This window comes from Magnolia sinica, chromosome 4, assembly GCF_029962835.1.
Source record: "Magnolia sinica isolate HGM2019 chromosome 4, MsV1, whole genome shotgun sequence".
Classification (NCBI taxonomy): Eukaryota; Viridiplantae; Streptophyta; class Magnoliopsida; order Magnoliales; family Magnoliaceae; genus Magnolia; species Magnolia sinica.
The window spans coordinates 85,413,340-85,557,518 of record NC_080576.1 but is presented as its reverse complement, the minus strand read 5'-3'; the positions used below and the strand labels follow the sequence as shown (position 1 = coordinate 85,557,518).

The 144,179-nt window shown below is 40.6% G+C and overlaps 1 protein-coding gene across 2 annotated transcripts; it reads right to left on the bottom strand.

The window, feature by feature from the left end:
- Nucleotides 1-93,185: 93,185 nt before the first annotated feature.
- On the bottom strand, nt 93,186-123,197 carry LOC131243308 (uncharacterized). 2 transcript variants are annotated; one of them, XM_058242551.1, is made up of 4 exons: nt 123,042-123,197; nt 94,673-95,479; nt 94,122-94,205; nt 93,186-93,590 (listed from the first exon to the last, which is right to left on the bottom strand). In XM_058242551.1, the coding sequence occupies exons 2-4, from the start codon at nt 95,388-95,390 to the stop codon at nt 93,463-93,465; spliced, it is 930 nt and encodes a 309-aa protein (XP_058098534.1). In that variant the 5' UTR covers nt 95,391-95,479; nt 123,042-123,197; the 3' UTR covers nt 93,186-93,462. The 2 variants fall into 2 exon arrangements, with proteins under 2 accessions (XP_058098534.1, XP_058098535.1); XM_058242552.1 differs by lacking the exon at nt 123,042-123,197 and adding an exon at nt 122,840-122,973.
- Between the last annotated feature and the right edge of the window lie 20,982 nt (nt 123,198-144,179).

Here is a 144,179-nt window from a genome sequence, read left to right as displayed (position 1 = left end):
GGAGAGGGTTGTCTGACCGTAGGTGCAGTCCACCGTAATGTCAAGAGACAGATTTACACGTTGATCTATTTTCCAGCTCATTTTAGGATATAGTCCCAAAAATGAAGGATATACAAATCTCAAGTGGGCCACATGACCATGAAAGACTGAGGATTGAACGCTCATCATTGAAACATTGGTAGCACCTCAGACTATTTATGACAAATCCACTTGCCCATCTGTATTTCAAGCTCATTTTATGGCATTGGGTAAAACATAAGCCAATTCTTGGCTTAAAATGAGGCAATTTGTTCTTGGCTAAAAATGAGGCAATTTGAAGCTTAAATGAGTCATGACATGAAATAGTGGGAAAGAATGATCACTATTAAAATACAATCCTTTTTTGTGATTTTAATGTGCTCACCACAATAAAACCTAATGAAATTTTCAGGTTATCTCAATAAAACCCAAATAAAGCAAAATAACAGCACTTATCTTCAGAATATCGATTTGAAGTCGAGTCTTCTTGCAGCAATCTTCTTCCTTGACTGACGATGTAGTAGTATATTGCACAACCAAAAAGAATATAGAGTTTTAAAGCATTTCAAGGAATGCAAACTCTAACTGCTGCAAATTCTATTCTTTATTTCTCAATTAGAGTACAGATTATTCTCTTAATTATGTTTAAAACAATCTTAAGAAAAAGAATAAAATAAGTTAAACAAAAATTAGAGTTACTGCACTAATAGCTTTAGGAGGGCCTGAGTTTCTCTCTAACATTGAGGGGGATTTTCTCTGAATTTCGTTGTTAAAATGAATGAGATAAGACCTATATTTATAGACAAAGGATTTGAAAATTTGGTTAGCCCATCATATTTCATGGGATTTAATTTAATAAAAAAATCAATTGGCCCAAGTAAAAAGTCGTCTGGCTGGAGCAGCCTTTAGTTGGCCGAATACAGGGTTCGGTTGGCCAAATTTTCCTAAAATTCAAAATAATAAATTGTTGGAAACTTGACCTGCGTCACCCTCGACCTGACCCAAGCTAAGTTTGGCTGGACGAACCCAGGGTTGGGCTAGCTCGAATATTGTTAGGTTGGCTGAACCTGAGGTTAGACTGGCCGAACTTCAGTGAATTTATACTATACATAAGCCATTTAAAGTTATATTTGAACAACATCTAATCTAGGGATATTCTAGGGTCATACAACTGTATGATTGGTATATACTTGGTCTTTATATTGAAACATTGCAAGTCTTCTTATCTTACGATGTTGAGCTGATCTTTATGAGGTGCCCAGTGTACTCAACCTTTTGTCTTGAAATTTAACAACTCCAAGTGTGCTTCAAATATAAGTACTTACAAATGCATTATGTTTGTCAGATTTGCCATCTTATTTTAACTCGTGGTCATAAAAAAATATAGTAGATACAAAGTGGAAGCAGGTCACATGAACAAGAAAGATTGCAGATTGAACGCTGACTATTGAACTGTTCCTACTGCCAAAGATTGTTTGTGACAAATATACCTTGTCCATCAGTTAAACCAACTCATTTTATAGCATGGACGAAAAAATGAAGCCGATTCAAAGCTCAAGTGGGCCACACGACAGGAAATAGCGAGAAAGAATGCCTACCATTGAAATATCATGCGCCATCTTGGCGCCTAGTTTGAGGTTTAGATGTGCCTCATATTTGGGATCGTAACCTTGAATGCGCTGGAAAGACAGGTGAACGTAGTGGTGCGCTCCACATATGGTTTAGGTAACAGTTGGCACCACAATGAATCCAACACATGGAGGAGATTGCAAGTACGGTAAATCGAGAGTAATTTTGTCAATTCAAAGATACAGAAGCTGATCCGTACAGATAACTACCAGCTGGTGCTTTAGTGTCTAACGGTTGAAATTGCAGGCAAGTTTTGGAAACTCTTGCTCTGGTGGTATACTCCCGGAAGTTTCAACACCTTTCGATTAACCATAGGTGGTGAAATCTCACTACGGCGTGAGTGTGTGTGGCAGCGTGTGTGCTTGTGTTTAAAAAAAAGTTTTGGAAAATAGTCTAATTTTGGGGTTTTCCGGTCCACGGCCAAAACTGCAAGCGGCCATATGAAAAAAATCCCAAAAATAATATCTTCGCATTCAATGATCCTGGTTGTCAGGCGGTTCAGCCTTTTCGTTTGTTCGAATCTGAACTATTGGTGCAATGGTCTTCTCAACCGTATATTTGCAGACCACGGATCAAAGGGTTACAGTTGTCTCATTCGGGTGATTTTTTGGTGATGGTCTATCCACAAGCGGTTCGATCAACTCAATAGTCTAGATCACCATGACCTCATCCCTGTACAAAAGAGATGACGCATATTATCCAGCCACAAATCATATTGCCTAAATTTTCACACGTTTCACCACACGAGTTCTCATTCGGGCATCTTATGACGCTTGATACTCAGTCCAAAAATTATACACGTGGCATACATGAAGTAAAATCAAACTGTAGTATCACTGAGTCAGCAATCCTAGCCTCTGATTGATTAGTGGGCACTAGTTTATTGGAATCCAGCCCTTGGATACTTTTCATTTTAACCGTCCAATACGTGTCCACCACCATGGCATGATCATCAAATAAGGGTAATTTTGGTTCATCAAACATCTAAACTGGGACCCATAATCTGGACGGTTTAGTTTGAATTCTAGTGTGCCACGTAAGCAATTCCTGAGTGCCTGTGTATCTTCCATAAAACTCTGATCGTAGCGTACAAAAGATTCTCTTTAAATAGGTCCACGTTGTCGCTGTTTAAGACCTGGAGTCACCGTCAAGCTTGCACAGATGTATGGTAGGTGGGCCCATTACTTTTGAGCCATTGGATTTGTGGCACATGTTGGGACTATTGTAACATTCTCCGGATATGCGGATCCATTTTCAGGGACCATTGTCTACAACACGTGTTTTACTCTGATCCAACCATGTGGTATATGTGAAATCCACTTCCTCAGCCGGGTCATAAGAGGCTGTCTGGAGCATGGGATTAGATGGGTTTAAGTGGATGGGATTGGCATAACATAATAATTACGTCGTGTCAGTGTCAGAGATGGCCTGTAATCCCATGGCTGGAGCCATCCCACGAATGGAAATGGATTGGCTACACAACTTGCCTCAAGCCACAGAGCATATGCCCATAACGTATTTGTTTCATTCATGTCGTCCGCCTATTCTTTCGTATCATTTTACGGTATGAGCCCAAAAATAAGTTTGATACAAATCTCACGTGGATGGATTGGCTACTCACCTTGCCACTACCAATTGATGCTTTGTGGGCCCCACCATAATGTATTTATGTCATTCATGCCATCCACACATTCTTTAAGATCATTTTATGGTATGAGCCCAAAAATGATTTTGATCCAAATCTCAAGTGGACGGATTGGCTACTCACCTTGCCACTACCGTTTGGTGCTTTGTGGGCCTCACCATAATGTATTTATTTCATTCATGCTGTCCACCCATTCTTTTAGATCATTTTATGGTATGAGCCCAAAAATGAGTTTGATTCAAATCTCAAGTGGACCACACAATGTTGATTGAACGCCCACCATTAAAAACTTTTTGGGAGCCATAAAAGTTTTGGATCAAGCTGATAACTGTTTTTTCCCTTCATCCAAGTCTTTATGACCTATCAATAGGTTAGCTGTCAAATAACCATTATAGTTGGCCCTAGGAGATTTTTAATGGTGTAATTCAATCACAACTGTTTTCCCATGGTGTGGTCCACCTGAGATTTATATCTACATCAATTTTGTGATCAAGCCCTAAAATTATATTTCAAAATGGATGGACGGCATAGATAAAACACATACATTATGGTGGGCCCCACATAACACCAACCACTAGGCACACGAAATCCAACATTGGACTGCAGAAATCCGTTGATCCAGTGCAGATTCCAAGGAGGGGTTTCACGGCCCATGCCGATGTGAGTCCAAACACACCTTACAATGATTCGTGGGATATTGAAACCCACTTCCACAAACTCGTGCCCCAAACGCCCCCTAAACCTTGTTTTCCGAGTGCATACATGAAATCATTATCATTTAATAACTAGGTCCCAAATCTTTTTGGCCGTTTCACTCTATCAACGTCCATAGAGATAGGTAACCTACGGCCATAACTTCAATTAGAAGTAGGTAATCGTGAACGCCGGAGGGAGCACGATTTCCTTGGGGTAAGGGAGATCTACCCTCTCATTTCCACTAATTGCTTCACTCAAGGGCTTTTGTAAAAGGATTGAATGTCTTATATTTAACCAAAGTCACCACTAACCAATTATTACCATTTTACAAACAATTAGAACCCATATAAACGCTTAAGATTGAGAACCCTAAGATGACTCATAAGTTTACGCTCCAAAAATTCTGAGTAAAAAAGAACGTGGTTACAGAGAGAGAAGGTATTAGGTACCCACTTTGTCTGTACCGATGAACGGTCTTTACTTCACAAGATCTTACTAATTTCTCAAGAATACAAGTAGTTCTTATGTACTGTAAATGTAATGCGATGCAGAGAATGTAATGTAGTGATGTAGTAGGGGTGTTTAATCAATTCAAATTTTTGATGGGCAGGACCCGACTATATCGGCAAGCCACAGAGCATACGTTTGAAATGATCATGTGCAAGGTGTAAAGGATGCTTGATGATATATAGATGCTTATGGTAAAATGACGGCCAACTGGCTATGGTTTTTGGTGGACTCGCTACGATTATATCAGCAAGTCTCAAAGCATACATCCACTAATTAGATACTGTGAAAATGATGGGATGTAATGTATATGCTAAAACAATGGCTAACTGCCAAAGTTTTCTAATGGGTAAGATCTGATTATATCGTCAAGCCACAGAGCATATGCCCACCAATCATATATGTGAAAACGATAAAATACACTATAATGCTGACATATATGAGAAGCAGGGGTTTGAGAAGGGAATGAATGTTATATAATATTAATGCACTAATTTGATGAAACTAATAAAGGTTTGGATAGTAGGATGAACGGTTGTGTCGCAAGGCTAGATTGAGTGGCTCATATTTGAACTTGGGTAGCTCAGGAGGCTTGGACTCTGTCCAGGCTAGGTTAGACTAGAGTTGCTCTCTCTCTCTCTCTCTCTCTCTCTCTCTCTCTCTCTCTCCCCTTGGTGGAGGAATGGCTAAGTGTCTAAGGCTCTCTCTCTGAAATGAGAGTGGATGCTTGAAATGAGAAGGGGAAATGCTATTTATAGTCTCTAACTATGGTTTTCTAGTAATTCCTAGTGATCCTATGGGTAAAATATGGTTGAATGGCTGTGATCGGAGATTGCCACATGGCATCATCTCATGGGTTGGATGAGTTGGTAAAATAGTAATTTTGGGTAAGAAGATGAGCATCTGAGTAAATGTACCTCAACCACACACTTAAGGTTCGAAAAAGGAGTAACCCACATGCTTGAGGGATACTGCCCAAAAAAGGGGGAGTGTCACATGGCCGGAGGTAACATGTTGCCACCGGTCCCCACCTGGACTCCTTGCTTTGGTAGGTAACATCCTCCAAGCGTGTGGAGGCTTTGTTGTGAGAGGTAGTGTTTTGAAGTTTCGACCATATCTCCAATTAGGCTTGGTTTTGGGCTTAGGTTCGAGGTTGGTTTTAGGCTTGACTAGGTGAGTTGACTGGGTTATGGGTTTGGGTAGGTTGATCGGGTGAGTCGAGTCATTGAGTTGACTTGCCGAGTTAACTTTAGGCTTTAGGGTTTTGGGTTCCTAGTGTTTCGAGTTAGGCTGACTAGGTTGATTGGGTTGATTGGGTTAGACGGGCTGAGTTTATGGTTTAGGACTGAGTTTCCTAGGATTTAGGCTTCTAAGGTTAGCGTTTAGAATAGGGGTTCAGTTGGAATTATGGTTCCTAGGGTTTAGGCTTCTAGCGTTAAGGTTTAGGATCAGAGTGTGGTGGTTCATCCATCCGTTTAAATCTCTATCAGCTTATCAGACTAGGGTGGAGTGTCTACAGTAATTTGGTATTTTCTTTTTGCCTCAACTCATATTATCACGGGCCTTCCTTGTCTTTATAGAGCCTTTAGCTTGCAAGAGTTGTCGGTCTTTATAGCACATAACTGAACCATTCTCAGCTCTATTGCATGTGATAAATCCATCTAAGTTTACTTTAGCTTGTCTTATTATATATTCATGTCCCTTGTAAGTTCCTTCCCATGCATTCATTTTCAATTATATCTTTCTTCGTCTTTGCTTCCGCCATCTAAAAATCCAAATTTTAGCTACACTTATTCATATATGCTCATGGACTAACCTAGCGAAATTATATTTTCAAATACATATGTTCAATGCATCAACATTGAGCTATGGATCAAGTTTTAACATTATTAAATTACAAATGAATGAGATCAAAGCTTATAGCTAAGATTCAAACCAAATCAAATCTGATTAGGAAGCATCAGATTCAATCCATCCATCTTGTAAAGAAAGTTCAAAAATGAGTTCACACCAAATTTCATGTCAATTTGACATTGGATGGAGGAGGTAACAACTGATCAAGTTTTAGACAATCACATCCTTTTGAAATTGAGCGTGATCTATACTACTACTAACTTGGGCATCCACTTTTAATGACTGTCCAATATCAAATCATGCTCCCAATGACTACACATGGCTGGATCATCCAACCCATTCAAGTGTGGGTGTCCAATGATCAACAATTCATATTGCTTTTAATCAAGTGGGCCAAATTTTAGACACCCCACCCCGGGTTGATAAGCTGATTGAGTTTAAATGGATGGATGGACAACTGAACCCTAACCCTAGAAGCTCAAACCCTAGGAATCCCAGTATTAAACCCTAAACTCAGCCCATTCAACCTAGTCAACCCAATCAGCCTAACTCTAATCCCTAGGAACCCAAACCCCTAAAAGCCTTGAGTCAACTCACCTGGTTAACTCACTGACTCAACTCACCCAGTCAACCTACCTAACCCAACAACTAAGTCAACTCTCATAGTTAAGCCCAAAACCAAACCCAATCGGAGAAATGGCTGAAACCTCAAAGCAGCAACCCTCGCAGTAAAGCCTTTACATGCTTAGATGATGCTGCTTGCCAAATAAGGGAGTCCAAGTGGGGACCAGCAATAGCCAAGTTACCGCCGACCACGTGGCACTCCCTCTCTTTCGGGCAGCGTCTCTCAAGCATATGGGTTTCTCCTTTTTTGAATCTTAAGTATGCGTTTGGGATGCATTTACTCTGATGCCCATCTCCTTACCTAAATCTATCATTTTACCACCTCATTCAACCCATGAGATTATGACATGTGACAATCTCCAATCCCAGCCATTCAAACACCTTTTGCCCTTAGGATCAAAAGGAATTACCAGAAAATCAGGTTGGGAGACTATAAATAGCCCTCTCCCCTTTTCATTTCAAGCATTCACTCCGATCCAGGTATCAGGAGAGAATCCAAGTAACATCCTTTCACCAAGGAGAGTGAGAGTGAGAGAGTGAGAGCACAGCCCTAGTCTAGTCTATCCTAGCCATAATCCAAGTCTCCCGAACTACCCATGTTCAAATATGATTCACTTGATCTAGCCTTGTGACACTACCATTCATCCAATAGTTCAAGCCTCTATCAGTATTATTAAATCAATGCATCAGCATCGTGCAACATTCATTCCCCTCTTAACCCCCTGTTCCTCATATATAACAGCATCATAGTGCATTTTCATCATTTTCACGTATCTGACTAGCAGGCGTACACTCTATGGCTTGCCAATATAATCGGATCTTGCGCATTAAAAACCTCATCCAGTCAATCGTTATATTAGCATATACACTTCATTCCGTCATATTTGACTAGCAAGTGTATGCTCTATGACCTACTGATATAATCACAGCAGGTCCACCAGAAATATTAGTCGGTTGGCCGTTGTTTTATCATAAGCATCAATAGAGCATCGAGCATCATTTGCAACCTGCACTTAATTGTTTCAAACGTATGCTTTGCGGCTTGCCGATATAGTCGGATCCTACCCATCCAAAATTCGGATTAATCAATCACTAGTATCATTGCATTGCATCAAACTTTCTCCATGCAAGAACTACCCTTATTATTCAGAAATCAGTCAAATCTTGTGAAGTAAAAACCGTACATCCGTACGGACAGAGTGGGTGCATAACACCTTCCCTCACTATAACCGCGCTCCCTTACTTGGAATTTTTGGAACATAAACTTACAAGTCATCTTAGGGTTAAGGATCTTCGGAATCTCAATCTTAAGGGCTCTAACCAACTGTATAATCGTAATAATTGGTTAGTGGCGACTCTATTCAAATATAACATTTTTACCCCCATCACAAAAGCCCTCGACCGAGGAAACCAATAGGAAAGAAGAGAGTAAATCTCCCATACCCTTGGGGAATCTGCCCTCCAGCGTTCACAGAATAGCGACTCTACTAGAGAAGAACTAGTACACTAGTCGCGAACCGACTTGAAAAACAAGATCCTACGGATTCACAAAGAATACATATTCTTGCACATCTATATCTGCATTTGCATCTACATCTACATCTGCATTCACACTAAAAGAAACAAAAAATTGTGCCTCCACGAGTTAAGTGTCCTCGAAAAAGTCTCCCTTATCTCAACATAATCCGCACGAGACTCAAGCAACAATGGATCACTACGAGTAATATTTTCAACCCTTCCATGCCCTCGATCTCACAGAAGTACAGCCTGGATAGCCACAGCAAACAAAAGTCGTGCCAATGGCCTGCATCCAGAAATTAGCACAAGGCATGAAAGTATTTTAAGACATATTTTGGCAATCATTATCATCTAAACCTTATCAAAATAATTGGAGTCCTAATCCTCTTTTTCCATTTCACTCTATTAACTGCCATAATTTCAATTAAAGATAAGTAATCCACAACCATAACTTCAGTTAGACGTAGGTACTTCGGTCTTTTCTTGTCTTCCCTGTCTTTATAGAGCCTTTAGCTTGTAGTAGTTCTTGGTCGTCATTGCACATGACCGACCTATTCTCAGCTCTATTGCATGTGATCAATCCAAGTTTACTTTTCCTTGTCTTATTATAAATTCATGCCCCTTGTAAGTTCCTTCTCATGCATTCATTTTCAATTATATCTTTCTTCATCTTTGTTTCATCCATCTCAGCATCCAAATTTTAGCTACACTCATTCATATATGCACATGGACTACCCAGCTAAAATATGTTTTCAAATACATGTGTTCAATGCATTGACATTGAGCTATGGATCAAGTTTTAACATTATTAAATTACAAATGAATGGGATCAAGGCCAATAGCTCAGATTCAAACCAAATCAAATCTGATTAGGAAGCATCAGATTCAATCTATCCATCTTGTAAATCAAGTTTAAAAATGTGTTCACTGCAAATTTCTTGTCAATTTGACATTGGATGGAGGAGGTAACAACTGATCAAGCTTTGGACAATCACTTCCTTTTGAAATTGAGCGTGATCTATACTACTACCGACTTGGGCATCCACTTTTAATGGTTGTCCAATATCAGATCATGCTCCCATTGACTACACATGGCCAGATCATCCAAAACCCATTCAAGTGCGGGTGTCCAATGATCAACAATTCATATTGCTTTTAATCAAGTGGGCCAAATATGGAAGGCTATGGAATAAATTAACATAGCGCACTTAAAAATGTGGTAGAGTAGTCTTAAAGAGAGGAGAGTACATCACCATTATTTCTAGGATGTCTTTTCCTAATCTTCAAAGCTTTTCACCTAGAACCTATTAGAGAATGGTCTAAGAGAAAGGTTCTCTATGACATCCTCAGTCTTCAAGGCTTGTTTTGATTGTCTCCTGGAAGATCTTGAACACATGGTATCTTCTCATTGGGTGATTAGGGTGGTTGGCTTAATAATTTAGGTGGATTTTTTAAGGGTAAAGATATAAGGTAAGTTTTTTAAATTTTTTGTAATAAAGGTCGAAAATAGCTCTTCATAAGGCGGTAGGAGATAATAGGAAAATGATTCCATAACTCGGTCGTCACCAAAAATGAAATTTTAATTTTCACTTGTGATCTTTGAACATGTCCTAACATCAATTAGTTGTTGATTGCAAGAACACCTAACAACTTTTAGGAGAGAAAAGGTTCCAACGAAAATGGTTCCAAGTAGATGTCCCTCTTTAGTAAAGGTTTTGTACAATTGAATAACAATGCCTTGAACACCCTATTATTTGGGTCAAGCTTAGAAGTGGATCAACTCATTTGGACTTTAAGTGTTTGCGTTAGTTGTTCATTCAACAAAATGTAATTCCTATACTTCCGATGATGAAAGGAATGAATTATTTCCCTACACATTTTGCATCCTCATAGAGATCTAACTACTACACTTCATTTGAGAGACGTGATAGATATCCCCTATTTAATGGTCTCTGGTCTCTCTAGGATTATTTGTGAGTTTTAATGATAAAATGATTACTTGCTACTCGACTTGTCTTCTACTATTTGAATTCTCGATTTGACACTTTTTTGTAATGAACCTTCCTCTAATGATAAGTGATTACCTTGATATACAACTCGTATGCTACATTTTCTTGCATTGATAAGGGTGCCATCAAATTGATATTGGCAATTTAGGCTAACCACATTGTATTTCTTATGAACTTAGAAATTTGAAGATCAAAGTACCATATCCAAGTTGATGCCATGTTTCTGCCTATCAAGGAGTATGAAATGTTGGGTCCATAGTGTACAAACAAAGTGAAATATAATACAATGCAATTTGATTATAGGACCCATTCTAAGAATCCTCATTTATAATAACATCAAATTTCTATAATATAACAATTATATATATATATATATGTGTGCGTGTATGTATGTGGAGACGATACTTGCACGTGATGGGCACAAAGGAAAAGTCTGTGATACCAATCCATCAATGTTGATCTCCTAAATCAACAAGTTTTTCTCTTATCTATCTTAGAATTAGAGAATCAAGATAGCCTAACGTTAATCCTCTAACAGGTGTCGAGGAAGTTGTATACCATCCACATAATTGGACCATACATGAAGATAATAGAAGATAATGGAGTGCTCCACTCTTTCTCTCTCTCTTTTCTCACACTCACACGTCTTATGGGGTGGGAACGTCCAACAATAGCTCTCTTTCTCCTCTAGGATAAGATCATATAAATAAGGAATGGTTAGAGTTGTAGGAGCACACCAGTATGGTGCTCCACCACCCTACAGATTTTGGTATAACCTATTATGAAAGAAGTCCGTCTATCTGCCCCATTCATGCATATATTCATGATTTAATCCCTCCATTGCCATGGTGTATCAACTAATGATCATTTCCATACCAATCAGAAGTGGACCATCAGGTTATCATCAAGTGCAATCAGAGCAATTTTAACAGTTAAAAACCTTTAAAAAACTAATTAAAACAAAGTGTTGAGCCTAGTAGAAAAACCACTTAATGAGTCCTTAAAATATTCAAATTAAAGTTATAAACATATTCCTAGGCAAACCAGTGGATCCCTCATTAACTCGTGCAAGAATCAACAACTCCTGATGAAAGTACCCAACTACGTTCACTTTATTGGCCCCTGCATGGATCTCATAAAGGAGCCAAAGCTGACCAATTAAGATTGTGACCCTTACATGTCCTCAAGTCTAAGGATCAAATCATGTTTCATACATATTAAGTCTCAATCTCATGATCATAGTCTAAGCTAATGGGCCTTAAGATTATTGACTTGATATCGATCCACCAATGTGAGTAACCAAAGGTATGAACTTGGATCCTTTGTTCATAATACACTCACACTCTTCTGCAGGGTAAGGGCAAGGCATAAACCGACACCAAGTTGGCCCCCAATGGTGGAGATTATCCATCCTGACCCAAGTTAGTCTCCTCACAAAACATGACTATACATCTTATGAATTAATGTCCACAAGTGTGTCCCATGCATTTATGACGGTCATGGTCTAACAGGGTACTGAGATTGGGGACTATGATTCTCACAGGTTAATGGTTGTCATGTCCAATCTCAAGTTCACAAGGACTAATAAGGAATCACTCTCAAGAAACCCAATGAATATAAGATGAGAGCAATACTAAATATGTCTAAGGCATATCAGATGTCCAATTTAAGACCATGGTCAACATGATCAATGCCTAAGATCTGCCTATCCATATTTATGTGGCTAGTGGATTGGGGCAAGGATGGTTTTTTATGACACCCATGACTCCAACATGAAAGACTCCTTAGTATCTCATACATCACACATGCCTTTTTCCAAACATTTTATTTTCTTGGAAAAACGTATTTTGGGGTACTCTATTAGCATAAGCTCTACTAGGAATTTTCAGATACTATTTTATTGTCTCTATGTGTCTTTATTGGGGGAGGAAAATTATAAACTACATTTTAAGAAATTTTAAATTTTATGAAAATTCTTCTTACTTTAGAAAAAATTTTCCCAAAGATGCAATTTTTTTTATATAACTCATGAATGCCAACAATTCTATTAAGGGAAATTTGGGATTTTTAATCATGTCACTGATTTGTTGTGGAAGGAAAATTATAGACCTTTTTTTGTTATTTTTGGGGTTATTTTAATACCCCTTTGGGTGTATTAAAAAAATCCATTAGGGATTACATTTTTTTAGAAAGGGCACATGTCCTTTTTACCAAGATTTTGATTTTTCAATTTTTTTTTTTTATAAAGAAAAAACACTTTTTTTTACTCTATTGAGGATTTTTAATTTTTAATTTTCGGACACCATTAAGGACTTTTTCAAACCCTTTTTTTTGGGGGGGGGGGGGAGGGGATCAACCCCCCATTTTTGCTCCATCAAGGATAAAGTTCCATTGGGTTTTTTTAGTAGATCTTCCAAGGATAAAGTTCCACTTGGGAGTTCTGATATATATGTGTATATCAATGTTTCTTTCAGTAATTTTTTTTTAAAGACTTTAAATATTCACATATGCGTACATTATTACCATTGTATATCTATAATTATTCTTATTTTTGGTGTAAAAATCTTTTTTTTTTCAGGTATTTCAAAAGTTTGCCCATTGACATGCATTTCATCCATGCTGATTTTTTTGTGTCATCATTATCAGCAGTTATGTGTATATAAGGGTGTAGGAAATGAATTATTTCTCATGCTCCCCTTACTTTATTTGATGCTTCGAAGGGATTTACACACTGACAAAATGGTTAATTGCATTTTGTAACTCCTGTAAGTGGCAACTTAATAATGAATGCATTTTATCAATAATGAGGAATTTTTTTCTCAAAAAAGAAATTCTTGGCTTTTGTGTCAAAAACAACTTCTTCTTTTTTTTGCTCAGAAATTCATCTCCCCTATGGGATGTTGACTAGTTAGCAATACCACAAATGCTCCAACACAAGCCATATGACTTGGTCTCTTGCTCTCCCTGATCTCTTGAATCGTGAGGACGATGCATTGATGGTCGTTAGCAGTGTCTCAGAATCTTATACCTATAATTAGACTATCATTGTTCATTCCTAGTGATTGGTATATCTTTTCAATGACCACAATAAGTATGCTCCATATTTTAATGTTATATGCACCCTTTAATCTCATGTTGGTCTGTGCCTTATAATTGGTAAATCTATGACTTATAGAATTCTCCCATGCTATGTTTTTATTGGTATATCTAATGGAATTAATTCCGTATCAAATACTGATAAAAATGGAGAGATAGATCAAGTCCCATCAAAATAACAAATTTTGTTTTACAGAATTTGTTTGTTCTATGCAAGGATTGGTAAAGATGGGGGGAGAAATTATGGGGGAGCATTATTAGTGTTACATATTTTGAATTCTGTATTTAAATTTCTAAATCATTATAATATTTAGCATATAATATTTCGAGTTGTTTTGATATGTCTTAGGTATGGACCATGACATTATCTAAGTTAGGTTTTTATCACGTAATTGATAAAGGGGGAGATTGTTAGCGAACTTATTTATGCATTTTGTTTGTCAATCACGTGGGTCTGTATGTTATGTAGTCGATTGAGCCTTTAGAAGCTGAAGACCAAAGACACGAGTGGACATGAGCATAAAGGAGCAAAGAATAAGTAAATGAGGTGCCTTGGTGACCCTAACCTTCAACCCAAAACAACTCCTCGAACCTCTAGATGATCATGCCTTAATAGGTAAACATTATTGACCATCCCTTAGCCTTAGGATCCTAATTGGAACATGGTAAGGCTAATAGAGGTACTAAGATTTTGTGAAATTCTATGTCCACAACAGTAGTTTTCAAGTGGTCTTTGATCCCATGGATAGACTGTCAATGAGACTTAATCCAATCGAAGGTTCACTCGATCAGATCGAAGAATTATTCCAACAACCAGTAGAGATATATTTGAATTTTTTTGATGAGATCGACAAAGGGTTCGATCCTATTAAAGGTCATTCGATCTCATCGAAGGCTCTTTCGATCATATCAACAAAGTTGTTAACTAGTTATTTTATAGCCATTGCAAATTGGTTTCTTATAAAATGACATTCAGTTCTTGGGCATTTGGATAGGTTTTTAGTGCAATAAAAGCCTAAGTGATTTAATATTCAAATCTCTCAACCTATGCCTCTAAACCAATGAGTTCTAACTCATCTTCCTTGAGATTAATACTTTAATAAGGACCAACTTCTACCTTAAAGATGAGCTTGAACTCCACTATTTTCTAAAAATTGGGCCCAACTATATTAGTATACCCTTTGTCTAAATCCTCTAGAAGACCCATCTAGGTGAATCCTAAAGGAATTATAACTTTTCATTAGTTATAGGAGATTCACCTAACCTCCCACCACCTTGGTCACCTCAAAGGAACACTTCATGTAAGGTGTTTGGTCTTAGAGCTAAAGGATTGACAACGAATTGACATCATGATCAGGGAAGCATTTGAGGAGTGGATTCAAGCATAGGAAGGCTTTGAAGAAGCCACTCAAGATAAGTGCATTAATGTGGCTCAATTAAATAAGGTTGTCATTTATAGAGTACATGTACACTCCTTCCTTGTGTATGATTGAGCGTAAGGGTTTGATTATCAAACTCGATTAGGTTCTTGTGTAGGACAATGATTCTTATGTAGGACCTAAATCAAAGTCCTTGTGTCAGCCACCGAACACAGGCGTATACATATTAGTCTCTGCTAGAGCCTCCAGTGGGAGTAAATGTAGGTCTATAGATTAAGACCGAGGTTCTTAGTGAGCCTATAGAAAACTACGTAAGTCTCCAAGAGAGCCAGTCCTTGTGTATGACTATAAAGGTTAAAGGTGAACCTGATTTAAACCCTCCAATAGTGAAATCTGATAAACTTATGAGTTGAGTGCATCCGTCAGAAGTGGAGTAGAGAAATTGAACCATTATATATGCTTGTGTTTGTGATTTTTATTTGAACACTTGTTTAATCATGCTTATGTGATTATTTAGATGAATGCTAGGAGTTGATGTAGTGCACCCAACGTTGCACACTTGTTTGTAAATCATGTGACTAGTTGTCTCTTATAGTTGAATGAGTTCTTGGCAAATGAAGACCGATGACGCAACTGGATCAGAAGCATCGAAGCCATATTGAAGACAAAGGACTACTTCTACGATCTTAACCTTACAAATAGATGATCCCAACCTAAATAGGAAAACCCACTTACGTCATCTAGAAAACTCAATTCTAAGTTCATAGTTTTTATCCTTTAGTCTTGGCTTAAGCAAGTCTTAAGTTGGTGAATGATTAAATAGACAAAATAGGAAAATTTGTCCATTGTCAGTAGGATGAAGGTGCTACTAAATAGTACCTTCGGTACCACCGAAGATACCTTCGGAGTTACCGAAGGTGCTCAAAACAATCCAGCAATATTACAATGTTAATTCGATATCATCGATTGCCACCAACGAACAAAGTTCGATGCCACCAAAAGGGACTGTTTTCAATCAGCAACTAGGGAAATTATTTTGGTACCACTAAAGCAAGTTCGGTGATACCGAAGTTGGCTTCGGTAGCACCATAAACTAGCCTTTTTCTATCCATTGGAACTTTTTATCTATAAAAGTGGCTTGTAGAAACTTATAAAATTTGTGAAAATAGGCATCATAGAGTCTTTAGTGTATCTCAAGCTTATCCTAACCCATTTAGACTCTGTTCATATGAGTTTGATGTTCTCTTCATTGTGATCCTTCACTCCTATGAGCATTCAAAGCTCCTATTAATGAAAAACATGAACTCGTGCCTTCTCTAGAGTACAAAGGCCAAACCAATAGGAAAACCCTTTGCCTTTTGATACTCTAGAGCATTCATAAGTTAAATCCCTTAGAAAATCTACTCATTATCCTAGATAGGAGATTCAACCAACTCTCATTACCTTGGTCACCTTTATAAGTACATCTTATGCATGGTTCTTGATCGTGAAGCCAAACCAACGGGTAAATCCAAGCTACGCGATCGGGGGAGCACCGGGACCTGATTCAAGCACGAGAGCACAAAGATCAAGCATCCCAAGATGAGCTATAAAAGAGAACTCTATCTGACAAGTAAATGTCATAGTTAAGAGTTCAAAGTTTAGTCTCTTTCCTCGTGTAGGATTGAGGCTAAAGAATTTGCTATCAACAAACTCGTTTAGGTTCCTTGTATGGGACCTTGGTCGGTGGGCCTAAACGTAGGTGCCTTGTGTGGGATCTTGGCCAGTGGGCCTAAAATGTATGTGCCTTACATCCACACCGTCCATCTGTTTTGATAGATAATCTTAGGGCACTATCTCATAAATGAAGCAAACCCAAATCTTAGATGGACCACACTGTTCACAACCCCAAGTGTAGGGTAGCGATGTAGTAATAATCTTGGTGAGTGAGACCGAGGTTGAATCCACAGGAACTAATGTCACGCCCGAACTCGGAAACCGGGCTCACAAAATTCCCGATCGCCGAATCCGGCCGAGCCTCCGTAGAACCCCATTTTCGGATCCCGGCACCCATTCACCAGGTTCTGATCCTGGGATACTACAAGGAGGATTTCAAATCATCAGTCTGATTCATAATGAGCATAACAAAAGCATAACCCACAACTAATAACCACAAGAACACCACCACAAAATCCACTATGATCAAAAACTTTTTAGTACAATGCGACAAAAAAGGGAAAATACAATGTAACAAAAGAAGCAAACTCCAGAAGCTCAGCTGCACGCTCCAACTACAGCGAGACTATGGCTGCGACTGCGTCCTGGCGTCACCTGCACGCATCAATCGTGCATAAGCTTATGGAAAGCTTAGAGGGTGGTGTAAGTGTGTGCGCAATATAAACGTACTCAAAATGCAAGGTCAGAGTGATGTGGAAACATGGTAATGAGCACATGAATGCAATCAGCCGTACCAAGGCTATGCGGTGCAAGATATGAATGCTATCGGCTATACACAGCCATGCGATGCGAGATGCAACTCAAGCATGCCAATTCTCAACATGTATCAGTACAGTTTTCATTCTGGATAATTACCGGGGTTCAATACACTCCAAGTGGCACTGTCGCTCTCCTAGCCGCACAGTCCAAGTGAGCGTAAGAAACCTCACTATCCGCCTGGCCAATAGTCTGCCAATACCTATCCGGCACGTCGATAGCGGACCCATTCACGAGCTGGTCAAACTCAGCCTAGTATTGCCCCCTACCCTCGGGCGAGTAAGGCCACACTCCTTCCCAACCGACCACGACACAGTGGGAGACACGGCCTCCTGGTATTCGGCCTTCATGCGCTCGTATATCCACTCGGTCTCGACGTTGGAGTCATCCTCTGGTACCATCGGGTTTAGGGACTTTCACCCAGGGACATCTATAGCGCCCGTATGCTAGAACCAAACATTTTCCGGTATCCAACCCAGCCATCCACGATGTGTCTGTGGAGGCTATGGCCCTGATGTCGCTAGGGCATATAGTAACTACAATCACACAAATGCAAGTGCATGAGTCACACTATCAGTCATGCAACAGTCCTGTATATACCATGCACTTATATGAGGCAACTCCGCCTATCAGGGAGCCCATAAACAGTCTATCCAAAGGTGTATGCTATGATCAGTCATCCTCACATCAGGCATACATATGATGCGAATGATCATGAATCATGGGTCTATACTAATCATGTATAAAGAGATGAGCTCTAGGTATAATGGAGATGGCCCTATACGGCCTACTTACCATAATTATGGGCCTATCAGTGGGCCTTAGGGAGAGTTATAATGCGGACATTTAACCAACATTATCGATTCGATGTGGACATCAAACCAACATTGCTCCCAAGGAATGGCCTTCCATAAATCACACATTGTAATGGGCCTTTTATACATCTAATTGGGCCTTGTCCCAAGGACCCAAGTACATCAAATGGGCTACATAACATGAGCCCCATTGTAATGGGCCTCATAATGTGGGCCTAATACAAATCAAGGTGGGCCTCAACAAGGACCACTAATGCATGAAGATGGGCCTCCATAATGGTCCTTAAATTATCTTCAAAACAGTTGGACAGTGGAATGAAACACATACATTATGATGGAGCCCACACTAATAGAGGGTGTGGTTTGCAATACTTACATAAGTAGGGCCCACAAAAATGCTCATTTTCCACCCAGCCTGAGGCCCAATGTAATGTTTATTTTTCCACTCAACCGTTCATAAAGCTACCTGAACCAAGGTAGGGCCCACTGGACTGGGCCCACTGGAATGTTTATTTTCTACCCAACTTGGGCCCATTGTATTGTTTATCTATCATCCAACTGTCCATGAGGTTGCTTGGGCCAGGTAAGGCCCACGGTAATATTTATTTTCTACCCACATTAATATGTATTTGCCACGCAACCTGTTTAAAGGGTCACGTGCACCTAGGGTAGGGCCCACTGGGCTGGAGCCCACTGAAATATCTATTTCCAGCCAACCGGCCAGGCGGTCAGGGAGGGCCCACCTTAATATTTTTATTTTATTTTATTTATTTACATATGTATAAATATATATATATATATCACATGGAAGGGGGCCCTCCGTGATGTGGTCCACAAATCCAGCCCGTTCATTATGTGTGCCCCACTTGGCTAAGGGTATAGAACAAGTTTCAACCGCATCCAAGTTTTAGGTAGGCCCCACCAGGTGTTTTTTATATGCTTAGACATGTCTTTACATGATTTTAAATGGTATGGCCCACATGAGTTCCTTATAAGGCAGATTTTCGGGATGGACGGTGGGTCCATGGGGACCCATCAAATGCACGGTTTAGATGGTCGAACGGCATCAAGATGGGGCCCACAGCGGGGCCGAGACAGGCAGCCCGTCCGCTCGCTCGTCCGTCAGCGGCAGCGCAGCCGCAGGCGCTGCCTGCGCCTTCTGACGGCAGCAGCAGCGCTGCTGCTTCTCCTTCCTTTCATATTTTTTTTTTTTTAAACAGCCGTTTTTCCACGGTTTTTCCCAGGCGGGGCCCGCTTCAGAAAGATCCACACCAGCCATCAGTCCCTGTGGCTCGATACAAACCCATAGAGTCTAATATTGGGCTGTTTCAAATGTATCAGAGCATCAGGGAGTAAATCAAAGGTAGGAAGCTTGTTTCCTATGGTATGGCCCGCTAAGGAAGGGGATCAACTTCATTTTTCGGCTCAACGCCTAAGATGAAATGGGGAACAACATGGACGGCTTGGATTTTGCATATACATCACGGTGGGGCCTGCATGAGTGGCGCACCACTCCCTCCTCTATGCTAGCTTGTTAGTACAGCCCATGCCAGCTTACCCATCCTTGTTTGCCAACGTCCAGCGTCCAGGGACGCTGGACGGCATGCTTAAATACATAATATGGTGGGTCCCACGTAGATGTGGCCCACCAACATATATGCATAAAATGTATATACATATTATATTATATATAATACATATTATATTATATATATTATATAAAATATAACATATATACATATATTTATATATATAATATATATATAAGCACATTGGGTCCATCCAAACAATGGATGGTGTGGATCATCACCTGCAATGGAGTGGGCCACTCTGTCTGTTGTAGATGGACGGGTAGATGTAGCACATATTGGTGGGATCCACACCATTACAAAGAAAGAGAGAAGGAGAGAGATAGAGGGAGGTATACGGTGAGATAGAGGAACCCCGCCACTATGGGCCCTCTTGATTAAATCACATACATCCAAATGGGTCCCACCAACAAGTGGGCCCTATAATTTAAAATAATGGCGAAACACCCACCTTATCTTCCTTCTTCTTGGTCTCTTAGACTCCAATGCCCCTCAGCTTCAACTTTGATGGAGGATGATGGACTCTTGATGGTGAGGATGAGAGATGGGAGGGTGTAGATGGATGATGGAAGGTGGACCACACTTGAGAGGGAGAGGAGGCTTGGACGTTTGGGGCTTGGGGTTGCTTGGAGAGATATGAGAAAATGAGAGAGAAAATGAGAGGATGGGAGTGATATGAGGTGATGGAGTGATGGGTGTAATTAATGGGGCATGGGTTTGTTTGAAAAGTGAGTAAAGGAGGGATGGGTGAAGAGAGAGAGAATTGACTTTGTGAAGAAAGAGGTATGGGTTGTTGTACTTGAGATAAGGTTGCATTTAATGATGATTGATGGGACTTATTGTGTAGAGATTCCCTCGAAATCCGCAACGCGCGGTGTTTCTTCAGAATAAACGCTGATCGGCATCTTCTTACCTGAGTATCGGTTCGGTGCGCAAGTCACGGCGTTGGAACCGCGGCGACGACGCGGTCGCTATGATACAACTTTCGGATCAAGCCGACGTCGGTGCGCGGGACCTGGCCTAGGATCGTGCGCAAACACCGAATACGGTGCGAAGGTTGCCGGAATTTGACCGGAAGGACCGCGAAAGCTAATGAAATGGTGCGGATTAGGACACGGGTCTTACATGTGAGATAAGCATAAGTTTTATAGGCTACATAGAATGGTCAAATCTATATATTCAAAACGACTAGCTGTTTTGAGAACGACTAATGGCCTTAAAATGCTTGTGTTTGGAATTGTCATTTGTGCATTTATTTAATCATGCTTATATATGCTTGAACATTTTAATTTCTCATACATGATTGAATGAATGCTATGAATTGATAAGAATCACATTCCACACACAAGCTCACGACACTAGGCTAGTTGTTGTTTCTGCATATCTTTAATAGCTTTTGTGATTAGAACCTCTAACTGGCTTGGAAGCCGTTAAAGTTATATTGTCTTACTTGCTTTAAATTGAATGATTATTTAAGTTAGGCAATCGGGACTTTAAATAGGTAAAAATATTTGAAAAGTCCTATTCACCCCCCTCCAGGACCTTAACTCAGATTCTTTCTTCAGTATTAGTGGTATAACCGCAATTTCAATTGGTATCAGAGAGAGGTTCCTCTGAAAAAGGTTTAACAATCTAGAGGAAGTTTTTAACTAAAGAAAGAATTATGGGCAAAGGAGAGGGACCATCCGTCTCATGACCACCCATATTTAATGGTAAAAACTATGCATACTGGAAGGCCAGAATGATATTTTTTTCTCCAGGCCTTAGATGATAACATATGGGAGATTGTTCAAAATGGATATAGTGCACCTATAGAACAAATTGTTCTTGAGGATTACACAACAATTACCAAATCCTAACCAAAGGCCAAATGGACCCAGTATGACAAAGAGATGAGGATGTGTGAAGCCAAAGCGATGAATGCAATTTGCTTCGGAGTTTCACAGGAAGTATTTCATCAAATAAGCATGTGTGCAAACTCTAAGGCAACATGGGAGTTATTGAAAACTACCCATGAAGGAACAAACATGGTAAAAATGTCAAGGCTTCGACTTCTAACATCTCAATTTGAACACATAAAGATGGAAAAAGATAAGACGTTCATGGAGTTTTCACAAGACTAAATGGGTATGTAACTTCATGGGAGGACTTGGAGAAAGAATTCCAGTACCCAAAATATGTAGGAAAATTCTGAGATCCCTACCGGAACGTTTTAACTCCAAGGTCACCACCATTGAAGAGTGTAGAAATATAGAAGAAATGAAGGAAGAAGAACTAGTAGGTTCCCTACAAACCTTTGAATTACACTTCAAACCTTCTACAAAAACCAAGAATAATGCCCTCAAAGTTACCAAAGGCATGAATATAATAGAGGAAGAAGAAAATGAAGAGAAAAATGTTGATAAGGAGGTAGCTCTATTGGCTCAATGGTTCAAAAAAAAATTCAACAAGAACCGTCGGAGACCATATAATAATAAAGGAGTTCAACTGGACCACAGACGCCAAATAGGTAAAACCTTTAGGAAGTCCAAAGAACTCCAATGCTATAATTGCCAGAAGTATGGACATATATCCACTGACTGCCCATCTAAGAAATCAAAAGGCAAAGCTATGGTAGCCACATGGGATGACACAGATGAATCCAATTCTGAAAACAGTGAATCTAAAAGTGAAGATGACCAAAAGTCACTAAAAATACTTATGGCATCTACAACTTCAAAGCCCTTAAATAGAGTGCAATGAGATAAGAATGATTGGACTAAGGTTTTTTTAAGTGGCCCTCCAAACGATAGAACTTGCAGCCATCCTTGTCGTGAAAGAATTTCCTGTACTTTAAAATTTTCATGCCTTCCATATAAAACATTAGAGTCAAATCAATGGATTGAGCCTGATGATTAGCCAAATTGATATATCTAGGAATTCTGGCCTCTAAATTTATTTATTTATTTATTTTATTTTTTTGTGTTTTCATCCTAATCATATCATGAATACAATGCATATTAGGAAAAGTCTATTATAGCAACTTCTAAGTTCAAAGATTACTTCGGTACCACCGAACTTACCTATGGTACTACCGAAATCGAGCCGCGTCAAACTACTTAAAATCTCTCAATGCTCAGTTCTGTTTAGACTATCACTTCTCTTATTTCTTCCCAAGTTCGGTTGAAGGGTTGTACAACCAAAATCAGCAAAAAACAAGGTATTTCCTAGTGCTTTCTCTGTACATCTCAAAAATAGGATCATTTGTCTTAGGTTTGTCTTCTCTTAATAGGTCTTTGTCATTCTACATCATTTCCCCAAATGGAGTCATCACTGCCTAAAGAAAATAGATCCAAGAGGAAGCATGACAGAAAAGATTCAACCAGAACTAGGCAAAAACTCTGCATTCCAAAGCATGAACGATCTTCTAACCAATCGTCTAGACCCTTGTCCTCTTCAAACCCTAATTTTACCAGTCCCATTGCTGCTAGATTTTTGAAGAGAAGGTTTGTCTTAGGTTTGCTGTAGATTCAGCTCAAGTGGATCACTGAGGTCGTTTTTCAGTATTCTTTAGGTTGGAGGGCCACTTAAAAAAACCTTAGTCCAATCATTCTTATCTCATTGCACTCTATTTAAGGGCTTTGAAGTTGACTGCGATGGTCAAATAGTCAAAATCACCCCATATCGCATTTCAACCCTTATAGGAATACCATTGAGCTCCAAACAACCCACTAATTGGACTAAATTTTTGTGCAATGGGAAGAATGTCCCTTGGCATCACAAGAATACACTACGGGCCACAAACATGTCCCATGATTATCGTATAATCCATCTAATTTGTATTTCCAACATCTATCCTAGATACGAAAATCATACTGAGCTTACACCATTTGCAAGCCCCGTATCCTAAACCATACCATTTCGTAGACTTCCGCGGTCTTCTCGGTCGAATTTCGGCAACCTTCGACCCTTAATCGGCATTTGCGTGTGACCCTGCGTCACACGCCGTCAACCCGAGTCGACTCAAACCGAGACTTGTACCCTAACGACCGCGTCGTCACCGTGGTTTCGATGCCGCGTCTCGCGCGCCGATCCGATACTCTAGCCAGGAGATGTGGGCCAGCGTTCGGTGCGAGGAAAACGCCGCGCGTACGAATTTTGAGAGAATCTCTTCGACTTGTCACATCAATCAATCCATCCCATCATGTCAAGTACATGTCAAGTACACCATCACCTCTCACCCATCCCCAAGCAACCCTAAAGTCAAAAAGTTCTTACACACCCCATACCTTTCTTACACCAAAAACCACAAAAGTCAAAAAAACTCTTACATCCATCACTCACCATTTCAACAACTCCATCACCCATCTATCTCTCACACTTTACAAGCCTCTCTCTCTCTCATTTTCAAACTACATTCCCAAGCAAGAGAAAAAAATCCCACGTCAAAGCCCTCCCAAACACCTCCATGAGAAAACTTTGTATGTGGCCCACTTCCTACCCTCTCATCTTCCATCTCAACCTCCAAACTTCATCATCCCCCATTGAAATCAAAGCTTAGGTGGCTAACTTTCCGACGAACCAAGAAGCAGAAGACGGTGGGTGACCTCGATCCCACATTTACATTTTTTTGTGATTAAAGGACCACATGTAGTGGGACCCACCTTGATGTATGCTTATGTTCAAGAGGGGCCCATAGCGGCGGGGCGCCTCCGATATTGTCGATGTCTCTCTCTCTCTCTCTCTCTCTTTCTATGATCTTGGCCATCCATGATGTGTGTATTTCATCCATGCCATCTACCGGTGGACCCCATCTATGTGGGACACACCATGATGTTTATATGCCATCCCAACCATTCATAGGGGGGCCCACGTTGAGGTGGCTAACAGTAGGGATGGCTGCTAGTGAAGTGTGATCTAACATGGGCCCACCCAGCTCCATAGCACAGGTGGCAGGCCGAGTGAAAGGTGCCTCATTTCAACACTGGAGGTCTTAATATCAATCCCTGTGGTGGTGGCTAACATGGAGAGTGTACTGACATGGGTGTACTGATGTGAGTGTACACTGACGGTAGGGTCCATGGGACGCATCCACGCCGTCCATCCTTATAGACGGGCCACACCATGGTGTGCGTGCTTCATCCAAACTGTCCGCCACCCAGGACGGTGGGACCCACGTCCATGTGGGGCCCTCCCTGTCACACACAAACCCATAGCTCATGTGGTAGACTAAGTGAGAGATGCCTCGTTTCAACGCTGGGACCCACCCAGCACCATAGCTCTACTGGCAGACGGAGTGAAAGATACCTCGTTGCAACGCTAAGGCCAGTGGGCCGTGGGACCCATCTATACTGTCCATCCATTTGGAGTGGGCCACATGTGCGGGTGTTGTCCACCGTCCTTTGACGGTGGGACCCACCCCACGTGTGGGGCCCTCCTGATGTATGTGACCATCCAGGCCATGGCCTGGACGATTGATATATAATATATATTATATCATATTATAAATGTTATATATTATATTATATTATATATGATATATTATATTATATAATATATATATATTATTTTATATGCTGTTGTGGTGGGCCCTACGTGGGACCCACCTCTGTTGCGTTGTAGAAAAGAAAAAAAAAAAGGAAAGAAAAGAAAAAGTAAGAGCAGTTGTGCTGCTCAATAAGCAGCCACGTCCTGCTCTCTCTCTCTCTCTCTCAATGTCAACAGCTAGTTCCGTGGGTCCCATCCGTTTCACCCACACCGTCTATCTATGGGACCCACCATGGTGCATGTGTTGTAACCAATCGTCCAACCATCTGTGTGCTCATTTTAGGACATGGGGGGAATGAGTGAGACCCAAAGTTCAAGTAGACCCCATCAATTGCAATAAATAGCGGGGGTACAGTGACATCCACCGTTTAAAACTTCTTAGGAGCCTCAGGTGGTTCCTACTTAAGTTGATATTGTTTTCATTTCACCTATCTCTATGTTAACTTATGAATAGATCGGATCTCAAACACATAAGGGTGGGCCCGATTTGATATACATTTGGCCCATTTGACTCGGCCATTTAAATCGGCCCATTGACTCGGCCCATTTGACTAGGCCCGGTGCGATGTACTTGGGGCCCAGTTGGTTAGGCAGATGTGATATACGAGGCCCGTTGTTGAGGCCCACCTTGATATGTGTGAGGCCCATATGATTAGGCCCATCTTGATGTAGTTATGGCCCATCCATTGAGGCCCACCTGATATACATAAGGCCCATGTTATGCGGCCCATTTGTTGTATCTAAGGCTCATGGGTCGAGGCCCAATTGGATGTACACAAATCCATTACAATGTATGACTCTACCATGGTTTGTGTAATGATGTTTATGACAGCCATGCCTTAGGAGCAATGTTGGTTTGACGTCCACATTGTAAGAATAATGTTGGTTAAATGTCCGCATTATGATTCTCCCTAGTGCCCATTGTTAGGCCCATACTTGTAGGCCATCTAGGCCTATCTTCGTTATGAACAACATCTATCACCATATAACATGTTTAGTATAGTCTCATAATTTATGCTTATACGCATCATATGTATGCTTGGTATGAGGAGTGATTGACCATAGCATATGCCTTCGGGCTGGTTGTTTATGGGCTCCTGGATATGCGGTGTTGCCCTACATGAGTGCACGATACGTCCAGGATTGTTACATAACTAGATAGTGTGATTCATGCATTTACATTGTTTGATATGGTACTGTACGCCCAAGCGACGTCAGGGCCGTAGCTTCCACAGGCGTATCGTGGTTGGCAGGATTAGATACTGAAAATCTTGTTCTATATGGGGTGTTATAGATATCCCTAGGTGAAAGTCCCTAAACCCTTATGGTACCAAGAGGTTGCTCCCACATCTAGACCGAGTGGGTACAGGAACATCGAGTGCCGATTACTAGATGGTCGCGCTTTCCACTGTGTCATGGTCGGTTGGAAGGGGGTGCAACCTTACTCGCCTTAGAGGAGGGGACAAAGCTAGGCTAAGTTTGACCAGCTCGAGGAATGGGTCCTTTATCAACGAGCCGAGCCCGATATTGGCAGGCAGATAGTGAGGTCTCTTCCACTCACCTTATTACGCGCAATGGGGCAGCAATCTGGTTGGAGTGTACTAGAACCCGGTGATATTCCAGAGTTAAGCTGTACTGATATGTGGACTTAGATGAGGATTTGTATGCTTGAGTTGCATCTCGCATCGCATGTCCTTGGTACAGCCGACATCATTCATGCCTTGCATCGCATAGCCTTGGTACGGCTAACGGCATTCATGGATTCATCAGCATATTCTGCATTACTCTGGTACTGCATAATTGTAATACTACCTTACGCACACACTTACACTACCCTCTAAGCTTTCTATAAGCTTTTGCACGATCGTTGCATGCTGGTAACATTGGACCGCAGCAACGCTGAGGCGGGAGCGCATAGCAGATCATCTTTGAGCTTTTTGTCCATTATTATTGTATTTCCCTTTATGCTCATTGTATTTGTAAAGTTTTTTATCATAGTGAAAATATGATAGAATTTTTAGTTGTTGTTTGTGGGTTATGCCTTTGGTTATGCTTATTACGAATCAAACTGATGTTGAAAATCCTCCTCGTAGTATCTCAGGATCGGAACCTGGCGAATGGGCGCTGGGAGCCGAGAATGGGGTTCTAAGGAGGCTGTCCGGATTCGGCGATCGAAAATTTTGTGAGCCCGGTTTCTGAGTTTGGGGCATGACAAAAGTTGGTATCAGAGCATAACTCAGGAATAACCAAGAACAACATTACATATTTGCTATGAATGATTAAGTCCTAAGTTCGGATAGCCTAGTGATCTTTTATTACAGACCCTTAACGAGCGTGCCTTCAAGAGTTTTCAAAGTTGATAGGCACTTTCGCTCTTTCCTGTAGGACATGTCGCATAAGAGAGTAACCCAATCGACTCCCGCTCCACCACCTGCGACTCCCGCACTACCACCTACGATCCCTATTCCACCACCAGAGATTCCTACTACCCAGCCTGAGGATGTCGCTCCTCTACCAGAGGTTTCTACCGCCCATCCTGAGGATGCTGCTCCTCTGCTAGAGATCAGTGTGGATACGACTGTATCCGTGAGTGCCTCCCAGTTACAGCAGATGTTGTAGGCTATGACGGCCGCACTTCAGGGGCAGAGCAGACACCCCATTGTTTCACCGGCCTAGGCAGAGCAGGAGTGTGCGAGCGCCCTTCTTCGAGAGTTTCGACGACTCGATCCCCCGCGTTTCCAGGGTGAGCCAGACCCGACCGTAGCTGAGAGATGGCGCTCCAATGTGGAGAAGATATTTGATACGATAGGATGCACGACCGAGCAGCGAGTCCGATTAGCTGTATTTTTTCTCCATGGTGAGGCTGAGCACTGGTGGACGTCAGTCTCCCGAGTGGCAGGCACCAATTTTGTATGGACCTGGGAGGATTTTGTGGATCGGTTTGACCGACAGTATTTTCCTGATCACATCCGACGACAACGGGCGTTGGAGTTCTAGGCCTTGGTGCAGGATGATATGATGGTGGCTCAATACGCTGCTCATTTTGTAGCACTATCTAGATTTACACCATACTTGGTGGATGATGAGGAGCGGAGAGCCCGCCGCTTCGAGGACGGCTTGCATAACGGTCTTCGAGGCCGTGTCATTAGGCATGATCTCCAGACGTTCGAGGGGGTGGTATGGAAGGCCCAGATTTTTGAGGCTGAGTGGGCCAGTTCTTAGTCTGATCGTGGTCAGAGGAGAGATCGGAAGAGGCAGGCTCCTTCTAGTGATTCCTAGTAAGGTCGACCACAGTAGAGGCGCACAGGTCACCCAGCCTTTCGAGCGCCAGCAGTACCTCCAGCACCACCTCCGAGCCAGTTCGCTGGCTCTTGTTTTAGGTGCGGTGCGATGGGGCATCGTATGTGGGAGTGTCCTCGCCCCCAGCATCAGCAGTAGCAGTAAAGAGGTCCACAGCAGCCTCCGCCGCAGCAGCAGCAGAGACCCCCATAGCAGCAGCGACAGCAGCCCCCACCACCGAGGCCACCTCAGCAGTAGCATCAACACCAGCCTCTGAGGCTGCAGCAGTAGAGGAAGCAATTTCAACCACCTCAGCGACCCCAGCAGCAGCAGTATGCTCAGAGGGGACAGGCACCTCCCCAACCAGCTCAGGCTAGGTTCTATGCAGCTCAGCAGGACCCGCAGTCATCTGGAGGGGTCATTGAGGGTATACTTTTAGTCTCTGTATGCATTGAACGTCTGTTGTTTGATTCCGATGCTTTGCACTTGTTTATGTCTGAGGGATTCTGTCGTTCGACTGGATTACTGACAGAGTCTGCTCGAGAGGGGTTGACCATATTGACGCCCATGGGAAAGACTACAGTATTAAGCCGCTTCTATTCATCTTGTCCTGTGTTAATGGGAGAGATTTTCTTACCCGCTGACTTGTACGTGCTGCCGATGTCAGATTTTAACGTTATCTTGGGCATGGATTGGCTTGTCGAGTACCACGCCATCTTGGACTGCTCCGTGAGGACAGTCACGTTCTATATACCAGGCTTGCCGCAGTTTCAGTTCGTTACAGAGCCTCGGGAAGAGCCATCGTCGTGCTTAATGTCCTGTACCGTTGAGGAGCCTGTTGCTGCTTGTATTGATCAGTTGCCGATTATTTGTGATTTTCCCGATGTGTTTCAGGAGATTCCAGGATTACTGCCTCGCCGACTCACCAAGTTTCAGATTGACCTCGTGCCCGGTACCCGCCTATTTCGAAGGCCCTGTATCGTATGGCACCGTTAGAATTACGGGAACTGCAGAAGCAGTTAGACGAGTTGGGTTTTATCCGTCCGAACAGTTCGCCGTGGGAAGCGCCGGTACTCTTGGTGAAGAAGAAGGATGGCTCGTTGAGGCTCTGTGTAGACTACCATGAGCTCAACAAGTTCACGATCAAGAACAAGTACCCACTCCTGAGGATTGATGATTTATTTGATCAGCTGCAGGGTGCACAGTTCTTTTCGAAGATTGACCTACATTCCAGTTATCATCAGATTCGGGTCCGCGAGGAGGACATTCCTAAAACGGCTTTTAGGACGCGTTACGGTCATTTTGAGTTCCAAGTCATGTCCTTCAAACTGACTAGTGCACTTGCGATCTTCATGCAGTTGATGAACGAGGTCTTCTGCCCTTATCTCGATCAGTTTGTTGTAGTTTTCATCGACGACAATCTAATTTATTCGAGGACCCGTGAGGCGCACGAGCAGCATTTGGAGGTTACGTTGCAGACCCTCCGTGCACACCAGCTGTATGCAAAGCTGGAGAAGTGTGAGTTTTGGCAGGAGGAGGTGAAGTTCCTCGGTCACATGGTGACGAGGGAGGGCGTCGCAGTGAACCCCTCAAAAGTTGAGGCAGTACGTCAGTAGGGCCAACCCATGACTGCGTCCGAGATTTACAAGTTCCTTGGTTTAGCAAGCTATTACCGGCATTTTATTGAGGGCTTCTCTCGTATTGCAGCCACGCTGACTAGGTTGACTCGAAAGGGCAAGGAGTTTATTTGGAGCGATGCCTGTGAGCGAGCATTTATGGAGTTGAAGGACTGCCTCACGTCTGCTCCTGTCCTCACTCTCCCCTTTGGGAGTGATGGATTTATTATATTTACCGATGCCTCGCATATTGGTTTGGGTGTTATTCTGATGCAGCACAGGAGACTAGTGGCTTTCGCTTCTCGTCAACTCAAGGTCCATGAGCTGAACTACCCCACGCATGATTTGGAGCTGGCTACAGTTGTCTTCACACTGAAGGTGTGGAGGCACTATCTCTATGGGGTTAAGTTCGAGCTCTTCTCCGACCACAAGAGCTTGAAGTACCTCTTCTCGCAGTCTGAGTTGAACATGAGGCAGAGGCGCTGGATGGAGCTCCTGAAGGACTATGACTTCGATCTTCAGTACCACCCGGACAAGGCGAACGTGGTGGCAGATGCCCTCAGCCGTCAGCCATGCGGCCTGGTGGCGCATATGATGATTCAGGAGTGACAGATGCTTAAGGATGTAGTAGAGTATGATTTTGAGTTCGGCCTGCAATCTTCTTTCGTGCAGTTATTGAGCCTATCGATTCAACCCTCTCTTATCATAAGGGTAATCGAGGCTCAGCAGACAGACGAGTCATTACAGGATTATCAAGTAGAGGCAACATCTGAGAGTCAGGCAGATTAGCAGATTGGTTCTGATGGTGGACTTCGCTTCAGGGGCCGATTATGTGTCCCAGATATTCCTGAGTTGCGATTAGATCTTATAACCGAGGCACATCGGTCGCGGTTCTTCATCCACCCTGGCTCGACGAAGATGTATCACGATATGAGGCGTCAGTATTTCTGGTCAGGGATGAAGCGCCAGATAGCTAATTTTGTGGCCGAGTGTGACACCTGCCAGCATGTCAAGGTCGATCATCAGAGACCCCCTGGTCTATTGCAGCCGTTGAGCATCCCGATGTGGAAGTGGGAGCACATATCTAACGATTTTATCATGGGCTTGCCGAGGACTCAGCGCAGTCATGACGCCATCTAGGTCGTCGTTGATCGTCTGACGAAGTCAGCACATTTTTTTCCGATTAGTGTGACTTGGCCTTTGGACCGGCTTACAAGATTATTTATCGAGGATATTGTGAGACTGCATGGCATTCCGGTCTCGATCGTTTCGACCGAGACCCGAGGTTCACGTCTCGATTTTGGAGGAGTTTCCAGGAGGCACTGGGGGTCACTTTGCGTCTCAGCACCGCGTACCATCCACAGACCGATGGCCAGACCGAGATGGTCAACCAGATCCTTGAGGATATGCTTCGGACCTGCGCGATTGATTTCGGGGGTAGCTGGGATGAGCATCTGTGATTGGCTGAGTTCGTATACAATAACAGCTAACAGGCGACCATCGACATGGCTCCATTTAAGGCACTATACAGCAGACCATGCAAATCACCGAGTTGTTGGACCGAGGTTGGAGAGTGTCGTCTCCTAGGTCCCGAGCTTGTGCAGGAGACGTCAGAGACTATTGATATCATGAGGCAGAGGATGCACACAGCTTAGAGTGGGCAGAAGAGTTTTGCTGATCGTCGGTGTCGTCCCTTGGAGTTTGATGTAGGGGACCATGTGTATCTCAAGGTCTCGCCCATGAAGGGCGTAGTTCGATTTAGAGTGAAGGGCAAGCTTGCCTCGAGATTCATAGGACCTTTTGAGATCACTGGGCGCATTAGCGCCGTAGCCTATCAGCTTGCCTTGCCATCTCAGTTATTTGGCATCCACAACGTTTTTCATGTCTCCATGTTGAGGAAGTATGGGTCAGACATCGTTCCTATTATTAATTGGCAGCCGTTAGAGGTTCATGAGGACACTTCCTATATTGAGCAGTTAGTCCGTATCCTTGATCAGAAGGAGCAAATCCTCCGAACCAAGGTCATTCCGTTAGTGAAGGTTCAGTGGGGTCACCACTCTATTAAGGAGGTTTCTTGGGACCGCGAGGCTGAGATTCGAGAGCGTTATCCCCATCTCTTTGATGATTGATTGTGTTGTATTTTCTATATTCTCTCTGATGTTATATGATGATGATTATGTTTCTTATTCCTCATGAGTTTTGCCTATTTGCGATGACTGTGCAAATTTTGAGGATGAAATTTTTATTAGGAGGGAAGAGCTATAGGCCCCATATCCTAGACCGTACCGTTCCATAGACTTCCGCGGTCTTTCCAGTAGAATTCCGGCAACCTTCGACTCTTAATGGTATTTGTGCGCGACCCAGCGTCACACGCCGTCAACCTGAATCGACTCAACTCAAGACTTGTACCCTAGCGACCGCGCCGTCGCTGCGGTTCCGATGCCGCGACTCGCGCGCTGATCCGATACTCTGGCTAGGAGATGTGGGACAGCGTTCGATGTGAAAAAAAATGCCACGGGTGCGAATTTTGAGAGAATCTCTTTGACTTGTCACATCAATCAATCCATCCCATCATGTCAAGTACATGTCAAGTACACCATCACCTCTCACCCATCGCCAAGCAACCCCAAAGTCAAAAAGTTCTTAAACACCCCATACCTTTCTTACACCAAAAACCACAAAAGTAAAAAAAAAACTCTTACACCCATCACTCACCACATCAACACATCCATCACCCATCTATCTCTCACTCTTTACAACCCTCTGTCTCTCTCTCATTTTCAAACTACATTCCCAAGCAAGAAAAAAAAAATCCCACATCCAAAGCCCTCCCAAACACCTCCATGAGAAAACTTTGTATGTGGCCCACTTCCTACCCTCTCATCTTTCATCTCAACCATCCAAACTTCATCATCCCCCATTGAAATCAAAGCTTAGGCGACTACCTTTCCGACGAACCAAGAAGCAGAAGACGGTGGGTGACCTTGATCCCACATTTACATTTTTTTGTGATTAAAGGGCCACATGTAGTGGGACCCACCTTGATGTATGCTTATGTTCAAGAGGGGCCCATAGTGGCAGGCCCCCTCCGATATTGCCGATGTCTCTCTCTCTCTCCCTCTCTCTTTCTATGATCTTGGCCACCTATGATGTGTGTATTTCATCCATGCTATCTACCGGTGGACCCCATCTATGTGGGACACACCATGATGTTTATATGTCATCCCAACCGTCCATAGGGGGGCCCACGTTGAGGTGGCTAACAGTAGGGATGGCTGCTAGTGAAGTGTGATCTGACGTGGGCCCACCTAGCTCCATAGCATAGGTGGCAGGCCGAGTGAAAGGGTCTTGGTATTGATCCCTGTGGAGGTGGCTAACATGGAGTGTGTACTGACATGGAGTGTGTACTGACATGGGTGTACTGATGTGAGTGTGCACTGACGGTGGGGTCCATGGGACCCATCCACACCGTCCATCCTTGTAGACAGGCCACACCATGGCATGCGTGCTTCATCCAAACCGTCCGCCACCCAGGACGGTGGGACCCACGTTCGTGTGGGGCCCTCCCTATCACACACAGACCCATAGCTCACGTGGTAGACTCAGTGTGGCTGCCACCTGAAGTGGGACCCGGATCCCTAGTTCCAGAGGTAGCCTGGGTGAAAGATACCTCATTGCAACGCTGAGGCTAGTGGACCGTGGGACCCATCTATACCGTCCATCCATTTGGAGTGGGCCACATGTGCGGGTGGTGTCCACCGTCCTTAGACGGTGGGACCCACCCCACGTGTGGGGCCCTCCTGATGTATGTGACTGTCTAGGCCATGGCCTAGACGATTGATATATAATATATATTATATCATATTATATATGTTATATATTATATTATATTATATATGATATATTATATTATATAATATATATATATATATATATTATATTTTATATGCTATTGTGGTGGGCCCTACGTGGGACCCACCTCTGTTACGTTGCAGAAAAGAAAAAAAAGAAAAGAAAAGAAAAGGTAAGAGCAGCTGTGCTGCTCAACAAGTAACATCGTGCTTCTCTCTCTCTCTCTCTCAATGTCAACAGCTAGTTCCGCGGGTCCCATCCGTTTCACCCACACCGTCTATCTATGGGACCCACCATGGTGCATATGTTGTAACCAACCGTCCAACCATCTGTGTGCTCATTTTAGGACATGGGGGGGAATGAGTGAGACCCAAAGTTCAAGTAGACCCCATCAATTGCAATAAATAGTGGGGGTACAGTGACATCCACCGTTTAAAACTTCTTAGGAGCCTCAAGTGGTTCCCACTCAAGTTGATATTGTTTTCATTTCACCTATCTCTATGTTAACTTATGAATAGATCAGATCTCAAACACATAAGGGTGGGCCCGATTTGATATACATTTGGCCCATTTGACTCGGCCATTTAAATCGGCCCATTGACTCGGCCCATTTGACTAGGCCCGATGCGATGTACTTGGGGCCCAGTTGGTTAGGCAGATGTGATATATGAGGCCCCTTATTGAGGCCCACCTTGATATGTATGAGGCCCATATGATTAGGCCCATCTTGATGTAGTTATGGTCCATCCATTGAGGCCCACCTGAAATATATAAGGCCCATGTTATGCGGCCCATTTGTTGTATCTAAGGCCCATGGGTCGAGGCCCAATTGGATGTACACAAATCTATTACAATGTATGACTCTACCATGGTTTGTGTAATGATGTTTATGACAGCCGTGCCTTGGGAGCAATGTTAGTTTGACGTCCACATTGTAAGAATAATGTTGGTTAAATGTTCGCATTATGATTCTCCCCAGGGCCCATTGTTAGGCCCATACTTGTAGGCCGTCTAGGCCCATCTTCATTATGAACAACATCTATCACCATATAACATGTTTAGTATAATCTCATGATTTATGTTCATACACATCATATGTATGCTTGGTATGAGTAGTGATTGACCAAAGCATATGCCTTCGGGCCGGTTGTTTATGGGCTCCCGGATAGGCGGTGTTGCCCTACATGAGCGCACGATACGCACAGGATTGCTGCATGACTGGATAGTTTGATTCATGCATTTGCATTGTGTGATATGGTACTATACGCCCTAGCGACGTCAGGGCCGTAACCTCCACAGGTGTATTGTGGTTGGCAGGATTGGATACCGAAAATCTTATTTTACATGGGGTGCTATAGATATCCCTGGGTGAAAATCCCTAAACCTTTATGGTACTAAGAGGTTTCTCCAACGTCTAGACCGAGTGGGTATAGGAGCGCCAAGTGCCGATTACCAGGTGGTCACGCTTTCCAATGTGTCGTGGTCAGTTGGAAGGGGGTGCGGCCTTACCCGTCCGAGAGGAGGGAGCAAAGCTAGGCTGAGTTTGACCAGCTCGAGGAATGGGTCCGCTATCGACGAGCCGAGCCCCATATTGGCAGGCGGATAGTGAGGTCTCTTCCGCTCACCTTATTGCGCGCAATGGGGCAGCAATATGGTTAGAGTGTACTAGACCCCGCTGATATTCCAGGGTTGAACTGCACTGATATGTGGACTTAGATGAGGATTTATATGCTTGAGTTGCATCTCGCATCGCATGGCCTTGGTACAGCCGACATCATTCATGCCTTACATCACATATCCTTGGTACGGCTAACGGCATTCATGGATTCATCAGCATATTCCACATTACTCTGATACTGCATAATTATAATACCACCTTACGCACACACTTACACCACCCTCTAAGCTTTCTATAAGCTTATGCACGACCGTTGCGTGTAGGTGAGGTTGGACCACAGCAACGCTGAGGCAGGAGCGCATAGCAGATCATCTTGGAGCTTTTTATCCATTATCATTGTATTTTCCTTTATGCTTATTGTACTTGTAAAGTTTTTTATCATAGTGGAAATGTGATGGAGTTTTTGGTTGTTGTTTGTGGGTTATGCCTTTGGTTATGCTTATTACGAATCAAATTGATGTTGAAAATCCTCCTCGTAGCATCCCAGGATCGAAACCTAGCGAATGGGCACTAGGAGCCGAGAATGGGGTTCTACGGAGGCTGTCGGCGTCAGATTCGGCAATTGAAAATTTTGTGAGCCCGGTTTCCGAGTTTGGGGCGTGACACCATTCATGGTGGAGACCGTATATCACATTGGTAAAGGGGAACCATTGTGCCTGCCTACTTTAATATACAATGAAATAGTTTTAGGATTTAAGTCTAACTCTGCAGCAATACCTTTTGGACATTTGCCGTGTAAGTTGGCCCATCAATGTGGGTTCAGGGTGCCAGAAAATGAGCTGATATCAGCACCAGAAATCAATTTGCAGAGTATCAGGAAAATGAATCTCTCTTCTATCCATGAAACTGCTAATCCAATAGAAGAAGACTTTCCAGACAAGGAGGATGAGACAATACAGGAAGGCCCAAATACTCATCTACCAACCTCTACTCCTACAATTTCTACCTCTCAGAATGATACTATCATACAAATTATTGAGGAACGATCAAAACTCGGTGAGATGATGAAGTCAATGGAAGAAAAGCTCCACTAACTCCCACAGTTCGTGGAACAGATTGCGGCACATCTGTCATGCCCCTAAGAAGATACTGCTGAAGGACTTTCCTAGATTAACTATGTATCAAGATTATTTTGTTTTAAGATTTCTTTCTATGTACTATACTTTACAACTGAACTTGTTTTTAGGTATATTGATGCATCAATCATCCATTTCCTTGATAACTGAATTTTTAAGAAAATTAGAGGACTCCAGCCATTTGTTATATAGTTGGAATCTTAGTGTATCTGAAGCTACATATGCATAACCTAATTCTTGCTGAAATATTTCATTTGCTTCTCTTGGTATATCTAAAAATATGAAATTACATATGCATAATGTTAAGATTTGTTAATCTTTCCATTAATACTACCAATATATGATTACAGCACAACAATGGTTAAAGAAAAAGGCAAGGCACCTACAAAAGGAGACCACTCCAGTAGACGAACTAACATTTGTCATTCTCCTTATTCCAACCCCGCTGAAATGGCTATGTTAAACAAAACAATATTTAAAAGACTGATCAGATCCCTACTCATCGAACCATATGGGATTTATCTCTTCTTAGGATCAATTGGGTGGGACAACCTACTGTACTTTGGAGGAGAGGTTCAGTACGACCTCATTCATCAATTTTTAAATTCTTATCATTAGACTCATAATGATCCTCCGTCCATCAGCATCAACTTCATGAACCAAACCAAGGAGGTCACTTCTTTGGTGTTGAGTCAACTATTGCACCTCAGAGTAACACAAACTCCCCCAATTGATTGTTCTCTCAATCATCTCGGAGTTTGGGGTGAAATAACTCAAGTACTGTGTAATGGTGCCACAATCCCCCAGAACAAAAGAAACTTCCTCTCATCATCGCATTTGGACTTAACCACCAAAGTATATTGCATAACATTTTGAGTATAAATGCGTACCCATGTGAAGTCTCTGGAGATATGGTCTCTCTATTTGTTTTAAACATTCTGTATGACATCTTTCAGGGGATTGAAATATGCCTACCAACTCTTATCTTGAAACAATTGATCCTAGTTGTCAAGGGTGTTCATTGTACTAGCCTTCCCTTTCCAAGTGTTATCTGCAAACTCTCAAAATTCTTTAGTCTGCCATCTACACATGATACGGTATATCCTGTCATGTGCTTTACCAAGGAAATCAACTAAATGTGTTTGCAACTACATTTGAGGAGAATCAAGAATGCAGGAGCAGCGAAGAAGTTCTTGACATTCCTATGGTCACTGGTTGGGGTTCGTGTCGCACCCCAGTACCTGCACCAAGTCCACTATCTATTAGCACTGGGCGCCTCCTTCGCCAAAATGATCCAGCTCATCAACTTCTTAAAGGGTAGTCAAATATAGAAGCTCACCTCCAGCAGTGCGAAAATTGACTCTCCGGGATTGAACTGCGTCTTGGTGCTCTTCAACATACTGGGGAGCATATTAATGAATTGTTTCTGACTCGCCGTTCTTATATCCCTTCATATGAGGGTACATCGTATATATGATCTTTACTGTATTATTGTTGAATCATAGTACATTTCTTTTTAGATATTTATGCCCTTAAGGGCCTATTGATTTTGGATGATGGTTTATTCTACCCAATCTTGGGGTAGTAATTTTGATGAATCTATGGTATTATCTTTTCTACTCACGTTAGATACTCTCTTTATAGTTAACTTTTCTATCTAACATATGATTTGACTGCTTATGATGATATATTTCTTGTTAGGATGATGATCTTTACACTTATATCATTATATGATCTATCCTTTTTTAACCTCTAGATTATTATCTCTATGTTATTGGTTTATTTCTTGGTAAATTCTTTGCCAATAACTGACAAAAAGGGGGAGAAGAAACCGACCCACCAAAACAATGTTTGTTTTTACAGAAATTGCTTTTTCCCTTGTTACAGGTTATTCTTAGTAGACACTAAGGGGGAGCAGCATAGTTTTATATTACATATCAAGTCTTGAGTTGTAAATTTTTATGTTTGATATGTAATTCTTATTGTTTTAGTATGTCATTGGTATGGACCATGACATGGTCGTAGGTTAGGTTGTTTTTGTCATGTAATTGACAAAGGGGGAGATTGTAAGTGCACCTAACATTGCACACTTGTTTGTCAGTCACGTGATTAGTTGTGTCTTGTAGTCGGATGATTTCTTAGCAAATGAAGACTGGCGACGCAACTGGATCAAAAGCATCGAAGCCATATTGAAGACAAAGGACTGTTTCTACGATCTTAACCTTGCAAATAGATATCCCAACCCAAATAGGAAAACCCACTTAGGTCATTTATTTGAAGCCAATTCCAAGTTCATAGTTTTTATCCTTTAGTCTTGACTTAAGCAAGTCCTAAGTTGGTGAATGATTAAATGGACAAAATAGAAAAATCTATCCACTGTCGGTAGGATGAAGGTGCCACCAAATAGCACCTTCGGTACCACCGAAGATACCTTTAGTGTTACCGAAGATGCTCAAAACAGTCTAACAATATTACAATGTTAATTCGATGTCACCGACTGGATATTTCGATGACACCGATTGCCACCGACAATCAAAGTTCGGTACCACCAAAAGAGACTGTTTTCAATCAGCAACTTGGGGAATTAATTCGGAACTACCGAAAGATATTTCGGCACCACCGAAGAAAGTTTGGTGATACCGAAGTTGGCTTTGATAGCACAGTAAACTAGTCATTTTCTATCAGTTGGAACTTTTTATTTATAAATGCGGCTTATAGAAACTTGCAAAATTAGTGAAAATAGGCATCATAGAGTCTCTAGTGTATCATAAGCTTATCCTAGCCCATTTAGACTCTATCCATACGAGTTTCATGTTCTCTTCATTGTGATCCTTCACTCCTATGAGCATTCAAAGCTCCTATTAATGAAGAACATGAATTCGTGCCTTCTCTAGAGTACAAAGGCCATACCAATAGGAAAACCCTTTACCTATTGATACTCTAGAGCATCCATAGGTTGAATCTCATAAGAAATCCACTCATTATCCTAGATAGGAGATTCAACCAACTCTCATTACCTTGGTCACCTTTATAGGTACATCTTATGCAAGGTTCTTCATTGTGAAGCCAAACCAACAGGTAAATCCAAGCTACGTGATTGGAGGAGTACCGAGAAGCTAATTCAAGCACGAGAGCGCGAAGATCAAGCATCCCAAGATGAGCTACAAAAGAGAACTCTATCTGACAAGTAAGTGTCATAGTTAAGAGTTCAAAGTTTAGTCTCTTTCCTCGTGTAGGATTGAGGCTAAAGAATTTGCTATCAACAAACTCGTTTAGGTTCCTTGTATGGGACCTTGGTCGGTGGGCCTAAACGTAGGTGCCTTGTGTGGGACCTTGGCTGGTAGGCCAAAACTTAGGTGCCTTGTGTGGGACCTTGGCTATTGGGCCTAAACGTAGGTGCCTTGTGTGGGATCTTGGCCAGTGGGCCTAAACGGTAAGTGCTTAGTGTGGGACCTTGGCTGGTAGGCCTAAACGTGGGTTCTTAGTATAGGACATTTGCCCTTGCAGAGATCATAAATTTATGTCCTTAGTGTAGGACTGTAAAGGTTATTGGTGAACCTATTTTAAAACTATTAAGAGTGAAATCTTGTGTACTCTGGGATTGAGTGTGGATGCCAGGAGTGAGTAGGCATGCAACCGAACCACTATAAATGCTTGTGTTTGGAATTGTCATTTGTGCATTTATTTAATCATGCTTATACATTTTAATTTCTCATATATGATTAAATGAATGTCATGAATTGATAGGAATCACATTCCACACACAAGCTCCCGACGCTAGGCTAGTTGTTGTTTCTGCATATCTTTAATAGCCTTTGTGATTGGAACCTCTAACTGGCTTGGAAACCGTTAGAGTTACATTGTCTTACTTGTTTTAAATTGAATGATTATTTAAGTTAGACAATCAGGACTTTAAATAGGTAAAAATATTTGAAGAGTCCTATTCACCCCCTTCTAAGACCTTAACTCAGATTCATTCTTCAGTATCAGTGGTATAAACTGCAATTTCAGTTGTTAGTTGTCACAATCCACACACATGTACGCTATCTTATAGAAACTAGTTGCTTCATAAGAATATGATTTGTAGTCCATGTGATTAGACCCAGTAATGGCTTAAAAGCCTTATTGTTAAATTATTTTACTTAACTTGAATAGCATACTAGTTTATGTTAGGAAATTGTATTTTAATTGTCTAAGATTTTAATTAGTCCTAATCGCCCCCTAGGACATAGCCTTTATTCCATGACTCTATCAAGATTCCATGCAGATAGACTGCGGGCCCACCACCATGTGCAATTTCAACAATGACTACCTCAACACTAGAAGGTTATCTAATACATCAAAAATAATAGGATCAAATCAAACATTGATCGATGTGTAAAAGAGGGTACACATGAAAGGTAATGTCACACCCCAAACTCAAAAATCGGGCTCACAAAATTTTCGATCGCCGAATCCGGTGCTGACAGCCTCCGTAGTATCCCATTCTCGGCTCCTGACACGCATATGCCAGATTCTGATCCTAGGGTCCTAAAAGGAGGATTTTCGGTGTGAATTTTTTTTGAACGGTTAATATGTTTAGGCGATTACACATTTTGTACATGGTATCAATGCATATCGAAGAGACGACCCTGTTCGACATGTCACACATATATGATGCACCAGCTCAACAGTAATGAAGGAAATAATAGCAAACTCCAACAGCTCTTGTATACATCATGAAAAAGTGTAAGTCATACGTATCAGCAAACCACAGCTCGTGAGTCTAATGCGTGCTGGGAGTAAAACACGTCTTATCAGGGCGCTCCCGTAAAGACATCCAAAGCAACCATAGGCATGTTATCAACCAGTCATGTTATCATAGGTGAGTAGGTTATCAATCAATTATGCCGTACAACTACATAGGTTTTCATGAACATGACATCAATAATAAGCATGTCACTCAACAAGCGACCATGAATCATTAAAATAGCTAATCATCATGAACAAGATAATCAAAGTCTATTTTCTACTATATGACATATGATGGAAGGGCAATGGCAGAGCTGGCATGTGTAATCGGGATGATAGTACGTGGTATCGCAAGCTGTAGAGTTCATCACAAGGGACTTCTATCTAAACCAGTCTCATACTTAAATTTGGATAGCTAGACTCAATGTGATAAACTCCTTATCTCAAGTTGGTCACGTACCCAACCAAAATTATGGCCATTGCAAAGGTTCACATAATGATTTAGTTACGCACCACCAGCCCGAGTGGATAGTGAATGAATGAATGAATGAGTCAGATGCTGAGTACGCAACTCCTACTTAGTAAGTCCACATATAACCACCACAATGCTTTTGATGTGGGAAAAGGTTCCGCCCCACTATATGCACTGTAGCCTGCCAGCACAGTAGCTTGCCAACCACTGGTAGCTCACCCAAGCCCCTAACCCCCACCCACATCAGCGTCCACCCACGCGTGCTCACCCACGTGTGCAACAGTGACGGGGCGTCACAATATCAGTACCGTACATCTCTGGGATATCACCAGGGTCTAGTATAATGTCATCAACTATATTAAGGCTATGCAGTGCAAGGCTTACGTGGCCGATGTCATATGCAAGATGCAATGCAAGCATGTTAGTCCTCATCAAGATCCACATATCAGAACAGTTCATCTCTTAAATATCACCGAGGTCTAGTACACTTAACACCAGTTTGCCGCCCCATCTAAGCGCACAATTGGGTAAGTGGAAGAGACTCCACTATCTGCCTGCCAATATCGGGCCCGACTCATCGATAGCGGACCCATTCCTCAAGCTGTGTCAGACTCAACCTAGTCATTGCCCCCTCACTCGGGCGGGTAAGGCCACACCCCTTCCAACTAACCATGACACAATGGGAGATGCGGCCAACTGGTATTCGACCCTCATGCGCTCATGCATCCACTCGGTTTAGACATTGGATCATCCTCTGGTACCATAAGGGTTTGGAGATTTCACCCTGGGACATATATGTCGCCCCCATGCTAGAACAAGTATTTTCGGTATCCAATCCTGCCATATACGCTATGCCTGCAGAGGCTACGGCCCTGATGTCACTAGGGCGTACAGTAATCATGTCACAAAAATGTGAGATGCATGAGTCACACTATCCAGTCATGCAGCAATCCTGCATGTACCGCGCTCATGTGGGACAACTCCGTCTCTCAAGGAGTCCCATAAACAACCAGCCTAATGGCACATGTTATGATCAATCACTACTCATAACAAGCATGCAAATGATGCGTATGGGCATGTATCATGATGTTATATTAAGCATATTCTCCGTGTGTCCTACTAGACTAGGTACACTAACATGACTATCAGATATAAACAATAATCGGCCTAGACACAAGAATAGCAAATGTGATGTGAGGGTCCATCTATTTAAGTGTCTTCAATAGCATACTAAGGCCCTATACCTCTTGTGAATACTTAACAAATAGCCACCAGGGCTCGTATAGCATGTACATACATAAGGTGCATAGGTTATGGTGGTACACAAGTTCTCACATGCATCATCGTTATCATAAATATCATTCAACATCAAATTCATCATCACAACCTACATCATGCAAGCATGTGCATGGAGTACACATCATGTAAGGATTCACATGTATCATCAATATCATGGCCATCATCCATCACTATCATACATGCCTTAGGCATTAGTTGTCTATCATGCATGAGGTTATCCTTACGTTCACCAATAACATATATTTATTATCATCCATGCATCAAGTAAAACATAGTTATCTTGTCCTCGATATCATCACAACAATCCATACGTGCACATTGTGATTTTCTTAACAGGTAACTTAGGTGAGAAGTTATAGTTATATATATATATATATATATATATATATATATATATATATATATATATAATATCATCATCATTACCATGAGGATCATTTTCACTTCATGATTAACATAAACAATGTCATAAGTACTCTAAATAATTACTCATCCATCATTAATGCATATGCTATAATTCACCATCCATTAAATCATATATATCATTTCAACCAATAACTCACAATCATCATTATCATATTACCATACATGTATCATCATCTCACCCATCACTAGGTGCGTCCTACCTAGTGTGACTTCCACACTGTCGTATAGGTCAAGTGTGAGTCCCACTTGATGAACCAATAGGCCAACCCAAGGGCATAAATGTCCAACCACAACGTTTTTAATGGTGTGGATCTAGTTCCACAACTAAGTAGGCCGTACACATTCCACCAACTATAAATAATGCACAATCTCAAATATAAAAGATAACATGTTAACATCTTTTATGTCATATATCATATTGGGCCCACTAGCCACATACACAACAAACCAAAAAAAGCCCAATTATCCAGTTTATGCATTGTAAAATAGGTCGCTCTAAGCGTGGTCCACTTGACTAGAGGTAGTATGAAAGGCACGCTACTCCAGTAGGCAATGGGCCTGCCCAACAGGCTCAAGGAAGGTTACCATTGTGGGTTTCTCATTCCCCAACGATTTCTCTTAGTGTTGGGCTCACTTGGGCCTTAGGGTTGCATCATTTAGATGGGCCCAATGCCACTTATATCTTAAGAGAACATTTGGACATCAAGATTTTTCTACTAAATATTTTACAAGTTATACAATACCCATTTACAAAACATGTCAGGTGGACCTCATTACATGAAAGGTAGGGCCCATACAAGATAGCCCACACTAGATGACCCACTTAAGGATTTTAAGCCCAACAATATCTGAGAGTTATTTTTCAGAGTTTATGTGCTGCATTAAATGCTTTAGGAAGGTGATGGACCCCATTAACATAGCCCCACATAAATTCTATGTCAAACAAACTTTTGGCACAGGGTTGGTTCTAGGTCATTTTAGAGTCAGATTCATGATCACGTAGGGCCTACATATGGTGAAAGAAAATAACCACCTGGTAGCTCTATGTATGGCCTTTCCAAATTATAAGGCAGGCCTCATTGTTTGGGTGAGTACAATTTACGGTGATGTCCCAAAGATGGGTACTTGGAGGAAATGTACAGGAAACACAATGTAGAATTAGTTTTGGCCCGATCTTGAGTACATCCCATGATCACAAGGGACCACCTTTCAGTGTCCCATCAGGTGCCCTTAATTGTACTATATATGCACTTCAAAAATTATAAGTTGGGACCAACTCATTGTGCACACGTAATATGTGGTATAGGGCCAAACATAGGTACTTTGATTTTCTGCACATAATTTTTTGCACAACCATGCCTGACCACATTTTGGGATCCACTCCCTGATCATGTGAGGTCTGATTTAGCCCGATTAAAATAATATTTATCTATTCATTGGTATAGGTTAAAGGTTCCAAGTGGTGGCCTACTCATATCTCCAGCGTGTGGTCCACTACAGAGGCCCAAAGTTGGAACAAAACACAAATAATCAGACACTTTTCAGCAATGGAGTCTGTCACAACTTAAGGCCTAATTTCCAAACACGTTGGGAATTATTCCTGACAAAAAGGTAGGACATCCCAGCTCACTTATATAAGGATTAAACTTCCCCCAAGGTGGGACCCTTAACTATAGAGTGTGGGGTCCACTACAAGGTGTCAAAGAGGCCTACATGTAATATAGTTAAGTACTCAGAAATTTCAGTAAATAGAAAGTGCAAAGGAAATGAAATAGATCCAATGACAAGTGGGGCCCACATGCTAGCAAACCATATATCAAAGACACACAAAAATATGGTTTCTAGATTAGATGAACTAATAAAATGCATAAATCACTAGTGATCCCACACCCAAGTAAGTCAATAAGAGGATGAATGTTATGTACAACATATACACATCTAGTAGCACATGAAATATATTAATCAAATCTTTATGATCAGATTCTCTATTGAAAAATCCGATCCAATGGATGGTTTAATAATACATCATTTAGGCTATATATAGGTTTTCAACCATACAGAGCCTTGGATCCATCTGGACCATACAAAACAATTTAAGATTTATCCTTACAAAAGTATCTGTCGGTTCAGAATTTTTTAAATTTTATCATGAAAGAATCTGATCATAGGGACCATACATATGATTATTTACTATCTCGAGTAAGTTAAAAATAAATATCAAATACATCTAACCGTTGGAATCACAGATATGGCGCACATAAGAATGGTCATAACAAGCTCCTAAATACATCTTTCGTATAAGGTCAAGATCTCAGTCGTCTGAACTCTGATTGAGGCTTATTATATACCGTTGGAAATCTGGTTCAATTTTCTATAAATCTAACGGAACATATATTTTTAATAGATTCATTAAAGTAATTAAAATGGGTCCGTTTTAGGCAAATCGGAATCCTGCATGTGCCGTTAGACAGCAACCAACTAAACTTCATGCTATGGATGATTGGACCATTGGATGGCTACAAAATTTGGCTCAGATTTAGTTTATATTATGGTTCATATTATTCTCAAGTTCAAACTCTGATCTTAGCATGGTCGATTTTATATGATTTTTAGAACTTACTATCCAGATACAAAAAAAAAAAAAAGGATTACATGTGAAGGGTGTGGATACGATATTCATCATGGTGAACCATACTAACATGGGCCACTTTGCTGACCACCATAGCCATACATACATACACACAAGAACTCCACACCAGTGGCGCCCACACATATTAAGAAAATAAAAGAAGGAAGAAAGAGAAGGATGAGGAGGATGGAAGGAGGAGCGTAGACTCACCTCAATGGATGGATGGTTGGATGATGATGTGTGGTCCACTCCCTTTAGGTTTGATGATGGGCCACACCTTGGCCCCACTCTCTCTCACTCTCTCTAAAAATTTCAGAATTTTTCTAAGTATAAGAAAAGAATAAGTGTAAGAGAGTTCCTACTCTTATATAGGAAATTGGGGGTTGACGTGGCAAGATGATGTGGCAAGTTTATAAGATCTTATTGGTATTAAAAGTGAGGTGGAATGTGATGTATGGTATGGGTAGTGGATGGATGAGGTGGATGGTGTTAAGTATGCATTGGCCAAGGTGGAAGAAATCTAGACATGCATTAGCTAATGGATGGATAAGGGTTATCGGTTGTAGGTGATGCATGGTGGATGATAAAGTGAAGTATTACAATTGGTTGTTTGAAGTGATGTGGCACAAATCAAGAAATACATTGGATGCATGTATAGGATGAGGTGGACATGAGTTATGATTAGTTTCTAAGGCATGGGGAGAGAGCTAATGATGAGTTTTGGGATATAATCCAATTTTGTCTTATAATGTTTGTATTAAATGTGCTAGCTTCTTATTTTGTCATGTAGCAATTGACCTATTTGTTGGTAATTTCCATGTTCTAAAAGTGGACTTTAGGCCCACATGAGCTCAAGTCCAATGGGCCTAGCAAAATAAATTGTCACGCCCCGAACTCGAAAACTGGACTCATAAAATTTCTGATCGTCGAATCTGGCGCCGACGGCCTCCGTAGTACCCCATTCTCGGCTCCCGGCACCCAAACACTAGGTTCTAATCCTGGGATGCTACAAGGAGGATTTATAATCATCAGTCTGATTCGTAATGAGCATAACCATAAGCATAACCTATGAACAATAACTACAAGAACACCATCACAAAATCCACTATGATAAAAAAACTTTTGAGTACAATGCATGTAATAGGAAAATACAAGGTGATGATAATAATAGGAACTCCAAAAGCTCGACTGCACCTCCAACTCTGACAAGGCTACGGCTGCGTCCTGGCGTCACCTGCACGCATCAATCGTGCATAAGCTTATAGAAAGCTTAGAGGGTGGTGTTAGTGTGTGCGCAATATGAGCGTGCTCAGAATGCAAGGTCAGAGTAATGTGAAATCATGGTGATAAGTACATGAATGCAATCAGTCGTACCAAGGCTATGCAGTGCAGGATATGAATGCTATCGGCCATGACCTGACATGCGATGTGAGATGCAGTTCAAGCAAGCCAATCCTCATACAACTCATCAAATATCAGTACCGTTCTCATTCTCGATAATCATCGAGGTTTAGTACACTCCAAGTGGCACTGCCACTCTCCTAGCCGCACAGTCCAAGTGAGCGTAAGAAACCTCACTATCCGCCTGGTCAATAGTCTGTCAATACTTATCTGGCATGTCGATAGCGGACCCATTCACGAGCTAGTCAAACTCAGCCTAGTATTGTCCCCTACCCTCGGGGGAGTAAGGTCACACCACTTTCCAATCGACCATGACACAGTGGGAGACGCGGCCTCTTGGTATTCGGCCCTCGTGCACTCATATATCCACTCGGTCTCGACGTTGGAGTCATCATCTGGTACCATCGGGTTTATGGATTTTCACCCAGGGACATCTATGGCTCCCCGATGCTTAGTAACAATATTTTCGATATCCAATCCAGCCACCCATGATGTGTCTATGGAGGCTATAGCCCTGATGTCACTAGGGCATACAGTAATCACAATCACACTAATACAAATGCATGAATCATACTATCAGACATGCAACAATCCTGCGTGTACCGAGTACTTATGTGGGGTAACTCCGCCTGTCAGGGAGCCCATAAACGATCTGCCCGAAGGCATATGCTATGATCAGTCACTTCTCATATCAGGCATACATATGATGCGTATGATCATGAATCATGGATCTATACTATACATGTTATGTGATGATGGGCTCTGTCATAATGAAGCTGGGCCTATACAGCCTATATGCTACAGGTATGGGCCTATTAATGGGCCCTAGGGAGAGAGTGACAATGCGGACATTTAACCAACATCATCCTTACAATGTGGACATCAAACCATCATTGTTCCCAAGGCACGGCCTGCCATGAATCACATATTGCAATGGGCCTTATATAGATCTTATTGGGCCTCAACCCAAGGGCCCAAATACATCAAATGGGCCTCAAACCATGGACTCATATATCTCAAGTGGGCCTTAGTGGGCGGGCCACAAATACATCAAGTTGGGCCTAATCACATGAGTTTTGCATACGTCACAATGGACCTCATAATATGGGCCTTATACAAATCAAGGTGGGCCTTTTATGTATCAAGGTGGGCCTCAACGGACGGCCCACAAACACACTAAAATGGGCCTTATCACATGGCCTTAAAATAACCTCCAAAATGGTTCAATGATTTGACTGAAACATATGCATCATGGTATGTCCCATAGGGATGGAAGGCACAGATAAATCACATACTTCATGGTGGAGGTCCACACTGATAAAAGGTGTGGACACAATTCATACACAAGTGGGTCCCAAGTAGGACCCACCATAATGTTTATTTCCCACCCAACCTGGGGCCCAGCGAAATGTTTGTTTTCCACCCAATCTGTTGATAAGGTCATGCAGGCCTGGGGGCCCACCATAATATTTATTTTCACCCAACCTATTTCTAAGGTCACGTGGACCTGGGGGCCACTGTACTGTTTATTTGCATCCAATCTGTTCATAAGGTCACGTAGACTTGGGCCCACCGTGATATGTATTTGCCATCCAACGTATACATGGGGCCCACCGTGATATGTATTTGCCATTCAAACTGTTCATAAGATCACGTGGACCAGGGTAGGGCCCACTGGAATGTTCATTTGCCACCCAAATTGTTTATAAGGCCACACGGTCAGGGGGGGCCCACCGTAATATTTACTTGTCATTCAACCTGTTTATAAAGTCACGTGAACCTGGGGGTGGGCCTGGGGCCCACTGTAATGTGGTTCACAAATCCAGTCCACCCATTATGTGTGTCCCACTTGACTAAGGGTTCAGACTAAGTTTCAGCGGCATCCAAATTTCAGGTAGGCCCCACCAAGTGATTTTATATGTTTTAGGCATGTCTTCACATGATTTTAGATGGCATGGCCCACCTGAGTTCCGTATACGGCTGATTTTTGGAATATCCCATAATTTAAAGGAGACACCTAAAATGCGCGGTGTTGATGTTCGAAACACATCACGGTGGGGCCCACAGCTGGGCCGTGAGGGCCAGCCCGTCCATCCGCCAGGCACAGGCAGCGCCTACATCCGCTCTGACAGTAGCAGCGCTGCTGCTGCTTCTTTTTCCTTTTTAAAAAAAAAACCAGCTTTCCTGTGGTTTTTTACAGGTGGGGCCCACTTCAAGGAAATTTGTCCTGCCCATTGTATTCCTCGGCTCGATACAGTCAAACGGAGTCCAATATCCATTAAGATTGGGCGAGTAAAACAACAATGCAGATTTTGGATGGTAATAATACTATTTCCAAAGTTATGGCCCGCCCGAAAATCAGATTGCCCTCAAATTTCGGCTCAATGCCTAAAATGAGCTGGGGAGAAGGATGGACGGCTTGGATTGAGTACATACATCAAGGTGGGGCCTGCATGTGTGGCCCACCCCAAAAGTACCTTTTTCCTCTTTTTTTTGTCAGCTTGTAAGTACACACCCTGTCTGTACACGCACTCCATGTTAGCTACCCCTGCCTCACGTCCAGCGTCCAGAGACGCTGGACGGCTGGGATAGACACAGCATCATGGTGGGTCCCACATGTACGTGGCCCACCTACACTTATATACATATATAATATATATCTTATATTATATAATATATATATATATATATCATATTATATATCATATATATATTATATAAAATATAATATATAATAAGAAGGGCATTGGATCCATTTCAACAGTGGATGGTGTGGATCATCACCTACAATAGGGTGGGCCACACCGTCTGATGCTGATGGATGGGGTAGATATAACGCATTTTGGTGGGATCCACACCATCAAATGAAGAGAGAGAGAGAGAGAGAGAAGAGAGACGGTGATGGAGGGGAGGGACCCCACCACTATGGGCCCTCCATGGATATGTTACATTCATCAAAATGGATCCCACCAAGAAGTGGGCCCAAAAATTAAAATCAACGGTGGATCACCCACCTTTCTTCCTTCTTCTTGCTCCCTTAGGCTCCTAAGCTCCTTGCCTTCATCTTTGATGGAGGTTGATGGGATTTTGATGGTGGGGATAAGAGATGAGAGGGTGGGCCACACTTGTTGTTTAGGAAGGCTTGGAGAGGCTTGGATGTAGAAAGTTTTTTTTATTGCTTGAGAGATTTAAGAAATGAGAGAGAGAGTGAGATGATGGGAGTGATATGGATGGGATGATGTAAGGAAGGGGATGGGAGGGTATGGTTTAGTTTGAAATATTTGTAAAAGAGGTATGGGTGAGTTTGAAAATTGTAAAAAGGAATGGTGAGGTGGAGAGAGAGAGTGGACTTTTGAAAAGGTGGGGATGGGTTGTTGTACTTTGGGTAAGGCTTGTACTTGATATTGATTGATGGGACATATCGTAGAGATTCCCTCGATATTCGCAACGCACGGTGTTTCTTCGAAATAAACGCAAGCCCACATCTCCTAGCCTGGGTATCGGTTCGGTGCGCGAGTCACGGCGTTGGAACCGCGGTGATGACGCGGTCGCTAAGATACAAGTTTCGGTTCGAACCAACTTAGGTATGCAGGACCTAGTTTAGGATCGTGCGCAAACGTCGAATACGGGTCGAAGATTGTCGAAACTCAACCGGAAGGACCGCGGAAGCTAACGGAACGGTACAGACTAGGACACGGGCCTTACAACTCTCCCCTCCAAATAAAAATTTTATCCTTGAAATTTACACAATCATTGCAAGTAAACATAACTCAAAAACAAGGAGAAAATATGGTATCATCATATAAAATCAGAGACATCATACAAGATACAACATGTAATCAATCATCAAAGAGATGGGGATAACGCTCTCGAATCTCGGCGTCGCGCTCCCAAGACGCCTCATCAATGGAATGGTGACCCCACTAAACCTTTACCAAGGGAATGGCCTTGGTCCCGAGGACCTGCTCCTTCCAATCAAGGATACGAACTAGCTGCTCAATATAAGAAGCGTCCTCACGAACCTCCAACGACTGCCAATCGATGACATGAACTATGTCTGACCCACACTTCCTCAACATAGAGACGTGGAAAACATTGTGAACGTCAGACATCTGAGATGGTAAGGCAAGCCGATAAGCCACGGCGCCAATGCGCTCAGTGATCTTGAAAGGTCCAATGAATCTTGGGGCAAGCTTGCCCTTCACTCCAAATCGAACTACGCCCTTCATGGGTGAGACCTTGAGATACCCGTGGTCCTCTACATCAAACTCCAAGGGACGACGCCGGCGATCAGCAAAACTCTTCTGCCGGCTCTGAGCTGTGCGCATTCTCTACCTGATGATATCGATAACCTCTGACGTTTGCTGCACAAGCTCGAGACCTAAGAGACACCGCTCTCCAACCTTGGTCCAACAACTCGGAGATCTGCACGGTCTGCCATACAATGCCTCAAAAGGAGTCATGCCATTGGTCGCCTGATAGCTATTGTTGCATGCGAACTCAGCTAATCGCAGATGCTCATTCCAGCTACCCCTGAAGTCAATCACGCAGGCTCGAAGCATATCCTCAAGGATCTGATTGACCCTCTCGGTCTGGCCATCGGTCTGCAGATGATATGTGGTGCTGAACTGTAAATCAATGCCCATCGCTCTCTGAAAGCCCCTCTAAAACTGAGACGTGAACCTCGGGTCTTGGTCAGAAACGATCAAGACTGGAACGCCATGCAATCTCACAATCTCCTCGATGAATAATCTCATAAGTCGGTCCAAAGGCCAAGTCACACGAATCATAAGAAAATGTGCCAACTTCGTCAGACGGTCCACGACAACCCAGATGGTGTCATGACTACGCTAAGTCCTCGGCAAACCCATGATAAAATTAGTAGATACGTGCTCCCACTTCCATGTCGAGACACTCAACGGCTACAATAGACCAGGGGGTCTCTGATGATCGGCCTTGACACGCTGGCATGTGTCACACTCGGCTATAAAACTGGTGATCTAGCGCTTCATCCCCACCCAAAAATACTGTCTTCTTATATTACGATACATCTTCGTCGAGCCAGAGTGGATAGAAAACCACGATCGATGTGCCTCGATCATAAGATCTCTGCGCAACTTAGGAATATCCGGGACACACAATCGGCCTCTAAAGTGAAGTCCACCATCAGAACCAATCCGCCAATCTGTCTGACTCTCAGATGTTGCCTCTACTCGATAATCCTGTAACGACTCATCTGTTTGCTGAGCCTCGATCACCCTTGCGACAAGAGAGGGTTGAATCGACAAGCTCGATAGTTGAACGATAGAAGACTGTAGACCAAAATCAAAGTCGTACTCTGCTATATCCCCGAGCATCCTTCACTCCTGAATCATCATATGTGCCACTAGGCCTCGTGGTTGATGGCTGAGGGTATCTGCCACCACGTTTGCCTTGCCTAGGTGGTACTGGAGGTCAAAATCATAGTCCTTTAGGAGCTCCATCCAGCGTCTTTGCCTCATGTTCAGCTCGAACTGAGAGAATAGATACTTCAAGCTCTTGTGGTCAGAGAAGAGCTCAAACCTGACCCCATGGAGATAGTGTCTCCACACCTTCAGTACAAAGACAACTGCTGCCAGCTCCAAATCATGTGTGGGGTAGTTCAGCTCATGGACCTTGAGCTGACGAGACGCGAAGGCTACAGGCCTGCCGTGCTGCATCAAGACAGCACCTAAACCAATACTTGAGGCATCGGTAAATACAACAAATCCATCACTCCCAAAGGGAAGAGTGAGGATAGGAGCGGACGTCAGACAGTCCTTCAGCTCCATAAATGTCTGCTCACATGCGTCAGTCCAAATAAAATCTGTGCCCTTCCGAGTCAACCTAGTCAACGGGCTGCAATACGGGAGAAGCCCTCAATGAAACACCGATAGTATCCCGCTAAACCAAGGAAACTGCAGATTTCGGACGTAGTAGTGGGTTGGCCCCATTGACGTACTGCCTCAACCTTCGAGGGGTCCACTGCCACACCCTCCCTTGTCACCAAGTGATCGAGGAATCTCACCTCCTCCTGCCAAAACTTGCACTTCTCCAGCTTCACATACAGTTGGTCGGCATGGAGGGTCTGCAAAGCAATCTCCAGATGCTGCATATGGTCTTCACGAGTCCTCGAATATATCAGAATGTTGTCAATGAAGGCCACAACAAACTGATCGAGATATGGACGAAAGACCTCATTCATCAACTGCATGAAGACCGCGGGTGCATTGGTCAGTCCAAAGGACATAACCTGAAACTCAAAATGACCATAACACATCCTGAAAGCTATCTTCGGGATGTCCTCCTCTCGGACACGAATCTGATGATAACCAGAACACAGGTCAATCTTCGAAAAGAACTGTGCACCCTGCAGCTGATCAAACAAATCATCTATCCTCGGGAGTGAGTACTTATTCTTAATTGTGACCCGGTTGAACTCGCGGCAATCCACACAGAGCCTCAACGAGCCATCCTTCTTCCTGACGAAGAGTACCGGCTCTCCCCAAGGTGAACTGCTCAGACGAATGAATCCTAACTCACGCAACTCATCCAACTGCCGCTGCAGCTCATGCAACTTCATCAGTGTCATACGGTACGGGGCCTTCGAGATAGGCGCGGTACCGGGCACAAGATCTATCTGGAACTCAATATGACGGCACGGTGGCAATCTCGGAATCTCCTAGAACACGTCGGAAAAATCACAGACCACTGGCAACTGATTGATACACAAGGTAACGGGCTCCTCAAGTATGCAGGACATTAAGCATGACAACGGCTCTCCTCTACGCTCGGCGATGAACTGAAATTGTGGCAAGCCGGGTATAAAGAATGTGACGGTCCTTGCGGAACAGTCCAACACGGCGTAGTACTCGGCAAGCCAATCCATGCCTATGATGACATCGAAATCTAACATCGGCAGCACAAATAAATCGATAGGCAAAAAGATATCACCGACCAGAACCAGGCAAGATAAACAGAAACAGCCCAATACTATAGTCTTCCCTAAGGGCATCAATACGGTCAACCCCTCCCGAGCAGACTCTGTCCGTAATCCAATCGAATGACAAAAATCCTCAGACATGAATGAATGCGATGCACTAGAATCAAACAGTACACGTGCAATACATGCGGAGACGAAAAGGATACCTCAACGACTCCTCCAGATGACTGCGGATCCTACTGAGCCACGTAGAACCTGGCCTGAGCTGGCTGGGGAGGTGCATGTCCCCTTAGAGGTCCCCAGTGCTGCTGCCACCTCTTCAGCGACCTGTACTGTTGTCTCTGCTACTGCTGGGGCCTCGGCGGCTGAGGTGGCTGCGGTCGCTACTGATGGGGTCGATCTTGTCTTTGGAGGCTTTGAAGTCTTCTTCTGTGGAGGCTGCTGTGGCCCTCTCGACTGCTATAGATGAGGGTGAGAGCACTCAGACAGGCGGTGCCCTGTCCCACCGCATCCAAAACAAGCCCTTGTAAACGGCTACTGGGGTGGCGCTAGAGGTACTGCCGGGGCTGCTGGTGCTCTAACAGGTGGGTGGCTCCAGTACCTCGTGGTCGTTGATGCTGCTGGGAGCTACTGGAGGGGGCCGGCCTCTTCCGATTCTATCCTCTCCTCTGATCTCGATCGCTTTGCGAGCCGGCCCACTCAGTCTCATAGATCTGGGCCCTTCACACTACCGCCTGGAAAGTTAAGAGCTCATGCCCAATAACACGGCCTCGAAGACCGTAACGTAAGCCGTTCTCGAAACGACGGGCCTTCCGCCCCTCATCATCAACCATATATGGCGCGAACCTCGATAGCGACACAAAACGGGCTGCATACTGCGCCACGGTCATGTTCCCCTACACCACAGTCTCAAACTTCAGTGCTCTCTGACGTCAAATATGGTCAAGGAAGTACTGCTCCTCGAATCGGTCGATAAAGTCATCCCATGTCTAGACATAATCAGGTCCTACAACACGGGTAACAGAGGCCCACCAGTGCTCGGCCTCTCCCTGGAAAAGAAATACAGCCAACCGGACTCGCTGCTCGGTCGTACATGAGATGGTATCAAAAATCTTCTCCACATCGGAGCGTCATCTCTCAACTGCTGTCGGATCTGTCTCGTTCCGAAAATGCGGAGGATCGAGCTGTCGAAACTCACGAAGAAGGGCGCTTGCACGGTCCTGAAGCGCAGCAGTCACAGCCTGCAACATCTGATGTAACTGCGAGGCACTCATAGGCACGGTCGGATCCGCACCGGCATCAGGTGGAGGAACGTCATCCTCAGGCAGGGTAACAGGGATCTCTAGCGGTGGAACGGGAGGCGCAGGTGGTAAAGCTAAAGCCTCAGGTGGTGGAGCGAGAGTCGATCAGGTCACTCGCTTACGCGGCATGTCCTATAGGAAGAATAAGGACGCCGATCAACCTTGAGAATCGCACGTTAGGGAATTCAATCAGAAGGTTACGCACTCGGAACCTAAACTCATAGCAAACATGTGATGTTGTTCTCAGTTATTCCCAAGTTATGCTCTAATACCAACTTCTGTCACGCCCCGAACTCGGAAACCGGGCTCACAAACTTCCCGATCGCCGAATCCGGCGCCAACAGCCTCCGTAGTACCCCATTCTCGATTCCCGTCACCCATACACTAGGTTCCGATCCTGGGATGTTACAAGGAGAATTTATAATCATCAGTCTGATTCGTAATGAGCATAACCATAAGCATAACCCACGAACAATAACTACAAGAACACCATCACAAAATCCTCTATGATAAAAAACTTTTGAGTACAATGCGTGTAAAAGGAAAATACAAGATGATGATAATAATAGGAACTCCAAAAGCTCGACTGCACGCTCCAACTCTGACAAGGCTACGGCTACGTCCTGGCATCACCTTCACGCATCAATCATGCATAAGCTTATAGAAAGCTTAGAGGGTGGTGTAAGTGTGCGCGCAATATGAGCATGCTCAGAATGCAAGGTCAGAGTAATGTGAAATCATGGTGATAAGTATATGAATGCAATCAGCCGTACCAAGGCTATGCGGTGCAGGATATGAATGTTATCGGCCATGACCTAACATGCGATGCGAGATACAGGTCAAGCAAGTCAATCCTCATATAACTCATCAAATATCAGTACAGTTCTCATTCTGGATAATCACCGAAATTTAGTACACTCCAAGTGGCACTGCCACTCTCCTAGCTGCACAGTCCAAGTGAGCGTAAGAAACCTCACTATCCGCCTGGCTACTAGTCTGTCAATACTTATCCGGCATGTCGATAGCTGACCCATTCACGAGCTGGTCAAACTCGGCCTAGTATTACCCCCTACCCTCGGGCGAGTAAGGCCACACCCATTTCCAACCGACCACGACACAGTGGGAGACGCGGCCTCCTAGTATTCGGCCCTCGTGCACTCATATATTCACTCGGTCTCGACGTTGGAGTCATCCTCTGGTACCATCGGGTTTAGAAATTTTCACCGAAGGATATCTATGGAGCCCCAATGCTTAGAAATAATATTTTCGGTATCCAATCCAGCCACCCACGATGTGTCAGTTGAGGCTATAGCCCTGATGTCACTAAGGCATATAGTAATCACAATCACACTAATGAAAGTGCATGAATCATACTATTAGACATGCAACAATCATGCGCGTACTGAGCGCTCATGTGGGGCAACTCCACCTGTCAGGGAGCCCATAAACGATCTGCCCGAAGGCATATGCTATGATCAGTCACTTCTCATATCAGGCATACATATGATGCGTATGATCATGAATCATGGATCTATACTATACATGTTATGTGATGATGGGCTCTGTCATAATGAAGCTGGGCCTATACAGCCTATATGCTACAGGTATGGGCCCTAGGGAGAGTGACAATGCGGACATTTAACCAACATCATCCTTACAATGTGGACATCAAACCATCATTATTCCCAAGGCACGGCCTGCCATGAATCACACATTACAATGGGCCTTATATAGATCTTGTTGGGCCTCGACCCAAGGGCCCAAATACATCAAATGGGCCTCAAACCATGGACTCATATATCTCAAGTGGGCCTTAGTGGGTGGGCCACAAATACATCAAGCTGGGCCTAATCACATGAGCCTTGCATACGTCACAATGGGCCTCATAATATAGACCTTATACAAATCAAGGTGGGCCTTGTATGTATCAAGGTGGGCCTCAACGAACAGCCCACAAACACACCAAGATGGGCCGTATCACATGGCCTTAAAATAACCTCCAAAATGGTTGGACGGTTTGGATGAAACATATGCATCATGGTAGGTCCCATAGGGATGGAAGGCATAGATAAATCACATACTTCATGGTGGAGGTCCACACTGATGAAAGGTGTGGACACAATTCATACACAAGTGGGTCCTAAGTAGGACCCACCATAATGTTTATTTCCCACCCAACCTGGGGCCCACCAAAATGTTTATTTTCCACCCAATCTGTTGCTAGGGTCATGCAGGCCTAGGGGCCCACCATAATATTTATTTGCATCCAATCTGTTCATGAGGTTACGTGGACATGGGGTATGCGCCATCCAAACTGTTCATAAGGTCACTTGGACCTTGGGCCCACTGTACTGTTTATTTGCATCCAATCTGTTCATAAGGTCACGTGGACCTGGGAGCCCACTATACCGTTTATTTGCCATCCAACTGTTTATAAGGTCACGTGGACTAGGGTAGGGCCCACTGTAATATTTATATGCCACCCAAACTGTTTATAAGGTCACACGGACCTTGGGCCCACCGTGATATTTATCTATCATTCAACCTGTTTATAAGGTCACGTGGACGTGGGGGTCCACCCTGATGCGGTTCACAAATCCAACCCACCCATTATGTGAGTCCCACTTGGCTGAGGGTTCAGACCAAGTTTCAGCCGCATCCAAATTTCAGGTAGGCCCTACCGAGTGATTTTATATGTTTTAGGCATGTCTTCACATGATTTTAGATGGTATGGCCCACCTGAGTTCCGTATACGGCTGATTTTTGAAATATCCCATAATTTAAAGGGGACACCTAAAATGCGCAGTGTTGATGTTCGAAACACATCACGGTGGGGCCGCCAGGCGCAGGCAGCTCCTGCATACGCTCTGACAGCAGCAGCGCTGCTGCTGCTTCTTTTTCCTTTTTTTAAAAAAAAACCAGTTTTCCTGTGGTTTTTCACAGGTGGGGCCCATAACAAGGAAATCTGCCCCGCCCATTGTATTTCCCGGCTCGATACAGTCAAACAGAGTCCAATATCCATTAAGATTGGGCGAGTAAAACAACAATGCAGGTTTTGGACGGTAATAATACTATTTCCTAAGGTATGGCCCGCCCGAGAATCGAATTGCCCTCAAATTTTGGCTCAACGCCTAAAATGAGCTGGGGAGAAGGATGGACAGCTTGGATTGATACATACATCAAGGTGGGGCCTGTATGAGTGGCCCACCCCAAAAGCACCTTTTTCCTCTTTTTTTTGCTAGCCTATAAGTACACACCCTGTTTCTACACGCACTCCATGTTAGCTACCCCTGCCTCACGTCCAGCGTCCAGAGACGCTGGACGGCTGGGATAGACACACATCATGGTGGGTCCCACATGTACATGGCCCACCTACACTTATATACATATATAATATATATCTTATATTATATATATAATATATATCATATTATATATCATATATATATTATATAATATATAATATATAATATATAACAAGAAGGGCATTGGATCCATTTCAACAGTGGATGGTGTGGATCATCACCTACAATAGGGTGGGCCACACCGTCTGATGCTGATGGACGGAGTCGATATAATACATTTTGGTGGGATCCACACCATCACAATGGAAAGAGAGAGAGAGAGAGAGAGAGAGAGAGAGAGAGAAGAGAGACGGTGATGGAGGGGAGGTCCCCGCCACTGCGGGCCCTCCATGGATATGTTACATTCATCAAAATGGATCCCACCAAGAAGTGAGCCCAAAAATTAAAATCAACGGTGGATCACCCACCTTTCTTCCTTCTTCTTGCTCCCTTAGGCTCCTAAGCTCCTTGCCTTCATCTTTGATGGAGGTTGATGGGATTTTGATGGTGGGGATGAGAGATGAGAGGGTGGGCCACACTTGTTGTTTGGGAAGGCTTGGGAGGCTTGGACGTATGGAGTTTTTTTATTGTTTGAGAGATTTGAGAAATAAGAGAGAGAGTGAGATGATGGGAGTGATATGGATGGGATGATGTAAGGAAGGGGATGGGAGGGTATGGTTTAGTTTGAAATATTTGTAAAAGAGGTATGGGTGAGTTTGAAAATTGTAAAAGGAAATGGTGAGGTGGAGAGAGAGTGGACTTTTGAATAAGTGGGGATGGGTTGTTGTAATTTGGGTAAGGCTTGTACTTGACATTGATTGATGGGACATCGTAGAGATTCTCTCGATATTCGCAATGCACGGCGTTTCTTCGGAATGAACGCAGGCCCATATCTCCTAGCCTGGGAATCGGTTCGGTGTGCGAGTCACTGCGTTGGAACCGCAGTGACGACACGATCGCTAATATATAAGTTTCGGTTCGAACGGACTTAGGTATGGGGGACCCGGTTTAGGATCGCGAGAAAATGTTGGAATACGGGTCAAGGATTACCGGAACTCGACCGGAAGGACCGCGGAAGCTAACGGAACGGTACGGACTAGGACACGGGCCTTACATAAATTCACTACCAAAAAAATGACTAATGCCGATGGTTGTGTAATGGTTTCCCTGACGACTTTTAGCCGTCGGTGAATTACAAAAAGCCGTCGGCAAAGGTAGGGTGGTTTTTAAGGACATTTAAGCAGTTATCCTTTGATGTGGTGCACTTAGATTTAAATCTGGCTCAGTTATTGGATCAAGCCCTAAATGATCTTGAAAAATGGGTAGATGGCGTGGATAAAGCACATACATCATGGGGGGCCCACGGCACTTGCCTCTTGGGAGGGTCAACTTCCACTGTGCCAACAATAGGATCTGGTTAGGGCCGGGGAAATATAGGTTCAAAGGCTCTGTAAGGGCCCACCTTGATGTAAGGGTTTTATCCACACCATCCATTTATATTTACAGATCATTTTAGCTTATGGACCCAAAATTAGGTGGAACTAATTCTTAAGAAGACCACAAAGTGGGAATTGAACGCTCACCGTTAAAAATTTCTTGGGAGCTACGGAAGTTTTGAATCAGACTGATATTTGTGTTTTCATTTCATCTAATTCTACATGACCTTGCGAATAGTTTGGATGGTAAAAAAACATCATGGTAGCCCTTAGAAAAGTTTCAACTTAGGGTGTCATTACCACTGCTGCTTCCTTTTGGTGCGGCCCACAGGAGCTATGGACCTGCTTCATTTTTATTATCATGTTGTAGAATGATCTGAGAAAAGGGATGAACGGAGTGGATAAAACCCTTACATCAAGGTGGGCTCCACAAAGCCCTACCCGGACTGAACCTTGTCCGGGTGGGGGTAGGACGCAGTCAGTTTCCAACCCTTTTAATCGGAAACGGATTGGACCCGAAATCGATCCGATCCGAGACCGAGTCCAGGTCACTGGACTTGACAGATCCGATACTTGATTTATTTGACCCGATCCGAGTCTGACTCGGTGAAGGAAATTGAGTCGGATCGGGTTGGACACTATTCGGATCATTTCATATGGTGTGGTCCACTTTAATCTTCAATGTATCATAATTTTTTGTTCAACGCCTAAATTGATATGTCAAAATGGATGAACGGCTTAGATAACATATATACATCAAGGTGGGCCCCACATGACTATAAAAAATTTGTATAAATGCATGCTGCATGTGTTGTCCCATCTGCCTCAACTCTCAAGGCTACTGCCTCAACTCTCAAGGCTACTGACGTAACGTCACCAAGTTCTGTGGGCCCCACTATGTTGTATGTGTTACATCCACACCGTCGATCAATTTTGAGATATCATTTTAGGGCATGAGCCAAATAATGATGTAGATAAAAATCTGTAGTAGACCACATCACAGAAAAAAGTGGGGAGAATGATTCCCACCGTTGAAACTATCCTAAGGCCCACCGTAATGTTTATTTGAAATCCAACCTATTCAAAAGTTGAAAAATAAAGAAATAAGGGAAAACACAAATACCAGGTTAATCTAAAACTCTTGTAGCCTTTAAAAGTTTTTAATGGTGGGCATCACTGTCCATAGAACTTTCTATATTGGGGTCCATTGGAGCTTTGGATTCCATTCATTCTTTGGATATTGCCTTGAAATGATTTATCCAAATGGATGGAAGGTTGGATACATAACATACATCATGGTGGGGCCCAAGTAACTTGGTTAAGCCACTTTAATACATACTCCCACAACCTACCGTATTAACTTGTAAAGCAAGTAAACAGCTGTTGCCCGCTGTTGACGTGCCGTGCAAGTAACCCATTCTCATATCTGAGTGAACTCTGCTGGGGCCCACCATGAATGCATGTGGTGTATCCATGCCGTCCATTTGTTTTCTCAGATTATTTTAGCTGTTGAACCCAAAATTGACGAATATTCAAAGCTCAAGTGGACCACACCATAAGAAAAAGTAAAAATATTGTTTTTTACTCCGGATCTGGCCGGATCGGAACGGTCCGGATCTATTCGGATCGGGTTTTCGGATCGGAACGGTCCGGATTAACCACTATCCGATCTCGATCCGAAAACTAGTCGGATCTAAATGATCTTACCCGATCCTACCCGATCCAGGCCGTCGGTTCTGTTCGGAACGGGTCGGATCGGATCGGTCAGTTTCCAACCCTTTTAATCGGAAACGGATTGGCTACTCCCCTGCCATCAGCCCAGTGGTTGATGGTCGGTGATTTGTGGGCCCCATCATGATTTATGTGTTTCATCCATTCCGTTCATCCATTTTTACAGATCATTTTAGGGCTTGATCTAAAAAATGAGAGGGATATAAATCTCAAGTGGACCACACCACAAGAAAATAATAGTGATTCACCATTAAAATCCTCCTAAGGCCTACTATAATATTTATTTGAAATCCAATCTGTTGATTAGGTCATACAGTCCCAAATGAAGGGAAAAAAAAATTTAGCTTAATCCAAAACTTTTATGGCCTCCAAAAGGTTTTTAATGGTCAACGCTCATTCAGCATTGTTTACTATAATGTGGTCTAATTGAGATCGGGATAAAATACATACATCGTGGTGGGGCCATAACTTGGATCAAGGGATCACTACACAGTCCTTTCAAAAGTGTTTTCAATAAACTGCACAAGAGTACCATCCTATTTAGATTTATTAACAGCGGCTCGGTCCACTGTGTGAGCACAGGACGTGGATTGGCTGCTGTAACAACACACCAGCTATATAGCTAGTGTATATACGTGTCGTGCAAAGACGAGCGCAGACACTCCTCGAGCTCCAAGTAGTACGGACGGTTCAAAGGAGATCAAAGTTGCATGGCCCCAAAATGATGTATTTATTATATCCACACCGTTCATCCAGTTTTTGAGATCATTTTAGTGCATGAGCCAAAAAAGAAATCATATCCAAAGGTCAATTGGACCACACCGAAAATAGCAGAGGGGTAATGATTTTCACCGTTAAAATATTCGTAGGGCCCACTGTAACGTTTATTTTCCATCAAATCCGTTCACAAATTCAAAAAGACCTAAATGAAGAAGAAAAAAATATCATATTGATCCAAAACTTCTGTGACCCCAAAAGGGTTTCAATGGTAGACGTTTAATCCCCAACTGCTTTTTTGCAGTGTGGTCCAATTTATGTTTAGATCTGTCTTATTTTTCGTATCAAGCCTTAATACGAGTTCTTCAAGTGGATGGACAGTTTGGATATAACAAATACCTCATGATGGGACCCATAGAACTTGCTAACTTCAATACATCAGCTATATCGCTGGTGTGTGGTACACCAGCTAATCCGCTTCCCCCAAAATCAGTAAACCGAGAACTCCCCTAATCCAGACCTCTCTCTCTCCATTTTTAGGGCTTTGGCTAGAGTGACGCCAATCTACGGACATTGGAAGGTTGGAGCATTGCTGGTGTTGGTATTGTGGCGCTGCTGATCGGCGATGTTGGTGTTCGAGCATTGTCGGTGCTCCAGTAGCGATGGCAGAATCAGATTCCTATGATGACTTGCATAACATCGCCAAGTCAGAGACAGAGCAGCAAACACTGCTCTTAGTTGTTGACGATGATGCTCAGTGGGTTCGACAGATCCATTGTTGACGGTGACGCACTTGGCGGAGGTCATTGATGCGATAGAGGGTGCAACAGATGAAGCTATTGGCCCTATTGACGGTGGTTGTGGCTACTGTATTTAACAAGGATGACAGATCAGAGGTGGAGCAGAGGGGCGCCGCGCTGGTGGTGGCTACAATGGACAAGGATTCTGCTCCACCCAATCAGAGATGGAGAAAGGGGGGACCGGTGACTACCCTTGATTGCAGCAGGAGATGGGCCTCAAAACTCTAATTTTAATGGAGGATGACGATGGAGAAGGGGAGGCCAGCTGCTGCCCTCGATTGTAGCTAGAGATGGACTTCAAAATTTGTTGGAGAGACTTATTAGAGTTACAGAGGAGAGCAATGAGAAGTTTCTGTTGAAGCACAAAAACTGTGTAAGACCCATATCCTAGCCAATACTATTCCGTAGGCTTCTGCGGTCATCCCGGTCGAATTCCGGCGAGCCGCGATCGGTTATCGACGTTTACACGTGAACCTGAAACGTGTCCCGTATATCTAAGTCGGCTCGACCCGAGACTTATAGCAGTGCGACCACGCCGTCACCGCGGTTCCGATGCCGTGTCTTGCACATCGATGCGGTACCCAGGCCAGGAGATGTGGGCCCGTGTTCAGTTTGAGGAAAAATGTCACGCGTTGCAATCCGTAGAAAATCCATCACATCAATCACTTCACTTGTCAAAGTACACCCATTAATCTATCCCATCCCCAAGTACAAAAGCAACCCTTATAAGTCAACTCTATCCCTTACTCAAGTACACCCATCCATCCCTCTCTCCCATCACCCCTCTCTCCCTCTCATTCTCTCTCCATTTTTTTCAAACAACACCCCATGGAGCACCCAACGTCCATGGCTCCATGAGAGGAGCTAGTGTGGCCCACCTTTCTATCTCTCATCTTCACCCTCCAAAACCAATCTCAACTGTTGAAATTCTTTCCTTGGAACTCTAAAACTTATTGGAGAAAGGAGGAGTTCAAGATCTAGAGGTGGGTGCTTCTCTCTCTCTCTCTCTCTCTCTCTCTCTCTCTTTCTCATTTTTGTGTGATGTGTGGCCCACTCGGATGGACCCCACCTTGATGTATGTCTTATCCAAACTGTCCAAGTCATGTGGACCCTACCTTATGGTGGTGGAAAAAAAAAAAAACAAGTATCAAATTGATTCAAATTAGGTGTGCCACATCCATGTGGGACCCACCTTGATGAGATGTGGGTCACGTCCATGTATGGCTCCAGTTTCTAAAATGAGCTACGTCTTTTAAGCTATGGATTAAAGCCCTAGCAATATGGTTACAACTTCTATCCATAGCAATATATATATATATATCTATATATATATATATATATATATATATATATATATATATATATGTTATATTAGAGCTTGTAGGGTGGGCTGCTCATGCAAGTCCCACCTTGATGCAAGGATCAAATCCACGCCGTCCATCCTATTTCTTAGCTCATTTGAGGCGTTGGGCCAAAAAATGAAGTTAATCTGATTATTTAGCAGGCCATAGCAAAGAAAACAATAGATTTCACAGTTAAAATCCACTTTGACCTTTCTACATACCGAAATATACCAAATATTGGGCTTGATGGGTCTGTCTTGAGCCATGGGATCAAATGGCTAGGTCGGATTTCTCTGATGTGGGCCCCACCTGTGAAAAACTGCAGGAATCAATTTTTAATATATATATATATATATATATATATATAAACACAGCAGCGTCAGCTGCTGCTGTCAGAAGGTGCACAGGCAGCGCCTGCTGCGCTGGCCGACGAGCGGACGGACGGGTAGGACCCACGGTCCCAGCTGTGGGCCCCACTGTGATGTGTGTTGGGGATCAACACCCTGCATTTGGTGGGCCCCTTTTTGAGCTGTGGGCCCTCCGAAAATCAGCCCTATGTGGTGGAATGAACATCTGCCATTGAAACCCTTTAGGGTGCCAGATGTTTTGGACCCTTATGAAATTTGTTTTTCCTTTTCATCCAGGTCTGTGTGACCTTATCAACGGCTTGGATGGCAGATAAATGTTATGTGGGCCCCACGTGGGACCCACTTGCATGAAGTGAATTGGTTGGTCTACAACGCACCAGCTATGTTAGCTGGTGTATTGACGTCAGCATCTGGGTCTGATCACCCAGACCGTCCATTTTTGAGGACCCCACCTCCCATCAGCGGTGTAATGACACCGGCAAGTTCTGTGGACCCCACACGGATGTATGTATCTACACCATCCATTCTGACGGTGCACGTGGAGTCCATGTGATGTATGGGCCTTATTCTCAGACAATGGGACCCACCTTCTGTGCATTTATTTGATACCCACGCTGGTCATATGTTCCATCCAACCGTCCATTTGGACGTTTTGCTGGATGGGGCTCACTTTGATTTATTTACTGCATTGAGATAAATATATATATATAGACAAATCTAGTACCATGTGGACCACACTATAGAAACAATGGGATTGAACATCTACCAACCCTTGGATTCCAGAAGTCTTAGACCAATAAGGAAATTATCTTCCTTTTCATTCAGGTCTGTGTGACATTATGATTAGATTGGATAGAAAATAAACTTTATGGTGGGCCCTATGATTTATTTAACAGTGCGAATTTATTATCTCCAGATGATTCTTTTTGGGGATGTATGAGGCCCACCTTGACATATATGAGGCCCATTAGAGCGACCCAATCATAAGGCCCATCTTGATGTATTTGAAGCCCATGGGTAGAGGTCCATCGTGATACATTTGAGGCCCATGGGATGTGGCCCCTTTGTGATGTATATTAAGCCTATGTCAAGGGCCCATTGTGATGTACGTAAGGCCCGTGTGCAGGGCCCACCTGTGATGTACGTATTAACTGTCCATCTTGTGTGGCCATTGAGATCGTACTTGAGGCCCTGCTGTATGGCCCATTGTGGCGTATCTAAAGCCTAAATTGTGAGACCCATTTGATGTATTTGTGGCCCATTGGTTAAGGCCCATTGAGATGTGTTTCGGGCCCCCACTCAATGTATAAGATGACCTATTGATGTGGCCCATTGATACGGCCCATCATAATGTATTTTTGGCCCATATGCGGGGCTCACCTGTTTGTATTTTTGGCCCAAGTGATGGGGCTCACCTATTGTGTATTTATGGCCCATTAGTGAGGCCCATTGTAATGTAATTCCGACCCATATGATGTGGCCCATTGTGATGTAATCGAGGCCCATTGATGTAGCCCACTTAATGTGTATAAGGCCCATGTGTAGAGCTCACCTATTGTGTTTTTGAAGCCCATGGGTTGTGGCTCATCTGATGTATTCGAGGTCTATGTGATGCGGCCCATGGTGATGTGTATCAGGCCCTTGCGTGAGACTATGGGCCCACTTTATGTTTCACTCTATATAGGCCACTGCTTGGGAGCAATGATGGTTGAATATCCACATTAATGGGCAATGATGGTTAGATGTCCACATTGTGACCTTCCCTTAGGTCTTGTGCATCCGATCATCGAGGCCGGTTATTAATTGATTTCGATTGTTGTGGCTGATTGCCGATTTCGATCATCGAGGTCGGTTATTGATTGATTCTAATTGTTATGGCCAACTGCTGATTTCGATCATGGTCGATTGTCGTGGTCGATTGCCGATTAGCGATTGCAGCTGATTATCATGACCGATTGTCGATTCCAATTGTCATGGCCGATTGTCGATTCCAATTATCAAGGTCGATTATCAATCGATTCCGATTATTACGGCCGATTGCCGATTCCAATCACCGAGGCCGATTATTGATAAATTCCGATTGTCGTGGTCGATTGCCGATTAGTGATTGAGGCTGACCGATTACCTATTCTGACTGTTGAGGTCGATTGTATAGGTCGATTGTCGAGGTCAATTATCATGGCTGATTCTAATTGCCGATTCTGATTGTTGAGACCAGATATCGAGGCCAACTGTTGAGGCCCATTGTGAAGTATATGCGGCCCGTATTTAAGGCTCGTTGTGATGTGTATTCAGCCCGTGTTTGAGGCCCAATGTGATGTATATGAGGCCTATGTGGTAAGGCTCATTGTGATGCATTTGAGGGCTAAGCATTGGGGCCCAATGTGATGTATATGAGGCCTATGTGGTAAGGCCCATTGTGATGCATTTGAGGGTCAGGCAATGGAGCCTAATGTGATGTATATGAGGCCTATGTGGTAAGGCCCATTGTGATACATTTGAGGTCCAAGCGATGGAGCCTATTGTGATGTATGTTAGGCCCATCGTGATGTGTATTAAGATCTTGAGTGAGGCCCATGGTGTTGTATATTTGGCCCTTGTGTGAGGCCATGGATCCACTATTTGTTAGGTTCTATGTGGGCCATTCCTTAGGGGCAATGTTGGTTAAATGACCATATTGTCAAGGTTGATTGTCAATGCTGATTATTGATACTGATTATGAGCATGTGACAGCATAGCATCATGATACATGCCCATACGCATCATCCGCATGTTTGTTATAAGATGTGGTTAATCATTGCATATGTCATTGAGTATGTTGTTATGAGACTCCCTGATAGGCGGAGGTTATCTCACATGAGCATACGGTATGCGCAGGATTGATGCATGACTAGATTGTATGACTCATGCATCTTGCATTATGATTACTGTACACCCTGGCGATATCAGGGTTGTAGCCTCCACAGGCATATCGTAAATGGCCAAACGGTACACCGAAAATTTGTTCTAGCATCGGTTGTCATAGATGGCCTTGGGTGAAAATCTCTAAACCCTCTTGGTACCAGAGGACGCCCCAACGTCGAGACCGAGTGGATACATGAGCGCCCGAGTGCCGAATACCAAGAGGCCGCGTCTCCCACTGTGTCGTGGTCGGTTGGAGGGGTGTGGCCTTACACGCCCGAGCGTAGGGGGCATTGCTAGGCTGAGTTTGACCAGCTCGTGAATGGGTCCGCTATCGACATGCCGGATAGGTATTGGCAGACTATTAGCCTGGTGGATAGTGAGGTTTCTTACGCTCACTTGGACTGTGCGACTGGGAGAGCGGCAGTGCCATTTGGAGTGTACTAAACCCCGGTGATGATCCCAAAGAGGAACTGTACTGATATGTGGACTTATTGATCAGGAGTTGCATGCTCATTCATTTATTCATTAACTATCCACTCGGGCTGGTGGTGCGCAACTATTTGTTACGTGTACCTTCGCAATGGCCAGGATTTCGGTTGGGGGTGCGCGACTAACCTGAAATCAGGAGTTTACCACATTAAGTCTGACTATCCAAATTAGGTATGGGACTAGTTTGCATAGAAGCCCATTGTGATGGACCCCAGAGCATGCAATACTACGTACTACCATCCTGACTTCACACTCCAGTATGGTCATTCCATTTGCACTACATGTTGCATTATATTCGCGGCATATGGTATGTCTAACGCTATTTGTGTTACTCATCAAAGATGTATATTGCATTGCATCCTCTACATCTGATATTTGGCTCTCTATAACTCCTCATTTGCATAGTTGATTTGTATTGCGTATTCTAATATTGTACGACTCATGGACTTGTCAATATTTTCGCTTACTCTGTTATCGTGTGAGTTATGATCTTGTCAGTATTTCTATTTACTCTGATAATTTAATTCTTGATCATGTCAGTATTTCTGTTTACTCTGATAATTCATAATCTTGTCAGTATTTCTGCTTATTCCGACATTGTACGATTTATGGATTACCAGTATTTCCAGTAATGTATGATTATGGCATTGTATTGAATACTTGGCACTTACCTTGTGCACACACTTACACCATCCTCTAAGCTTTCTATAAGCTTATGCATGAGAAATGCGTGCAGGTGATGTTAGGTTGCAGCAGTGTTGAGCTTGGAGTGTGCAGCGGTCTTCTGGAGCTTGATTTTCGATTTATGTATTTCCCTTTCAGTATTGTACTCAAATGATTATATTAGCGGATATGTGATGATGATGTTGCCTTTGTGAATTGGGTAATCTTGTGGTTATGCTTATTATGAGTTAAATGTAGAAAAAAAATCCTCCTTGTAGGATCCCAAGATCGAAATCTGGCGTATGGACGTTAGGCGCCGAAAATAGGGTACTATGGAGGCTGTCGACATCGGATTCAACAATCGGGATTCCTGTGAATCCGATTTTCGGGTTTGGGGTGTGACAGACTGGATCGACCGGTAAACTCCTCTATCTTCCTCTTTATTATTATTATTTTTTTCTTTTTCCTTTTTTCTATCAAACCTTCTGTAGCCTTCTTGCTGATGGATTGTTAATGGGTCTTTCTCAAATGTTTAATCAGAGCCGAAATCAAGGTTCTCACAGTTGAAGTCTGATTCAAGCATTTGATTATCGAAGCAGAAGCCTATGTTGCTAGTAGAGCTTATTGTCCGTGGTTGACTTCACCATTAATATTATTGAGGTATAATTAGCATATCTGAATCATTGAATCATAAAAGAAAATCATAGAAGTGGGCATTTGTAATATGTTCTACTATTCAATTATACTGATTTACTAACCTCTCATTTGTTTCAAAAGGGCTTCTTAAATACTCTATGTTCTTTAGGTATTATTGCCATTGTTGTAGGGGAACCGTTGCTATGACAGAATTGCTATTGCCATTATTGCATAAAGCAGCACTAGATGCTTGGGTTATCACAGTTTCTTTAGGTGGAATGTATATAGCCCTCTTGACTGAAAGTGCTTTTTATTAAGTAATGCTTAAATTTTGATGAAGAGGATGTTGTCAGAAAGTCTTCAAGACTGTCCTCTGCTCGATTGGTTGAGCGGACCACTCGACTAGTCGAGGGTCCACACGACTGGTCGAGGCCCGCTCGACTCAAAGTCTAGGGACCTCACCTTTTGGTATCTGGGCCGCTTGACCAGTCGTGGGGATAGCTTGACCGGTCATAGGGGTCCCTTGACCAGTCGAGGTTACGCAAATTTGAAGCGGTTTCCGAATTTTTCCAGACTAGGTGCGTAAGTGGAGTTTCCTGAACTATAAATAGGGGTCTCTAGGGCTATTCTAAGGTATTCTAAAGCTTTCTAAAAATTTTTCAAGGGTTCCTAAAGGGTTCTAAGGTTATCTAAGGGTGTAGCAAGAGTGAGATTCGAGGTTGTTCGAATCGAGTAAGTCTTCTCTCTTGTAATTTTCTTTTCATAGTGGATTTCTGTCGCTTTGTGCCATGGTTTTTTCCCGCAAGGGTTTTCCACGTTAAATCTTTGTGTTCCTTTGTGATTGCTTGTTACTATTGAATTGTTATCCTAGATCTAGATCTGTGTGATTCAGCAGCACAAATCCTCAACAAGTGGTATCAGAGCAATCGTTGGGGCACAGATCTGAATCTGCAGGATTAGTAATAATGAGAAACGACAAATTTGATATTGAGAAGTACTCAGGAAAAACTAATTTTAAGTTATGGAAGGTTAAGATGATTAGCCTCTTAACCAAGTAAGGCGAGATTAAGGCTCTTGAGGAGCAGAAATCTACCATGAAAGATGATGAATGGGAAAACCTTGATCGTAATGCTTTAGCCTCTATCCATTTATGTCTCACGGATGAGGTTCTCTATAATGTTTTAAGGGAGAAAAATGCGGCTAGTTTGTGGGCGAAGTTAGAGAACATCTATACAAAGAAGTCCTCTGAAAATCGCCTACACTTGAAGTTATAGTGTTATACCTTTAAGATGGCAGAGGGTGGAGATCTAGAAGTCCATATCAGCAACTTTAATAAATTGATTTACAAATTGCTGGATATGGAGGAAGTGGTCAAAGATAAGGAACAAGCATGTATATTGTTGAATTCTCTTCCTGCATCATATGAGTCTTTCAGGGACACAATCTGCACCGCAAATAAAACCTTAAGTGTTGACACCATTATCTCAGCCCTTCACAGGAAGGCTATGAGAAAGTTAAACAGCGACATGGGGGCATCTTCTGATGCATTGATTATGAGGGGTAGAGATTCTAAGCGAGGTATAGGATCCTTAAGGCCTAGATCCAAATCCAAGGGCAAGGGCAAAAGAAAATTAAGTATTGGAATTGTGGGTTGTCTGGACACATGAAGAATGATTATAGAAATCCTAAAGCGAAGAAAGAAAATTCAGCGGATTCTTCCAAGGAAGCCAATGTTGTTACATCTGATGAAGAGACTAGTGGTGGTGAAGTTCTGTTTGTGTCCATGATCGGACATGTTCACGAAAATCATGCAGATGAGTGGATCCTAGACACAGGAGCGTCATATCACATGACTCCTCATCGGAGTTGGTTCACCAGTTACAAGGAATGCGATGGTGAATAGGGTTTTATGGGTAAGGATAATGCCTGTAATGTTGTGGCTATTGGTATGATGAGCATCAAGATGTTTAATGGGATGGAGCGTACCTTGACTGATGTCAGGCACATTCCTGATATGAAGAAAAGTCTGATTTCTCTCAGTGCACTCGAGGCTATAGGGTGTAAGTTCACCGGTATTGATGGTGTCCTTAAAGTTTCAAAAGAGGCACTCGTGGTTATGAGAGCACAGAGGCACGGAAACCTTTACAGGTTGATTGGGAGCACTTCGGCAAGTGAAGCAACAGCAACTATTGCAGACTCCACGTCTTTACGTATGTGGCATGCTCGTCTGGGCCACATGAGCGAGCGAGGCATGAAGGTACTTTCTGATCGATGTTTGATTCCAGCTTTTAAAATTTCTGATTTAGATATATGCGAGCATTGTATATATGGTAAACAATCTAGACTGTCTTTTAAATCTAGAAAACATGTTTATAAGGGAGTGTTTGATTATGTGCACTCTAACGTATAGAGGCCATCGCCAAAAGTTTCCACTGGGGGGTCGTCATGGTTTATTTCATTCATTGACGACTACTCCAGGAAAGTTGGGGTTTACTTCATGAAACGTAAATCCGAAATTTTCATCATATTCAAGCAATGGAAAGCAATGGTGGAAAAATAGTCAAGGTGAAAAATAAAAGTTTTAAGGACTGACAATGGTACAGAATTTACTTCCACTGAGTTTAATGATTATTACAAGGGTAAAGGGATCATCAGGCACAACACAGTGTACCACACCCCCGAGCAAAATGGTGTGGCTGAACGAATGAATCGGACTCTCCTGGAGAGGGCTAGATGCATGTTAAGTAATGTTGCGTTGGGCAAGGACATATGGACTTAGGCCGTTAACACGGCTTGTTATTTGGTGAACCGGTCTCCTTCAACGGCAATTGAATGTAAAATTCCAGAGGAAGTATGGAGTGGTCAGAAAATCGACTACTCAGATCTACGCATATTTAGTTGTGAGGCTTACTCTCATGTACCGTCAGTTGAGAGAGATAAGTTAGACCATAGGGCCAAAAAGTATATCTTTGTTGGCTATGGCATTGGTGTGAAAGGTTACAGATTATTCGACAAGGCCACACGTAAGGTCATCACTAGCCGTGACGTTAGATTCGATAAAAGCTCCTTATTTCGCAAGAATAATCAAAATGAGAAAGAATAAGCAAAAAGGGTGATCGTAGACGTCCAAATTGACACAGATGATACTCAGTCAGAGACAGATGTGAAGACAGAGGTACAGGATCAGGTGGAGTAGCCACCTGTGAGAAGGAACCCACCGCGTGATCACAGGATACCAGCAAGATACAGGGACGATTCTAATATTGCATATGCCCTCATTACAGATGAGGGGGACCCATCTACTATTTAGGAGGCTCTAGATGAGTCTGATGAAGAAAAGTGAAAGGTGGCTATGGACGATGAGATGGACTCGTTGCACAAAAATCACACATGGGAGCTGGTAGAGCTTCCCGTGGGCCGAAAAGCGATCGGATGCAAGTGATTATTCAAAAAGAAACAAGATAGATACAAAGCAAGGTTGGTAGCGAAGGGTTATGCTCAGAAAGAAGGAATCAACTTCACAGAGATATTCGCGCCAGTGGTTAAGCAGGTATCTATCAGATTCGTATTGGTGCTGGTTGCCCAATGCGATCTCGAGCTGGAACAGATGGATGTGAAGACTGCATTCCTGCATGGGGAATTGAAAGAGCAGATCTACATGAAGCAACTAGAGGGCTAAGAAGTTAAAGGGGCAGAGAAAAAGGTTTGCAGGTTAATGAGGTCGTTGTACGGCCTGAAACAGTCGCCTAGGCAGTGGTATAAAAAATTTGATTCTTTCATGGTGAGTTAGAAATTTACTCAAAGTGAATACGATCACTATGTCTATTACAAGACACTGAGTGATGAAAAATTCATCATCCTAGTACTGTATATTGATGATATGTTGATCGCTTGTTATGATATGTCTAAAATCAACGTACTGAAGACTCAGTTATCAGAGACATTCGAGATGAAAGATCTGATGGCTGCAAAGAGGGTTCTTGGTATAGATATTCATAAAGACAGGAAGAGGAGCAAGCTTTGGTTATCACAAGTAGAATACCTTGAAAAGGTATTAATCAAGTATGGGATGGATCAGGCAAAGCCAGTGAGCGTTCCCCACGCAGCTCACTTCAAGCTTTCCTCAGAACAATGTCCTAAGTCCAGTAAGGAAAAGCAGGTTATGTCTCACATGCCTTATTCGAATGTGGTTGGCAATTTAATGTATACCATGGTCTGTACGAGACTGGATATTTCACAGGCAGTCAGTGTTGTGAGCAGGTACATGTCAAACCCAGGTAAGCGACATTGGGAACCGGTGAAATGGCTACTTCGATACATTCGAGGTATGAAAGACTACGTCTTAACTTTTGAAAAAATAGGAACAAAGTTGGTAGGGTATGTGGATTTTGACTACGTAGGCAGTATAAATTCTAGGAAGTCTACTTCAGGATACTCGTTTGTACTAGCGAGTGGATCAATTAGTTGGATGTCGAAGCTTCAGTCCGTGGTGGCTCTTTCCACGACCGAAGCGGAATATATGGTAGTGACGGAAGCGTTTAAAGAATGTGTTTGGCTCAGAGGCATGATAAATCAGTTGGGACTTCAGCAGGAGGCCGTGCTAGTTAACTGTGATAGCGAGAGTGCTATCAATTTGGCTAAAAAATTTGTTTATCACTCACGTACTAAACACATTGATGTTTGTCAACACTTTATGAGACAGGTGCTTAAGGAAGGAGGCATCACATTGGAAAAGATTCACACCAGCGTGAATCCAGCAGACATGCTCACCAAGGTTGTTCCTACAGAGAAGTTCAAGTTCTGCGCAACTTCTCTGGGCTTGGTGATGGGGTAAAAGAAGGATGGAGTGTGCACGAGAAGCGTTGATTAAAGCTATGATGCGATGAAAAGATAAGAGAAGAGGTCAAGGAGTTACATGGTTGAAGATTGGATGGCATGGATATGTTGTCAGATGCCTTTAATCTGGCGTTGCTCGACCAGTCGAGGGTCCACACGACCGGTCGAGGCTTGCTTGACTCAAAGTCTAACGAGTTCACCTTTTGGTGTCTGGGCTACTCAACCGGTCATGGGGATAGCTCGACCGGTCATAGGGGTCCCTCGACCAGTCGAGGTTACGCAAATTTGAGGCGGTTTCCGGATTTTTCGGGACTAGGTGCGTAAGTGGAGTTTCCTAAACTATAAATAGGGGTCCTTAGGGCTATGATAAGGTATTCTAAAGCTTTTTAAAAGTTTTCTAAGGGTTCCTAAAGGGTTCTAGGGTTATCAAAGGGTGTAGCAAGGGTGAGATTCGAGGTTGTTCGAATTGGGTGAGTCCTCTCTCTTGTAATTTTCTTTTCATAGTGGATTTCTGTCGCTTTATGCCGTGGTTTTTTCCCGCAAGAGTTTTCCACGTTAAATCTTTGTGTTCCTCTGTGATTGCTTGTTACTATTGAATTGTTATCCTAGATCTAGATCTATGTGATTCCGCAGCACAAATCTCCAATAGAGGATTAACGCTTGTCTAGCAGAATGGTTTTAACCTAACTATATATCCACAATACACATCAGTTTATAGAGCTTTGGATGCCATCTATATATCTATTGTTTATATGCAAATGTTACAGATAAAAGCATTCTATGGCCCTATTTGGTAGATGCCTAGAAAGGAGTTTACCTCATTTTAGTTAACAATAATTATGTATTAGAAATCTTGATCTCGAATTTATCATGAACAATATATTAGAGATCAAAGTCTTTAATACATAATTACTATTAAATAAAATGAGGTGAGCTCATTTTTAGGTGTCTACCAAACTGGGCCTTTTTTTTTTTTGGAAGAAAATTTTATTTTCCATGACTAACTTGGTCAAGTGCAAGATTTCGGATTCGTTTGTGAAGATCGGAGTATAAATATTGGAGTTTCTTATCTATTGATATCTTATCGCAGTTTAGTGAAAACAACTTCGATGGGACATTGCAATATGCCCGTAACAAAAGAGTTCGGGTTAGTACATTTGACGGTTTGTACAAAGCATTTTGGAGAGAGTTTTTTAAGAATTTCATGCTATGCTACTTGTATTTATTTCCTTCGAAATAATGTCAAGTACTTCTAATTTCTGGCCATGAACTGCAACAACCAAAGAAATGTTTACATGAGGATGAATCAAGCAGTTGACTATAATCTTTACACCAATAACATTGTTATTTATTTTAAAAATCATTTTTTTTATCTTTTTGTAATAGTCTCCATGCTACTAACATTATTTATACAAGTTTTTTTTTTTTTTTTTTTTTGCTTTCAGGAAGCATCGGCCTTTTCTGGCTCGGAGTCTATGGATGATATTCTATTTCAGCCTGCCACCACTAATGGTAAGCAACAACTCTATGCTAAAATGGCCTTTTTGATATAAACTGACAATTTAAAACAATGGCCTGCCACTTTTAATTGCAAGATCCTCTACATCCTACTTGGATAGCACTGTCTTGTTTTTGAATATTTGGTTTTGTAAGGATATGGTCTGTTCTAAGATCTTGCTTATGGTCGGGGCTAGGAAGTCAAATCTTCTATGTTCTGCATTTGAATATCTCTTTCATAATTCTATGGCTCCTATGACTAATAAGTAGTTGTTTCTTGTATTTAAAATTTTTTAAAGAGTAGTGTTTATGTCAAACTACCAATGTGATTTGGCTGTATTTTGGTGGATGTGCTTATTTTTCCCAATTTTGAGATCTTTTGTTAATTGTTAAGATCGTTAATTGGAGCATCACCTGTTTCTTTCAAGTCCTTTTTTGGTCAATTTTCTGTTTAAGCTTTTTACTTGTAGTTAAGGATGCAGGTCAGTTTAATGGATAAATAGTTCATATTTTTAGTTCATCCTTCGCATGCTTTTTGGTTTGACTGGCTGTAAGGAGGAAGGTTAACTTTTTTGGTAGTTTCTTATGTTCCTCATTATTATTTTCCTGCAGGCTATTGGTTATTTTTACTGTTTGCTTATTGGGTCAACCTACTCATGTCTTAGCTTGCATTTGTTCACTTTAATCATGAGGATATGATTAGGGTTTTTGAAGTCCTTAAAAAGAGAGAGAGAGAGAGAGAGAGAGAGAGAGAGAGAGAAGTTCAAATGAATAGAAATTTTCAATAGATAACAATTTTTATTTTTTAAAGGTTATTGGAATCCCTTTTTTAGCTAATGGAGTTCAATCCCCCAATATGCATGCTAAGGAAATTCTTCTTTAGCTAATATCACGAATGTGGCTTGCTTTTTTGCTTACTTGGTTATCATCAATCAGAGATTGGTGCAAAATGCCAGCGAGTTTGTCGTTACTTTCCCAAGAGCGTATCATTCCCAATTGGAGTTCTCTTTTTAAATCAGTGACGAGAAAATAAGGATATATAGTTTTCATATGACAAGGTAAAATCATGACATATGTTCTCCATTTTTTTAAATGATGAATAACCTGTGTGATAGTTAAGTATATGTATTGGAGCAAGAGAACTTGGATTCGAATTCTACAAAAGAACACAAACAAGCATCTCATTGAACGAGTTGGATCCGATGTTCGGAGTGAAAGTCAAAAGGTCGGATTTCATTTTGTTTTGCATTCTGTTTGTGTATAAACATTTACTGCATTCTGAGTTCTTTGCTTCTGAGATATTTCATGATGCATGTCAAAAGAACTCACATTCTTTTGTTCGACCAAGCAATGGTAACAGCAGGGCCTTCATTGGGTTAACCTAGGTTGTTCAACTAGTGGGACCCATCATTTAGTAGGCCATCCCATAAAAGATGAACCTAGCCATCCAATGAAAATGGACAATTGCAACAAATGGTCCTCTTTTAATGGGGTCCAATCAGATGGTCAGGTTCATCTCATGGGGTAGACCTGAGCCATCATGTAGAGGGGCCGCTCTATACACCATGACATCCACAAATACACTGAGCCTTACAGAATTCTTTGACGAAATTTTTTGAGTGTTTGCGCATGAAACTTCCTTCTTAATATCAGGGGATATGTGGCGATCTACACTTACGGTGTGCATAATTGCATATTCTTTTGAATGTTGTGTGAATTCTCAAAAATATATATTAAATTTGTGTATGGTGAACTATGTTTTGAGGAAAGTGATGGATGTTGTGGCATCGAAGGGCCTGCTTAGAGAAGATAATGTCATGTCAGGTACTTCGTTAATCGCTTGGCTGCTTGTAAAGTTCCCGGAATTAGTATCAATAGTAAATAGACATTCAACCTATTCTTTGGCTGGTTTTATACCTCTCTTCTGCATTGTCTCCATTTGGTTCCAAAAGGTTCCATATTGGAGCATGTAATCTCCTAACTTCTATCCAGATTAGTCTCTAGAGCTTTATTTTCAGTTAATGCATGGTTTCTAGTGTTGTTTTCTCATTTAGTCTTTCAAATATGTATTTCTGCAGGTAGCAGGTTTTGTAGCATCATTGCAAATATTCTTCATGTATGGCCTAACTAATAAAGGGCTTTTTCTGTTACCAAATTCTAGCTGTAAAGAGAAGGAAGTTGTCTCTTTGCATATAGGTAATGCTACGTGTGGAAAACAATTATTATCTAGGGTAATTGGTCTCGAAATATTTTGACATTACTGCATTTTTCTGTTTGCATTTCAACTTGAAGGATCTTTGTCAAGTTGATCCTAAATTAGTTAGTGCTCATTGGAAGATACTTTTGCCAACCAGTGATGTGCTACAACCAAGGTGAGCCATCAGTAGAATTTTTTGTATGAATTTCCTTTATTGTCATCAATTCAAAATAATATCCTTCTTAGATCACTTTCAGTTTTTTTATAATGTACTTTTTCTTTCCACGGGAAGTATCAGGCAACTCTAATGACATGCTTGCTTTTTTATCCCATCTTGAAGGTTTTGATTTTAATTTTGGTTTTGTTCATTTGTGCCTTGTGCATAAATCATATTTTCTTTAGTCAGCCTTGCTTTAAAGCATGTTACATAATTTTCTTCTTCCTTGTATGTTTTTTTCGTACCAACTAATGATCTTCCAGAGTCCAGTAGTTGTCTTGTGACTGATTGTTCCTACCCCATCACACTGCAGACACGGATTGCAGCTGCCTCAACTTTAGCTACCATGTGGATGGTCCTTCATCCGTTTTTCTCTAAGTAACAGAATACAATGAATCCACAAAATGTGGACTGTTTACTATTTCAAGCTCCCTCGATGAAATTCTAATGCAGCTTCATACAGGTAGAGGAGAAGTAATATGTTTTAGATTTTGTAGGTAAAGCTCGTCTCAAACCCATGGCATCATTGTTGAAGCACAAAGTGCTTTTCATTGATCCATGGGCTTGAACAAATATGTTGTAGAGCTACTCGTTCTTTACAAACTAAACTATTGGGTGTGCTTGCAGTTGGAGTTGGCCATTCGTTTATTCATATACTAGCTTGCTTCTGTGTGCTTATGTGTTATAGTTTTCTAGCTTCTTACCATGCAAGCTTACTATACTTGATTCGTCATGAAACGCATAGTGGATTGTTGGCATCCACATTCAAAGTTCTCATGCTTCTGATTGTTGCTACTCTGTATGGTTTCATCTTTAAATGAGATTTTTGTTTTGATTGAAGTTTCTCTTATCATCTGTACACACTACTCAGCAAATTTGTATTGGATTTTGTCATGTTTATGTTTTGTGGCACCCTATCATATTCTATTATTTTTCTTTTGTATTTTGTTAGCATCTTTTATCTACTCATTGCACTACCTATTGCACTGTACATTCCCAGTCACTATAGTTCTCCTACCCTTTTTCTCAGAATCATCTGCTTAATGTAATTTTCTTATCAGATCATCTCAGCTTATGCTAATCTCGAGATGCCAAGATGGCAAAACGAGTTCTCCTCTGAAACACCATTACACATGTTTTTCAAACAAGATTCATCTTAATTTACTTTTGGATTAATTAGGCTTTCTTTTGTTTCAAAATGTGTTCTATGAATATTCTTTAAAGAATTATTTCAGAACATTTTAACAATCTTCGTTGTTGTTCACTTAAATATTGTCTATTTTCTAGGTATTCGGAAAACGATGTGCTTTATAGTTTCTCCATAAGCCATTAAAAGATGCCAAATTTCTGTTCTTTTTCAAAATGTTGTAATATTTGCCTTGATTTTCTTCTTCTAAACATGGCGTTAAAGCAGAGGCTCGACGCACATAAAGGACGGGGTGAAGAACTAAAGAAAGCGGTAAGGAATATGTTTAGCATGGTCAATGATCCATTGCTCATTGCTTTGAATTTGAATTATGTTGCATAGTAGAGATGAATTGGGAAAGCAATTGCTTAGTATGGATGGTTGTAGCGTGGTTCTTCATGTGTTACCAAAGCTTCATTTCTCTTTGAAAGATGTGTCATGATTAAAAACTGCTTATTTGCTAATCTGATGATCAGATTGGTGGACACTAATTGGATGGTTATCCATTGGTCCTATTTATACAAACAAACGTCCACCAATCATAGATAAGGATTTTTCACCATATCTAATTTTTGGGACTGATTAGAAAAAGTGAATTCCACATTTTAGTCGGTTTAGTCTGAAACAATGTGTGCCACGTGTACAATTTCCTCATACCAGAGTATCAAGCATGATACTCTACTAGAGTATCAAACATAAACCTGTCCACTGCCTTTGGACAAATGAAAATATAAACAAACACTTTTCTTTTCTTAGCTTTGTCTTCTATTCTTCTCTGAACTAGTTCTTTATTTCTTGATCACATCCTATACTAATTCTGTTTGTCAACTCTAGTTTTTTCTTGTACCCTACTGGTCCTTTGACTCTTAGTAGTTCACTACTTTGGGGTTGGTCACACAAACATCAATGTATCATTGGTCAATAGAAGGTAATATTGCATTTTTCTTTTTGTACAAGGGTTCTCTTGAATTTCATTCAGTTTCTCGCTTTTCTCTTTTGATAAATCAATTTATATTTCAGTTAGGAACTTTCATTACATTGTAGAATTGTTGGTTGTAAAATTTATAGCACTTGAAAACTTATTTGTAGGTGATTTGGAGCCTATAAAGATGTTTGATAAAACAGCTAATCTGATAAATAACCAAATAATTAACTATAGCTGTGATCCATCTGAAAAGTGACTTCTCTTGGTGTGTGCGTTGATTAGGCAATTAATTTTCTTTTTTAAAAAAAATTAGGGTGAATGCCCGCCTATTAGTAACGCCGACGGCTTTCGCCGTCGCCCTTAGCCGTCGGAAACGCCGACGGTTTTAGCTGTCGAATACGCCGACGGTTTTAATCCGTTGCTCACCCACGCCCCCTTTCCCGACGGACCGTCCAACGGCTCTTAGCCATCGGGGAAGGTCATTGCCGACGGTTTTTAACCGTCAGTGTTGCCCTGTTTTTTTATAGTGAAAGGTTGCTTATGTTACTGGATACATAATTTGGGCCTTAAATTCGATGGGTCATATCTCACTAACGGAGCATCGGATTGATGCGCAGTTTTCACCATTGCGATTGCAACGATGACGCGGTCCATATGATAGAGGTTTCAAGATCATCCAGAACAAATCACTTGGGTGAGTTTTCTAGGTGCACTAGGGTGCAGTGTATGGTCTATCAACAGTGAGAGTTGGGATACGTGTGCATACGAGCGATGTTACAAAAGACTGGGGTCCTTCAGGTAACTCGTTGAGTGTTATTAACACAAGATCAACTTCATCCACAGGTTCCCTTAGTGATGTGAATCTATCTACAAATGATTTGATATTTGATGAAATACTCAACAACGGATGAGGTGTCTTTCTTGATGGATTGAAGTTATGATTTCAAATGCATAATAAAGATCTGGAGAGGACCTAAAAGCGACATTCTAGAGTCTCCCAAACAAACTGAGATGTGTGAAGGGCAGTGAAATATGGTAGAATATTTTTTGATAGTGTAGCATTTATCTAATTCAAAAGATTTTGATCTTGACATTGCCATTCATCATACTTTAGATTAACAAACATGGATATTTTTTCCATTAGCTTCCAAAAGAAATTGTTCAGGGCATAAGCATCTGTTATATATAAAGCCAAAGAGTTTATGGCTTTCCAGCATCAGCAAAAATTGTGAATTCTAGAGGGGATAATTGGTACAATCTAGTTTGATGCAAACTAGACTAATAATATTAGTAATGACGAAAGATGTTGAGATGGAGGAAGATGACATTGAAGTGGGGAAGATCTATTCACTGTGATGTGGAAATGAAGATGATAAGTATTGACAATTTGCTTATCAAGAGGAGAGTGCTATTCCAATAGTCAACTAACTATATCAATATTTAAGAATGTAAATGCAACAAAATAGTGATCCACAATCAGACGTGCATCAAATGTAAAAGGTGACCAGCATTCATGACGTTGATTCAAATGGGTGGATGTTGAGATTTAGGACTGGTGTTAAACAAGTTGTTATGACAGGCATTGTCGATGATGGGTTTAGGAGGTCAGGGAGGCTAGGCCACTAGACAAGAACTGTCGGACAAAGAGTTGATAGTTTAGATGAGGAGATGGGTATCATGGGGATAAGGGCAATGGATGGGGCATCGATAGGGAAGAAGGACGCGAATGAGGATGAGAATGGTAATAAATTTTCAATCATCATTGGCGATGGTAATGATGGGATCCTAACAACAATCATAAAAAATGAGGAAGACAATGGTAGAAGCTTTGGGTGTTGGTTGGCAATAACAAAGATGGTCAATTGCCAAATATAAAGGGGAAGGGGGATTGAGACAGTGAGGCTAGGGTTTTGGGAATATTTTTGGATAGTGTTTGGGGCATCGAGATGTATGTTTAAATGGTATTTGGAGGGTTTAGGGATGAATGGTGGTGGGTTGGGTTGAAGGACGGTAGGGCGTGGGGTTGATGAGGTGTTTTTTTTTTTTTTTGGTGGGGGGGGGTTGGGGTTGGTGGATGGTGCGGTGGGGCTGATGGACAGTGGACAACCGACAAGAACGATGAATGAGTTAAATACCCTAAATAGTGGCTCTGATACTATGACAAATAACAATATTAAAGATGATATCTTAATCACACTTTAATTAAAAGAATTGCATTACAATTTATAGAGATTTACCTATTAATTTATACAATAAATATGATATATTTTTACCATATTTTTAGCAATCTATAGGTTGTATAATATCTCTATCTTTACATGTTTTTCATTATTGGTCTTTTTTGCTATGAGCTGGATGTTCCTCTTTAAGGAGATAATCTAATACCATACACCACATGGGCTATACAATCCTTAACTCTATCTTAAAAAATTCAAGAGCATCTTGATCATTTCACCCCTGCAAAGTAGGCTCCAAATTAGTCAAGGCATTAGGTAATAAAATTAGAAAGGAAAGTAGATGGTTCAAAAGAATGTAGGTATTAGTAGTGAGAAAAGACTTGAAGACTTATGACTTAGTAGTGAGAATATAGTATATGATAGAGTGAAATGGTGTAACAGGATTCATATACCCAATCCCAGTTAGTTGTGATAAGGACTAGATTGATAGTGATGTTATTAGAAATAATGGGCCATACATGGCATCTAGGTGTGGACATGGACAGTTTGGATTAGCTACTTGAGCATCAAGTGGGGCCCACAGTGGTGTGCCATGCATTATGCTTTCATGCTGCACAACATACCAAAACATGCTTATTTTTAAGGTTTGTATATGCAAAGGCTTCCTCTCCTATAAGGAAGAGGCATGGTGTCAACAGAAATGGTGGTAAGTCCGACGATGGGTAGGACTCGTCATATATGTATATGTGTGTGTACATATGTATATATGTATATATGTATATGCATGTATATGTATACACATATACATATACATATGTGTACACACACACACACACACATTTATATATCAAGGCACAGTCTTCAACTCTCTCCCTTCATTTTGAGAAAGCCCATTACAGAGAGAGAGAGAGGGAGAAGGAAGACTCAGACTGCTTCCATGACTCCGGTGACTTCAACTCTGGCGTTAATGGCGATCGTCCCTTAATTTCTAACAAATAAGATCGAAACCCTCTTGTTATTAGATTTATAGTGATACACAATCAAAGATTACATGTCGTATCAGGGGATTAGAATCCTCTGTTTGTGCATCAATGGTTGTTGCTCGTTCCTTCTTCCACAGTGCCAATTGGTTTTGGCCATTGACGTTGATGGGGTTGCCGACCGTCTATTGACAATCAGTAAGCCAGTTATGACCTTCATCTGCCTCTCTCTATTTCTATTTTCTTCATACACAACTCAACCACATCTCGTTAGTTGTGAAACATTAGTCAAAGAGAGGGAGAGAAACAGTATTTTCTTCTCCATACCTGCTAGTAAGGACATGTTAATGGTCTCTATCGTCTGTGATGTGGTTCTCCACCGACGTTAATCATTAATGCAGGACATCTCTGAGTTTTTTAATCTTTCAATATTAGACTGTTAGATGATGTTATTGCCGAGTCCATCTGATCACATCTGTTCATCTAGACCATTGTATAATCAAGCAATGGATCCAATGACTAAACTTTTCGACAGATCCTAGCAACACAACAGTGCATGCGGATGACAAACCAAATTTATTAATAATTTAAATCGAGTGATCGGCATGTCCTTTTATCTCGATTCGTGATTTGGATGTCTGATATTTGTGCTTTTAACCCATATTCTATTTGTGTTGATCGTGCACTTACAAGAGATTACAGATGTTTTAAATATTTTACTACTTGTTTATATGTTGGTTGCACATATACATCTACACTGATTTAGTTTAATAGAGAACATGTGTGGATTTCAATTTTTGTGATTTTATTCCATACAGATAGTTGTTTGTCGATTATAGATCTTTTATGCCTAAGCACCAATCTTGGCCAATGGCATTGGATGAAATTTATTAGTCATACCCATCCAGATATTAAAGAATCATTGCCCGTTATAATGGACGAAAAGTTAAAAGGAAATAATCTACTTAACTTGGTTACCGGCCTCTTGGCCCATGGGCTTTAAGGATATCTATTTAGGACAATGAATTAAGTGACATCCTAGTTTTTAGGGATTGGCGAATATATCTAGTTGTGTGTTCTACTAAAGTGACGACAATTGGATATATAAATTAGTTTCAAGAATTAAGGGCACAACATACACATCGTGTATTAGAGGATCATTTTTTGTGGGTTTTGTTTTTAAATAGCCTTTGACTCAAAGGAATTTATAGTCTGGTGAGAGCCAAACGGGATGGCGTGGATGATGTTAATATTGTGGGATCAAATTGGACATCTTGCCACAAAGATGTTGAACCATTTAAGTTCACATTATTTACACTCACACAGCCTTATGTTATGAGAATTAATCTCATGTTGCACTCTTGACCTAAAAGATGGACTACAATGATGCAATAAGTTTCATGTCTAAGGTTGGCGTTTAGACTTATCATCCTGGATAATCTAATTGACTATCCCGTTGATTAGATAAAGTTTTAAACAGGTAATGTTTTTTAATGTGAGTCTTGAATCCTCCTTGTAAACATATATGCATGTTATCTCCCAAAATTATTTAAACCATGGTTCTAATGAGATCTTAATGCAATCTGCTTTTAGAAAAGTCTTAAGGGTTATAAACATGACAAAGGAACTACTAACGAATCCTATACAGAAAATTATTGTCTGCTTAGAATCAAATTTAATTTATGCACTTAAAAATTCACGGTGGATAAATTCAAGCACCACAACTAATGTTTTCGACTTCATACATAGGTTTATTAGGAATTGTCTACCAATTCATGGAGAATACTATGTTCTCATGGCCAATGACACTCAGGTAAAGGTTAAGGATGTAGGGATCTTTTGGTTGAAGTTAAAGTCATGACAATATTTGAACCTAAACAACATTGTTTATGTGTTGTCTCTATAGCACAATTTAGTCTCCATGTCACGTCTCGATGTTAATGGATAGACATTCTCTTTTAAAAATAAAAAGTTTTTGTTGTCACGTGGTCTAAATATCATTGGTATTGGCTCATTGGTGAATAACCTATATTAGTTAGACATCGATAATTTATATCTCCAATCAAGATTTATGCATGAGAATATGAATATGAATATGAATATTAACAAAATTAAAAACAAAACAAAACAAAAAAAAAAAACGATTTAACAGAATTTCTCAATCTTATGCTACAAGTGACTCGGTTATATTTTTTGTAAGAAAATTAAAAGGCTTGTTAAAGAATGAATTCTAGATATATTAAACTTCACAGACCTTGCAATCTGTATAAATTTCATAAAGGGAAAGCAGACAAAAATAAGAAAGATGGATTTCACTAGGGGTATTGATTTCTTAGAAGTAATACATACAGATATATGTCATTCATTCCCTATATCTTCTTGGAATGAAAATCGTACTTTATCACATTTATAAATTATTACTATTCTTACTATGGGTACCTTATACTTAATACAGGATTAATCGAATGTCCTACATATATTTAAAATTTTTAAGGTTGATGTTGAAAATCAACTTGACAAAATTATTAAAGTCGTTAGATCTGACCGTGGTAATGAGTAATCTAGTAAATATGACAAATCAAGATAGAATGTAAGGTCATTCACTAGATTCCTGAAAGAATATGGTATTGTCGATCAATATACCATGCCTTTTACCCTATAACAGAATGGTGTAGCTAAGATATGAAATAAGACCCTAAAGGATATGGTCATATCCATGATAAGTAATTCCACCCTTCTAAAATCACTATAGAGTGATGTGTTAAAGACAGTAGTTTACATCTTTAATCGTGTTCCGACTAAGGATGTCAGTAAAACTCTATATGAAATGTGGACGGGAATGAGATCAAGTATAAATCACCTCAATATATAGGGTTGTATCGCTAAAGTAAGGTTATACAACCTACATGAAAGAAAATTGGATTCAAGGACCACCAGTGGTTATTTTATATATTATCCTGAAAGGTCAAAGGGATTTAAATTTATTTTCCCTCCTATAATCCAAGAATAATTGAATTAAGGATTACAATATAATTTGAGGATACTAATAATAGTTACACAACTTAGGAATTTTATTTTTTAAGAGTAAGAGGTAGCTGATCTAGCGTCAATTACAAGAGACGATCAACCTAGTCCTCAATCCACAAATCAAAATTTAGTAGGAGATCGATCAAAGGCTCTACAAAACACTTCCATAAAAGAAGAAATACCTAATTAAGAAGATGTGTAATTAAAAAGATTCATAAAAGAAAAAATCAGTAGTACTCGATGATTATGTTGTGTATCTTTAAAAGCATGACACATTTCAAACAAAATGCTAACTCCTCTCAATGGATCAATATCATAGAAATTAAACTAAAGTTTATAAAAAACAACAACATTTGGGATTTACTCAATTTATCCAAAGAGTTGTGCCAATTGGTTATAAATAGGTTTACAAAATCAAGCGGGACGTCAAATAAAAAATTAAAAGATATAAAATCCAATTAGTCATTAAAAGATTCATCCAAAAGAAAGACATCAATTTCAAAAAGAGACTTTCTCACCAGTCTTTAAAAATGACTCCATAATTATTATGACATTGGTGACCTAATATGATCTAAAGCTATAATAGATTGACATAAAGGTCACATTTCTCAATGGGAAACTAAAGGAGAACATATATATACTACAACCGAAAAGTTTTATGATCTCTTGATTCGAACATCTGGTATGTAAACTAAAAAAATCCATCTACGGTCTAAAAGCAAGTAAACATTAATGGTACTTGAAATTTCATGAAGTGATTTCTTCATATTATTTTAAGAAAAACATTACTAATTACTATATATACATAAAAATGAGTAATAGTAAATTTATGTTCCTAGTATTATATATTAATGATATTCTATGATATTCTAATAGTATGCAACTATAAAGAAATGATGCACAATGTCAAAAGATTTCTATCACAGAACTTTAAATGAAAGGTCTTGGTGCTGCATCATTTGTCACAAATATAGGAATATACTGTGATAAAGCAAGAAGTATTTTGGAATTATTCTCAAAAACCTACATTATAATGATACTTAGCAAATACGACATGTAGAGTTGTGCATCATGAGAAGCTCTCGTTGTCAAAGGCAACAAGCTTAGCCTCATATAGTAGCCTAATAGTGATCTTGAAAGGAATGCAATGCAGGATATCTCATATACTTCTGTAGTATGAAGCATTATGTATGCACGAGTCTGCACTCGACTTGAGCTAGCCTGTGGTTGGAATACATGAAAGATACATGTCAAATATAGGTATGGATCATTAGAGAGCGGCAAAGAAATTGATGTATACGTGTAAAATGACGAATAATTTCATATTCATATATAAACGGACTGATTGGCTAGCACTGATTAGATATACAGAATCAAACTTGTCGGTTGCCTTAATAGGAGCAAGTCCACATCAAATATATTTTTATGATGGCCGTCAGAACTATTTCATGAAAGAGTGCAAAACAAACACTTACATTTTCATCTACCATGGAATTAGAATTTGTCGCATGTTATGAAGCCACATGTCAGACAAGTTAATTATAAAATTTCATCTCTAGGATTCAGGTTATGGATTTAATTTTAAATCCTCTGAAAATCAACTATGATAATACTACGAAAGTATTATTTTCCGACAACAATAAAATTTTATCTAAATCGAAGCACATAAACATAAAATTTTTATTTGTAAATGAGAAAATTTGAGATCATCTAGTGTCTATATAACACATAAGTATGAAATCGATGGATACAAATCAATTAACTAAGGACTTACCTCCCAATATATTTAAGGAGTTAGTAAATGATATGTGATTGGTTAGCATTAAAGATGTATTTAATTACTATTGCATCCCAATATATTCAAGGAGTTAGTGAATGATACGGGATTAGTTAGCACTAAAGATGTATTTAATTAGTGGGAGATACATATATTTTGGTTATGTACACATTTCAGTTTTATTTAATTAAGTAAACCATTTAATTTTATGATCTTATGATTTATATTCCTTAAGATAAAAGTTTCATGCACATGATTAAATAAGTGAATAGGATATTTTAAATTTTTCAAGATAATAGGACCGCTTGAAAATTCGTATAAAAGGCTACACTAGACATAAGATTTTTTATATATATACCATGATCCCTTGCTGCAATGATCCCTAGCTACCAGAATCCATATCGCGGAGAGTAATGTTATTTATGATCATACCTAATCTCACTATAATAAATATGAGGATGATTGCTATTGTCTTATAGTGGTAACATTGGTAGACTGGATTATTCAGGGTACTGCTTATATTCCATAATAAATATCTAATAAAGTTTTAAGCTCGTAAAATTATACTAGATATACATGATCAATTGTGTATACATATGCCAATGCTACGGATTATCTAAGTAGGTGAATATTGGAAACAATAGGTCATACATAGCATCTGGCATCCGGGTGTGAACATGAATAGTATCGATCAGCTGTTTGAGCATCAAGTGGGTCCCACAGTGGTGTGCGCGCATCAAGTTTCCATGTATAATAACATATCAAAATAGGCTTCTTTCTAGGCTTCGTATATGCAAGGGTTTTCTCTGCCGTAAGGAAGGGGGCGTAAGTTCAGTGATGGGTAGGACTCTTTACATTTTGAGAAAGTCACATTGCAAAAGGAATGAGAGAGAAGGAAAACCCAGCCTAGTACCAAGACTTTGGCAACTTAAACTCCAACATTAATGGCAATCATCCATACATTTTATTCAAGTCAAATCGAAAACCTTTTATTATTAGATCTATGATGATGCGCAATCGGAGATTACAAATGCTTGTTTGGTAAAAAGAATAACTCACATTAGCCATCTTATAAAGAAAAAGAATACAAAAAAGTATATATTCTCTTTTTGAATTATATATAAAACGAACTTGGAAAGTGAATGAGAAAAATGGCAAAGTCCCTACCCTTTACAGTAGCAGGGGAGACAGATTTTAGGCCATCCATATAATTGAATGTGCCATGAGCAGCCTATAACTAGAAATCGCACTAATTGAACAAATCTTACCAACCCATTCAGTGTCATTCAAACAGATAGTTAAACGATTAACATCCAAAGGACAAAATTGCAAATGAGTGATGAAAAGGGCCCACAAAGGAACAATTCGGATCTACGAGAATAAGTACCAAGATAAGAGAACATGTAGCCAACTAAGGAAAATGAGTAGAAGATTATAATCTAGCCCGTAATAAATGTTATACGTAGGGCTGTCAAAGGGCTAAACTAACCTGTTGGACTTTCAGGCCTAACCCACCTCTTGCTGGGCTTGGACTGGAATACTAGGCCCGTGGCCCTTACCAAGACCTAAAGTTTAAGCCCTGTTAATAATTGGGTTGGGCTAGGGCTGTGTCTTAGGGGGTGTTTGGCACATGGAATTAGATGGTATTAAGTGGGATGAAATTGTTTTTTTGCAATAAATGCACTTGTATGTGGATTGTCGCTTAATGCCATTGGAGTGAGCTATTCATTTTGTTGTTTGGATCACATATGATGTAGGGCTTAAATACATGTTTTGATTCATATAGTGTTTGGTTGTACATGGAAAACAACTACTAATCTCGAAAATCGTGTTTTAAAACTACAGTGAGAAGTAAGGTGGGGCCCACCTTGATGTTTGTGAGTAATCTAACCCGTCCATCCGTTCCGTGAGATCATTTTAGGACATGCTACCAAAAGTCAAGCAGATCCATAACTCAAGTAGGCCATATGAGAGGAAAGAGTGGGGAAAGAATTTTCTACCGTTGAAACCTTCCCGAGCTCCGCCTTGATGTTTTTGTCATCCCAACCGTTTATAAGTTCATTCCTGCCGGGATAAACTGACAACATAGAAGACTTTTTCGTGATACAAAACTTTTGTGGCCATATGAATATTTCAATGGTGGTCACTCAATCCCCACTGTTTTCTCTTGTGTGGCCCATTTGAGTTTTAAATCTACCTCATTTTTGGTCGCTTATTCCTCACAAATATCAAGGTGGGCCCCACCTCCCTTACTAGCATAAGAACTTCCTATCTCATGCTTTTAGGAGGAAATTCCATGAATTTTGCAAATCCTGTTGAATCGGGAAAAGCCCTTCTTAGCCCTCCCTACTCCATGCACAAGATCCAATGTTGGAAACCTATGATGAACCAAACAGGGACGATTTTTCAAACCAAGGGATTTAAAGTTTCATCCCACTTAATACCATCTAATTCCATGCGCCAAACACCGAGTCCTTAGCCCTGCCCTGCCTTGCCCATTTAGGTTTTCAAGGGCATTTTTTGACATACAGCATGTATGATGGAGCACAGCTCCTGAATAGCCCAGATCTTGCACAAAAACCTGATCATCATGAGCCCAAAGCCTGACCATCACGCGCTGGGCTCAAGACTTTGTTTTCTGCGGCCAAGCTTGGGTCTAAGATTTAATATGCTGGCTGGGCTTGGATAGACGGACCCCATCCCACAAGGCCCATTAATGGCCCCAGTTATACAAAGATCCAATGTCAACACTTCCCATCTAAGATAACAGTCTCTTTACCAAACTCCCGGTACGCGGCACCAGACGTGATTCAAACCGTTCATCCAGAAGCATCCACCGTAGTTGGCCCATAAAGAAAATTTTCACCATTGCAAACAATCCTTAATATCAAATGGGATTGCTTTTGAGACTCCAAATGGATAGCCAAAATTTTGACTAGCAGTCCCAAATTGCATAGGCTAAAAAGTCCTAAAATCAAGTCTTATTTCGGGGAAACAACTTATCAATTACAGTGCCATGCCGTTTTTCCTGCCAACATGCCACTTGGTTAAAGGACATCCTTTCCTTGAGCACAGTAGGCCCCACCATGACAATCAGCTGGCACAAAAATCAGGCCAGTCCGCTCATCTGATGGGCCAACCATCGATTCTAATGGTTGTCCATTGGTCTAACTCCAAACACAGATGTGGCCCACCTTTCTATAATGGTGATCTTCATGATGGAGCCTAACGTTTTCATGGCACAGATATCCTAAACGAGTGGCATGTTAGCAGAAATATGGTCCCCCAGGACTGGCACCAGAAGCTGGGGTGCCATTGCCTGTAGGTGTCAGTTCTCATTTTTGGGGTACAACCCACCATTGTTGTAAAACTCACCGACTCGACCCGAAACCCGACCGAGTTAACTCGACTCAGGAAGATTTCATTCCAAGACTGAGACAGTCGCTTCTGAATTTGACCAGGCCGTGTGTTAGAAAGACTCGTCATGTTGACCCATAGACCCTGTCAACTCAGTGCGACATGCAATGAATCGAGCCAAGTCACGCACTAAGTCGCACTTTGATTCTGAAGTCAAAAGAAGAGGTGGAGGAAGGGCTCAGAGTCTTTAACCTGTGTAGCACTGACGGATGGTTTTGGTATTTAGTTTATAAAGCTATATAAATATTTATAACTATGCCCAAATGTCTTAATTATATTATAAAATATCGAGTCATGTGTTATGACTCAATCAAAGGCAGTCTTCGGGTCAACATGACCTGCCTGGATATCAAGTCGAGTTTTTGGGTTTTTTTTTTTTTTTTAAAAGAGAGATTAAAACCCACATTTGTAATGGTAGGATTCTGTGAACAATGAAATTCATTTGATGGAAAAAGCCAGGTGACAGTTATTGACAGTTATAGTCTAGTTTCCTAAATATCTCTACCTACTTGAATTGAAAGAGTACCCATCCCATGGAAGTTCAGCCAAACCAGATGAAAACCAGATGACAGGATTCCAAACAGCTCAAAAACTGCAGCCCGTCTTCTGATGGACAATTCACTAGCAAGCTCTAAATTCCAGCTACAAGATGAAGGGCAGAAATTCCATGTTCGTTGCTGCTTACACATGCACTTTATCACGTGTTATATTCTCTCTTCACGGGAACAGGCTGCAGAGGGCGAGCTTCAGTCGGGGTCGGCATGTAACTGATCGGGGTAGATTTCCCCAAGGCATTCAGAGCCTTCACCCGCTGCATCTCTTTCCCTGCAATAGGGAAAAGGAAGAGTAGAATTACACAATGATTCCTGTTCTCTGCTTGAAGGGAATGTCTTGAAGGTCAACTTCAAGGAGGAATTATGGGGTCCTGATACACTGGAATGCATTTAGCGTCACCCAATGTGCACAGCCCATATACGTGGGGCCCACGGTTTGGCAATCCATGCTGTTGACCAGTTGGCCCAATGTGGATAGGGGCTACTACCAAAATCTCTACAAGATTGAAAGAACCTAACAACTTAACTGGTGCCCTAGAAATAGAAGGTGAAGAAAAAGATACAACAATGGTACTCCCAATCTAAAAGATTTTTGGGACATCCCTCGTCCACAAGGACCCATCAAATCAACAGTCTGGATCACCCAACCATGGGCTGCACTTGTACGGACATGGCTCATCAGAACTCTATAAATCCTCAATTTCACAAACTTTTTTCATCAAGATCATAGAAGAGTAAAATGCAGAAAAACAAGATAGTCATTTGCCAACAAATGATCAGAAATTCCAGGAAGCAAGATTACCTTCCTCCAGGAAAAGATGGATTGCTCTTTTCTCCAATTCAACTGCATGTTTACCGCGGCCAGCTGCAGATAAAGATCGAAGCACTAAAACAAGGTTTCAAACAAAAGGTTAGTAATGCGAAGTACAAGGAATCTTGGCATGTGTGTGTGCGTGGGAGTGGTGTGCGTGGGTGGGTGTGTGTAAGGAGCACATTTTAGAAATTCAGAGCTTCACACCACCACACAGTGGTGTTAAGTTCCAACACATGTCCGACACCTGAGCCATGGATAAGATAGGCCCCACTTGTAGCACCAGCCCAAATTTCGGGCCAGTCCACTCATCATGCATGCCTCACGCTTAAGCTTTTAAATCATACACTGTTTTCATACAAACAGCCATGTGAGTCTACCCGCCCAATTTTTATGCCAGACCATCTACAGGATGTGGGAACCAGGTGATGCACCGCTCAGACATCCCATCCACATGCCAGACCAGCATGTTGGCCAAATGGAGGTGTGGGGAGGTGCATGTAGGTCTATCAAAAAGCTTGTAAAATTCAGAGAAGACGCACTCTTAATGTATTCCTCCTGACTTGACTGGTCACAGTTCTTCAAGAACAATTGCAACTGAAGAAAGCGCTGTTCTCGAAGCTGATTCGATGTCCTCTGGCGGTTGAAAAGAAGAGGAATCCCAGTTGTAGCGGTAGCTGAAGAGTAACTTGGTTCTGCCACTGTCACCCCATTAATAGGCTTCCTAAAGCAATGAGGAACAGAAAGTCCCCCAGATGAGAAGGTTGTTAGAGAAGTTCCCGGCATAGGCGTAAATACCGGAGAGCAAGAAACCTTAGGCTCCTGCATCTGATTGATCTGTCCGTGCAGTTCTTGTCTATCAGTGCCGAATTTTCCTGATTGTGGGGAGCCGATGTTCTCCATGTTGGAAGCATTCATCTTTCCCAGTTCTTGTTCAGCTTTCCTACGGATGTAGACAAGTTGCCCGTTTGCGCCATTGTTGCATGGAGGCTGGTCAAATGTAGAACTCGCCAGGCAATCAGACTGAGGCCTCTTACTGCCACAGACCTTTACGGCATCCATGAGGGGTTCTCTCTCTTTTGGAAGAGGTGAGTTTCCAGGCTGTTTGGCAGTGATGTTCCGGTTTTCATTCTGCAAATCTCTCAAAACTGTCTTCTTCGCCGATATGGACTGTTGCTTGTCAAAGGTGGGAAAAGCAGTCCCGCCGTTGGCCAGCCCATGTTCACTGAGTTTATTAGTATCAATCATTTGTTGGACCATTTGAAAACTCAGTTTCTCATTGGTCAGATGCAAGGCAAACAAGGAGAGGATTAAGTACAAGATGGGAGCTCATACCACTGCCGCTCTTTCTGCAATCAGGACATTATGAAGGTAGGCATTAGGGAGGAAAGAGAAGACGTTTCTAGTGAGGGATCACATTGCATGTGTTCACTACTAAGGGAAAGCATAGGAACTAAAATCTAAAAGAGTGTGTGTGTGTGTGTGTGTGTGTGTAGGAATGCTCACCAACGCTCCAGTTCTCACGAGAACTTTTTCAGAACTCATCTCCGGTGATATGAGCCCAAAATTTGAATGGTCCACGTGATGCAGCACTCCATGAAACCCCTAAGGTCCAACTTTTACGCTTATCCTAAACTTTGGTGGGCCATGACAAAAGAGATACAAATCAAGGAAGGAAATTGTTTCCTTTTTCCATGGCCCACCAAAGTTATGGATCAGGGTGAAAGTTAGGCCCTGGGGGTTTCATGGGTTGCTGCATCATATGGACGGTTCAGATTTTGCGCTCATATCACAGGAGAGAGTTCTAAAAAAGTTCTCACAAGTTCTCGTGAGAACTAGTGCGCAGCTTTCTCTCTCTATATATAGAGCTACCTTAGGTGAGCACCTGTGCACACCTCTGCACACGTGTCATGGGCACAACATCTGAATGCTCCACGTGATGCGGCACCCCTTGAAACTCCATGGGCCCAACTTTCACCCCAATCCAAAACTCTGGTGGGACATAGCAAAGAGAGATACAAATCAATGGAGGAAACTGTTTCCTTTTTCGATGGCCCACCAGAGTTTTGGATCGGGCTAAAAGTTGGGTCAATGAGGTTTCAAGGGGTGCCACATCACTTGGACCATTCATATTTTGTGCCCATGACAAGTGTGCAAAGGTGTGCACAAGTACCCATCTAACAAGGTGCGTGGGTGAGCATTTATATATATATATATATATATATATATATATATATATATATAGAGAGAGAGAGAGAGAGAGAGAGGAATACTCATCTGCACACCTGCTTATGTGAGCACCTTTGCGCACATGTCATGGGCACAAAATCTGAAGGGTCCACATGATGTGGCACCACTTGAAACCTCCCGAACCCAAATTTTAGCCTGATACAGAACTATGGTGGGCCATGGAAAAAGGAAACAGTTTTCTCCCTTGATTTGCATTTCTCTTTGCTATGGTCCACTAGAGTTTTGGATCAAGCTGAAAATTGGGCCCGTAGAGTTTCAAGGGGTGCTGCATCACGTGGACCGTTCAAATTATGTGCCCATGATACGTGTGCAAAGGTGGACAAGTGAGCATTCATGTATGTGGGAACAGAAGCTCTTCTTTCTTTTCCCTTGTGCTAATAGCTAGCTTGAAGCTCCCCAATTTTCAGTGGACATTGAGGCGCTCCACCAGACCACAAGGCTGTTTGGGTCCAACCTGAAAGTAAATTCCAATCTGGGTGGGCTGCCAAAGAAACATAAAGCCTCTGTTTTCTTGTTGTCTTCATTAGACGGGTGAATATTTGGCAGCAGATAACAAAACACTGGACACAAGGATTAAACCCATGACCATGGAATCAAGTCGAATGTCAGTGAGTAACAGCAGTTTAAGACAATATAATGCAGGAGCATTCCCAATCATTGACGAGGGTCCAATGGCAGACCCCACTGCTGGCCAATTAAATATCAGACCCAAATCAAGTGTCTAAGTAGACTGGGGCCCACAGAACAATCTGAATGGCCAAAAATTATCAACCGATAGGACTGTGGGGCCCACAGGTCCAATTGAGTGTCACGCCAGGGTTTATATACAAACCGTAGGAAGTACTCTTACTGTTCGTACAAATGTACAGCCCTTAGAAAGCCATATGGTTCTATGTACATAGGGTATTAGAGTCATATTTGGACTGTTTAAGCAAGTTTCTTTCTTTCCTTTTCTTAGTACATAATAAACATAGTTAGTTTGGATTAAAGAATTATATACGTGGACAAATAGGAAGAGAGCACAGTGTTTAACCTTAAGGAGGATTTTATCTGTAAGAGTTCCTGTAAATGGTCTCTAGGTTCCATACTTATGAACCATTCCTCTATTAGTTTTGATGATGCAATAAAGCAACTGAGGTATTCATTTGAAGATGGAATTTTCTTCTTGGTGATTAGTAGTTTCTAGAACTAGAAGCGTCCATTGCTGGGCTCCTTATTCAATTTTGAGGTATCTTAAGTGAGGAATGGAACCCCCAATTGGTACATACAATCATCCAAACACTTGCAATTAAATTTTCATATATTTGCCCTACCACAACACAGACATCAAGTAGCACTACATCCACCACCAGTATGTATGAGTGTGATGGTCCATCCTCATGTTCATGGCCCACTTTATTAGGCTAGTCGTGTACTTTCTGAAGTATGTAGCATATATGTTGTTGGGCCCATGTCTTGAGTAGTGTTCACACGTGTCTCTACACGTGTGTGGGGGTGAGTGTATCTCATATATATCCTTCACTTTTGTCTTTCCCTTTTATGAGAATGTATAGAGAAAGATTGAGAGAAGGAGAGAGCCTTAGAACCTAAAAACCCAAGTGTAGAGAGTTCTTTATTGAGTGTGAGAGATATTGTCTTTCTTCTCGAGTGAAATGGTGGTCTTGTACACATGAAAAGCTGATCTCAACCAAGTATTGGCTTGAAGAGAGCTTGTAATAACATTCTTGTATAGTGGATTTGATCAGCGGCCCCATGTTTTTTTCCCTCTTTGATTGAGATAGCTTTCCACATAAATCGGTATCCTTCTCAAGCTCTTTTGCCCTTTATTTTCTTTCTTAATTTCCTTGTTGTCATTGTGTGGATTGGCGTAACATATTTTTGTTTGTAGCCCTCATGTTTGTTGAAATTCCTAAGTGATTCATAGAAGGAGAATTCCGCATCTCCTCATCAATTTAATCATTTTGATAGTGACAAAAACAAGCACCATGGAAATCTGGGGAGGAAAGGCATTTATTAAATCAGTATATGGCTCAAAGGAAGTTGGATCACAGTATGTAAAAATAAGAGTAAAAATAAATCAAAACTCATATATGCCTCGTAACAGACCGTTGTGGGTCATTTTTTCCATAACACCGTTATAACCCCGTAACACGGAACGGTTGACTCCGTTACCATTATGTAAAGGCCGTTACGGCACACCTTGAGTTGGATGGTTTACTCGGATGACTCTATAGTATAGAGCCTCTGGATTGTGGAACGTTGTTCTCAAGGCAGCACAACCTTTTGGAAGAGATATCTCCTTTGCCCTGGGAGTGGGTCCAGGATCAAGATTTGGTTGGGCATGCAGAAGTTGGTGGAAACCAAAAGTCTACTTATGCGTATTTCCAATAAGACATTCTGTTATTTTGCATATACCCAGTATTATACCTAACACTGAGGTTTAAAATATCAACACATATCATATTGGCCAATAAGTATTGATATTTTCAAAATCAATACTGATATGCTTTTGCAAGTACCAAATATACCAAACCAAATCAGTCAAATTCACACTAATACAGCCGATGTAGTATGCGTATAGACCAACTCATACACATCAGTTTTGAGACGGGCAACATGCGGAGTTTGACACCAATATTGTGAGCCTTGAGATGCAAGACGCATGCATGTGACTAAATAATTAAGCAAGATCAATCAGCAACTTTCAAAAACTACATTAAATCATCAAATATATCAAGAATCAAGCATGTAACTCTGAGAGGTTCAGGACACATGTCAAACTACGCAATGCGTGATCATTAAATACTAACATATGGGATCTTATGGATGAAGGAACATCCAAATATCATAGGAATTAGTTTAATTTCAAAAAGGGAAAGGTAATACTACCTAGGGTCTGCTCAATTAGGGCCCGTTTGGCCGGGTGGATTGGAAGGGATTGAATGGTACTAGGGTGGATGGCATGGATTTCTAGGTAATGATGGTGTTGTCAGTAAATTGTCTTGAGATCCATGGGATTGCTCTATCCCTGGATTGCTATATCCGGTCAGTTTGGCACACCCGGCCAATCCCGGGATTAAACCTTCCCATCCCTTCCAATCCCTCGAGCCAAACACGTCTCAGGCAAATTTGAACGGATTAGGGTGGATTGGATGGGATTTAAAGGTAATGATGGTGTTGTCAGTGGATTGTCTTAAGATTCATGGGATTGGGATCAGTTCACGGACTCTGTTTAGCATGCACGGCCAATCCCGGGATTTAACTTCCAATACCATCCAATCCCTTCCAATCCGACCGGCCAAACGGGCCCTTAGGGTTTAGGCTAACCTAGGTTCATGGGATTTGGGGAAAAGTGAAATTAAGGCTTAGTTTGCGTAATTGGTAAAGGGATTTGAGGCTTCAGGTCTTAATAGAAGGGAAATGGAGGATTTGGATGGTTGGAAGTTTGGAATTTAGGGCCAACTAAGGAAGTTCGAAACTAGGGTTTGGGTGATTTGGGGAAACTTGGATATTTGGGAATCTAGGGTTTAGGTTAGGATTAAGGTATAGGATTCAAGGGGATTTTGATGTGGAAGCAAGAAGTAATAAAAGGGACGAAAGATGGGTCGTACGGCCAGCTATAGAGGTTCACACCCAGGTATTCAAAATCGGTTACATAATGGCCGTTACGTAACGGTAACGGTCATAACCGTTATGCGTTATGGGGTCGAAAAGGCCGTAATGGCCATTATAGAAAAAACGGGCCGTAGCAACCCCGTAATAGTTTTCCAAAAAAAAAAAAAGGGTCATAACGGCCATTACGGCCCGTATCATAACGGTAACGGTGGTGGCCGTTACGGCTACCATTACTGTTTTGGAACACCTTGGTTCACAAGTGTGCCGGTACAGTCACACGTGTGGGTTATTTTGGCTAGGGTTTGAGGTTTCGAGGTTGAGTTTATACTGGTGGATGTAAAGAGGAAGAAAGGAAGAGATTTTGGTAGGTTTTGGGAAAAGAGGAAGAAGAAAATATGAAAACTTGAAACAAATACCTCTTTGAAGAAGAAAAAGGAAGAATACGGAAAATAAGTGGAAGCCTCGCACCTTCGTTGAATAGGAATAGCCTCTCACCTATCCCAATCTCCAAATCACATGGAGAATCCTTCAAATCACATGAAGAAAGAAGAGAAACTTTAAAGTTTTTGAGAAATAAAACAAAATAAAATCGCAGAATAAACTAAATCCTAATAAAATAAGAAATAAAAACTAAGACACCTAAATCCTAAAGTGTCCACGATCGAGGCAAGCAACGATCGAAAGTGGGTAAACAACCTGATACGCACAATCCAATAGTCCGATCGACGCGTGCACTCGATCCAATGGTCCAGAACTCCACAATACGCAGGCCACGTGCATCTTCCCAGTACGGGGTCTTCAAAGATGCACAAACTATGCACGTGAGGTCTTCAACGATGGCTATGGATGCGAACTGGACCCTTCGGGCCCCATGTAACACATCTAGCCACAAAGAGGGTTGCATCACTATCCTCCTCCACTGGTACACTTTAAAAAATCAGATGTCCTCATCAACTCCCAATGGCTAAAAAGTTTTCGCCTCTGGCGAAATAGAACTGCGATGTCGCTCCAGAAGATCCGGGTCAAGTCGCTGAAGATCCGCATCTGTGATCTACGTGTTGTCAGAAGCATGCCTATTTCTCCACTTGACAAGGAATTTCTGGAATCCTCCATGATGGGTGGAGATCACTTGCTCATCCAATATGTTTTCGATTTTCTCACTTCTATTAGGTAAAGAAGTTATAAGTAGCAAGGGTTGGGATGATGGATCAGGTAAAGGCCATGGATCAAGGAATAGGTTAGGATCATTATTGTCAAGGTCTAAGTGAGGGTCTGAATACGGGCCAAAAGGTGGAACAGCGGAACCCTTATATTGTACAAGTTATTCCACATTATAAGTAGAACCAATTCTCATGGTAGGTGAAAGGTCTACTACATATGCATTAGGACCCAATTTCTTTAGTATCTTGTATGATCCTGCACTACATGCTTGCAATTTCTTAATTGCTCCCTATGAAAACCATTCAGGCCTCATAGGAACCATAATATAGTCTTCTACTTGAAATTCATGAAATCTGCGATGAGAATCAGCGAGTACTTTCTACTTTTCATTACTTAGATTTATTTTTTTTCCTGATCTTACTATGCAAGTCATGAATGTGGCGTGCAAATGCATGTGCAGACTCTGAGGGCCTATGAGACACTGACATGGGTACGAGATCTATAAGCTTCCTCAGTTTATATCCATGCACAACCTCAAATGGACTCATGCCTATTGACCTATTGATGGAACTGTTATATGCTATCTCAGCTACAGGTAAAACGGTATCCCAAGTCCTGATGTGATCTCCTACAAGGCATCTGAGCAAATTTCCAAGACTCCTATTAATGACCTCAGTTTGTGCGTCCGTCTGGGGATGATAGGTTGATGAGAATTGAAGTCTCGTCTCCAAAATGTGTCAGTGTCTTCCAAAAATAGATCATAAAGTGCATATCACAGTCAAATACTATGGTCTTAGACCATGTAAGCGTACCACCTCTCAAATAAAATAAAATAAAGTTTAACAATACTTGAGGCCTCCGACGTTTTAGAGCACGGAATGAAGTGGGTCAGCTTAGAAAAAGGGTCCACAACAACAAAGATGGAATCGTGTTTCTTGATAGTCTTCGGTAAGCCTAACATGAAATCCATATTGAAATCTTGTCACGGAGCATGTGGCACTGGCAAAGGCATATACAATCCCGTATCTTGCTTCTTTTGCTTCACCAGTTGACAAGTCCTGCACTGCTAAATGATTTTGGCTACAACTCGCTTGAGACTTGGCCAGTAGAATCGATCTTCCACAAGGGCAATGGTGTTGTCCCTCCTAAAATGACCAACTACTCCAGCATAAAGCTCCCAAACTAGAAAAGCGCAAAGGGACGTCACCCTTAAATAGCAAGTCATCAATGATGACAAACCCATAATTGTCTCTCAACTAACCATTCCCCAATAGCATATAATTCTCCAAAATCTGGGCACATCGGATACTCTCCCTTTATTTAATCAAACCCAATCACTTCAACACTCATACTCTAAAGTAGCGCCACTCAACGACTAAGGGCATCGGCTAGTATATTCTCAACCCCGGCCTTGTGTTTGAGAACGAAAGTGTATTCCTGAAGAAATTGAACATATTTAGCATGCTTAGGGTTTAGTTTCTTCTGAAAATTGAAGTAACACAAGGTCATATGATCAGAGAATAAGACGAATTCTTACAGTAACAAATATTGACGCCAATGGCGTAAGGATTGAACAACCGTATAGAACTCTGTCATAAGTGGAATACCATTGTTTAGCTTCATTTAATTTCTCACTAAAATAAGTTATTGGATGTCCTTCTTGGCTTAGTACTCCACATATACCAACACCCAACGCATCACACGCAACTTCAAAGACTTTGGAGAAGTTAGGAAGATGCGTAACAAGGGTCTCTGTCATCTTCACTTTTACCTCCTTGAAAGCCTTAGAGGCTGCTTTAGTCCATTGGAACTCTCCTTTTCTAATTCAATCAGTGATGGGAGCCATAAAGAAACTAAACCCTCTAATGAACCACCTATAGAAGGTAGTTAAGGCGAGAAAGCTACGTACCTCATGAATGTTCCGCGGTTCAAGCCAATTGACAATGGCTTTAACTTTCTCGGGATCTGCAAACATTCCCTCAAACGACAAAACAAACCCTAAGAAGATCATTCTTACTTGTCATGAAGGAACATTTCTTAAGGTTGGCATATAGTTTTTCAATCCCAAGTATCCCGCAGACTTGTCTCCAGTTGTTGAGATACTGCTCCTTAGAGGTATTATAGATGAAAATATCGTCAAAGTATACCACTAGGAACTTCCCTACAAAAGGTCTCAACACTTGTGGGTCATCACCCTCATAAATGTGCTTAGAGTGTTCGTCAAGCCAAAGGGTATGACTAACCACTCGTAAAACTCATCTTTCGTTTTGAACGCCGTTTTCTACTATCTCCTGAGCATAAACAGATTTGGTGATACCTACTCTTGAAATCAATCTTTGAAAAGATAGTGGCACCCGCTATCATGTCTAGCATATCATCAAGACGCGGTATGGGAAACCAGTATTTGACCGTGACCTTATTGATGGTCCTACTATACACACGCATGCGTCACACGCCATCTTTCTTAGGCGTGAAAAGGGCGGATACGGCGCATGGACTCATGCTTTCTTGAATGAATCCTTTCCTTGGAAGCCCGTCAATTTGCCTCTTTTAACTCCGTGTGCTCTGTGGGATTCAGTCAATAATGCAGGACATTAGGTAGAGTTGACCCTAGGACAAGATCAATAGCATGTTGTATGTCCCACATGGGTGGGAGCTCATTTGAGATGTCATCAAGAAAAACATCCTTGAATTCCTCCATCATCGGAATCACTTCGCGTGGCAACTCCACATCAACCTGAGGTGTAACTTCCCTAGCCACAAGGCCATACACCTCGAAATCAGTCTTAGTCTCTTTGTCAAATTCTTTTGCGTTTATAATATGTGGAAACTTATACTGGAGTTTTTGCACATCCTTCTGATCACCCCTCTTGACATCTCCTTTCTTATCTGGGGTGCTCTTGGGCGAGAGAGGGTTCAAGATAATCATCTTGCCTTCATACATAAATGAACACGTATTTGAGTGACCGAATAGTGTTGTGTCTCTGTCATACAACCAAGGCCTACCCAAGATGACGTGGTCGACGTCCATAGGCACCACATCACATGGCGTTCCTTTGTAAGATCCAAACTAGATAGGGATAAGACACTGTTGGGACACAGGAATGAAAGATGCGTCAAACTAGGCAACATGATATGATTGGGGATGGGAAACGGGCGTTAAACCTAGCCAAGCCACAGAGCTCGCTGAGACCACGTTGGTGCAACTGCCGCTATCTATGATCACTTTGCAGCTCGTCCCTACACTTGACATAAGTATGAAAGATGACGGTTCTACGCCGATCGTTAGTCTCCTTGGCCTGGGCTAAGGCACATCTCACTACTACAATTGGCATGGTTTTTTTTTTTTTTTTTTGTTAGCTTGTTATTACACCCGACTATCAGTTCACACATCACTGTTAGCCGCCCCCACTAGGGAATCAATACCAAGACCTCAATGTTGAAACGAGTTATCTTTCACTCAGTCTACCACTTGAGCTATGGATCAGGGTGTGCAATTGGCATGGTCTCAGTTTCCTCTGCATCTTCATAATCGCCCTATTCATTTACCTATTCTTCACATTCGCCAAGCATGAAGATCTTGTTCCTCTCTTTCGAGGGGCACTGATGTTCAAAATTATTGAACCCTTGGCAATTGAAGGACCTCACTGGCTCACCTCCCCTAGGGCTAGTACTTTTTATCCCTTTACCCTTATCGTCTCTAGGGTTGGATTAAGATTCAGAATGGGACTTGGATTGACTCCCAACATTAGACTTAGTTCCCTAGGGAGTAGTCTTAATATTCGAATCTCGAGAGTCAAATTGTCTCCCAAATTGCGACTTGAGGTAGTGCTCGAGGTCTTGCACCACTTGGTACATTTGTTACAAGGTGCTGACGTCACGAGAAAGGAGTTCTCAGTGAATGTCGAATCGGAGGCCCGTTCTAACATGAGAGAATGTAATCATCAGATCCTCAATATCACATCACATCATGTATTTCTCAAATTTAGCGATGTACTCTGATACGGGCATTGTTCCCTAGCGAAAGGATTGCCACTAATCCAAGAGTTTTTTACAATAAAAGAGGAGTAGATACATTTCCTTTAGAATTTCTTTCATCTCTACCTAGTGCACGACCGGGGCATCTCCAGACCTCTCAATCTTTCGCTCCATGTTGGTACAAAATAATTTGGCCTGGCCCACCAATTTCATCTTGGCAAACCTCACACAATGGGCATCAGACATGTCTCATACCACTCAAAATAATGGTTCGTGTCTACCATCCAGTCAAGGAATGGCTTGGGCTCCAAGCGACCATTAAAACTAGGAGTAACGGTGACCTTCAAAACCGATACGGATACGGGGGCGTAACGGCCCGTAACGGTGCAAAATTTTTTTTTGTCAAAAAAATATGGATTAAATCCGGAATATTCTAAGCATTCCAAATATGCATTCATTTATAAATTGGAACATGTTTATGGTGGTGTAACGGTCCACTCTTTGGTGAGAAGTTGTATCGGACTGTCTGATGAAAAAATGAACCAAATAACCTGAATTTGACTACAAAATTCATATATTTAATTTTCTAACTATCTACTATCAATGATAGATATATTAGAATGAATGTAATATGAAAATATCTTACATTTAGGTGTTTGCAATTATTTTTGAAGGCCAAAATTCATGCGTAAATAGAAAAAAATATAAAAAAAAAATATAAAATGGCACCCCAAATATGTAAAATGCACATTAACATGTTCTACTATGATTAACACATCATATGACATCATTAAAACAGCAAAAGAATCATTAAAAAATGATTTTTCGAATTTTCAAAAAAAGGGCCGAAATAAATGCGTAAATAGAAAAAATATAAAAAAATATAAAATGGCACCCCAAATATGTAAATTGCACATTAACATGTTCTACTATGATTAACACATCATATGACATCATTAAAACAGCAAAAGAATCATTAAAAATGATTTTTTGAATTTTCAAAAAACGGGCCAAAATAAATGCGTAAATAGAAAAAAATATTAAAAAATATAAAATGGCACCCCAAATCTGTAAAATGCACATTAACATGTTCTACTATGATTAACACATCATATGATGTCATTAAAACAGCAAAAGAATCATTAAAAATGATTTTTCCAATTTTCAAAAAAAGGGCCAAAATAAATGCGTAAATAGAAAAAAATATAAAAAATATATAAAATGGCACCCCAAATCTGTAAAATGCACATTAACATGTTCTACTATGATTAACACATCATATGATGTCATTAAAATAGCAAAAGAATCATTAAAAATGATTTTTCGAATTTTCAAAAAAGGGCCAAAATAAATGCGTAAATAGAAAAAAATATTAAAAAAATATAAAATGGCACCCCAAATCTGTAAAATGCACATTAACATGTTCTACTATGATTAACACATCATATGATGTCATTAAAACAGCAAAAGAATCATTAAAAAATGATTTTTCAAATTTTCAAAAAAAAGGCAGAAATAAATGCGTAAATAGAAAAAATATTAAAAAAATATAAAATGGCACCCCAAATCTGTAAAATGCACATTAACATGTTCTACTATGATTAACACATCAAATGGCATGATTAAAACAGCAAAACAACCATTAAAATTTGATTTTTCGAATTTTAAAAAAAGGGGCCAAAATTCATGCGTAAATAGAAAAATATTAAAAAATTATTAAATGGCACCCCAAATCTGTAAATTGTACATTAACATGTTCTACTATGATTAACACATCATATGACATGATTAAAACAGCAAAACATATTGAAAAAAGTATAAATACCTATTTTTGGAGAATTTCTGAAAAATGGCCCACCGAGCTTTGATTCTAAAAATCTATGATATAATGTGTTTTCATCTCAAATACCTAGTTGAGCGGTCGACCAATTCTCAATATCACATCACATCATGTATTTCTCAAATTTAGCGATGTACTCTGATACGGGCATTGTTCCCTAGCGAAAGGATTGCCACTAATCCAAGAGTTTTTTACAATAAAAGAGGAGTAGATACATTTCCTTTAGAATTTCTTTCATCTCTACCTAGTGCACGACCGGGGCATCTCCAGACCTCTCAATCTTTCGCTCCATGTTGGTACAAAATAATTTGGCCTGGCCCACCAATTTCATCTTGGCAAACCTCACACAATGGGCATCAGACATGTCTCATACCACTCAAAATAATGGTTCGTGTCTACCATCCAGTCAAGGAATGGCTTGGGCTCCAAGCGACCATTAAAACTAGGAGCCTCGACTTTCACACTCTTCATGGCATGAACACCTGGGTCATTGCGGTCATGACGCTCCTCACGATGTGGTTGCACATGCACTCTACCACAGCCAACACATTGGCCACGTCCACACCCACGTCCTTCAACTTGTCCCCCAACTTGAGATCGGATATCTTCCCTAGTGTCGGGGTTTGCCTGGAGGGAGGCTTCTAGCTTATTGACGCACATGTTGGTTGCGGTCAATTTAGTGGCGAACCTATTGAGAGCCTCAATGGCCACAAGACGGTTGTTTATAGCTTTAAGAGCCCCGGCAATCTGTTCTGGATTCATGGTGGGATGTAGACCAAAACCATGCCCAGAACGAGTGAACATAAACTAGGGGTACCGAAATAACCTAGACCTAACATAGGACAATACCACTTTTGACGCAGGTCAACAACAATCTTCTATGATACCACTTTTGACGCAGGACAACTAACCACTTGCTCTAAAAGTCCAAACTGATAGAGTGTGGTGAATCAATTCCCCATCTCATAGCTCAGGTCAGGCCTTCGGCTGAACCCCCCTCGTGGGCCTCACTTCACATGGATACCGACTCACTCGAGCCACCTGCCTCACATGGGTCGCCCGCTCCAAGTCTGCCCCATCTTCACACAGGCCACCCCACTCATGCCCGATGTGAAAATGTCACAGTATTAATCACCCCCGGTGAGGAGTCTCAAATACAAGACCTTCCTTTCTGATACCAAATTGATGCAGGATGCATGCATGTGACTAAATAATTAAGCGAGATCAATCAACAACTTAATCTAAATAATCAAAATTCACAAACTACACTTTTTAAAAATAAAAATAAAAAAGTGGGATTCACCTAATATATATTGAAAATGGAAAATGTGCATCTTAGAGATTCGGGCAGGCCCCACTTAGGGTCAGGCCACACCAATCATATGGGAAAAAATTAAAAAAAAATTTAAAAAACTTTGAAAGGAAAACGTAGCAGGAGTTGGAATCGACTACATAAAGGACGCTAACAGGCTAATAGCCTCCAACCAAACCAGAGGATAGTCACTCAGGATGAGGGCAAGACGGCGCGTGGGGTAGGAAACTGGCAGAGGCCGTCCCCAACGCGAAACCGAAGGTGGCCACTGATGAAAAGCTGGGTCAGCCGATCCCTTTTTTGGATCTGAAATGCCTGATCTGTCCAATGCTAGCTTTGTCAAGGAGCATGGAACCTCTTATGAGCCTTGGAAAGTCACTCGGCACAGGAAAAGCCTATTCGGGGCGCCAATACCAACCAATTTGGCAAGACCATTGGCCACAAACTACACTGAATCATTAAATATATCAAGTATCAAGCTTTTAACTCTGAGGTTCAGGCCACATATATCAAACTATGCAATGCAAGACCATTAAATACCAAGAGATTGGATCTTATGGATGTAGAAACATCTAAGTAGCAAAGGAATTAGTTTAATTTCAAAAAGGGAAAGCTAATACTACCTAGGGTATGCTTAATTAGGGTTTAGGCCAACCTAGGGTTCATGGGATTTGGGGGAAAGTGAAATTAAGGCTTAGGTTGCTTAATTGGTAAAGGGATTTGAGGCTTCAGGTCTTAATGGAAGGGAAATGGAGAATTTGGAAGGTTGAAAGTTTGGAATTTAGGGCCAATTAGGGAAGTTGGGAATCCAAGGTTTAGGTGATTTGGGGAAACTTGGATACTTGGGAATCTAGGGTTTAGGTTAGGATTAAGGTATGGGATTCAAGGGGGTTTTAATGTGGATGCATGAAGGAATTAAAGGGACGAGGGATGGGTCATACGGCCAGTTATAGGGTTCACACGCGTGCTCGTACGATCACAGGTGTGGGTTATTTTGGCTAGGGTTTGGCGTTTCAAGGTTGGGTTTATACGGGAGGATGTAAAGAGGAAGAAATGAAGGGATTTTAGTAGGTTTTGGGAAAAGGAGAAGAAGAAAAGATGAAAACTTGAAAGAAATACCTCTTTAAAGGAGAAAAAGGAAGAATATGGAAGATAAGTGGAAGCCTCACCCCTCCGTCAAATAGGAATGGCCTCTCACCAATCCTAATCTCCAAATCACATGAAGAATCCTTCAAATCACATGAAGAAAGACGAGAAGCTTTGAAGTTTTTTAGAAGCAATAGCATGGAGAGAGCTCCACAGCCCCTTATAGTCTCATAAATTCGGTTTTACAAAAAGACGCTCTCAAGAAAGATTTCTTTAAAAAACCCATAATATCTAAAATGTCTTTTAATGCATAAACAAAATAAAACCGCAAAATAAACTAAGTAAGAAATAAAAACTGAGACACCTAAGTCCTAAAGTGTCAATGATCGAGGCGGGCCACGATCAAAAGTGGGTAAAGAGCCCAATATGCACGATCCAACAATCCTATCGACACGTGCACTCGATCCAACAATCCGGAAGTCCAGAATATGCAACCCATGTGCATCCTCCTAGTGTGGGATCTTCAAAGATGCACAAACCATGCATGTGAGGTCTTTTACGATAGCTAGGGATGCAATCTGGACCTCACGAGCCCCATGTAACACTCATCTAGCCATAAAGGAGGTTGTGTCACTATCCTCTTCCGCTGGTATAGTATGAACGGTCAGATGTCCTCATCACCTTGCCTGGTACCAATAGATGTAGCAACATAGTTCTAAGTCACAGCAGAGATATAAGACAAATATCCCTCATCAGGTTGCAAATCTTAATCCATGCAAGGTAACTAGTTAATATACGATAAATAGCCTCCTCATGACCTTAAAGTGTAAGTAATCCATAAGCTTAGCACCCTAAACAAACGAAGTTTATCCTTTATGCTCCCTGAGAACCAATCAGATAATCAAATTGTAAAATGACTGAACAGAAAATCAACCCAAACTCTCCATTTTTTTTTTCCAAACCATATGATTGCTCTGCAAAAGCCTTGAAGCCGATCCAATAACCGAATAAAGCTAACCACTTCCTCTTTAGACAAGTTTCTTCAACAAGGAGTCCGAACCACTAGGTCACCAGCCATAGAGAAGCACTACAAGATGGAAGTAGTCTCCGCTAGGGATAGCATAACTACCCTCAGGAAATCTTCTTCAAGTGCCCTCTCTCCGATCCTAATGAGGAACTAGCCCTCTTATGGAAACCTACATGCACCTAAACTAACCATGGACACCTATATGCAGAGCCCAGGACAATAAAAGAAAGAAAAAACAAAAGAAAAACAACATGGAGACTATAATGCGATAGCAAAACCCCCAATGGACATGTCACCAAATTGATTCCTCCACTTTGAAGTATAGGTCATGTTATCTGAAGGGCCAATAACAAAAGAAGTCATTAGATGCACCATAACATTTTTCTAGATAAAGCTTAGTATCCATGTTAACAAATTTCACTCTATGAGTGATTCCTATCACCACATTGGCCATCAATTGTCCATCCATAACCTATCGCCCAGATAGGGTACTCTAGAGAGGAGCAACAAGATGCCCATGATGTATTGATGTCCCTACTCAAAGAATTTGCGGTATGGTAATAGTTTCGATTCATGATAGAGAAAATAAAATGAGAAGAAAAGAGAGAGTTATAGAGCTCTTATCCCTTAAATCTCTTATTTATAACATACTCCCACTTTAAAAAGATAAGAATGGTTACAAAAGATAAATGAAAATATTTATGGTGCTCTGCAGGAGTTACATAAACAACGTACATCATGGGTTCTACGAGCTGCCCACCCTGAGTGTGCCCCTACATCCCACAGGCCACCCCACTCGATCTTAGAGTGAAAATGCCCCTGCATTAATCACCCCTAATGAGGAGTCTCAAATACGAGACCTCCTACTCAGATACCAATTTGATATAGGACAATTAACCACTTGCTCTAAAACCTCAAACCGATAAAGCATGGCGAATTAATCCCTTTATCTCAAATCCCAGGCCCCAAATCCATGGGTTAGGTCCTCGGCCGAACCCTCCTCGTGGACCCCAAATCCATGGGTTCCGCCCCCTCGTGGGCCTCAAATCGATGGGTTCCGCCTCACACGAGCCCCAAATCCATGGGTTTGCGAGCCGCCCACCTCGAGTGTGCCCCTGCATCCCACAGGCCACCCCACTTGATCCTAGTGTGAAAATGCCCCCGCATTACACTTTTGACATAGGACAACTAACCACTTGCTATAAAAGCTCGAACTAATTGAGCGTGGCAAATCAATCCATTTATCTCATAGCCCAGGTCAGGCCCTCAACCGAACCCCCCTCATGAGTCCCACTTCACATGGGTCCCCACTTGCTATAAACGCTCGAATTGATAGAGTGTGGTGAATTAATCCCTTTATCTCATAGCTCAGGTCAGGCCCTCAATCGAACCCCAATCGTGAGCCCCACTTCACATGGGTTCTACCTCACACGAACCACCCACCTCACATGGATTGCCCACCCCGAGTGTGCCCCCGCTTCACACAGGCCACCCCACTCGAGCCCGGTGTGAAAATGCTCATGCATTAATTACCCCTGGTGAGGAGTCTCGAACACGAGACCTGCTCTAATACCACTTTTAACGTAAGACAACTAACCACTTGATCTAAAAGCTCGAACTAGTAGAGCGTGGCAAATCAATCCCTTTATCTCATAACCCAGGTCAGGCCCTCAACCGAACCCCCCTCATGGGCCCCACTTTACATGGGTCCCACCTCACACGGGCCACCCACCCCGAGTGTGCCCCCGCTTCACACAAGACACCCCACTCGAGCCCGGTGTGAAAATGCCCCTGCATTACAACTATAGTTTGCTTCTTGCCTTCCCCAATTACTATATCTCCTTCCTACAATAGTGCATTAGCTACTTATAGATATCATATCATTACATGATTGCACCCAATCAGCACCATAATAATCATTGATGTTCAAATGACCATTATTGGAGTACAACAAGTCTTTCTTGACTTTAGGTTCAAAAGATAATGACATCAACCTCAATATGATGAGCATGAGAAGTGTGCATAAACAAACTAACCACACTAACCCCATAAGCAATATCTAGCCTTGTAATAGTTGACTAAATTAGTCTCCCCACAAGCCTCCAATAATTATCTAGATCACCAAGCAATTTTGATCTCCTCGTAAAGAAGGTCATCGACTTCAATAGGAGATTATGTAGGTCATGCACCATATTCAGTAAGGAGATCAAGCATGTATTTACTTTGATAAATGAATATGCCATTCCATGTCTAGAACTAGCAACTTCAATCCTAACAAAGCATCTTAGAATCTCATCATAGTTTTTACCTATAAGAACTATGCCATTGACAATTTGACATACACAACCAACACAGATGGCACCCTTGCTCCTTTTAATAAACACTGAATAATGGTCAAATATACTACAGTGGAAGCCAAATTGAGATATGGGATTGCGAATTTTTAAACCATGCTCTACAATCAATAAATAGCCGCCTACAAACTTTACCCTCCCACACTTAGGACCAACGCCAAAAGGTATGGCCCTATAAATTCATCCTGAAGATCACCATGGAGAAATGCAGTCTAATATCGAGTTGATCAAGAGGCCACTTCTAACTAGCAACAACAAAAATAACTTGTAGAAAACTCAGTTTCACCGGTGGAGCAAATGTCTCCCAAAATCAACCCGTACAGGCAGGTAAACCCTTTAACAACCAAGTGAACCTCATATCTCTTTATAAAACCATCAAGCCTGTGTTTTAGAGTAAAAACACATTTCCCAAGCCTACAACATGTTTTCCTTTTGGCAATTCAATTAGATCCCAAGTTCCCTATTTCTCTGATGCAAACATCTCTCCTAGAATGACCACTTTCTGTCTAGGATTAGCAAGGGCATAAGCGACCTTATTAAGAATTGTGGTAATCAAAAGATATTAAATATATGCACGAAGCAAAGGTGAGATAAACCAATAAGACACAAAGTCACTAATGGAAAGACAAGTGCACGACCTTTTTTTTTTTGTGCAGAGAAATGGGAAGATCCTTTAAACGTATCTAGCTACCCACTAGTATGGAGAAGTTGAGGATGAAAGGTGTAAGTCAGCAATTAATGTACCAGATGTCATATCTCTTTCCTTTCTTCAAGTAAAAAGCTTCAACTCATTCAACTGTATGGAACTTCTCCCGAATAGAACCTGGTAAAGACTCAACAACCATGGGTAGAGGAAAAGAAACATCCACGGGATCATTTGAAGAAATCTTATAACAGGAGTAATACAGTGCATTTTCAAAGGTAACGTCTTTGAACCATCCTCATCACAAAACAATAACACACTTATCCTTTGTTTCAAGAATGAGCATATCCTGAGAGAATATATTTCATAGATTGTGGGGCCTAAATTGTGTTCAGATGGTTCCAGGACTACAAAAGAGACATGTCCAAACACCTTAGGAGGAAGAGAAAATAATGGTAAGACAAGTTCTAGGACTTTAGAGGACATTTGCCATCAAGAATGGGCGTTGGCATGCTATCAATCTCATAACCATCACTTAAAATTTCTTCATCCCAATATACATTTTAGGAACCTTCATACCCAACATGATGCACCCAGTAACCTCAATAACAGTTTTTTTTCTCTCAGCCAACCCATTTTGTTGACGCATATAACAACAAGATGTTTGACATTATATACCATTTTCTACAAAGTAACTTTGTAAATATGGTATAATTAATTTTGAGTATTGTCGAACCTAAAAACCTTTAACTTTGCACCAAATTGTGTTTGAGTCATTTTGTTTAAACCTTTTTACAATGAATGTACCTTCATCTTTGCATTTCATAAGATGAATCCATGTAATGCAAGAACAAACATAAATGAAAGATACGAAATACATATACCCAAATACATTAGGCAAGACCAACACATTTGAGTGCATAAGGGAACAACAACAAAAACTTTTATCATTACTAAATGGATAAAATGTTCTAACATGTTTGATAACTGGCATGTTTCACATTGGAAGTTCACATCACTGACAATTATATTTGGAAAAGTGATCGAAGAGACTGTGGTTTAATATAACAAGGTTTCAACTGAGAGGCATCAGTTTTGGTCAGAATTGGTTTGGGTCGCACCCCCATACAATAAAAACCCCCAACTCACCCTTGACTCAATCTAACTTGGTCCAACTCAAGGTGAATCCAGACAAGCAAGGTGATTCAGGCAAGTCGCCAGTTTAGTTAAAAAGGGGTGTTTTGATTGGGACCTTCCATTAGATGTTTGCTGATCCAACTACTTAAGGCATCATTTTGGGGAGGTTATTGTCTGATAAACCATCTAAGTGGGCCAACTACCTTGGACGGCTTAATTTGAATCACAACCAAGCCACATACAATTTTTAAGCACCTGTGTTACTGTATCATCCACTATACCAGAACATCAAATTTTTCTCTCGAGGAATTTGATACTCTGGCATTACCTAGAGGTTTGTTGGGTCCACGCTGTTCATAAGAGAGCCCATCTCCACACATCCCTAGGGCAAATGTGGCATATGTTTTGGGATCAAAGCAACAAATGCTTGTGCCCAAAAATCAAGCTAGTCCACTCACAAAACAGGCTACGAAAAATAAGGTCAACTAATCCAATGGTTTTAGAACAAATTGGCTATAACAATTCTGTATCCATCCAATAGTTTCATAAATGGTAACTTAATTGACCCATGTTGGGACCCATATAATGAACAACTTAGACACCGCCCCAACCCCCCCCCCCCCAAATTTTTTCCTACTTTCTTTTTTAATTTTTCTAAGTTCTTTTAATTTCTCTAACCTTTTCTTAATGATGGTTTGTGTAACAGAAAGGCAACTCTTTCAGTTTCAAAAGAATCATAACAGTTTTGACGAGGTGTACCGGTTTTAAAACCAGACGGTGGCAATCTGAAACCGATATTTAGTCTTTTTCCTTGGAAAATACTTCAACAACAAATGAACTGTGGGAGTATGCCACAGGTATAATCTTTCCTCATTAAAACTAGAAGACTCAGGAACAAAAGAAAATGACCCATTTCCTATCTCCAGCAAGTGCAACCGACTGCCTTCATGATCTCCACCAATTTGCTTCCTCATTCTCAAGCCTTGTATAATAAATGAGATGGAAAGAAAGTGACACTGCAGCCCAATTGTTTTGTGAGAGACCTGATAGATAACAAATTAGATGGAAATGATGCAACATGAGCAATAGAAAGTAACAATAGTGATAGAATAAATTGATACACTCCCTTCCCAGCAGCATTAGAATAGTGCTCATCTTTGATCTTTTAATCTTATGCCACAAGAAATAAATGAATAAGAAACAAAACTCTCTTTTTTACCCATCATATGATTCAAAGCACTTGAATCATTATGATCTAGGATGTTGAAGAACGGGACTGAGAAGCATGAACATGATTGGTAGTGACAACGATACCCAGTTGCCCCATAGAAGTACTCAAATATTGAGATGAATGCAAGGATCATTTGAGGGCAGCCACTCCCATGGGTCTGGTGCTGAATTATTAGAAGTTGGAGAAAAATCCACCATAATTACAATTGTATTAGCAGCAACACCTTTTGGCTTTTGACACAGGTAGGGATGTAAATTCCAATAACATTCCTTTAGATGCCTCTTTTTTTCCAAAATGAGTACATGTCAATCAATTTCCCTCGATTGCTTTGACATTTTTGTTCCCGACCCGATGCTTTCCCATAACTACTTGTCTTGATGGTCTAGAATTTGCAGCTAACTTCTTGTAAAATGTTGCACCATTCTGACTTCGTAGCTCTTCTACTGGCCTTTCCTTGAATATAGTTATAAGCCAACTCTAGCGAGGGTAGTGACTCCTTCCATGAACTCGCACCATTGCAACACAAAGTCAAGATGAAGCTCTGCCAGAAACTCAAAAATCCTCCATTGTTCTGTTTGTTTTTTCGTATGTTCACTGGTACTAGTAAGATTAAGGAGCAGATAATCATCCAATTCTTCCTATTTTTTGTTCCATCAAAGCAAAATACTCTTCAACAAACATATTACATGGTGCATGTTTCTATTTTCAAGGTGAAGCTGGTAGACACAAGCCAAGTCATCATGTTGGGTTGTCATGGCAATTATATCCAACATTTCCTTTAGGGCTTGTTTAGATTTGTTGAAATATAAATTGAGGAAATTTATTTCCATTGAAATGACGATTCCATTGTTTGTTTTTGTAAATTTCTTGGAAACGCTGTTTCCATTTCCCTCTTATTTCCTAAAAAATGCCCTTTCCATTTCCAAGCATCAATGGAACTAGACAACCCAACAGTTTAACATTTGATGGAGGGCCTTTGGTCTCCCCTATCGTCATCTCCCATCTAAGTCGCAGCAAGTCAAGCTTTGCCAACATAATATGTCATGAGACATTTCCTACGGGCTGGCAAGCTTGACTATTGCCAAATTCCAGCAATGTAGTCAAAATTGTACGATCACATAAATTGTACGTATGTATGACCTGAATTGCACATACAAATCGCAAAGAGGATTGAATTGTACGATTCATAGTCAAATCATACAATTAAATCATGAATCGTAAGATTCACTATGAATTATACGATTCGATAGCATGCACAAATAACCAGAAATTTCCGATAAAAAAAATTGTATTTATTTCTTTTCTTTTTTTCTTTTTTTTTTTGCTGTTTTGTGCAAAAAATTTAGGGCTTCTGTTTTTAAAACCCCTTTATGGCCCACCCACATTAGAATGTCACATCTTTTTATTCTTTTGAGAGAGAGTGGAGAGTTTCGGCGATTGTGAGGCCTAAAAAACTTAAGGAAAAGAAATTCTCATATCTTTTCCATTGATCAACGGAATCAAACACCGCTTGTTTCATTGGATTTCTACATCAAAATAGGCATGAATAAATATAAAATACTTCCTTGATCTCTTTTTTTCTTTTTTTTCTTTCTTCCATTTTTAGGGGAAAATATGCATTGTTTGATGTGTTTTTCATTTACTTCAAGATTCTTGTCATTTCCTTAATGATTTATAATTTTATATATTTACTTTAGCCTAAATAGTTGTTTTTTCTTAATAGGTAGGGTTAGGTATTGATTCTTATTGAAGTCTTGGAGATGGGAAAGAAGTCAAAGTCCAAGGATAACGACCCCACATGGGATTATTGTTTGAAGATAGGTGAGAACAAATAACCTTCACCTAAAAATAAAAATAAAAAAGGCTTATTAAGGGCATGTTTGGATAATGGACTACCATAGTAATGTGGTGTAAAACCCACATCATTACTCTTTACCTTTGATTGGATATTGCTTGTTGTCAAATCACAATAATCCTTTGGAATCTCGCATGACACGGATTGGCATAGGTGTGTTGGCGTGGCATACTTTCATGGGCCCCATCATGATGTATGCGTTATATCTACACCGTCCATCCCCCTTGTGTGATCATTTAATGGGATGGGACAAAACATGAGGTAGGTCCAAAGAAGACATGGCCTACACCATAGCTAGCATGGGGATTGAATGCCTGCCATTGAAAAATTCTTGGGGTCCATAGAGGTGTTGGATTAAGCTCATTTTTGGGGACACACCTTAAAATTATTTTGCAAAAATGGATGGACGTGAGGATATAACACATATTGATGGAATTACATCCAAGTGTATCTAACCAGCAAAATTACTTTACATGTGGAAAGTGGAGATGCAAGACTGGTATTGCATACAGTCACTACTTTTTGCCTTTAGACTACAGTAGTAATGATAATCATTACTTTTTTACCACACATTACATCACATTATTGTTGTGATTGCTAATCCAAACACACCCTAAGAAGTGTGTTTCGAATGAAACATCACCTTGTCCAAACCACAAAGAATGTAACAGCGTGTTGGGCGATGATGTCACAGATAAACTCAAGTTGTTGGATGGTAATACGGATGAAAAGAAGCAACAAGAATAACAGAAATACATCATTGGAAGAGTTCCAATAATAGATGATGTCGAGGAATTGGGTGGAGGAAAAAGGAACAGGACTATGGATGAATTAGTCAGAAGAAAGAGTGAGATGAAAGAAAAGCAACAAGCCACTCTAAACAAAAATTGAAAGAATGGGTATAGAGATGGTGTATGCCTTTCTATTTCTTGTTTCTAATATGTAGCTGCCTCTACCTTTTAATCTTCTGAACAACCCCTTCTTCGCACCTATAATGGAAGTAGTTGCTGCATTTTGCCCAAGATTGAAGCTTTCATCATACAATGAAGTAAAAAAAAAAAAAAAACAAACTTTTGAAATTGGAGGTTGAGTCAATAGAGAAGTCCATTTTAGTTTACAAGAAGAAATGTGCCAAGAATGGATGCACGATAATGTCAAATGGGTAGAATGATAGACTGAATCGATCTATTACAAAAAATTTGGTTAATAGTCCGCGTGGTATCTTTTTTTTAGATCCATTGATACATTCGGTATTTCAAAGAATGCAGACAATTTGTTAGATTTACTTTAGTCCATTATTGATGAGGGGTGGGTGAAGATAACGTACTCCAAGTCATTACGAACAGCACATCCACTTATGTCAAAATAGGTCAAATGTTAATGAAGAAGAGAATTTGTTTTGGTCTCCATGCGCAGCCCACTTTATTCATGCAAATACTGGAAAGTTGCAGGTTCATTTTGAGACTGCGGCGAAGATAGGGGCTATAACTATCTACATTTACAAGAATCGTTGGGTCTTGAACTTAATAAGAAAGCATACAAAGGAAGAGTTGACAAGATAAGACTGGCTGTAACACGATTTACTACATCTTACTTGACATTGAAAAGCATCCGTGAGAATAGAATTAGCTTGAAGTCGATGTTTACCTCAAAGGAATGGGACGGTGGCAATTTCCCCAAGAGCATAAAGCGGAAACATGTTAAAGATATAGTGTTAGCCAATGTAGATTTTTTGTCATCTATCAAATTTTGCTTAAAGACTACTCTCCCATTGGTTAAAGCTCTACAGCTAGTTGATTCAGATGAGAGGCTAGCCATGAGATATATTTATGAAGCAATTTATCGAGCAAAAGAAATGATCACAAAGAATTTGAGAGAGGTTAAAAAAGGTATTCAGCTAAATGGGAAATCATAGATCAGCAGTGGGATCTTCAACTACATAGGCCCTTACAAGCGGCAACTTACTTTTTAAATCTGAGATTTTAGTATAATGAGAGTTTTCATTCATATTTAGAAATCAAAACTAGGCTATATGACTGTATTGAAAGAATGATCTCGGATTCAAGGCAAAGGATCATCATTGATGAATAGATAGACAAGTTTAAAAGGTCCCATGGTTTGTTTGGAAGAGAAACTGCAAAATTAACAAGAACAACGAAGCAACCAGGTAATTTTCAATTATTTTGTTTGTTTGACTTCTTTAAGTAGTTAAATCATAAAAGCATGTTTTGGTTTTTAGTTGTTTTTAGGTTATTTAGTTTATTATGTAATTATTTAATCTTTATATTATTTATATATGATTGATTTATAGGTTTATGGTGGGAGAGTTACAGAGAAGAGTGCCTAGAATTACAAATGCTGGCTATCCGTATTTTGAGTCTGACATGTAGTGCTACTGGTTGCGAGCGCAACTGAAGCACTTTTGAACAGGTGAGAAATTATTGAATTCATTACCCATCTTATGAATTCACATGTAGTGCTATTGGTCCTTATGAAATTCTACATTCATTGCAGATGCATTCAAAAAAGCCAAATAGACTCAAGCAACAGAGATTGCACTCTCTGGTTTTCGTAAAATACAATCTTCAGCTCAAAGTCCGTCATGCAAAGAGAGAGAAAACCCAAAGGCTTTATCATATCTGCTTATTGAATATGGAATCCAATAATGAGTGGATCATCGAGAAGGGGGATCTTGTCCTTCCTACAGATAATACCTAGATGGGCATGAGTGAATGTGTTGCCAAAGGATTAGAAAAATGTGTAAAGTGTAGGCGGCTCTACCTCACAAAAAGATGAGCGATGTGGTATGTTTGCATGTTATAGACTTGTTATTTGGTCTTGTAGTCTTATAATTAATAGTTTCACTTCCATTTAGTTATGTTAAAACAATAAGCATAATTCATAAACTATTTTGTAGGTCCTAAAAAACTAGCAATTACAATTAAAGCAAAGGAAAAAAGCTAAAGTGGGAGAAGAGGAGGAAGAGAAGTTTATTTTAACATCAAATTTTGAAGATGAAGACGATGTTGATGATGTTGGTATCATTGATGATGAGGACAATGATGATGATGGCACCATGGCCAACCAAGAATAGATTTATTTGGACTTTTTGTTTTCTTTTTTATTTATAGAAACGAGTGAATATGTTATATATGTAAGTGGGGATGGGGAAGGTCCTTACTCTTGCTCGGGTGGTAGACTCTCAGGAGTTTCAACACCCGGTCAAGGGTTCGAGTACCCATAGGTGGTGAAATTCCACTAGCGTGAGTGTGTGGGGTGTGTGTGCGTGTGTAAAAATTAAAAAAAGGGGATGGGGTAACTTTTATTTTTTAAATCGTACAAAAAAAATTACATGTACATGGGTTGGGCAAAGGGTTATTTTCTGAACTTGATGATGACATGACACAACACAACGATACATTTATACATAGTATACAATTGATAACAAGATTAATGTCATAGTTAGATTTTTTATGCATATTCACGAGAAAATAGGTCATTGATATCTTATTTAATTTTTCTAATTTATTTTTGTATTTTTTATGATTTTTTAATGAAGATTTGAAAAAATCTTACGATTCATGATACGAAACGATTCAGGCCCAATTACGATTTATGATACGATAATGATTATGACAACATTGCCTTCCAGGAGTTGGCCACAAGGGCATATAATGTCAAGTAGGTCCTCCAACGAGACACTATCCCATGGCAAGAGAGTCTTAGACACGACAGAACAAGGTTCCTGCCGTTAACGTCATCAACGAGAAGAAGAAGCCCATCAAGGTAAATGTTAAGGCCAAGGCCAACGGGCAACGACAGAAAAGACACGAAGGCGGCCAACGCGGATAAGAGATAGAAGCATGATCAACCTCAGAAAGAGTACACATTTCCAATGGTAGACCTCATACCTATCTTCAAACGATTTGTCCCCAAGGCACCATCACTTTACCCAAGTAATATCACCTAGACAAAGCCAACAAGACAAAGGACCCAAAATTCTACTGATACCATATGATAGAGGACTATTACATTCTCAAGAATCTCATCTAGAAAATGGTGGATGATGGTGATATTACTCTTGGCAAAGAGGATGTGAAGAAAAAGCCTATCACCACCAACCCTGTCTCCCATGCACCCACTTATCACTCGTAACTTCCCCTTAATCATCTTCTTCCTCAAAGTCGCCTCTCATTCTGCCCCCAAAAGCCCTATAGCCAAAGGAAGAGGAGGACACCAATTGATGACAACGCTAAATCCTAACAGCTGGCCTTCAATAAAAGGCGCATTCGCAATCGGCAATGCATAGTGGACCACTAGGCCCATCAGGAGCATGCCTGTGCCGTTAAGGCCGTATTTGGGTGCATGTTCTTGCAATGGAGTTAACAATTGAACTAATATCAAATCTTATCAAACAACAAACATTTGTGTTGAACAAGAACATACAAAATGCTCAGTCCAAATTACCAATCTTTCCGTCCAGGCCAGTGCTCCAACGGGCAGGGTCCACCTTTCATCGATCCAGATCATTTCACTTGATGGACCCCAACATAGTTTCGTGATGGACCATCAATCCACTCCATAAACAAATCCTAGCCAATCATAATGTGGACAGATGATTAAAAAGAAAATCCAACCAAAAGCCTATCCACAGCTCTCCTCTAGCATTAAACATGTGAAGCTTGGGCGGCACATCAAGCCTGTCGTCTAAGGTTTCCAAAAATTCTCTATCTAGGCATGGTCCCAGACCAAGTAAAGGCCCATTTATGGCTATCACATTCTGGAGTCAGGCCCTGAATTTCAAGCCGAGAAGCCAGATCAAGGCCTGATTTGAGGCCCGAAAGTAAATGGGTTGGCCAGGCTTTAGCTTGGTCCATAATGCGATCCATCCAAATAAATTATATATAATTTAAAAAAAAAATATCCCAAATGCAAGTTTCAACCTTTAAAAAATAATCAGAACCCCAAAACAATCAAACCTCATCTCACCAACATCATACCTTAGTCAAATAAATCCTATCAAAAACCCACAAAAATTATCCACAACAGAAGAGAATGAATTAACAAAAGCCCACCTGAATTCCAAAAAAGAATGCAGCATAAAATAATCAAATTTCATCTCACCGACATCATACCTTAGTCAAATAAATCTTATAAAAAAAAAAACACACACACACAAAATTACCCATGACAGAAGAGAAAGAACTAACGAAAACCCACCTGGATTTCAAGAAAATGCAGCATTTCTGTATAATTAAACACCTCAAAGCATCACCACTAACAAGAGATAGAGAGAGAGGTAGAGTACAATGGGTATTCAAGAAATGTATAGAAAGGGGTATTTTGAATCAAAGCAATGCATGGATTAACAGATTGCAGCAGTCAAAGAAAACCACTTTTGAGAAGAAGATGAAAAAATTACCTTTCACCATTACTTGCAGCAGAGACAGTCTGTGTTGGGGGTTTCAAAATAGAGAAGCTTTGGCTCCAACTGAGGACGCTCCAGTTTCTCTACTCTCTTTCTTTTTTGGGTTTTTTTTTTTTTCAGACGCAGCAGGTGTGTCATAGTCATGAGTCATCATTTCTTTCCTGCCAACATGTCATATGTAGATAATATCCTACCCATAAAAACGGTGGGCCACATTATGATGAGCAATTGAGAAGAAATTCAAACGTAACAACAAATATAGAGAAATGAAACATTACTATAAAATTTCAGCCGTTGGTATGACTTAGTTTTCTGTGTGGTCCACTCCATCAATGGATCAGTATGTTTTTTTTATATGTGATCATGATGATTTGTCACACATTTTCTACGGATGTGATATTCTAAATATTTGACGCCTTAGTGGAAGAATAATGGATGAATCTTTACTTACGATTCAGACGCTGTGTCCAATCATTTCTCCTTTTAATTTTTCTCTCGAGAAATTCAGAGAAATTTAGGACTGTGGACCCCACCTTTTATCCAGCTGTTTTTTTGAAAGAATACAAAATTTGTTTTGCAACCTAGACCTGCTCGTACGGACAGCGAATTTGAGGACGAAAATACCCCTCCTGGTCGGTGGTGGGCCCCAACATGATGTATGCTTTTCATCCATGCCGTCCATATATTTTTTCAGATCATTTTATGGTATGAGACAAAAAATGAGGAATATCCACATCTCAAATGTACCACATTACAAGAAACAGTGTTGAATGAGCGTCCACCATTAAAAACTTTTAGGGGGCCCACTGTGATGTTTGTGAGAAATCATCCCCATTTAAGTTCCTTCGTATGGTCACAAAGACCTGGATGAAGAGGAAAAACAAATTTCATGATGATCCAAAACTTCTGTAACCCCTAAACGGGTTTCAATGGTAGACGTTCAATTCCCCACTGCCTTTTACAGTGTGGTCCACTTGATAGTTAGATCTATCCTATTTTTCGTCTCAAGCCTTAATATGATCTATCCAAATAGATGGACGGTTTGGATATAATACAGACCTCATGATGGGACCTACAAAAGCAACACAGCAAAAAAAACCTAGATGGCGCTATGGCATTCTGCTACGGTTATAATCCGTAGCTATACTATATCGAAAATTGCAAGATTTTTTAGGCTAACTCGCTAGATTAAAACTGTAGTTTGTGCCACTCTATACATTTTTTTTTTATCTTTATTTTATTTCATTTTATTTTTTACATGGAGAACTTTATTCTACCTATAATATTCTCCGATAAAGATTTATATAAATATATATATATAAGCATATAAAAAAATTCTTTCTTTTTTTTCATTTATTTCTCTATTCATTTAACAAGAATATCTTCTAAACCAAAATTAGTTACTTAACGTACCCTATATGATTTTGGGGTAGGAGAAGCTACTTTTAGCCAACCAACCTGGTTATTTTTTAAGATTCCATCAGGTCGATAGTCGAAAATCCATTTCATTCACTTCGCGATCAATTTCATTCATTTTATTTACTTCGCGATCAATTTCATGCATTTCACGATCAATACCGGCAATTCCCCTTCACTTCACGGTCAATTCCATGCATTTCACGGTCAATTCCCTTCACTTCACGATCAATTCTGTGCATTTCATGGTCAATTCCCTTCATTTCACGGTCAAACAGAAATTGAGCGGGGCAAACTAGAAATTCAGCGGGTCAAATTAGAAATTGAGCAGGGCAAACATGAAATTGAGCGGGGCAAACTATAAATTCAGCGGGTCAAAATAGAAATTGAGCAGGGCAAACATGAAATTGAGCGGGGCAAACTAGAAATTGAGCGGGGCAAACATGAAATTGAGCGGGGCAAACTGAAAATTGAGCGGGGCAAACATGAAATTGAGCGGGGCAAACTGAAAATTGAGCGGGGCAAACTACAAATTGAGCGGGGCAAACATGAAATTGAGCAGGGCAAATATGAAATTGAGCGGGGCAAACTAGAAATTGAGCGGGGCAAACATGAAATTGAGCGGGGCAAACTAGAAATTGAGCGGGGCAAACATGAAATTGAGCGGGGCATGCTTCAAATTGATGGCTCATGTTTGCCCCGCTAAAATGAAATTGATGGCTCATTTTAAGGCATGCTTCAAAAAATGAAGTAGATCTAGGCCCAAGCTGCGGAGCCGGAAGTGGCTGCGACAACCTGTGCCGAGGTCGAGACCTTATAGATGGCCCTGAGGGTCTCCCTCTCCTCTTTGTTAATTCAGGTTTCTTTATTATTGCTTTGATTTCTTATAGCTCCATGCTATTTCACTTTTTCCCTTCAATTTGAACACTAAAAGGAAACAATTTGTTTGTCTCACATCTGATCACTTTTCAACATAAGAGAGATGTTTAGTTCATAAAATTGATTCTTCCATTGACGATCGAAAAATGATGTCTGTAAAGTTTCTATTCCCTCACTTATAGGTCAATTAAACATTCATTCCTTGTTAATAATGGCAGTTTACCCCGCTGAATGCAAACGATTGCACAAGCAGAGAGAATGCAAACGATTTACTACGTCTTGTCTTATAAGTGAAAAGCCACCCAATTTTCAAGAGTATATTAGATGCACCCAATCTCACCCAGAGTGATGCAGCCCTTACCATGAGGCATTTTTATAAACACCTGAACTATAATGGTTTTACAAGTGTTTTATCAAACACCTTCTAAGTAACATAAAAAATAAAAAATAAAAATAAAAAAAAAGAGAGAGAGAGAGAAAAAAGGTATTTGTTTAATGTACATGTTTGCCTCGCTCAATTTTCGGTTTGTCCCGCCATTTATTCTACGTGATATTGGTGTGCACCTCGATCAGTCCCCAATGTTGTTCTGTGATAACATCCGGTTCTTCATCTCACCACCAATCTGGTTTTTCACTCGAGGACCAAGCATATTGAAATTGATTAGCAGCTTGTTCATGAAAAAGTTTCTCTTGGCTCTTTAGTGGCTCAGTTTGTCTCCTCTGAGAATCAAGTTGTAGATATCTTTCCTAAGGCATTTTTGAGTCCCTTCAACCCAAATTAGGCCTTTGGCCTACTCCTAAGCCCAAATTTTTATTTGGATCAGGGAAACGTAGTTATTGACACATGGTGTTGGGGATAGTCTCCACGTGTCTGAATTTCAAGTAACATCTCTAGAGCAATACGCAATTCAAAATTTGAAAACATGAAGGAATGACTAACAAGATTGATGTCTATCCAAGGATCATGTTTAGTATAAAAGATAGCTTGAAAGTTTCCCAACTATTTTGGAAACTTATCACTGTATGTTTGTAACAATATATTCAAACATATTTAAATAGTTGGAGAGTTTTACACCTAATGTGTTTGGTCTCTATTTATCGTTAGTCATAAGGTAGAGTAAATGAACTTTGAGCATTGTTAGTAGTTCTAACAAAGGCTTGAGAAACTTAATTTTTGCTCTTTGTTTAAGTTGGCTTAATTGGTTGGTTCCACATTTGACAGATCTCTCTTTGTTCCCCCCCCCCCCCCCCTCTAAAAGAAAAAAATAAAAGCAAACAGAAGAAGACGAAGAAGAAACACAGGACAACTTCTTTAAGTCTGCATTAGAGTAAAAACAGTAGCAAAACTTGAAACATTCAACTTATCAGAAATGATCAAAATTATGGAGCACTTATCCATAGTAGTAATTGGTAGGTCCCTATATGCTACTGTAGGCATTGATTCAAACAATATTCATAGGAGCAGCTATCAAAATCTTCACTATGTTTAGATAGAGTGAGAATAATCAGTTTTCAAGGAATCATATCATGCAATTTCTATTAAGCTCAATTCTGTTCTCATTCTTTTGCCCATTAATCTCTACTGAAAGCATGTGCTATTAGACCCATCAAAAACCTTAGAAACATTCTCCCAAGACTAAAAAGAAGAGACCCGTATGAGCAACAAGGAAAATCTCAATGTTGTTGAGAAAATTGTGAAAAATCATGATTTTAAGGAAGCCAAATTGAAAATTTGCAGAAATTTTGAGGTGCCATTTAAACTCTCTCAATAATAACACCAAGACACATCTCCCCCCCCCCAAAAAAAAATAATAATAAAAAAAAAATAATAATAAAGAATCCCAAGTGCTGTTCAATAATGGAAGACAATCAAGATTTATTGTCTACTTCAAGAGTGAAACATCAATGGATTTTAAGACTTCATAACTAGAAACTCTGAATCACCCAAACATCACAGGGATGAAGTTGGATCCCTGGTTTGTTAAAATAGTTCTCATACTGAAGGAAACCAGGGATATTGTGAAAAATGCACCCCATTATTGAACAAATTACATTATAATTTATGTCCCAAGTCTTGATCACCTTTTCACTAGACAAGTATGGAATAGCCACTTCAGAATTTTTAAAATGTCTTGTCCCTTGGGTTATGCCCGAATCGGTGGGGTACATGTTCTTGATTTGGCATGGAGTGGGGCTAGGATGGATCACTTCATTATTATGGAGATTGAATCTTCTAGCTTCCCAGTGGGCTATTTGGGGAGAAAGAAATGGGAGATGCTTTTGAAATGCCCTGGGAATTACAACGAAAAAAAAAGAAGCTAGTGACTAAGGGTCAGTGGGACCCTATAGCTACGGATTATAATTGTAGCTATAACCATAGCTTTGATATATCGAAAGTCTTACGATATTATCGAAAAAGTCTAGAACTGTCCAGTGAGTTTTCCTAAAAAATCCTGCAATTTTCGATACATATCGTAATGATTTCGATATGTTCGAAGCTATAGCTACGGATTATAGCCGTAGCCATAACTGTAGTCCGTAAAAGGCTATAATTTTTTTCCTTGTTGCGGTTGATGCCAATTCGGCTTCGGTACCTATTGCTACGGTTATAATCCGCAGCTATAGGTCTACGGTCATTTCTCGATATTAGTTATCGATACTATCGATAATGTCTCCATATTATCGATGACTTATGCTCGATACTATCGAACATATCTCGATATTATCGAAAATTCATCCATTTTTTGAGTTTTGTTGCTGGACAATTTGGCATTCATCTTTGATATTATCGAACTATGGTCGATGTTATCGACAATCTATCACTACGGTTATAGTTCGTAGCCATAGGTCTACGGTCATTTTCTCCTCTCTTTTCCCCACAAGTACTATTACTTTATCAACTTTCTTCTTCACACCTGATGCAAAAATAAATAAATAAATAAAGCAAAACAAAACAAAAAAAAAACAAAAAACAAAAAAAGAAGAAAGAAACAAAATATTAGGACACCATAGAGAATGTAACCTTAAAAGGCAATGTTTTGCTCGTTTGAGCTTCAAGATCATGATAGTCCAAGGGACACTTGAGAGCTAATTGGAGGTCACCATTCTCCCGATAACCACAGCAAAACACGTGCACAAACCCTATACTCAACTCAAGCATGCCCTTGTAAATCATACATGTAAATCCCAATAACCAAAGTGTTTCTCCCTTTGGCTCCAACAAACCATATTTGGAAGAGTTCTCAATAGCCAAAGTGTCAAGTGGAGGATAAAAGGAACCTATAAAGCAGTTGAACATTAAATAAGCCTCGATGAAATTTATCGAGGAAAACCTTTAGTACTTGTATGTAATGGTTATTTTTTATCTACAAAGGTGATATGAAGATTGCATCCAAATTACTTGTCTTCCTTTTTTAGCAACCAACCAAGGAAAACGTACCTAAATAAGACTTTTATTTCACTACTAAACTATGGAGGTGTCCCAAAAGAATATTTTATGGATCTTCTGAGGAATGCTTTGAATGATGCTTAAAATGTTCGTTCCAATAAGCACATTGCATTGAGAGGTATGTTTTTTACTTAAGACTTATTAGATGTGTTGTTGAAAGTGAGATGAAATGCAATTGTTCATCCACTTGCTCCAGCTGAATAACCTAAAAAATGTTCTTTGGACAATTTGTCAACACATCAATGAACAATATCTTCAATAGGATGTATCAGCGATACAAGTAGGCACTAATTTTGAGTAGGGAGGTGGACCCAAATTTACAAATGTCATGTGAGAGTCAACCATGGATAGACTTTCAACTAGTATCAAGTTCAACTTTGGTGTTGTAGAAAGTCACATGATCTACTACTTCCCACCTCTCGTGATGAGTGCAATCATACAATTTTCTTTTCTGGTTGCTGGTCTCTCTTGTAGGAATACTTGGTTCCTCAAGAATACGTACAGACAATGAGACAGTCCATGCTAAATTGATGCCCGGTTTCTTCTTACGATCAAGTTTGTGAAGTGTTCATGAAAGAGCTTGGAAGTATGCCACATGAATTATGTTCTTTTTCTTTCATTGTTTGTTAAATTCTTTGTTCATATCATCTTAGGTACATGAGAATTTCATTGTTAATATTTTTTCCTCACCAAAATAAATAGCCAAAACTTCCATGTTCTTGTCTTTGATTTTTATTTTTTTTCCTTCTTTTTAGCTGTGAAGAGCAGTTTTATAGATTGATTAAATGCTCGGTGCAAAACTTGCCAACTGAATGAAGCAATCTTTTTGTGAAACAGATTTTTATTGAGTTTGATCTTGTTCCACTAGCAAGTGCTTCCCTCGCAAAGGTTTATGTTGCTCATACGGATGATGGCAAAAAGTGGTTGTAAAGGTATTTTTTTTGGCGTTCTTCCATTTGCATAGGCAACTAAAGCTTCAAACTCTAGATTGGAAATCTTTGTGGCATATATTTGGAACTTTTCATACTAAAGGTTACATTCTCTATGGTGTTTTAATGCTTTGTTTCTTTGTTTCTTTTTTTTCTTTTTTCTTTTTTTTTTGTTTTATTTTATTTATTTATTTTTGTTTTAATGCTTTGTTTCTTTGTTTCTTCTTCTTTTTTTCTTCTATTTATTTGTTTGTTAAATTCTTTGTTCATATCAACTTACTTCTTCACACCTGATGCAAAAATAATTAAATAAAATAAAACAAAACAAAACAAAAAAGAAGAAGAGAGAGTTCCATACCCTTACTCTAATTTCTGAATATTAATAAAATGTCCATTATCTTCTTTTTTTAAAAAGGCACATATACACAGATGAAAACCACATTTTTTTTTCAACTTTTGGATCCTTTTTATCTTCTCATGTTTGGACTTTAACTCTCAGAAAACATCATCACTTGGGAAATCTTCTAATAAACAAAGAATTGTTGAAACGAAAAGAGAAGCTGAAAAACATTAGAAATAGATGAGGGCAAGGAGAAAGCAACACAGGAAAAAGAGAGAGAGAGAGAGAGAGAGAGAGAGAGGAGAAGATAGAAAAGGAACTGACGAGGTCCTTCATTCTCTTGGCAAGGTTTTACATTCTCCAGTGAAGTTCACGTAGTCGCATCAAAGAATAGATCTATCAGTTTTGGGATTACGGTTTTGCCAGGATCACTATAAACTACTAAATGACAAAAATACCTTTTCCAGTTACTCGACTTGTCCCACACTTGGTCATATTTGCAAACCCACTTGATGAGCCTTCTGTGTTTTCCTTTAAAAACTCGATGGAAATGAGTTTCCCGTGGAGGCCAAACAAAATCCAATCAACTCAATTCGATGAGTTTTAAAACCATGCTTCATCTTGAGCCTCTCAAAATGTTGTTGTGTAGTCCTAACTTAGTAAGCCTGCACATTGGAGAGTCACTAGAACTCTTCGGCTAAGACATTTTCCCCATGAAATGGTCAAATTATTAGAACAAGGTCTCTTGAAGAAACAAATACAAGCAAATGCAAATTTCCTTGCAATAACAAACAACAATTGAATGAAACAGGAGGAAAAAAAATCTCGCATTTTGAACAAACTCTATTAGCAATTCAGGCAATATCCTCAATGAAAATAATAATATATATAAAAAAAAAGATGTGAATGTATGTTTACCTGGTTGGCGATTCAGTACTTTTCGAAATTATGACATTGCTAGAGATTAAGACATCTTTAAGAAACAAATACAATTAGGCAACCAAACCATACATCATACACTAGCTAATAGGATGTGCATGACCACATTAAACAAGCTTGAATTTAAAACATCAGTTATTGAAACAAAAATGGAAAACATAAAATGCACTTTTGTCTGCTCTTCAACTGCTTCCTTCTTTTCCATTCTCTTTTGCATTGGAATTGGGTTTCTTTTTGTGATTGTGCTTTTTCTATTTTTCAATTTGGTTGGTTCTTTTTGTAGTTTTCTTCTTTCACTCAAAATGGTTACTTCTTCCTCATGTTCTTTTTAGTTTTTGAATTATGTTTATAGTTTCTCTTTCTTGAAATCAATGACGTTTCACAATCAACAGCTACCCTTCCTCAGCATTATGAAATGAATCCAAATGGACTTTGCACATTCTTCAACAGTGTTAAACGAACTAAATGAAGTGAAGGACTAGGGCACTCTTACTAGATTGAAGCTCCCATATGCACAAGGTATTACATTGCTTGCACACACTACTCCACACTAGAGAAGAATCGTGGATGACTTGAGCCACTTTATGTGGATAGGAGTTAGAACTCAAGTTTCCACAAGTATCTGATGTGGGATTAAACTCAATAAACATAAGAATAAAAGGTTAATAAAAGGTTGAGTTTGTATTCTCAACACTGACTCCATTGAATCTTCTCTTAAAATAATAGGGAATTGTGCAATTCAATAACCATCGAGCCACCAAACCATCATGCATGTGCAAAATACTCTCAAAGACAAAGGGAAATATTGCACAATAACTAAGTGAACTAACTTAGCTGAGTTTATGGGAATACACACACAATGACATGTGAAAGTGAAAGTGGAAGACTACACAATAGGTGAGTAAACTGCACCTTCAACAAATAACAAAGACCTAATAAAGGAAGAAGCGACCAACAGAGAAGGAAAACTCAACCTTCAACAAATAACAAAGACCACTTGGGTGTGTTGCATTTGTCGAGCAAACTAGAAATTTAGCGGGGCAAATATGAAATTCAACGGGGCAAGCTAGAAATTCAGCGGGGGAAACATGAAATTCCGCGGGGGAAACATGAAATTAGCGGGGGAAACATGAAATTGAGCGGGGCAAACGTGAAAATCAGTGGGGTAAACATGAAATTGAGCGGGGCAAACTGGAAATTGAGAGGGGCAAACTGAAAATTGAGCAGGGTAAACATAAAATTAAGCGGGCCAAACGTGAAATTGAGCGGGGTAAACTAGAAATTGAGTGGGGCAAACTCAAAATTCATCGGGGCAAACATGAAATTGAGCAGGACAAACTTGAATTTCAGTGGGGCAAACTAGATAATTAAGCGGGGCAAATTAGATATTCAGCGGGGCAAATTGACGATTCAGCGGGGACATTAGAAAAACAGCGGGACAAACTGAAAATTGAGTGGGGCAAATTGAAAATTGAGCGGGGCAAACATGAAATTGAGCGGGGCAAACATGAAATTGAGCGGGGCAAATTGAAAATTCATCGGGGCAAACATGAAATTGAGCGGGGCAAACACGAAATTGAGCGGGGCAAACATGAATTTTAGTGGGAGAAACATGAAATTCAATGGGGCAAGCATGAATTTCAGCGGGAGAAACATGAAATTCAACAGGGCAAGCATGAATCTCAGCAGGGCAAATTAGAAATTGAGCGAGACAAACTAAAAATTAAGCGGGGGAAACATGAAATTCAGCGAGGCAAACATGAAATTTAGCAGGGCAAACTAGAAAATCAGTGGTGCAAATATGAAATTGAGAGGGGCAAACTAGAAAATCAGCAGGGCAAACTTAACTAATAATTTTATGACTTGAGCCCAAAAATCTAAACATATCTAATGTTCAAATGGACCATACCACATGATAATTTTGAATTGAACTTCTACTGTTGATCATTTCTTAGGGGCCACAGAAGTTGTGGATCAAGCTTATAATTGTGTTTTCTATTAATCCATGTCTGTATGATCTTATGAACAGGTTTGATAACAAACAAACATCACTGTTGGGCCTTCTGTGGTTTTAATGGTAGAAATCATTATCCACACTGTTTCTCATGGTATGATCCACTTTGATCTTTCATATGCTTCAATTTGGGGCTCAACCCCTTAAATTAGATAGATAAACGGATGGACGTCATGGATATACTACATACATTCAATGTGGGGCCAACAGAGTTTAAAATATACCTGTGGTGCGTGCTTTCTTCATTGGACCCACCATTTTCAGAAGAGGATGTGATTGCTGATATGCAGGGAGGATGCACTCCAATGCTGTTAAGAAACCGGCAGTGAAAGCAGCAGTGAAACCAGTAGTGAGAATGGGTGAAAGCAACGGAAGCAGCGGTGGAAAGGAGAAGAAAGGGGGTGAAAGCAACGGCAGTGAAAGCAGCAGTGGAAAAGGAGATGGAAAGAAAACAGTGAAAAGGGAGAGGAAAAGTGGACAACAGTGAAAAGGAGGGGTATTTTCGTCCTGATATTCAGTCTCCGCACGTGCAGGTCTAAGTTGCAAAACAAAGTTTGTCTTCTTTCATAAAAACAGCTGGATAAAATGTGGGGTCCGCAATCCTAAATTTCTCTTTTCTCTCCCTTCCGGGCGCAAATTACGTACTACCCCCGCCTGTTCCAGCTCAGGATCGGCAGAGGCTTCGAGGGGCAATCGAGGTGCCACCCTGACGTATGACTTTTATCTATACCGTCCATCCATTTTTCTATATCATTTTAGATCATAGTACCAAAAAATAAGGAGATTTAAAGCTCAAGTGGACCACACCACTAGAAGAACCGGTGCTAAGGATGCCCACCATTGAAATCTTCGTAGGGCCCACCATGTTATTTATTTGTCATCCAACATGTTGATATGGTCTTATACACATTAATGAAGTGAACAAACAAATATCATCTTAATCCAAAACTTCTATGGTCCCTAATCAACGGTCCCTTATGTGTAGTCCACCTGGATCGTTAGATGTTTCTTATTTTTGGGATCATATTCTATAGTCATTTGAAAAAATGGATGGACGGTGTGGATGGAATCCATACATCAAGCCGGACCCTCAGAGCCCAGCCTGTCCTGAGGTTGGAACAGGCAGGGGTAGTACCTAATCCGCGCCCCCTCTCTTCCGTTCTGCGAAGGGAATTGTGGTACGCAGGACCGCAATAACTTGAAGTCCTACACCCGACACGTTCGTCCGTCGCGTTCTAATTGCAAAAGACAGTTAACTGCATGGATAAGATCGGCCAATTTGACGTTAACCACCATGATGGACCCGAGACTACCGGGTGAGTGGTTCAGTTCAACGAGTGGGCCTGGAAAATACGTTTCTCGCGGTCCAGGTGATTACGTATGCATCCGTCCATGAAGGAGAAATTGACCACAGTAGACGCAACTTTTTACCCTGTTGCTTTTTCTGGAAGTCCAAAACTTACCTTACCAACCTAGACGTTGGATGTGCGGACGAGCATTCGACCCCTGCCTTCAAGCGGTTGGCTGGTGTGCGAAGACGAGTACTGACGCTCGGATGCGGGAAACGGATTGGCAACTCCCCCTGCCACCAGCCAATGGCTGATGGTTGGTGCTCCGTGGGCCCCACCATGATATATTTGTTTCATCTATGCCGTTCGTCTATTTTTTAGATCATTTTATTGCATGAGAGAAAAAAAAAGGTATATCCCAATCTTAAGTGAACCACATTACAAGAAACAGTGTTGAATGAATTTGGACCATTAAAAACTTTTTGGCAAGTTGATCTTTGTTTTTTCCCTTCATCTAAGTTTATATGACTTACTCAACATATTGGATGTCAAATATAAAGTACAATGGGCCTTAGGAGTATTTTAATGGTGAATATCCAATCGTTATTGTTTTTGTATGGTGTGGTACACACGAGATTTATATTCTTATCATATTTTGTATCAAGCCCTAAAATGATCGGTCAAAATGAATGAACGGAATGGATGAAGCAAATAGTTCATGTTGGGGCCCACAAGCACCGATCACCAGCCAGGGGAGTAGCCAATCCGTTTCCCGGACGCGGATTAGATATAGCGAGTCCGCAACTGAAGTGACGTCACCAAGTTCTATGGGTACCACGATGATGTATGTGTTATATCCACACCGTCCATCTATTTTTAGATATCATTTTAGTATGAACCAAAGAATGAAGTAAATAAAAATTTGTAGTGGACCCCACCAAAGAAAACAGTGGGGAGAGTGATTCCCACCGTTGAAATTATCCAAAGGCCCATCATAATGTTTATTTGAAATCCAACCTGTTCAAAAGTTAAAAAAGATATGAAATAAGGGAAAATAAAAATATCAGCATGATATAAAACTTTGTGACCTTTAGAAAATTTTAAAGGTGGGTGTCACTGCCCCACTGTTTTCTGTGCTGGGGTTCGCGAGAGATTTGGATTTAACTCGTTATTTGGATATTGCCCTTAAATGATCTCTCCAAAGGGATGAAAGGTGTGTATACAAAACATACATCGTGGTGGGGCCCACGAGCGTCAGCGCTCGTCCTCGCACACCAGCCAATCCGCTTCCGAAAGGAAGGCAAGGGTATTGTGGTCCTCACAGTCACATGCTCGTCCGTACGTCCCACGTTTAAGCTGGGAAAGTAAGTTTTGGACTCTGCGGAAAACAGAAACACTATAAAAAGTTGCGTTTACAGTAGTCAACTTCTCGTCCAAGAGGGGATTTGCTTGGATTTCTGTGAGAGGTAATAAGAACAACAGCATTAGAGTCATATCTCTACATAAGACGTGGAGAGGTTATTCATCAATCCGAACTGTCGAACTACTGGGACTTATTATAGATTGATATTTTTTCAAAAATCGAACTTTTAGAAAGACCACAGCCATCGATTATCTTTACTTTCCAGCGCCTGGTTTTATTTCCTACCGTTGGTTTAAAAGACACTGTTTAGATGGATAGGATCATCCAATATATGTGTATTTTGAATCATTTTTCATCCCTACTGGATCCCACTAGATGGACAGTCCTGACCGAAAGATAACCCTACTGCATGAAGTTTAGCAATGTGGCTCTACCGTATTTCGGTTCTTATGTGTCTACAGTATCATCTCGCATATTTTTTTCTCTGATTTTTTAAAAGGAGAAATGCTGATGGATAACACGCAGGCATTAGAAATTACTTGGGAATCTCATATGTTGCATTCAAGAAATTTAAATTAAACCGTCTAAATTATTTAGAACAGTTTAGGTGGATCTTGCACTAAAACATTAGGCTTAATTAACTATGTCACTATCAGATTTATAGATTTTCTTGGACGGTTAAAATGAAAAATCCAATGGTCTTATTTCAAGTGTCCAGCAATCTGAGGTTAATTACGCTTGTGAAACCAATCTTATTTATCGGTAGTAAACTGGCTACAGTAGATTCTATAACCTAGTCGGTTTAAATTGAGATAATTTGTGACACGTATGCCATTTCTAAGTGCCTTCGTATCGGAAGCGGACTGCGTAGTCACTCATCGTGCTTAGCGTAATGAGTAAACTCTTTGAGGTCCAATATGATTTATATACTTTATCTGCTCCGTCCATCCATTTTAACGGATAATTTTAAGGCGTTATCCCAAAACTGAGGTATATCCAATGCTCAAATGGACCACACAACAAGAAAGAGTTGAATTGTACGTCTACCATTGAAAATTTCTTGAGTGCCACAGAAGTTTTGGAACAAGCTTATATTTTTGTTTTCCCTTCGTACGTGTCTTTATGATCTAATGAACCGGTTGGATGACAAATAAACATCACTGAGGAGCCTAGAAATGTTTTATCAGTGGAAATCATTTTTCCTACTGTTTCTAGTGGTATGATCTACTTGATCTTTGTATATGCTTCAATTTTTTTTTATCAACCCCTTAAATTAGATGGAAAAATGGATGGACCGGTGTGGATAGACCACATACATCTAAGGTGAGTCCAATTGAGTTTACTCAGTTCAATGAGAGCATACTAAGTAACTCACTAGGCAATCCGATGTCCTTCGTATCAAGCATATGCTCATGAAGAGTATCAAATAACTATGCTTCTTGAGCACGGTGTGCTATGCGCCACCGACCTTGGTGGTGTATTGACGTTACCAAGTTTTTGCTGGCCACACCATGATGTATGTATTATATCTACAATGTTTATTTATTTTGCCCAATCAATTTAGGGCACAAACTCAAAAATGAGGCAGATCAACAAGGAGTGGGGAGGGGATTGAAGGCCTACAATTGAAAACTTCTCTTATGCATAGAAGTTTTGGATCAAGTTAATGTTGTACTCTATTTCTATTCATTATAGAAAAGGATAATAAGAGGGTGATATACAGCATTGCATGAAAAATAGGAGATAGATGAAAAACTTTTCGAGGTACTTAGAGCGTTTTTTGGAAAATCATATTAGGTATAAATACAATACTACATGTCATTAGATGACAAATGAAGTAACGCAGCTGAGTTATCCAAAAGTTTAACAAGCGGAAAGAGAAACACGGTCGAGTAGTCAAAGTTACGGAAGGCGACCTAGAGATATGGATCCTAGGTGACAAAAGAGGAATAGTCATAAAATGGAAACCAAACAAGAGAATGATCTAGATATAGGCTCTTCAACTACTATAAACGCTAGAGTAATGAAAGAAGCATCTGAAATAATAAAGTGCATAGCAGAGGAAATTTATAGAGCAAACATCTCCAATACAATCCAACATACAATCAAATCAAAACAAATCTATATTTTATTTGAGTTTATTCTAGAAGTAGCGATAATCCAATAGTAATAATTCTTAGCTATAGTTTTTACTTATAATCCAAATTTATGCTCATACGCTAGATTTGTCATATATTCAATATCACGTAGTTCTTTCAAGAAGCACATTCTTGCAGTCGCTCCTAGTAGTCGATGGTGAATTTTTCCATTTGTTTGATCGCCCTAGTATTTTGAAAAGTCATTTCTTGTGGAAGGCAAAGCACAACCTATCTTCAGCCTGATCGTTATAAAAATTCTGCAAGTGGCTGAGTAGGCGGTCTATCTTCTCAAAATTTGGTCATATACGTTCATATTGAACGTATTTACTTATTTTAGTCCTTGGGGTCAAAGTTGATCGGTTTGAATCGAGCTGTTATATTACTTCTGGCACACCCACACATACCACACGTGACAAAAAACAAACCTAGTGTCAACAATTTTTTGCATACCTAATGTTACACTGATTCTATATACTTGTGCATCAATCATGTGAAAATCATGAGTCAAAGGTGGTCGCAATGCTTCCGTAACTACTAATGTTATTGTAGTTAGCGAACTAACTATTGTTGCGCGAGAGGAAGAGTTGCATGTATACTAGGTGTCTAAGCAAGAGATTTTACCACTCAATCTGGTGCCTGTTCCACCACCACCAAACCCATATATGACATCGACATCTTAGGTTGAACCTCTTGAGATTACGTCGACAAAGATAATGGAAGTTCAAAGAGGAATTCAGCATATTGCAGAATCATCACATCTTCAAGCTAAATAATCACGAGATCAGACAGAAGCCTTTAATAGATTGATGGTTGGTCATGTTGATAGCACAAACCGTTTAATGAGTATGTTTGTTGAAAGGGCACCTGTTGTGCCTTAGCAACGGGTCGACACTAGTTTTATTGGGAATTTGGCATCGATACCACCGACACAACCAATGCCATGGGCTCTCTCTTCATGGCGAAACACACCACCTGCTCCTGTTCCTGTTCCAGTGCAGGGCATATGAAATTCACCACCACCTATGGATTCCATGCATTTGGAGCATGAGAATAGGAACTTAATCCCTGAGGTCATGAATAAAGTGATACCTAAGGGGGCAATCTTTGCCCAAGAATCAAGCTTCTAATGAGGAGCAATATCATGCTGGTTCGAAACTACCTCTAATAGCTACACAACAATATTGGGACCATAATCAAATAGTACAACTGCTTAAGGAAGTAGCAAGCCAAGTTCTCGGCTGAACCACTACTATAGTTTATACAAGTCTTATCTTGACTAGATTGACTAGCAATATCCATTGTTGAGGATTTATCGATTGGACCACTATTTATAGGTGATATCAATCAATTGACCATGGAACGTATATGTCATTTTACCATACAATGTGGAGAATTAGCCAACAATGATCACTGTAAATTACAATTATTTAACAATTCACTAACTGGGACAACCTTTACTTGGTATTCTAATATGTTACCAAATTCCATATAGATTTGACAGGAGATGGAAGAGAAGTTTCATGCCTAGTTCTTTTATAAGGACAAGAAAATTTTTATGACTGATCTTGCATGTTTTCGGCAACTGCCCAAAGAATCGGTTAAAAATTATATTTTCTAGTTTAAGATGGCAAAATGCTGATGCAAGGTAGTTATAACTGAGGCAAAATTTATCCATTTAGCTTATGATGGTATAGAGTTTAAGGTTCGAAAAAAAATTTTCGAGACAGGATTTATAGATCTCTGTGATCTAAGTAAAAAAGGTGTCTTGGTATGAGGTTTTACTTCAAGAGTTGATGCGACAAAAGAATGCATCGGCAGGACATACTATTATTATCATAATTATGATGTTACGGTGGTTGAAGTTGTGGCTAAGAAACCATTTTTCTTCTTCGCATTAATTAAAACAGAGGCAACTGCGCCGTCCAATCAGAAAGTCCAACGGATATATACCTTTGATATTACTTGTGATAACAAAATCTTTGAAACTGTGAAATTTATCAAAGTTCCTATCATCTATAACATATCGACAGCTAAGGAATTGAATAAAATTAATTACTATAAATTGCACGAAACTCAGTTGTATTCCACCAACAAATGTGTTATTTTTAGGAATTTTATATAAGACAACATCAACTAAGGATTGCTGAAGTTTTCCGAAAAAGAAAAAGAAGCAATGTATACTGATCCATTTCCAGCCAATATGAAATTCAATGTGGCTACCATTAATCTTTAGAAGTTTGTTTAGCCACGACAAAAGATTGACATTGGAGCTCAAAAAGATCAAGTCGATGAATAGAATGCAAGGAAGAAAATCATGAAGTCTGCGCATATGGTAAAAAAATTGAAGCGTATCTAAATGCAATAAACTTTACTTATCATAGGTCGCACCTGTGTGAGCAATGTGTAAGGCTGATCTAACTCAATAAGTGAGCTTATCAGCCGAACTATCAAGCAGAACCATTATTTATTCCGAATACTGAAAAAGACAACTCTTTTTACTAACAAAAAAGCTAAATATGTTAGCAAACACCTTGAGTCAATTTGGAGACAAATGATGATCAAACCTCGGGCTACTCAAGAGGGACTTTAGAAAAGGCTGAATCATTCAAAGTTTCCAGTGGTCCCATATAGTAGGCAACTAAAAAAAGACATCCGCTATATGGGGTGAATCTCATATGAAGTCTACGCAAATACGATAAAGGTTGACAATTCTAAAACTAGAAGAAGAATAGATATGAATTGATACGTCCGAGTCTCATCTAAAAGTTAAATCAGCCACAATGACTGGAATCTCGAAAAGGAAGATATGGATATTGAAGGATTGACCAAATACCTCATTGACAAATACTTTTTGAATGATCTTTTGATTGAAGAACTACTTGCACAAGCATCATCTGAGCTAAATCAGGAAATGAAGTTTGAAATTATGAATGAAACTAACAAGTAACTGAATTTGAAAACACTTGGGGGGCAATGCCTGAATTCAGTAATACAATTTGGGTTGTTACCACTATTTATATTGGATTGCAATATGGTGTTGACACTACCATTGAGTTTTTAAGCTAAACCATCTCAAACAAAAAGGATGAAATGAGATGTAGAAGAATTGGATCCTCCTATAATCATAAAACATGATTCCTTTGACTCTAAGGAAGTAACCAAAAATATGTCGACCATTACGATCGAGCCAACGTCTCCTTCTGAAAGATAATTATTGAAAGAGCAACTCTTACCATGACCCAATATACTAAGCCATTCTATATCTTTGTACACTTGGAAGGATGTCCGGTCACTAGAGTTCTGATCGACAATGGAGTCGCTGTCAACATACTCTCATCCTGAATGATAACTAAATTGGGAAAGACTCAAGATGACCTAATTCTGACCGAGGTCACGTGAGCAATTTTATTAGAGTAGTCACACAAACACAAGGTGTCCTGTCAGTCAAATTAATGGTAGGAACCAAAAAGGTGTTAGCCGCTTTCTTTGTGGTCAACACTTTATCAAACTACAATGTTTTACTAAGAATAAACTGGATTCATTCGTTTGGATGTATTCTATCATCACTATATCAATTTGTGATTTTTTTAGAATCAAGATAGAGTAAAATTGATTTTAGCTGATAACAAACCATTATTAGCCATGTCCAACGCAAGCGAGGCTTATTTTTATCAGAACAATACTATTTATAAGACGAGACAAAAATGATATACTGACTAGGATCGATGCCAGACTCAACTCAAATAATATTGTACAAGATATCACAGTATTGATACAACCGAATGAAGAGTTGTTGAAGGTTATAATTCCCTTCTGTGCAACTACAAGCTGCCCGATAAAAGAAATTCCATGATGAACCGACCTTTGGTCAAGACCGATTTTACGGCTAGAGTACGATAACTTGAGGAAAGTCTGCAAAAATATGATAACAGATGCTTTGTTGATGTGGCCAAAATAGTAGTATCAGCTGATCAAGTAACTAAAGAAGGTACTGAGTTGAAGGATTTGAAGCAAGCGCCAAAGAAATTGCGTGATTCTCAAGCTTAGGTTCAAGATCCTTTAGTTGAAGTAAATTTGAGAACAGAACAAAATTGCAAGCCTACTTTTATCAGTAGATTGTTAGATTCATAAATTCAGGCTGAACTCACTAACTTGCTCAAAGAGTTCGCAGATTGCTTTGCATGCAACTATCATGAGTTGTCTGGACTATATCAAAACCTGGTTGAACACAGGTTACCTATAAAAGAAGGCTATCGACTGTATAAACAACTGCCTAAGCAAAGGACAACTAAAATCACTCAAATGATAAATGAAGAAATTGAATGGATTTTAAAAGCATGTTTCATTAAATATACTAATTGGATTTCAAATGTAATAATGGTTATTAAAAAAAATGATAAACTTGGAGTATGCATTGATTTCAAAATTTTAAACCAAGCCACACCAAAAGTTGAGTATCATATGCTCATGGGCGATCAACTGATAGATCGAGCCGCATGACATCATATGGTCTCCATTATGGATGATCATTTAGGATATAATCAAATAAACATTGTAATTGAGGATATTCCAAAGATAACCTTTAAATGTCCTGAACCCTTGAGAACTTTTTATTAGGTCATAATGTCTTTTGGACATAAAAATATATGATCTACTTATTAAAAAGTTATAAAATGTCATTTTTCATGATATGATAGGCTGATTTATGAAATTTTATATTCATGACGTAGTATTCAAATTGATAAATCCATCTGAGTATTTTGATCACTTACGAAAATCATTCAAAAGAATGATGATTCATAAATTAAAAACGAATCCTTTTAAATATGTTTTTAGTTTATTAGCATGAGACTTTTTAGGATTTATAATACATCAAAGAGGGATTAAATTTGATCACCAAAAGGCTCGAGTAATAAGTAAAGCTCAGCCGTCAAGAAACAAAACTGAGTTGCAAAAGTTTTTCGACAAAGTTAATTTTATACATTGATTTATTTCTAACTGTGTAGAAAAAATTAATGTGTTTTCTCATTTGCTAAAGCTGAAACAAGGATGCGAGTTCAAATGGGATGCAAAATATCAATTGACTTTTGACAGAATTAATTAAAATTTATTTGACAAGCCCATTAATGTTAATGCCACCAGTGAAAGGTAGACCGCTCAAGTTGTATGTGTGGCTTTTGTAGAATCGGTTAGTGTTTTGTTAGCACAAGATGATGATGATCCTAAGAAATGAGTGATTCATTATCTTATTCGAACATTCTTAGATACTGATAGACAATATTTTGCTATAGAGAAACTGTGTATATTATTATACTTTGAGGCCATAAAATTACATCATTATTTGTTGGTCAAGATAGTCAATGTAATCTTAATAACTGATTTAATTGAATATACATTAAATCAGCCCATTCCAAATTGGCGAATGAGTTCTACCATTATTTGAGCTTGATTTGATTTATGTACCACAAAAGGCTTTAAAAGGCAAGGCAATAACAATTTTTCTGACAGATCACACTTTTGATATTGAAAATCAACTTCCCCCAGAAGTATTCAATGTATATATGATAAATTAAATATTTTTAAAAATTGATATTTGATGGTTTAAGGATCGATAGCCTATCAGGAGTAGGGATTATCCTAATTAACAAAGATGGAAAGTGATATGAATTTGTATTTCAACTTGAGTTTAAATGCACCAATAATCAAGTTGAGTACGAAGCTCTTATCATCGGTTTAGAATTGCTAGTTGATTTATGGGCTATAAGTATGTGGTAATGAATGATTCGCAAATAGTGATTAATCAATTAGTTAGATCATCTAAATATATATGTTTTATTTTGTAACAGTATTATGTTTTAGCAACTCCGTTGCTAAACAAGTTCGATGGGGTCGAATTAAAACACGTAACTCAAAAAAAAAATGTTGATGCCAATGAAATGACATAATTAGTATTGGGACTTCAAATTGCCTAAGGATTCAAAGGAAAAATGATAACTGTTCAAATGGAATCATTACCCTCGGTTTTCAGAGAGAACCGAAAGAGTAAATTTGTCAGGCCGAGATGAGCAGCAATGAATGGAGAACTCCAATAATAGAATATCCTTCATTCCCACAAACAAAGCTCAGCTAAGACATTAGGAGAATGCCCGTGAATTATGTCTAGATTGATAATCAACTATATCAAAAGGGGGCAAATAGAGTGTTGTTGTGATGTTTAGGCAAAAATGAATTAATATTAGTGAATGGGGAAAGCATGAAAGATGAGCTCATAGAATTAAACCCTCCATGAAGAGTGTTGAGGGTCAAATATTACATATTATCCCTCATTTATTACTTGGTTTTATAAACATGATAATGCTTAATGTTCTATTTTAATC

What these genes read in the sequence shown, in the direction of transcription:
- LOC131243308 (XM_058242551.1), bottom strand. Translation starts at nt 95,390, where the DNA reads ATGGTCCAACAAATGATTGATACTAATAAACTCAGTGAACATGGGCTG. An exon ending in TCAGGAGGAATACATTAAGA is followed by an intron (nt 94,206 to 94,672) that starts GTGCGTCTTCTC and finishes ACCTTGTTTTAG; the next exon opens with TGCTTCGATCTTTATCTGCA. An exon ending in CCATCTTTTCCTGGAGGAAG is followed by an intron (nt 93,591 to 94,121) that starts GTAATCTTGCTT and finishes TCCCTATTGCAG; the next exon opens with GGAAAGAGATGCAGCGGGTG.